Source organism: Amaranthus tricolor, chromosome 10 (assembly GCF_026212465.1).
Source record: "Amaranthus tricolor cultivar Red isolate AtriRed21 chromosome 10, ASM2621246v1, whole genome shotgun sequence".
In the NCBI taxonomy this organism is placed as follows: domain Eukaryota; kingdom Viridiplantae; phylum Streptophyta; class Magnoliopsida; order Caryophyllales; family Amaranthaceae; genus Amaranthus; species Amaranthus tricolor.
Window position 1 is genome coordinate 6144651 of NC_080056.1, and position 121896 is coordinate 6266546.

The 121896-nt window shown below is 32.2% G+C and overlaps 13 protein-coding genes across 17 annotated transcripts in view; 5 read left to right on the plus strand and 8 right to left on the minus strand.

Moving 5' to 3' along the window:
- LOC130825552 (integrin-linked protein kinase 1-like) overlaps nucleotides 1-4198 on the minus strand; it is a 17867-nt gene extending 13669 nt beyond the window's left edge. Inside the window, exons 1-2 of one of the 2 annotated variants that reach the window (XM_057690837.1) lie at nucleotides 3792-4198; nucleotides 3119-3611 (exon numbers count right to left, since the gene is read on the minus strand). In XM_057690837.1, the coding sequence (XP_057546820.1) occupies nucleotides 3119-3538 (420 nt within the window). In that variant the 5' untranslated portion in view covers nucleotides 3539-3611; nucleotides 3792-4198. The remainder of the gene's footprint in view (nucleotides 1-3118; nucleotides 3612-3791) is intronic. The other variant, XM_057690836.1, reaches the window with a different exon arrangement.
- On the minus strand, nucleotides 3599-8702 carry LOC130824769 (uncharacterized). The gene is made up of 5 exons (XM_057689788.1): nucleotides 8640-8702; nucleotides 8560-8586; nucleotides 5322-5973; nucleotides 3792-3813; nucleotides 3599-3611 (listed from the first exon to the last, which is right to left on the minus strand). Exons 1-5 carry the CDS (start codon nucleotides 8700-8702, stop codon nucleotides 3599-3601), a joined length of 777 nt encoding a protein of 258 aa, XP_057545771.1.
- Nucleotides 8703-16817: 8115 nt separating this feature from the next.
- On the plus strand, nucleotides 16818-18647 carry LOC130825556 (cytosolic sulfotransferase 5-like). Its single transcript, XM_057690841.1, has one exon. The coding sequence runs from the start codon at nucleotides 17063-17065 to the stop codon at nucleotides 18074-18076; it is 1014 nt and encodes a 337-aa protein (XP_057546824.1). The 5' UTR covers nucleotides 16818-17062; the 3' UTR covers nucleotides 18077-18647.
- A 782-nt stretch (nucleotides 18648-19429) lies between these two features.
- LOC130825555 (2-alkenal reductase (NADP(+)-dependent)-like) lies at nucleotides 19430-24932 on the minus strand. The gene is made up of 5 exons (XM_057690840.1): nucleotides 24472-24932; nucleotides 23079-23256; nucleotides 22180-22346; nucleotides 21256-21338; nucleotides 19430-20004 (listed from the first exon to the last, which is right to left on the minus strand). Exons 1-5 carry the CDS (start codon nucleotides 24709-24711, stop codon nucleotides 19623-19625), a joined length of 1050 nt encoding a protein of 349 aa, XP_057546823.1. The 5' UTR covers nucleotides 24712-24932; the 3' UTR covers nucleotides 19430-19622.
- Nucleotides 24933-27291: 2359 nt separating this feature from the next.
- Nucleotides 27292-36545, minus strand: LOC130824770 (polygalacturonase-like). Its single transcript, XM_057689789.1, has 6 exons — nucleotides 36471-36545; nucleotides 35544-35682; nucleotides 32773-33053; nucleotides 29911-30200; nucleotides 28327-28555; nucleotides 27292-27625 (listed from the first exon to the last, which is right to left on the minus strand). The coding sequence occupies exons 1-6, from the start codon at nucleotides 36543-36545 to the stop codon at nucleotides 27395-27397; spliced, it is 1245 nt and encodes a 414-aa protein (XP_057545772.1). The 3' UTR covers nucleotides 27292-27394.
- Nucleotides 36546-37061: 516 nt separating this feature from the next.
- LOC130825558 (uncharacterized) lies at nucleotides 37062-39350 on the minus strand. The gene is made up of 3 exons (XM_057690842.1): nucleotides 39264-39350; nucleotides 38693-38815; nucleotides 37062-37301 (listed from the first exon to the last, which is right to left on the minus strand). The coding sequence occupies exons 1-3, from the start codon at nucleotides 39340-39342 to the stop codon at nucleotides 37153-37155; spliced, it is 351 nt and encodes a 116-aa protein (XP_057546825.1). The 5' UTR covers nucleotides 39343-39350; the 3' UTR covers nucleotides 37062-37152.
- Nucleotides 39351-59194: 19844 nt separating this feature from the next.
- On the plus strand, nucleotides 59195-67791 carry LOC130825559 (polygalacturonase-like). Its single transcript, XM_057690843.1, has 5 exons — nucleotides 59195-59679; nucleotides 61707-61935; nucleotides 65764-65824; nucleotides 66661-66889; nucleotides 67503-67791. The coding sequence occupies exons 1-5, from the start codon at nucleotides 59221-59223 to the stop codon at nucleotides 67722-67724; spliced, it is 1200 nt and encodes a 399-aa protein (XP_057546826.1). The 5' UTR covers nucleotides 59195-59220; the 3' UTR covers nucleotides 67725-67791.
- Nucleotides 67792-69010: 1219 nt separating this feature from the next.
- LOC130825560 (uncharacterized) lies at nucleotides 69011-71558 on the minus strand. The gene has a single exon (XM_057690845.1). The coding sequence runs from the start codon at nucleotides 71338-71340 to the stop codon at nucleotides 69190-69192; it is 2151 nt and encodes a 716-aa protein (XP_057546828.1). The 5' UTR covers nucleotides 71341-71558; the 3' UTR covers nucleotides 69011-69189.
- A 6004-nt stretch (nucleotides 71559-77562) lies between these two features.
- On the plus strand, nucleotides 77563-78180 carry LOC130824771 (uncharacterized). Its single transcript, XM_057689790.1, has one exon. The coding sequence runs from the start codon at nucleotides 77563-77565 to the stop codon at nucleotides 78178-78180; it is 618 nt and encodes a 205-aa protein (XP_057545773.1).
- Nucleotides 78181-82420: 4240 nt separating this feature from the next.
- LOC130825562 (ankyrin repeat-containing protein At5g02620) lies at nucleotides 82421-86785 on the plus strand. 2 transcript variants are annotated; one of them, XM_057690849.1, is made up of 4 exons: nucleotides 82421-82572; nucleotides 82721-83377; nucleotides 84589-84998; nucleotides 85704-86785. In XM_057690849.1, the coding sequence occupies exons 2-4, from the start codon at nucleotides 82870-82872 to the stop codon at nucleotides 86565-86567; spliced, it is 1782 nt and encodes a 593-aa protein (XP_057546832.1). In that variant the 5' UTR covers nucleotides 82421-82572; nucleotides 82721-82869; the 3' UTR covers nucleotides 86568-86785. The 2 variants fall into 2 exon arrangements, with proteins under 2 accessions (XP_057546832.1, XP_057546831.1); XM_057690848.1 differs by having other exon boundaries at nucleotides 82441-83377.
- A 282-nt stretch (nucleotides 86786-87067) lies between these two features.
- Nucleotides 87068-93354, minus strand: LOC130825561 (type I inositol polyphosphate 5-phosphatase 12-like). Of its 2 annotated transcripts, XM_057690847.1 has the most exons (11): nucleotides 92378-93354; nucleotides 91464-91716; nucleotides 90545-91349; nucleotides 90307-90431; nucleotides 89874-89958; nucleotides 89546-89711; nucleotides 89406-89446; nucleotides 89017-89287; nucleotides 88806-88929; nucleotides 88275-88635; nucleotides 87069-87767 (listed from the first exon to the last, which is right to left on the minus strand). In XM_057690847.1, exons 1-11 carry the CDS (start codon nucleotides 93126-93128, stop codon nucleotides 87447-87449), a joined length of 3303 nt encoding a protein of 1100 aa, XP_057546830.1. In that variant the 5' UTR covers nucleotides 93129-93354; the 3' UTR covers nucleotides 87069-87446. The 2 variants fall into 2 exon arrangements, with proteins under 2 accessions (XP_057546829.1, XP_057546830.1); XM_057690846.1 differs by having other exon boundaries at nucleotides 87068-87767; nucleotides 89406-89711.
- A 1554-nt stretch (nucleotides 93355-94908) lies between these two features.
- LOC130825563 (aspartate--tRNA ligase 2, cytoplasmic) lies at nucleotides 94909-105415 on the minus strand. The gene is made up of 10 exons (XM_057690850.1): nucleotides 104784-105415; nucleotides 104569-104679; nucleotides 102502-102615; nucleotides 101619-101909; nucleotides 101420-101530; nucleotides 101199-101252; nucleotides 100794-100873; nucleotides 100323-100438; nucleotides 97642-97756; nucleotides 94909-95285 (listed from the first exon to the last, which is right to left on the minus strand). Exons 1-10 carry the CDS (start codon nucleotides 105306-105308, stop codon nucleotides 95159-95161), a joined length of 1644 nt encoding a protein of 547 aa, XP_057546833.1. The 5' UTR covers nucleotides 105309-105415; the 3' UTR covers nucleotides 94909-95158.
- Nucleotides 105416-107530: 2115 nt separating this feature from the next.
- Nucleotides 107531-121689, plus strand: LOC130825564 (uncharacterized). Of its 2 annotated transcripts, none has more exons than XM_057690853.1 (15): nucleotides 107531-107994; nucleotides 108090-108342; nucleotides 108492-108548; nucleotides 110164-110251; nucleotides 110884-110950; nucleotides 113128-113170; nucleotides 114103-114274; nucleotides 114412-114510; nucleotides 115351-115413; nucleotides 117150-117288; nucleotides 119856-120057; nucleotides 120149-120258; nucleotides 120359-120398; nucleotides 120717-120883; nucleotides 120956-121689. In XM_057690853.1, the coding sequence occupies exons 1-14, from the start codon at nucleotides 107860-107862 to the stop codon at nucleotides 120869-120871; spliced, it is 1623 nt and encodes a 540-aa protein (XP_057546836.1). In that variant the 5' UTR covers nucleotides 107531-107859; the 3' UTR covers nucleotides 120872-120883; nucleotides 120956-121689. The 2 variants fall into 2 exon arrangements, with proteins under 2 accessions (XP_057546836.1, XP_057546834.1); XM_057690851.1 differs by having other exon boundaries at nucleotides 120711-120883; nucleotides 120956-121687.
- The last annotated feature ends 207 nt before the right edge of the window (nucleotides 121690-121896 follow it).

The window sequence follows — 121896 nt, forward strand, 5'->3', positions numbered from 1 at the left end:
CCACTCGAGGAGTTCCTCCAAGGAGATATGATCCAGAGTATGAAGCAAAACGTTCGAGATATCCCTTTAAGAAGTCTGACACAGGAAATTTGTCACGGAGTGCCTTAGCATTTAAGGCAATCCTAGATGCAACCAAAAGCCCGACCACGGTCGAAGAAGCCCTAACTTCCGCTCACTGAAGAAAAGCTATGGAGGAAGAGATCAAAGCTCTCAAGAAGAATGGCACATGGGAAAAGTGCACCTTACCGAACAGATTGAAAGTTGTCGGTTGTAAATGGGTATTCACAATCAAATACAAATCAGATGGCACAATTGAAAGATACAAAGCTCGACTCGTGGCAAAAGGATACACTCAGACGTATGGAGTTGATTACTCAGAAACCTTCTCTCCAGTTGCTAAGCTTGATACAATTCGAGTTCTGTTCAGCATTGCAGCAAACTTAGACTGGCCCCTTCACCAATTTGACGTGAAAAATGCGTTTCTACATGGAGAACTACAGGAGGAAGTGTACATGGAAGCCCCACCAGGGTTTACATCAGGGTTCTCAGAAAATGAGGGGTGCAGGTTGAGGAAAGCTTTGTATGGGTTGAAACAGTCTCCTAGAGCATGGTTTGGAAGATTCACCTCTGCGATGAAGAGATTTGGTTACCGCCAAAGCAACTCGGATCACACCTTGTTTCTCAGACGAAGAGGAAGGAGAATAACATGTCTAATAATATATGTTGATGACATGATCATCACCGGGGATGACAGAGAAGAAATAGTCAATCTAAAGGAAAAACTATTCCAAGAATTTGAGATGAAAGACCTTGGCAGACTGAAATACTTTCTAGGGATTGAAGTTCTCAGATCAAACAAGGGAATCTTCATATCCCAGAGGAAGTATGTTTTAGACCTGTTAGCTGAAACAGGGATGCTGGACTGCAAGCCCGTTGAGACATTAATGATGATGAACCATGGACTTTAGATGATTGAAAGAGGAAAACTGGCTGATCGAATGCAGTATCAACGCATGGTAGGGAAATTAATCTACTTAGCTCACACAAGGCCTGATATTGCATACGCAGTAGGAGTAGTTAGCCGAGTCATGCACAGACTGCAGGTTCAGCGTATGGACGCAGTTTATAGGATTCTCAAGTACCTCAAAGGATGCCCTGGAAAGGGAATCTTAAATCAGAAGAATGGTCACCTTAATCTTGTGGCATATACAGACGCTGATTGGGCAGGAGACAGAGACGATAGGAAGTCAACATCAGGCTACTTTACGCTATTAGGAGGAAATCTAGTCATGTGGAGAAGCAAGAAACAAAAGGTGGTTGCTATGTCCAGTGCAGAAGCTGAATTCAGGGGTGTAGCGAAGGGAATCACAGAAGTTCTATGGCTGAGAAAGTTACTAACTGAACTGGGGTTTACCCCTACGAGGAGTTGTGAGCTATACTGTGATAATCAAGCGGCTATCAACATTTCAGAAAACCCAGTTCAACACGATCGCACAAAACATGTAGAAGTCGACAGACATTTTATAAAGGAGAAACTAGAAGCACAGGTGATCAAACTTCCACATGTCAAGTCAAAATATCAACTAGCGGATATTCTTACAAAGGCAGTTGGATCTCAGTTCTTTGAAGAAGTTTTACGCAAGTTGGGTGTTGGTGACCCGACGACCCAACTTGAGGGGGAGTGTTAGATTATGAAAATAAACATATCCAGTATATTTTAATTAGGGTTAGTGTAGAAGTTACTTATTACAGCAGTTATTACATAGTAAGTGTCGGTTACTTAGAAAGAGCAGTCATGTAATAATGTGGCAGTTATGTAGTGCACTTGTATAAAACAAAACCCTATGATTGAATGAAGAATAGGGATTCAGAAAATAAACTCTCAAAATCGATATTAAACCAGAAATCAAACAGTACCAAAATTACATAGCAGCAGCTGAGAGGATATAAGAGTAAGTTAGAAATACATCAGAAATCATCAACTCTTTCGAGTTTTCACCTAACAAAAATAGAAGTAAGACAAACTGTCTTAGGCAATATTATACACATCATTAAAACACATTGCATTTTAATATTCTTTGTTGGAATTAAGTTAATTTTCACGTATATCATCTTTATCAAAACCTTGAATAGAATTTTAAGAGAATCAATATCAATTTCAATAAGTTTTTCAGTTGTAAATGTATCTGTCATCATATCTGAGCCATCAGCATCTATATGAATCGCTGAACATTGACTTCACATATTTAAAGGTATCTAACATGCACTTGTTTGGAACTATCATAAAAATGAAGGACACTATGCCATATCACAGTTCACAATGTAGAAGATATTTTCCTATTTCACGCATCTGATATACATTTAATGTAGGAACTCTTAACAAGCTTTAGAAAACTCCCCAACTTCTGTCACTCATGAAAAATGAATATACCCAACTTCCACCCCGCCTCTTACTGTCGTACATGCATTATATGTGCCCTATATTAACGTCATTTCTTACAAATTTCCTTCTATATTTTTTTACCCAAACTGTAGGTAAGCGTCCAAAGATAGAATAGCATTTGAATAATTTGATCGATTTCAGGAACACACATTAGTTCTACCATGCTAATGAATTTGTGACCATTCCAAATAAATAATACTAGCTTACAGCTTGCAATACTATTACGTTCCCACTGTTTTCTCCACAAACCTTTAATTGACAAATGCGACTAAAGCCTTCAAAAAATTAATCATGGCTTTGATTGACATTTGACACAAAACTTTGAAGTACTACATGATATGAATAAAACACGTCAATTCATAGCTTTAATTAATAATTATTATGAAAAGCCCCAAACTGTTGATTTCACACTTGCCGACTAAAAAATAAACATAATCCCCTCCACAATCCACTTAATAAGGGAACTACATCTAATCTTATTTGCCAATTATTTATCTAGTAAATAGTTGTTTAATCTTAGAATCATCATCAAATTTTATCAATCACTTACCTATTAGACATTGTATTAATAACATCAAGCGAGATTATTTTCAGTATTTGAATTGAAACGGATAGAAAGATGGTACTAATTTATAATTAGAATTAGTTGAATTGGACAGAAAGATAGATGCATACCGTACTACCCCAACGATCACGAGCATCAATATTAGCTTTACGACTTAACAGCGACTTCACCACCTCAATATGCCCTTCACACGCGGCAATATGCAAAGCGGTTCTTCCATCCAAATCAATGCTATTAACATCAGTTCCTTCATTCAACAAACCTTCAATTCCTTTCACATCCCCTGTACAAGCCATGAACAATAACTGCATCGTTGAGTCCAGATTCTCCGGTACCGTCAACGGCTCCTCCAGCACCGTGCTTCGCCGAATCGGATCGAGCGATGACTGTCGTCCGAAGCTGAATCTTTTAGTGTTTCTCTGAGGATCCATTGATGATTGTCTCCTGAAGCTAAACCTCCCAGACCTCCTTAATGATCCTGCCGAAAATTGTCTCGAAATTCCTCGCTTTATTTGTGCCGCCATCTCCATTTTAATTAAACTTCTCGCTTCTCTATCTGATTTCAAAAGCTTAATTTCTTGATAGAATTATCACTCAACAGACCTGCAATCATCAAAAATAAGAAAAGAAGTCAAAATCCAGAAACAGTGTTTTAATTGATTAAATTTGTGAAATTTCATACAAAAATTCAACAATAAAACATTAAAAGGGTCAATAATCGAAACGATTACAGACGATGGCTGAACAATTGACAAATAAAAAATATATAGAGATTATACATACATTTCGATTAAAGATTGATAAACTAATTGACATTCATATAAACAAATAACAGAATCAAAAAGCTCGATCGAGAGCTCTAGCGATGAGCAAGAGCTCTCGAAATCGAGCAGACAAAGCCAGAAATGTTTGAGGAAGGAAGAGCAGAGAGAAGATAAAACGAGAACCGATAACTTTTAGAGAGAGAAGAGAGATTTGAGGAGAAAGAAAAGGAAAAATAGATTGATCCGAAGGAAACGCCTGAAAGGGAGAGAGAAAAGTAAAGGACGAAGAAGCAAGAAAAAGGTGTAAAAATGGCGGAAAATGGAAGCGATGGATGGAAGGAAAAAAAATGGGAAAAAAGAAAATAAGAGGAGAGGAATTGTTTCCACTCTCTGAAAGACCGTTATTTTTTCTGTGACGGTTTTGATTATTACCAATTAAGATAGTACATAGTTAGCCGCCTATGAGGCTAGGACCCAATTAACCATGAAAATTGTGGTGCTAATTACTTAGACTTCAACCGTCCTGAAATACCCGTTACATTGTAGACATTGACATATACTTTCTTTATTTCAATTTACTCTCAATATTGGAGATAGTTACTCTATTCACTTATCTCTCTTAATTTGTAATCTATAAGTTAAAACATAATCAAGTGAGATCTTGTTTGATTCGTTTCGATGCAAAGATTATTAATATCAAATTTTTATAATTTTTTATCATATATAATTATAGATATTAAGGATTGAATGTCAATTGAAATTTATTTTGAATCATCTAATCGCATACTTTCATAATATTAACTTTTTATAATTCTTAGATGTGTATAGTTAAATACTCTATAAATGAACATAATATGACATTGAATTGCGTAGAAATTTAAATGTGGTAAGTATAGTAGAAACGGAAGAATATATACATACTAGATATGTTGTGTTTGATATCAAGTTGTGGTGTGTCAATTTGTGTTGTGGTGTGTCAATTTGTGTTGTGTTGACGCTAAAAAACAAAGCTCATACAAGGCCTACAATAATTTGTCATCGTGTTGTTCATATGTGTCGTTCCATTAATAATTTTCTTATAAAAAAAATTACTTTAATTATATTACATTATAATTATAATTGTATACATATTACTTCTTCATCATCGTCATACCAAATGTATTCCGCTTATAGAAAATTATGATCAGGGTCTGGGGAAGGAAGAAAGACGGCAGTTCATACCCATAAAGAAAAGTGCGGTCAAAGAGTCCCTCGACTCGAGAAAGGTCTTCAAAGAGAGAGAAATCTGCAACTTACAAATAGAATAAAAGAATACGTACAAATAACTAAAAATAAAGATAAAAGTAAAGAAGAAGGTAAAGCGCGATAATTGAAGGCAATGAACAATAACAAACGATGGGTAAAAGGGACGGGTTTAGTAATCTAAGACTTGGATAAGGCGCCGCCAACTGCCCCTATCCTTGGTCAGGTCCTTGGAGAGGTGAAGTTCATGCATGTCTTTTAATCTGTTCCTCCCACGTTCTCCTAAGTCATCCTCAACTTCTCTTGCCCTTCACTATGATGCATTCGATCCTTTTTACTGGGGCGTCATGTGTCCTTCTCTGCAGATGCCCAAACCATCTCAACCTGTTCTCCCACATCTTTGCAGAGAGAGGTGCAACCCCTAATTTCTCCCTAAATTCACGGTTTCTTATCCTATCCATCATAGTATTACCACACATCCACCTCAGCATACGCATTTTTGTTACTTCTATCCTTTGTTCGAAAACCTTCTTTACGGGCCAACATTCTGTCTCATATAACAACGTCGGCCTAATTGCAACGTGGTAAAATTTACCTTTTAATCTCCTCGGAAACTTTTTATCACAAAGCACCCCGGTTGCTGCTCGCCACTTAAGCCAACCCGCTTGTATACGATTAGTAACGTCTCCATCGATTTCCCCATTACTCTGAATCACTGATCCCAAATATTTGAACTTGGACATACATGCGACAACTTCTCCCCCTACGGTCACCTCTGGCTCCCCTATCGATTCTTTCCCACTGAAAATGCATCGCAAGTATTTTGTCTTCGAACGATTTATGCGCAACCCCTTACCCTGTAAGGCTTCCCTCCACTCTTCCAATTTAATGTTAGCCTCCTCCTTTTTTTCTGCAACCAAAACTATGTCATCAGCAAAAAGAATGCACCATGGTACGATCTCCCAAATGGATTTTGAGATTACTGATAGTCTATTTAGTTGTCTTCTTATTGCTTCTTACCTTTTTTTTTCAAGTAGCTGTTTCTTTGTGAAAATATCGCCACCCATATCCTTTTTTATGCAGGGCTTCTACATATTTGGGGGTAAAATCGACCGCTTTCTTCTAGTCCTCCCTGTGAAAGGAGTACATGTATGGATTTTTCATCATCTCTCCTCACTCAAACCCTACTTCCAAGCGGGACATTGGGTATTATTATTATTATTATTATTATTATTATTATTATTGAAGGTTACAACCTATTACTCATCTCTTTTCGTGCGACATCCCTGTCTCACAACCTACTATCGATCCCTTTTCAATCGACACCACTATCTCTCCTCTTCCTTCACCGCATCCACCCCTTCACATATCTCTCCCTTTCCTTCACCTCATCCACCCTTCACATGAGTTAGTTTGATGAATGATTGTGGATCCTCCTCTAATCTTTCTTACCACCAATAAACTTGGTAGTTTTTCAAGTTCAAAAAATCGTCTTGAAAAGAGTTGGTATAGTAAGTATAGAAAGTATTTGAAATCGAAGAAAATATAACATTGCTGATCACCATTTTTCATTTTTATTATTGAAAACGATGCTATATTAAAGATCAAACTTAATGCTAGGAGTTAATAAGACTAAATCAGTTTTAAGAAGATGAAACGACCCAAAATAGGATATTAGGATCCAAAGCACACCCCTGACAATCTGCTCGTTCAAGCTCCCATCATGCTCGTTCTAGCAGGTCTTGAATTAGGCTACTGTCTTGTTGCACGTCTTATGCTCGTTCAAGCCAATATGTCACTCGTTCGAGCACTCATGGTCAGAGCCTTTTGGATGCTTCCTTCTTTGCTGCTCGTTCAAGGCAATGGGTAGAATGCTTGTGCCTTGTTCAAGCATGAACTACAAAGCCAAACTGCTGAACTTCATCATTCATTATTCCGCTTAATATCCTTATTTAAGTGCCTCCATCAATACACCCATAACTCAAGCATTAATTCATACACTTAAACATCATCATAAACATCCACATTTAACACCATATTAAGTCATCAACTTAATACACCCATTAATATACTCATAAGATTTTATCTCTACACACTAATGTACATACTTTATTTGGTGCACTCAAGTTACCATTAACACTAATAATTATTTTTAAAATTACTTTGATATTTTGGATATATAAATAGTATTATGATATTAAATAATTTTATTTTACTCCATTTACTAAAATAATGATAGGATTATTTTGTATTAAAGTATATATTAGCGAGTTAATTGATAATTATAATCATAATAATGAGCTTAAGGTAGTTGATTTGGTCAACATCTAAGGAAGATATTATCTTGTCTTCTTGTAAATCTTGAAGAGGAAGATCACGTAATTAAAAAAGAACGAATAGATAATCAGAAGAGTCAATAGTGATTTGTTTATGATTTTTTTTTTCTGTAGAATTGGGTAAAGATTTGACAACCATACATTGTCTTAAATTAGTTCCACTGACGACCCTGTAATCTATATGCACATGTTAGGTACCATTTGGTCAAACTTTGCATTTAAGTGTTAACTACCATTTGGATCATCAATTTGGAAATCCGATCACTCGATATTTATTTAATTTTGTAATTAAATTTATTTTGGCACGATTTAAAAATAAATTTACAATTATATATTTCCTTTATTCTACTATACATGTTGTATTTGATTTTTACGCAATTCAATGTGTTATTATAATCATTTATATATTGAACTATACACATCTAAAAATTATAAAAAGTTAATATTATGAAAGTCTGCGATTAGAATATTCAAACAAAATCTCAGTTCACTATATTTTTCCTTATGCATTAGGCGTAATATATGAAATAAGCTTGAAGGATAATAGTGTCAATGAGTACAAGTTGTAACGAGTATTTCAGAACGGAAGAAGTAAAAACCAAAATGGACTTAACATCTGATTTTAAACCGACTCAAAACATATGTCTCAAAATTGACTCAATAACTCGAATAGATTTTTTCTACACGCTATCAAGTTGTTCTTAAAGAAATGACATATGTAAAGATATCTATCTTTAATTAGGAATGACAAAATTATTTAGATTCTAGCCACTTTCCTTCTTTTCCTTTGTCTATTCTATATAAATAAATGAATGATCGTGGGTTCAACGCCCATCCTAGAGATGACTCTATTTTTTACTCCCAAGGGGTCTGGGTTGGGGTCCAAAAAACATAAATGGGTTTGGATCCAACAACTTTAAACCCAAATCCAATCTAAACTCTCTTTACATACTCGTTTAAAACCTAGACCCGTCAGACCTCTTATAGACCCGACTCGTTATACAACTCATAATCGATCTTAAACTCATTCTAAATCTATTTTATATTTAATTACACTCGTTTTTAGACTTATACACATCAATAAGGACCCTAAATTCTAAAATTTTTAAAAATTACAGATCTATGTTCAGATCTAAATCCACAAAAAAAAAAAAAACAAAATAAATAAGACAAACAATTATATTTTTATTTACATAGAGAGTAACATACAAGTTCTTTCAACGACCACACATCATACTACACAATCACAAAACAAGTACTAGTATAATTAACATCCTTAGTATTAGTACAATATACTCCATATTGAAGTAATATACAACATTCTTAGTATTCTCGGTCCCACTTATTTGCATTGTTTAGATGAAAGAACTCTTACATTATTGTTAGAAATGATGTAAAATAAGCAAGAAAATTTTCGACTATTTGTAAGATTATATTCAACCGGTGAAAGTGGCCGAAAGTTGGTCGAAATGCATCCTATTAATATTTCTACAACCTGCTCAGAGGTAAGCCCGAATGGACGTACCAGTGGGCTTGTCAGAGTATTCGCTTGATGAACTTCCTCCAATTTGTCTGCTATCACTTCGTTGAAGCTTTTCTTCTATTTTTGCCCAGTTTATGTTTATGAATTAACTCTTGGGCCCACATTCTACATAAACCTGCGCAAATCATCTATTTAGAGGTGTTTAAACCATATTTGATAATCTGATATTTATTCGATATTGTAACCCAATTTAATTTGATCCGACATAAATAATGGATTAATAATATGTATAAACCAATACCCAATTTTAAACTGACTTGAATTATCTGATCTGAAATCAACCGGATGACCCAAGTGAATACTGTCAAGGAACCAACTCAACCAAAAGCTTAAGCTGATGGTTGAGGTCTCGGGATATGTTATATACTCTAAACGCCCCCTCAGTCCCTCACTTAAGAGCTCATTGGGTTAGAAGTGTAGATGTACATAGATGCTGAATATTCCACTTTAAATGAGGGGTGGTTGAGATTCGAACCTGTGAACTCTTGTCACGATAGCTACTGATAACATGTCAAGGAACCAACTTAACCAAAAGCTTAACCTCATGGTTGCGACCCCAACATATGATATAGTCTAACAAATACCTTTAAACTTATCTTACCTAAAAAATGTTTATCGTAAATTGTAGTTTTGTATCTATATTGATATGTCAAATTTTGATCGATCTAAATTGTTTTGAAATTCAATTGGAATTTATTGGGTCTACATTCGAAAATAACTTGGTTTGAAAATACGAATCCAACCATTTTTGTCCCTTTTTTCAATTTGTTGAATTTTTAAGTTCTACGTTATAATAATTTTAGTTAGCACTTATAATATTTTCTAATCAAGTTTTAAAATTTTAATTTATTTATTTGTTAGAGCGTTTACATCGCAATTTTCTTTCTATAAGTAAGTATTTTCTAAAAAAAAAAATATTATTATATACATATTTTTGAAATAAAACCTTAGAACCAAAACCAAAACTAAAAATCTTAATCCAACCGAAAATAATCAAAGACGAAATTGACCTCTCCTCCCAAGTCCCAACAGACTAATCATATGTCTATAAGTATAATGGTAATTATTGAATCAATTGATGTAATCTTGCATGTTAGACTTATCTAGAGAGTAACTCAATTAAAGGTTTAGTCAATGATGAAAGCTTTAGAATATGTTATATAATTCTATCAGTTCTTCACACAAGGGTATATTAAATATGAATCCGTAAACGTTCCATCATGTTGATGTTTGATAACAAGTCAGAAACCTACTTCGTTAAGAGGTTAAACAAGTGATCACTAAAGCTTATGAGGCCGCCTCCTGGTAAGATGACTTCAAAACAAGAAGTTCATATGCTAATAATTTGTATTATTAGACTACTTTATTCATATACCATCTCACAGAAAGACCATCTCATACTATTAACGAGTAAGATCTAGGTCTTATTTGGATGGAGGGAAATGGAGGAAAAAGAAAGGAAATGATTTGAAGGGATGAGGATTCCCTTGTTTGGATAGCAAAAGGAAGATAGAGGATTTAAAGGAAGGAATTTGGAGGGATTAAGCTCATTCATTTTGTTAACATTCAAATCTCTCTATATGAGGTAAGATTTGGAAAAAAAAAAGAGATTCCTTTCTTTCCTTCCCCTTCCTTCCTATACAAAAAATAAAGTCTTTTCCCTTTCTTTTCGTTTCTTTCCTTTCCCTTCCTTTCCCTTCCTTTCTATTCTCTTATAATTTGCTATCCAAATATAGTGTTAGTACCTTCATTCTAGATGTATCAGAATCTGCCCAAGCAAGGAGCCAGAAGCAGTCAACTCCAACACTATTTTTACCAGTATATGCCACCGCAGCTAGGGATGTTCAAAACCGAATATCAGGTCGACCCGGATCCGAAAATCTGGATATCCGATTTTTCGGATACCTAAAAACTTGATCCGGTTTCGACCCGGTTTAAACCGAGTATCTGAATTTCGGATACCCAGGTCGGATCCGGATACCCAAATTTATTAGAATTTATTTTTTTTGTCCTTTTTCATTCAACCATGCGTTTTTATCTCTATTTTTATTTATAATATTTTTTATATAAAATTGAAATACTAACTCTTTAAAAATATTTAGATTAATTAGTCATAAAAGACAAATTAAGAAAATTAAAGAATAATATTATTACACATTGGTTTAAGTCGTCATCATCATCATCTTACCCAGTTTATCCCGATCATAGAAAACTAAGGCCAAGGTCTGGGGAGGGAAAGACGGCGGCAACTCATACCCATAAAGGAGAGCACGGCCAAAGGAGTCCGCCGACTCGAGGAAGATAAAGAGACGTAATTACACGTGAAAGATACCTTAAAGGCCTTTAAAAAAAGAAGGACCACTACAAAAAGAATACAAAGAACTAATAGAAAGGAAAAGATAAAAGCAAGAGGTTAAAAACACTAAAAGGTAAACTAAGAGGTCATCAGTAATCTAAGATACGGATATGGCGTCTCCAACTGCTCCTATCCCTAGTCAGGTTCGCATAGAGGTTTAACTCATGCAAGTCAACTCTTATTTGCTCATCCCAAGTTCTCATTGGGTCTTCCTCGATTCCTCTTACCCTCTACTATAAAGCTTTCTACCCTCCTCATAAGGGCGTCGAAGGTTTTTCTTTGCACATGACCAAACCACCTCAATCTATTTTCACGCATTTTTTTTCAGATATAAGGGTTACCCCTAGTTTGTCCCTAAACTCTTGGTTCTTAATTCCATCCATCAATGTGTGCCCACACATCCACCTTAACATACGCATTTCTGTAACTTCCATCTTATGTTCGAAAATCTTCTTTACAGGCTAACATTCGGTCCCATGAGCAGATCTGATTGCCGCTCGGTAGAATTGGTTTAAGTAAGAACAATAGAAATATTTGTGGGAGAAAAATTATATTTAGATTCAACATATGGTTAGCTTAATAGATACCATCATTATTTTATTACGAAAAGTAAAAAACAAAGAAATAAATAAATAAATAAAACTGGATATCGAATACCCAGTTTCCAAAATTATGTGACCCGGATCCGAATTCGACACCCGGTTGAAAACCGGGTACCCGAACCGGATTATCCGATTTGCGAAAACTGAGTAAGTTATCTGGTTTTAAAAACCGGATACCAGATAATCCTGATCGGATATTTCGAATTGGGTTTTTTTGTACACCCCTAACCGCAGCTTTTCCATCTTCTGAAGGTTCTTGCAAAGCTTGTGAAAACCTTGACTTGCCTCTCCCGAGCGGATTGGGAACGGTGTCGAGGTTTGCGCACCATTTCTTACTCGTAAACTTTCAAGGATCCCACATTTGTCTTGTTTTCCAAGAAACCGAACAACGTACGAGGCTATGAACTTAGTACCTTCTTATTCTTCTCCTTCCTTTCACATTGCATTTTTGTCGTTTTTGGGCCACAAATTACCTTTCTTATCTGCATAGAATATAGAACATCACCATGAATTTCACCATAATATTGAAAAATTTAAAAAAGTATGGTCTATTTGATTGTTGGTTTTAAATTTTTATAAACTATATCATATCATTTGCATGATGATGAAAGTTTTTTATTCTCAATTTTCTATTTTCTCTTAATAGCATCCTTTCATACGATAATGCACTATAATGAAATTTGGGAAGAAATGAATGTATTATAAATGGTGTGACTTGAGTGTACAATTGATGTGTGCATTCATATGTGTAATTGATGGGATGGAATCCTATGGCATTGGTTAATAAGAGAATTAAGTTAGCAACTTAATGTTTGTGTGTTTAAAGTGTGATTTAATACTTGGAGTAATCATGGGAATTATGGGTCTTGATGATATTTAATGAAGAAGAGCAAAAGGTTTTTGAAGATGCTTTGCTATGTTTAGTCGAGCAGAAACTGACAGAAAGCACACGGAAGGTCGCTCAACCAGCTCGCTCGACCAAGCGAGCTCCTGAGTGGGTCGAGCAAACAAACAGAATACTTCCAGTAGCTTGTTGTAGCTCGCTCGACCGAGTGAGCCTTTGTTTTGGTCGAGCGAATCTTCTGACGATTCATAGGGTGCTGTTTTCGTCCCTTTAACTTATTGGAGCAGTTTCAAAGTGGTTAATACTCAGAATTAAGGTTGTAATATCATTGAATGTACTTAGTACTATAAATAGAGAGCTTTCATACTCATCCATGAGAGATCAAACACAACCCCTAGCCAAACACATAGCCCTTTTATTTTATCTCTTACTCAATTGTAATACTTCATTTGTAAGAGTATTTTACTCCATTGAAATAATATAAACAAGAAACTACACACTACGAAGGACGTAGCCATCATTGGGTGAACCTCCTTAAATCATTGTGTCATTTTACAATTTTATTTTTTTATCAAACGTTTGTTAATTCATTGAAATTGTTATCGTTTATCAAAGTTCTTAACACCGTATCGAACTTGGCAAATTATTACAGAAACATGTCAAGTTTTTAATTCACAGTTTTCTAAGTTAGATTCCTCAACCTAGTATCCCGCACAAGTTATCAGGGTTCGGGGAGGAGGATAGCGGATAGATCATACTCCTGTCCCCTCTAAAGAGAGGACAACCCTCCTAAAAGATAGATTCCTGAAAAGAGAAGGGTGAAAATTTATTCACAATTTTCTATTTCTGTGTAATACCACCCTTTTGAATGATAATACGTTGAAATAAAATTTTTGAAGAAAATGAAATATTGAAGTATAACACGCGTTGAGAATTGAGTTTTGTCTTAACCGGAGCAAATATCAACTTCCTCAGATAAAGTCTTGTGATTGAATTTCACCTAGCTCTTCTCTTCCTTGTTACCTAGGTCTCATCTATAATCTAAATAAAAGAGTATAATAAGCATGACCATCAAACTTAACAATTAACTAAATTTTTTTTACCAAAATTACATTAACTTTTTATTGCCATAATTAAAAATCATACCAACGACTAAAAGAGTAATATTATGGAGGAATTACATGATTTACCTGGATTTGTTGAGGAGTAAAGAATGGCTATGCCAAGTAGTCCGAATTTATAGACTAACATGAGGATAAAAGAATGAATTTGCCACGTCTGGTTTGGAATGTAATTTTTTTTACAAATATCTAAAGAGTAATACTTTCTCCGAACCAATTTAGATGTTCTATTTGCTTGGGCACAGTTACTAAGGATGGTGTGGGGTTTATTAAAAAGGGTAAGTAGTGAAGGATAAATAGTAAAGGGTAAGTAGTGAAGGGTAGTTGGGTAAGTAAGGTATATGGGGGTATATTCGTAATTATTTGTGTGAACTAAGGATATTTAGGTAAAAAAAGATTGACAAAAATAGAAATGAGACAACTAAAAAGACTTTGACAAATAAAGAAATATGTATTAGTAAATATTTGCTAAATATATATGTATAAACAATGGCAAATCTAAAATAAAATCAAATAATGTCATTCATATCATATCATACAATACTATACGGAAATTGAAAAATCTCCAAATGGCAATTTTATAGAGTTTTGCTAAATGGAGCATTTTTACTTGTACAAATGTGATTGTCTAATATTCAAAAGATTTTATTAAATTAATCATGATTTTAAGTATTAAAGGTAAGTTTTTAAAAAAATTTTATTAGATCAAATCATACAGTCATACATCATACAATATTATAAAAGAACATGAAAATTGCAAATGATCATTTTATAGAGCTATGCTAAATGAAAATATTTTTACATGTTCAAATGTGATTGTGGGACATTCAAATTATGTTCACTCCAATATGCAATTGGATATTTCTTTAAATTTTTATTTATAGATATTTCCATACTAATAAACTTCGTGCATTGCTCGAGTTTGTATACTAGTATTATTATAAAATGTGTTTAATAAGAGTTGAACTTGGGTAGATGACATACAAACTATACTCCCCTCCCTCCAAATAGAGGGCGAGAGGAGTATGGTCAAATAAATTCCTTCAATTCTAAATATTTTTAATGGTGCATAATTATAAATTATATAAAAATATTAATAAAATTTACATTAAGATAAATTAAAAAAAATTTAACTATTTTTGACTTTATATTAAAAACAAAATATAAAATAAAATTCATTAATAAATAATATTAAAAATACAAGAGGGAAAGTTACTTTGAAATAATGAAATGTAAGGAATATCATTCTTTTAAATATTGATCTTATTTATCAATAAAGCTTCGATCATTTCGGCCTTGATTTGGGATATAGGCCGAATTGCTACTTGCTAGCCACACACGATACATCACAATACCAAGATTTTTTTGGTTCATTTCTTTACTCATACATATATGATCGGATTAAAACTGATACGATTAATCATTTTTCCTCCGTTTTTTATAAAAAAGTTTTTACTTTTTATTTTAAGTGTCCTATCTGTTATTCTCATAAGAAATTTTTTTATTTACAAATTTTGGACATAGATAATCTTATTCATCTTCATTTTAAAAATTTAAATAATGTTTATGGCATCCACATATATTCTACTAACTTCATATTAACATTTTTATTTTTATATTCTTCATGGTTTCTATATGTTTCCTACTAACTTTATAATAATATTTTTTATTTGTTGTGGTCCTTATATTTTTTCCACTAACTTTCTTTTTATATTTTTTAATGTTTATTGTACCCACGTTTTCTACACTAAATTTATTATTTAATAAGTAAAATATTATATTCATTATCTTAAAAGTTCTATTTTTTTTAAATTGCCGTAAATATTTTTTGTGGGAACTTTATTAACGAACGGTGGAAATAAATTCATAAGTATGATAGCCACTTAACCACCACAAGTATCATAATTCATGTTGATTGCATAATTTGCATTGCTATCCTGTAGACGCTCACGAGCGTCTAAAAGCATAAGCATGTAAAATCAACTGCTTTCTTTTATTTCTTTCTGTAAAGGGAGTATAAGAATGGATTATCAGTTACCTTTTCTCACCCAAACCCTACTTTTAGGCGGGATATTAAGTGTAAATATCTATAAGGCGTGCAGTTTAGAATATGACACGTGGCTGTTAGACACGTTGTCAACCATCGAAAATTATTGTTTGTAACGCTTCTTTTGTTGAAAGGCGCCATCTTTTTGCATTTAAAAGCCATGTGATATTAATAAATCTAAACATGTGTAGGATACTAGACCTCACATGGCCTCTTAAATTAAGGAGTCTTAGGTATTAATTTTAACATTGCTTGTGTATTACTTAAAATTATTTGTTTTTAGTCCTTAAACTCTAAAAATTCAAATATAAACAAGTTTTCACAAAACATTGTAAATATTTCACCAACATTGAATATAAGTATTGGGATTATTTCAAATTAAAAAAAAGTAGATAAATCATTTAGTTGTTAGAACTTAAATATATAGGCATAGACAGTCCAAAAATGGAGAACAAGAGAATAGTAATCTATTCACATGTTAAAAAAGATTTATTATTAAAATCAATTGATAGAAATAAAATTTACTTCTCAAGTCTATAACGTAATACACTTTTTTTTCGAACAATTCACATAAAATAACGAATACTTTGTTCTTTACCAATAGTGAACACAAAAACCAAAGTTACTTAATTACATACTTCCTTCGTTCTGAAATACTCGTTACACTTTAGTTATTTATACTATCCATCGTTCAAGCTTATTTTACTTATTACGACTAAAGTCTAAGAAAAACATATAGTCAAGCGACATCTTGTTTGAATTGTCTAATCATATACTTTCATAATATTAACTTTTTAAATATTTTTTAGATGTGTATATTATTCAATATATAAATAATTAAAGTAACACACTGAATTATCTAACAGTAAAATATAACTAAGTAGAGTGGAAAAAAAGAATTATATACTATAATCATACTCCAAGCCTTTGGGTGGCCTTTCCTCTCCCCCAAAAGCTCATACCCTACTCTAAACTATAAAAGCTCCATATTATTAGAGGAGTTGGTAATAATAATTGTTTAGGTGGACATATATACATAATAAATCAAATAAGGTACACCTACCAAAACACACCCACATCATCTACCAAGTGACCACTTTGACAGGAGTAATATATCATATATATATATATATATATATATATATATAAATCTTACCTCTTGATTTCCATACACAAATCCTTCCCTTCTACACACCACAATGAATAATGAAAATCTAGGAAATGAAGAAACACAAGTGGATGAACAAGTTCAACACCTTATACAAACTAATCCAAAGGTAACTTATATTCTAAATAACAAACATGAATTAGTTAATTACCAAGGTTTTTGGCATCCATGTTCACCACATTACCTCAAAACTATTCTCCTCTTTCAATCCCACTTTCGAGCTCGAAACACAGACATAATCATAGCTAGTTTTCCTAAAACTGGCACGACTTGGTTAAAATCTTTACTCTTTAGTATAGTTAACCGTTTTAACTACCCAATAACGGAAACCCCTTTGCTTAAACATCACCCACATGAGATAGTCCATCGCTTAGAGGTCGATCTTTATGGGAACGCCTTCGAGTATCCTCGCCCACACCACCTTGATCAACTTCCTTCCCCAAGACTCTTCAGTACCCACTTGCCCTACACCTCTTTACCCGAGTCTGTTATAGACTCAGGGTGTAGAATTGTGTACATAAGTCGGAATCCATTTGATACATTTGTTTCTTACTACTTATTTTCTATAGAAGTGACGAAGAAATTCGAAGGAGAAAACTACGTTGCCCCTAGTATAGAACAAATCTTTGAGGAGTATAGTGCAGGGAGAATAGTGTGCGGGCCGTTTTTCAATCATGTGGTTGGATACAAGAAGAGTTTAGAACAGACAGATAATGTGTTGTTTCTACAGTATGAAGATTTGAAGGAAAATACTGTATTGTATGTAAAGAAGTTAGCTGAATTTGTTGGTGTGCCATTTTCTGCACAAGAAGAAAAGGAAGGAGTAGTGGAAGACATAATAAGGTTATGCAGCATACAAAACTTGAAAGAATTAGAGGTTAATAAGAGTGGAGTATTTAACAAGTGGTTTGAGAAGAAGAGCTATTTTAGGAAAGGCGAAGTTGGGGATTGGATTCATCATTTTACGCCTTCGATGGTGGAGAAGATGAATAAGCTGATGGAAGAAAAATTGGCGGGCACTGGTTTATCCTTCAGAATGGCATAGGTAGGCTGAGGAAAGGAAGAGATGATTAGAATAGAATTGGGTTTCTCGTCAAGAAAGCGGTATATGCTCCAAGCGAGACAACACCTGAGTCTTTAAAGTCTAAATCACCTATCTTAATTATTAGCTTTTATGTTATGTACCTCTGGTTTTTAATAGTTGCTACATTTCTATTTTTTATGTTATCCGAATATCTTTAATTTTATATGATAAAAAATTTAAAAAAGTTAATATTATGAAAATATGTATTAAAACGAATCAAATAAGATCCCACTTGACTATGTTTTACAGTATACATAGAGAAATATAAGCCAAATAAGATCAGTTGATGAATATAAATCCAAAGAAAGTATGTTGTTTAGGGTAGATTGAAGAAAGGTTAGGAACAACGAGAATAGAACCAGGTTTCTCGTCAAGAAAGCGGTATATGCTCCAAGTAAGACAACAACGACTCTTTAAAGTCTAAATCCCATATCTTAATTTTCTTTTATCTTATGTTCCACTCCAATCAATCTATCTGTATTGTATGTTGTTTAGTTAAAAATCTATTAAAGCTTTTTTCCTTTTTCTAGTACACTAATGGCTTAATCTTGATATATGCTAGTAATTAAAATCTATTAATCATTCAACAATCTCAATCTAAATATCAATGCCCTCTTCTTCTTTAGATTTTGCTTCGAAGCTGGCTAGGCTAAACTATGATTCATTAATCCTTCAAGTAGGTGGTGAAAATTAAACCCTACCCACTATTGGGAAATAAGTCAATAACCAACTTGTGATCCCACATTGACGAATTAGAGAGAGGTTACTTCTCATATATATTTGATGGTTCAATCTTCTCAATACCAATTGATTAACCTCATCGGGTTTATGCGCGACCAAGTTTTTTCTTATGCGGTCTTTTTGTACAAGCCTAATAACAAATTTATTAGCCACAAGGGTGAAAGGGAAAATCCTCAACCACTAGTCTAACCCTTCATACTTTAAATATCAATGCCCTCTTAGAAACACCTCCGCAGAACAATATATCGATTTAAATTTATGATTGGATTCTTCAGCCAAAGTTGATTATTTATAAGGATAAAGGAAAATAACATTTTTCAAGCAATAAGGATATCAATATAAAAGTCCGACCCTTTTAAAAAATTAACAGGCTTGACCTTATAAAAACGAACAGAGTCATGACTTTTTAGCCGGACTTTGCTCCATTGGACGACGGTTTCATACTCTTATGCCATGAAGCCATGACCCAATCGAAGACACTAAACTTCGACCTAGACTACCAACACCGAATTGTGCTTAGGTAAGTCGATTTTCACCAGCATAGTTCATTTTTCTCGACACTTCTTAAGTATATTTTGTCGCTATAATCATAATAAGTTTTTTTTTTCTCACTAAATGTTGTATTTTTGGATATTATCATTAAATAAGTATGATAAGAATGGGCATATAAAATGATACATTCTAAATCCAATTACATTCACACCTTACTCTCATTGTTCATAAAAGAAAATCTTGATGAACAACTAATGCAAAATACTTGTGAAAACTATTCATGAGCAACTTGTATAACTTGCTTACCGAGATTGCGACCATTAAAGAGTCCAACCAAAGCCGCAGGGCCATTCTCAAGACTCTCGACAATGTCTTGAGCATACCGTATCTTATCCTCTCGAATCAATGGCAAAAGGAAGTCCAGCATCTTTGGATAGAGATGAAAGTACTTGTAAACTTGAAATCCTTGCATACGAATTGCCTTGAATACTAGATGCATCAAGTTTTTAACTCCTTCCAAATTCTCGAGGTTATTGTACTGCGACAACATGCCACATACTGCTATACGACCCTCGAATTTCATGTTTAGGAGTACAGCATCGAGCATCTTGCCCCCGACATTCTCAAAGTATATATCAATGCCTTTTGGAAAGAACCTGCAATGCAGTCACAATTCAATGGTTGTGTTCATAATCTATCTTTGAAGGTATGGATAAATTAAAGTTGTTACAATAAATATGAAGTACATTGTGTTTATATAGAACATATCATGGGGCCTTAAACATCAGCTTAAACTTTTGGTTGAATTGATTTCTTGATATGGTATCAGAAGAGGACCTGGACTGCATCCACACTTCTAGCCCAAAGCGCTCTCATGTGAGGGGCGTGTTAGAATTTATAACATATCATGGGGCCTCAATTATCAGCTTAAGTTTTTGGTTGAGTTGATTCCTTGACATGGTATTAGAAGAAGACCTTTGTTGCATCTACACTTCTAGCCCAAAAGGCTTTCGTGTGAGGGGGCGTGTTAGAATATATAACATATCTTGGGTCCTCAACCATTAGCTTAAGTTTTTGGCTGAGTTGGTTCTTAACACATTGAAATCAAATGAGTTTAATATCAGAGTTCTGACAACATAAATTGCGGCCATGGTCAGTCTGTTCAAGTTCATATAAATGCCAAAAGAAGATTCATTAAGGTCTCCTTTCGGTTTCACAACAGTCCACAAGGTGTATTGTAATAAAATGGTTCAAGGGCATTGAAAGGTGCATTGATAAAGATTGGAAGCAATGATGGGTTTATCGACCAAAACAAAGCTCGATTTATGGAGCTTGAAAAGCTTTTATTCATGTACTCGGTTGATTCATGCACTAAGTTTATGTACTAGGATTCAATATTCCACTCTCATGAATAGAGGCGTAGACATACAAAATCTAGAGAGATTCGATTAATGATTTCGACTGTTTTCCCGAGAAGTTTTCATTCATGTTCTTTCTTTGATAGAGTGTCTCTTAAGAGCTCTAATTCTAGCTTTGATATTGTAATACCCCAAGTTTAGTTTGAAAAAGGAATGATAGACTACTCATATCAACAAGGTGCATCTTCTTTTCTAGGGAGCCCATTGGCTAAGAACTCCACAGTTAAGCGTGCTTGGTGGAGAGCAATCTTAGGATGGGTGACCTCCTGGGAAGTTTTCTCGGGTGCGCACGAGTAAGGCCAAAGTGCGCTGGAAAGACTTGTGTTGATTTGTGAGGCTAGTTTACAGTCTCCAAGAGTAGTCACCAGCGGTCCGAGGGGCCGGGGTGTTACAGATATGTCCCATTCGAATTAACCAGAGTTAGCAAATAAACAAAACAAATTGCGCTTGATTAACTTAGTGAGTTACGGTTGCACTGGCATCACATACCTCTTTAGAGCGGCATCTAGATCTGGCTCTTCCTTGTAATTAAACGCCTCATCAAAGCCAAACTTCGTCTTAAGTAGGTTAACCTTTGGGCCGGACAACAAATGCCAATTAGAACACAAGTAATAGAGAGACAAGATGATTATGCTACCAGCTTTTTGAAGTATATGCTTTCATATGTATGATTCTTTGTAGGGTAAAGTTGCGCACAACTAACTCTCAAACGCTCATTCTAGGGAGTTAATTATAACGGCATTAGGGTAATCGGATATTGTAAGTAGTTAGATTTATATTATTATGAGTGACAACTAACAACTAGAGGATGTGCAACTTTTGGGTTTCTACAAAGAAAATTTTGTATCATAACCTTCAATATGCAAGTATTCATAAAAGTTCCAAGGTTTTCTATTAATCAAAATTCAAAACTATGCTGTAAAATATGTAGAAGTATAGTAGAAACTCAATCTACAACAAACTTAAAGTTTTACAAAGAACACATTCACATTTTTATTTTATTTTATTCATTATCCCAATGCCATTAACGGGCTCCTAATTAGGGTGAAAATTGAGAGTTGGATGTATGCAACTTTACCCTTGTTAGTGATAACACTAATAAAGAACATATAACATTGACAACAATAAATATATATCCAAAACTTTAGACATTGGTGAAAAAACCAATACAAGAAAAGCAAACACATTGGGATGGAGAATCATGGGTGAACTTAGTGGTTGAGGGCCTTTCCTTTCACCCTTGTGGCTCGAAGTTCGATTCGCACCACTTACAGAAAGCATTAATCCTTTCACCCTTACTTATAGGGGTTCTCTAGCTTACCCACAAATCAAAAAAAAAATAAAAAATAAAATTTGGGAAGATTTTCCCAAACTTTTGAAAGGAAGAAACTATGATGGATAGGATAGATCTACCTTTTCTTGGCTTCCGGCGCTTCCAACAACATAACAACCCATGTGCTTGGCGAATTGTCCGACAAGTTGGCCAACAGCCCCGAATGCTGAAGAAACAAAAACATAATCTCCCTTCTTTGGAGAGCATACTTCAAAAAAGCCACCATAAGCAGTCAATCCGGCCATACCTAGACATGAACACAATGTCATAACAAAGACACAAACTTGTTATATGCAGCTCCAAAAATAAATAACCACAACAACAATTGATTCCAACCATATAGGGTCGAATACATGAAGCAATACGAATAAACATCAGATATAAATCCTAATCTACTTCTAAGAGTATAGCATTAAAACAAGGTCGCATTGCATCGTATTGTTCGCGCCGTAAAGGTTTCCAAAAACGACGAACCGATTTTGCAAAAGTAATTCTAATCTACTACTAAGAGCATAGTATTAATATCATGCTTGTTCTGTTAAGGATTATTATGTATTTGGGCCTATTGTATATAATAATAGTGGGCTTTATGCATTAGGGTTTCATTTTAACTTGTATATATATACCATAATTCCTACATATTCTCTTTCAACAATATCATTTTCTTCACTTAATTCATTCCAATGCATTACCATTTGAAAATATAGTATTAGGTGGTGATGAAAAATTGTAAACATAAACTATTTTATGATTGGACTTTCATTACCATATGAATGACATGAAACATATCATGAAAATTCACACTACAAATCATTCTCATTCCCACCATTTATTACCGATTGCCAGACAAACCGTAAATGTAGTACCTACGAAGTTTTACAGTAGCACAGAGCACAACTATAAAAAAGCATGTGAGATTCATATGAATATAAGAAATGTTGTTCTTCAAAGGAATTACCAAACAAGCAGCAAAACTCACCAAGAATTCCTGTATAGAATGAAAGGGGAACATCTGTATGTTCAATTTTGACAAGATTTTCAGGGTTACTTATGACACTGTACTCTTCCCAAGTAGTTGATCCCCAAACTAGTTCACCCACCTTAAAATTTGGGTGGGCTGACTCCAAAATTCTGGATACTCCATATCCTTTAATTGGCTGCACATTTTGCAAAAGTAACTTAATCAAGCACTATACCATAATAGCAAGAAGCACAAATCAACTTCAATTTCATAGTACACTTTATATCAGAAACAAAACCACAGGTTTAAATAATGTGTGGACTAAAGGTTCCTACATAGGTTGATGGGTCACATATAGACAACCTTATCGTTGTTTGCCTTTGTTCGTGATAACAAAGAAGTTGACCTTTCAAGGAACTCAACCAAAAGTTTAAGTTGATGGTTTAGGCCCCAAGATATGTTATATCACGCCCCCTCACACAAGAGCCTTTTGGGCTAGAAGTGTGGATGTAACACAAGCCTCCTCATACCTAGCGCTAATTATTACACTTTAAAAAAGGGTGATTGAGATTCACACCCGTGACCTCTTGTCACGCTGGCTCTGATACCATATCAAGGAATCAACTCAACTAAAAATTTATGATTGAGACCCCAAGATATATCATATACTCTAATAAGACCCCTTTGCAGCCTCAAAAGATAAATATATGACGTTCAAAATCTTGCTTGGTTTGTATTGCATGACCATAGGGAATCTTTTTCTTAATAATGTCTTGAAATTAAACATCATGAATCTCGCAAAAATATGCAATAAACATATTCGACTACACAGGGCCCCGAAAAATTTAGTGCCTCAATATTAAATTTTGTGGTATATATTGTGTTTAAATACAAAATTGTTAGAAAATGTCATAATCTTTTAAATTACAGCCTTTACAAGATTTATCAAATTTTACTTAACCACCGCCTCTTCACAACTTTGCATACAAACCCCTCCTAAAAACTTAATTCTAAAGCAAAATAGTATAATTTAACTGGGGGAAATTGTAAATAATAAACCCATATTAACCCGATTCTCTGAAAATAAGCATATATTATTTAATTATTATAATTACCGAAAAAACCAATCTATTGTCTATAATATTTTTGAAACCTTCACACACATCAAACAATTAAGAATAAATAATATTAAATTAATTTTCAAGAATTATGTATTGAGCAAATGTTGTTCTTTATTGATAATTTTCTGTACGAACTAGATGGCTGTTGAAAAATCACCAAAATTCACCCAGAAACTAAAAAAACTACCATTTTTTAATCAATCAATTACAACTAAAAGAAAATAAAAAACCCAGAAATCAAAAACTCAAATTTTTTACAAAATGAAATAGAGATAATAAGAGTATAATACCGAAGAAAGTTGATAAGGCGTAAAAACGTCACCAGTATTGAATTTCTGCATGAGAAGCCTCATGTAAGGATCCACAGACAAGTACAGATTTTTGACCAAGACCCCATTGGAAGCTTTTGGAAGCTTCAAGATTGTGGTATTATCATTCTTGACATACAAATCTGATTCTTTAGGAAACCCACTAATGTAATCCTTGAAAATTACCTGTTTGTTTCGTATTTGTTCACCAATCTCCGCCATTTTTGATTGATTTCTGGGAGTATCTGATTATAGTAAGAGTAGTGTGGTGTACTTAAAAGTTGTTTATTGATGAATGTTTGGTTGAAGTCATTTCCTTTGATGGAATGGTGAATAATTGCGGGACGGAATTACGCAATGATAGGTTGATTATCAGCAGTTCATTGTGAAAGTGGGCATCAGTTCATCGCTGATCACACATTATCTATGATTGTGATGTGACAAATTACTTGCCTCATTATCGGTCACTTCCTTCCTTTTTATTGTTTTCGTTTACTTTTTTAAATATTTTTTAAAAAAAATATATATTAAAACATATTTAATGAGATCTCATGTGAATGTATTTTTTATATATAAGTATTTTGATGAAAAGAAATAGTAGGAAAGAAAGAGAGAGATTTGAAGAGTGGAAGAATTTCTTATTTAAATAGCAAAATAAAAGGGAAGAAATTTAAAAGAGTGTAAATTGGAAGGATTTGATGAGTATTTTTGTTAAGGTTCTAATCATTAGTTTTAAAGGGAAACTTCCATTGATCATCTCCTTTTATTTCCCTTCCATCCCCTCCTATACAAATAAGAGTTATTTTCCCTTTATTTCTCTTAACTTTCTTTTCCTTTCTTCCCTTCTCTTTCCTTTCCGTTCTTTTTTCTCCAAAATTTTTATTTAAGTATAGTGTATATATATTAAAAATTTTAATTAAATTTCTCTCTCTAAGATAAAATATTTTAAATATGAAGAACATTAGGAAAGGAAGGAAGTAATCAATAATTACTCATTTTATTGGGAAATTCTTGATATTAACCTTGAATTTTTTGGTTGTTCAGGTGGATAAATTTTTTTTTTTATCTGTATAGCAAAGACAAAAGGTTAAAAATTTTGGTAAATTTACGTTATTAATATTCATGGTAAAGATTTTATTCATTAAGCAAAAGTTGTATCACCTTTACAAGGCACGTTTTTCAAAAATATGTTCGAAACGAATGCTTAGTTTAACAAAACTTGCAATCCATGTGTTAAATTTATGTCATTATTACCCATTGTATAAAGTCACCATGCGGATTTTAAAAAATATTTATCTACCATATGGAAAATTTGAATACTCAAGATTATAACGTGGAATTACTTTTATTTTATTTCCTTTACTTTGTTATGATTTCTTTTTGTGGAGGCATTGGTATCGAAACTCGTATAATGTACAAAGTTGTTAGTAAATAACATGCATAATTATGATCGATTTATGATCTATCTTAAGGGAATTAGATCTAATGATGGTGAGAGATTTGTCACTTAATCCTTAGCTCGTTCTCCACAGAATATCATCTGAGATTATGACTGCACAATTAACACACATCAAGGGTGTCTCTAGGACCGTCTCCGATGCTTAAGTCGATATTTATATAAGGTACATGGATAGTTATATTCCAAGTGTATTGTAGCCTTTAACTTGGAGGATTAGTAAGAAAGTACATATAAATATAAATTTTAAATAAAGATACAATTACATGCATGGTAACTGTATAAAATTATAATATTTTTAATAAAATGGATTGATGATTTTGGAATATATATTATTTTTTAAATCAAAGAAAGTTAGGTTGTTATTACAAGTACTTCTATTGATTAAAGTTTTCTATGAATTAATGTTTTCATACTTTTTCAGAGAAATATAAGCAACCTTCTAACGATGTTATTGTAGTCAAAATAAAGCCTATCATGTATCGTATTGGTTATTGACAAAATATTGTAGAAGTTTAATTTTGATGAAGAAACTTTATTAATATGTAAATATTTTTACATAAAGAAGTAAGTAAATTATATATTCTAAGAAACATTAGGAGATATCTAGATTTTAAATTTAAAAATGTCATATTTTAAGAAACTTTAAAAGAACATATTTTATTGTGATAAATTACTTATATAAAGGAGTATACTGATGTTAATTTTGGTAGAAAATATTAATATTTTAGTTTAATATATTTATTGTGATATACTTCTTCTGTTTGTTTTAGTTGCACCCAAGAATAATTTGACACTATTCATCAATGTTACTTAATTTTCATATTTGTTGTTAATGTATAGGTTAAAATATAGTCACGTGAGATCTTATTAGAATCTTTTCAATGTGAATTTTATTGATTTTAGTTTCTATAATTTTTCGATGTTAATTAGAGATATCAATGATTAAATTAGTGCATTGAAGTGTGTGAAAGTGTCCTTGGGTGCAAGTAAAACGAACACAGGAAGTACAAGTCATTTAATCTCAATTTAGCCAATGTTACATGTGGGATGTCACAAAACTCTATGAGAATGTCATTTGAAACTTTCCACTCTTTTTATTAAATTGTATAAACCAAAGATTTTAAAATCAAATTTTCCTTAAATCAATTCAAAACGCAATTATCGATCCTTGACCATTAATTAAATATTTTAATTGATTTAAAATGCTTGATAAGATGAGTTACAAAATTTAAGTATCAACTCTTGTAGAACTAAAAAGAGGGCAGGCAAAAAAGAAAATAACAACCAACTTCAATAAATCAATATAATAAGAATCGTAAATAATAATGTTGACGTGTCCGGTGTCCTATTCATTTTACAACATTTAAGTCTAAAAATTCGCACATTGAATTTAAAAATGTGACGTGGAACAGAGGCGGTTTAACGTATGGTGTTAGGTCTAGCTAGCTAGCCAGTTTGGACGATGCAGCTAGTTGGCTGAATGACGCCCAGAGCAGTGCCACCAGCATTATTGCATGAAGAAGTTGCTAAATCCTGATTATATGTAAGTCTAACATTCTCCATAGTAATATTTGTACATCGATACATTGGACTACAATCAAACTTTACTGCTACTTTTGTTGCTGATGATCCACGTATGTCTTCATATGCTATATTGCTTATTTTTACTCCTGAATCCTGTGTATTTTACATTAATCATCACATCAACATCAATATTAATAAAGATATTCATTCGGGTCATCAGATCAATTTCGAGTTATTTATTTTAGGTCGGTTCAAAAAAGGGTTTTGTGCCCATATTAATTTTTACATCATTTTTGTTTTATGTTGAAGTCATGTTAAGTTGGTTTTTGTTTTAAGATCGGGTAAATATCGGATCATCGGGTATGTTGTTCAAATGGCGGATATATATCATATTTAGGTCATGCCCTGTATTGGTAGTACTAGTGATGAAATAGTAATGGGGAATAAGTTATGGGAAATTTCACTGATAACTCTGAGTTTTCGACTTTTTCACGTGGTAGATAAATATTTTTTTAATCTATGTGCTGATATCGAGCTTTTAACTTTTCCATGTGCTAGACAAAAAGTTATAAGTTCTTTGATGAATTAAGTACTCATTTCGAACATATTTTTGAAAAACATGCTTCTTAAGGGAGATTACAATGTTTGTTTTTATGGAAAAAAGTTGTTATGATGAAGAATAATAACGTAAATTTAACAAAAATCTTAATTTTTTGTCTACCAAATAGAAAAGTTAAAAGTTCAAGGTCACTATGCAGATAAACAAAAAATATTTGTCAAGCACATGAAAAAGCCAAAAAATTCAAATGGAGGAATATAAATAGAATGAAATATGCAAGAGGAAAATAGAATACCTGGCCAGGACAACCAATGTTGTTAGGGCAATAATTTTGATCAATAATTATAGGATTTTGAACAACATCCATTTTGATGGCTTTGAAGAGAACATTTTTAACATAACTATTGCTTGGCCTACCCCAAGATTTTATTCTTACACCATTTTGTGTACCCTTCAATACTACTGCTGTTACCGTCACATTTTCTACTCCTGCTTCATCCCAACTCTTTCCTAGACTTCCAATACTGCATTCCATTCCATCCATTCAATTCAATTCAATTCAATGTAATTAAAATATTAACGTTAAGTTTACTTAACAATCATATATACGTCGACAATTTGGACTTGTCTTATTGACGGCAGATACCATTATGTGTTTGATTCTCATCAGCCATACCCCTTCTCTAACCTACCCGTAGTCCCTTACCTTTGTAAGTTGTAACCAAAAAAACCCTCAAACTTTGTTAGTACCAGCCATCCTGAACGTTAGTATTTGGAAAAAATAATGATAATGATAAGAAAAAAAATGAAATTTTCTTAACCCTTTAAGTTGACCTAAACTCAACATAGCCCCACCTTAATTTAAAATAATAGACCTGAAATTGAACCGACTTGAAACCCGCTATTATTTTATAGATAGTACGAAATAGAGGTGTTTATTCAAGTCATTGGATCATTTTCGGGTCAAGTGTTTCAAGGTTTAAAACTGTGTTTTGTGTCCTTATTGATTTTTTCGTTATCTAAAAAAATTTTGAAGTTGGGTTAAGTCAGGTTTGGTACCAAGGTCGGGTAAATATCGAATCACCAGGTCTGTTTTGAACACCACTAGTTAGGGATGGGCATGGGTCAGATTTGGGGTTGGGTCCAGCTAAACCCAGATCCAGACCGTAATTTTTTTATTGGAACCAGACCCGGACACAGATCCATAGGGTCTGAAAAATTTGGGCTCGGACCTAGACGCTTTGGGTCTGACGAGTCTAGGGTCTGGATCTAGTTCCAAAATAATTTTATTTTCTTTTCCTGAAATTTTTTAAAAACATATAGAAGTATTGTGCATTTTTTCAACCATTCGTATACAATTATTTAAACATTTTCGACTAACAAGGATTTTGTAATACTTTATACTAATTGAACAAATAAATATATAAAGGTTTTCAACATAAAAGTTCTTATAACAAAATATTGATCAAGTCTTTTAATTTTAAAAGTATAGACGCAACGACCACATTTCAAATTACATGAACCGATAAAGTTTGAAATCACTTAATGTTTATAAATATAACAAAATTTCAAATCAAACAATCAAATACACATGATAGTAAAAATATAATTTTAAAAAATGAGCAAATGGGTCCATGGATGGATTTGGGTCGCAAACGTGTGGACTCGGACCCGAACCCGGATCCATGAGGTCCAAAAATAGGTGAATTCAAACCTTTAAAATTAGGGTCGAGTCACATCTAGACCCTTAGAGTCCAAGACCTATGCCCATCCCTACTACTAGTACTAAAGAAAGCGTAAAATCTATTATTTTTAAATAAAAAAAAGATATAAAAAGAGTAAAACAAGTCAAAATAACAAATAATGTGAATAATAGTACCTAATGCCATGGCCCGGCCCACAAAGGATTTTGTGAATAGCCAAATTAGTAGTACCAGCACCAATAGAGATGCAATCGTCACCAGTTCCAATAGTTGAATGTGTGATCTCAACATTGTTAGATTGTTGTACATGAATCCCATCTGTGTTTGGTGATTTTCCCGCCGCCATTATTTTTAGCCGTTGTAATTTTACATTCTCACATCCATTTATCACGACGTGGAACAGCTGGCTATTTACTGATCTTAATCCGTTTATTACAATGTTTTCTGAGTTTGTAAACCCTAGACTCTGTCATCAATCAAATACACCAATTTTTATACAAAAAAATAATAAAATAATAGAAAAATTATATATCTAGAATAATTCAATTTTTGTTGATTTTTTTACAATAATTTTAATGTTTGATTAACAAGAATAATTCCAACTTTAGGTTAATTACCAAGAATATTATTGTCCAAATGATAATCAGTTTTGTTAATTGCTACAAAAAAAAAGTTTTAATAAAAATAAAAAAAATTGTTAAAAATTAAAAGTTAAAATAAAAAAATAAACTTACTTGATTTATTTTTAATATTTTTTTTGTTTTTCAAATTTTTATGTTTTAACTTTGTACATACTTTTTTATTTTTTTATGCAAAATGACTTGTTGTATACCTAAGAGATTACCTTGATGCATTCTTAACAAGCACCTCCAATAATTGAGATTATTCATGTTTAATCTAAAGTTGGAATTATTGTGGAAAAATCAATAAAAAGTGGGATTATTCTATAATATGCGGCTAATATGTAAGAAAAAATACAATTATGTAGGATTTTGTTTGAAACATCTATCACGTATTTTCATATTATTAAATTTTTATAATTTGTAATTAAACATAGTTTAAGATATAAATATTCTAAATAATGCATTAAATTGCGTAATAAACTGAAATGTAGAAGTGTATAATAAAAGGAAAAAGTATATTTCAAATGACTTATCATGTATTACCAACCTCATACTAGTTTGGTAAATATGTGTAAATACATAAAATTGACAAATAAATAGACCGAGTATGGCGACATATATGATAATCATACTAGTTGTGGCTAATATTGTCATGTTTAGATCTAATCAAAGACAAACATTTTTGGGCAACACATTTAAATCCCAAATTTATACTTTCACTATTCAAATTAAATGTGTTAAGAGTATTTGATTTGATAATAATTTTTGAAAAGAGGAAGAGAATGCGCACGACCACATAAAAGAAGTAATAAGAGAAAAAAGTAAGAAAATTAGTGAAAATGATAATTGTGTAAATAGTTGAATTTTACGAGGAAATAAATAAAGGGGAATTATTAGTCCTCAAATAGGGAAATGAGACATTAGATGAGGATATGTCAAAAAAAATATTTCTTTTAGGTAAGAATAAGGAATGGAATAGGCAGGTGAAAATCGAACCCAAAATTTAAATTATACTTCCTACTATCTGAGCTATTAGTCCCATTTGAGTTTTGATATTGTTTATCAATCACTCTTAAAACTTGTATTTTATTTTTACTCCGTAAGTTTTAACATCGTCAAAGATCATTATTAATATCAACACTTTACAATTTTTAATAATTCACAATTAAAGATATTAATGACATAAATATTACATTGATAAATATACCCGGTCAATTGAGACTATTAGAGTGAATACGATGGAGTAACACTTAAATCAACTTTGATATAAATAAAAAAAATATATGCAAATTAACATATTTAATCGTTCACAAAATCCCAATGAAAAGAAAAACACACACAAAATCAAACATAGATGAACCAAACTTAATTGTTAACTCTAGTCAAGTTCAGTTTTGATTTACGTGCATCATTTGAATAGAATTCATGAGATTATTTAAGAAAAATTAAAGATCAACAACTACCAAATTCTGCAAATTATGTCCATTTTCCTTTCTCTTATTTCTTCCCACCAATCCACCCACTTTTCTAAATTTAAAGAGATTCAAGGGCTATTTTAACTTTTAAAGCAACGTTTAATTAAAATCCAAAAAATTATTCATAGTAGATAATTTCATTGATTTTTAACCTACTTTTTTCTATTAGAAAATCAAAAATCAACAAATAATTTTTTTCAAACATCTCCTTAATAGGGACTGAATTAGATGTCTCACTTATCCGCTAATATTTTCAGTTAGACAAATCAGTTAACAGTTTCAACCAACAGCTCTAGGTAACTGTATTTGCCAAATAGGCTTCTAAACCACCACAATTTTTTTTAACTTTTTAATTATTTTATTTTTACCATCACAATTGATTTTGTTAGACACATGATAAGTTGAGAAAATGAAACCAAAAAAACATGCTTCAAAGAAATAAGACCGATTCTCACCACCACAAATTTTTAACATGAGAAGATTACACCGTAAGACATTTCCTATACATAAGTTGCGCAGTCCAATTGAAACAATTATAAGCATAAATATGAGCACAAAAACTTGGACGAGATGGTCTCATTATGAGACCGTCAATTGGAGCCGGCCTAATTCGCGTATGTAACAACATTTTAATTTTCTGGGTATTTATCAATTTTGACTTTAAAGGTATCAATTTTGAAATTAATATCTTTAAGGTCAAAATTGATACATTTAAGATCAAAATTGAAAAATGTCCAGAAAATGAAAAAAATGTCTATGTTGTTACACGCGTGAATTGGGCCGACTCAAATTGACGGTCTCATAATAAGGTCATCTCGTCCAAGATCAGCTGATATGTGAGTTCTTTTTTATTTGAGATTGTCTCACCAAAAAACGGTCATAGGTCAACTCTTAAAGGTAAAAAAAACATAATTAAAAAAAAATTAAGTAGACTACTCACCGTAGTACCAACAGGGCAGTTACCATAGGCATTAGACTTGCAAGCCCACAAACTAGTACCTTGACCATCAAGTAAACCGCCAGTAATGGTAACACCCACTACCGATTCAAAAGATATCCAATGTGTTACATTTCCCAAAGCCATGTATTCTGTTGGAGCAAGTAAGGTACCCTCTATTCTAAGGGTAATACCCATATTATTAAATATAGTCTCACAATTACGACCCGAAAATTTAAGGGCACTTCCTATAAAGTATGTCCCTTTAGGCACGTATATTGTTGGCGCTTCCGTTGTGTTAGCTCCTACTTCACATGCCGCCTTCCATGCATCGGAAAATGCGTTTGATGAGTCGTTTTCCGAGTCTGGATCGGCCCCAAAATCAATAACATTGTATTTTTCGCCATGGGTTAGGGTAGGCGGAAGGAAAGTGAAAAATATTAGTAACTTTATTAGTAAGGTTATTTCCATGGTTAAGAAGTTAATTAATTAAAAAAGAAATGAAGAGGTTACTAGCTAAAAGGTTTTTATAGGAGCGGTTTTAAGTTGGAAAGTCATTAGTTGTATCACTATTCACTAATTAATTGGTAGACTATCAAATCAACTAAAATTTAAGTGGTACAAGAATTAGATTTTGTCTTATTTAAAATATACTAATAGAAAAATTCTTTATTTAAATCATCTTATTGTGAGACGGCTTAATATAGTCTGAGTTAATATTTTTATATTTAAAAAAAAACTGAAAAAGAAACAATTTTTAATTAACTTAATTAATTAAAAAAACATTAAATAAGCTGTTTGTATAGACTTATCTCATGATGAGACGATCTCATACAAGATGCGTTGAAATTAATATTTTTTCTTGATAAAGTCTTGAGGTTGAATTTCATCTAGCCATGTACTTTTCTTATTTACCCAATCATCCATAAGAAAACTCAATAATTAGTGTTGTATGAGACCGCAGAGCCTATGTAATTAACTCATTTTCTAATTGATCATTTTAAGGTTATAAGTGATTACTTTAAAAGTATAAAAAATGATCACTTTCAAATTGTAAGTAATCAATATAAGTTATAAATGATTATTAATGAGTGAAAATTGGGCCAGCCCAATAAAGATAGTCTCACCGTGAAACCGTCTAATTTGAAAATTTGTAAACTTAAGTACAAAATAATATCGATAAATTATAAAACATTGATATAAGTATAATATAATAATAAAAAAAAATTATTGTACATCTTTAATTAAACTGATAAAATATTGATAAAAGTACAAAACAATAACAAAAGTCGAACTCGTATAAATTTAAGTACAAATTTTTGTATAAAAAATGAAAGTGCAAGATAATATTCCTTTCAAAAAATAAAAACAAAGTGCAAGATATTATTGGGAGTTTGAAAGGAATGAAGTATTTAAGTTTGGAAAGAAAGCCAGGAAGCTGTGAGGTTTTATTTGGTTTCTAATTGAAGCTTAAATGTACATTAGTGAACAGTTATCATGCTAATGAGTAATGGTCTTTGATGAGGATTAAAATAGACCTTATTTATTATTATATCTCTTTAATTCATCAACTTTTTTTCCCTTTTAGTTTGTGTTATATATATATATATATATATATATATATATATATATATATATATATATATATATATATATATATATATATATTTATATATATATATAATTTTCTTACAATCATGTTACTAAATAAAGTGGTAAAGGAATAATTCCAATTTATAAGGAAATTCTTGTAATATAAACTAAAACTCTAGAAACTTGAGAATTGTACCTAGGATAGAATCATATAGAAAAATAGTTATTTTTGCTATTATTTTTAAAATCAATGATACATGCAAATTGTGAAACTAAATTAGATTTCAGATAAATCTAAATTTTAATTATCAAGTAAAAGGTTTAAGAGCAAACTATATGATATTCTTCTTCAATAGAGTTGAAGAGTATATTATGTTTCAACTCAATTTGGTATTTGGCAATGTAGTTTATTGGGCAATTTTAACTTACTTCGATAATAATAGAGAGTTCAGTGGTTAAACCAGCCAATACTTATGTTTTGTAAACTAGCTTGTTGAAACAACTATTTGATATTAATAACAAGTTTTTAAACATATTGCTTATAACAACAGATTTAAAATCAGCTGATCAAACCAGTAAATATATACAGTTCCTATCCTTCACAATCAACTAATATCAATGGCATCAAAGAAATTTTATCTCCATAAGCAAGTATTTTGGATGAAGACTTGGTCTTAAAACTAAAATATGAACAAGAGTTAAACGATTTTAATGGTGGGATTGTAGTTGTTGTAGTAGCGGTGGAGAGAAGTGATTTTGGTTTTTTTTTTTTTTTTTTTATCAATATTATCACCTTTGATCATCGCCTTTTACTTAAAAAAAATTAATTTAATTATCACATATTATTTTTGACATTTCATCAAAATGTCACTATTTTTAGAGTATTATCTTAATATTTCAATCTTAAATAATCGGTTTAAAGTTATAACTCATTACATTAAAAAGTATAACTATATATTGGGTAAGTCCAATAAAATAATCGTCCCATCGTGAAATACGTGAAATTCGTGTAAATACAGTTCCTATCCTACATAAATATATTTTATCTTTAATATGTACTTCAAGATTTAAATTTAAATTTCTCTCTCCTTAAGTGAAAAAACTTAAAGTGGACAAACAAAAAGAAACGAAGAGAGTAGCATTTTTAATTAAGTAGCTTCCATTTGAGACTAAGGCTATAAATTTCCCTATAGACCCACAAGCTTCATTCCATACAAGTACGAACGCATTGGTGGAGTCGGTTTTTCTGTCGGGTTTTGCTCCTAGGCTTACCACATTGTATGTTGATATGATGGCAAGTATGAGTATTGAGGGAGATAACTACTACTAGTGGTCATGCTTTACACGATCTTAGATCGTATTAGGGGCGGAACAAAGAGTTTTGAAGTTATATTTACTTTTTGATATCTAAAAAATAAGGTCCTTTATCAATCATTAATGGTAAAAAAAAATAGGGTTAGAATTTATAAAAAAATTGAACGTTGGTATGATTTTGAACCCTTAACCAATTATTGAATAAAATTACAAAAGGGACATCAACAGCTGAGTTACGCTTGGACAATTAATTATAAAGAATTTGTTAATATATATGAGACTTCTTTTTTAGGGTTTTTAGACGGTCGGGCACCTTGAATGACCCTAGAAGTTAGAACTGCCCCTAAATAGCATCACAGTCGAGAATTCTGGTTCGCTCTAGTGGATTGTGGTTGAATGTTTTTTCGTTTAAGATTCAATTCTCAGCAATAGAAATGGCAAAATGAGTAGACAAAAGTGGTGTGTCCTCTCTTATTCCCATTTCCATATCACCTTAACGACCCATTTGGTATTTGGTACTAAATGGTGACAATAGAAACGAAAAATTAGTATAATTTTGGTCGGAGTATCTCTTGACAAGTCGAATGGTAATGCTTATTCTTTGTCAACAATCTCCTCTTCTTCACAACATTCATTCCAATGCATTGCTAATTTAAACATGTGGTTTTAGATGGTAATGAAAAATTGCGAATAAAAAAATTTTTTATGATCAAATTTGCATTACCATGGAAATAATATGATACATATTCTTAAAATTTACACTGTAAATCATCTTCATTCTCACCATTTAGTACCATTAACAAACGAGTCGTTATATTCATACCCACCATCCACCCTCCACCCATAACGGGTAAAACTTTCATACTCATGACTGCTCACCTTAATATGATGCATTCAAACTCACCCTCGCCCAATACGGCCAACCGAGTATAAACCCATCATTGGTATACCACCTTATACTCGCCTCTCATTTATTCCATGTTTGTGTTATATGTATTTCATACCATCGATATTCCTTAACTTACTTTTTATGGGATTTAATGTAGATAAAATTAATATCCTTAATTTATGAAATATGATGTAATATAAAAACTAAGCATAGACAAAAACAAAAGCCTTATTTTCCTTTTTATTTTGTTTTTTCTAAAGCTATAATTCTCTCCAAATTATAATTGTCACCTAAAAGAAATAAGTGTAGCTATTCATCACGATTGAATAAATGCAAAAAAATTGATGCAAACATTAATCTCGATTAGATGAACGTACAATCAATTCAACTTTTCACACAAATTCAACTGAACATAGAAAAGTTCTCAAATTCATACAAATAGAGCCATGAAATCATGGGCATCAACAATACAAAAAATCTAGCAAAGAAGGCAACAATCAATTTATTATCAAACATAAAATCAAAGCAAAAGAAAGTTTTGTAGCCGATGAGACGATCACAAATTAAAAACTTATATTCCCATAACATCATTCCTTTTGACAAGTCCCTCCGAGTAAGTTTCCGGCGGTGACGCCTTTGAACAAGGACCAAGATCGATAACAATCCATTCTTCCACAGCATGAACCTTGAAATCCACCACAATTTTGCCCCGATTTCTTACAACTCGGGTTCGGATCTGAAATTCAAAAGTTTCATCACAATTTTTTAATCATAGAGACTAAGTATATGAGCACGTGTTGAATTATAACCTGTGTATTTCCTATATATTGATCTTAATTACATTGTTTGTTGAATTATAACTTGCGTGTTTTCTATATATCGACTATTTAAATTTTTTGAAATTAAGGCTATAAGGGCTATGAAAATTTTACATGGCAATAAAAGTTTACATTTTTAAAGATTAATCAAACAAGTTTAGTTTCATCAAAAAAAAAATATATCAAAAAAGTGGTACATGTGTTAGATTTTAGACTTTTAAAATAATAATTTTAAAATATCTCCATAAATAATAAAATAAAAGTGGGGCACAAAACTATAGAAAATCATAATGCGAAATTCGGTTTGGGTTTAGTCTGGTGAATACTGGATTTGTATTACTTTATCAATGAGAGAAATACCTCTATTTATACATGATTAAAACTAAAAATAAGGAAACAAAATATTAACCTAAATTTAAATAATAGGAAACAAAATAACCTTAATATTCTAAATATTAAAAAAGATCTTAACTTCCTAAAACATAATATTCTGAAATAATATCTTTATTTTATTTTACTTCCTATTTTCCTACAAAAACTAGGTATGTTAGAGTAAGAAACTTAATTTAATACTCCCTCCACACCAATATCATTGTCACATTTCCTTATTTGGCAAAACCATATCAATTGTCACATTTCTATTTTTGTCAATCTTTTTTTTTTTACCTAAATATCCTTAGTTCACATAAGTAATTACGAATATACCCTCATATACCTTACTTACCCAACTACTCTTCACTACTTACCCTTCACTAATTACCCTTCACTACTTACCCAACTACCATCTTTATAATAAACCCTACACCACTCTTAATATCCGTGTCCAAGCAAATGGGACATTTATATTGGTGTGGAGGGAGTATGATTTTTACGGTAAAAAAAGTTAAACTAAAGGGAGCTTTATCATTGTTTAACATCGTCAAACATAATTATATTCTTGTATGAATAATATTTGATTAGTTTATTATTTTAAAATAGTATATCTAATGTTCTTCATATTTAGTATCTAAAAAATTAAATATTTCAAAATATTAATTTTTTTTTACACAAATAATGGATAATGATGTATAAACCTAACTTGGGGCGATATAAGCGGATTTATAGGTGGTTAATATTTTATTTTAAAAGTTGGTTATCGATAATACTAAGTAAATAATCGTTGAGAATAATATTTATCTTAGTTAGATAATACCAAGTAAATAATCGTTGAGAATTGATTCTTAATTTAGTTAAAACACGCGCGTATAAAAACCAACATATAAATGGTATTTAAAACATGAAATTTAAGGGAGAGAAAAATTGAACTTACATTCAACACAAGTATTTTTGTCTCTAGAGCAATAATATCCTGGACAACAACCACCAAATGCAGTACAATAGTCCCCCGGAAGATTACAATCTTTGGCAAGTGCTTTTCCTCCCATATTTTGCACTAAAATTATTTCAACACATTTATTGTAAAATGAATTAATGTTAATAATAAAAGAAAAAATAAAAAAGACATCATTAATAATAATTAACAAAACAGGCACAAAGTTAAAAACCTATAGCTATTGAATACGATAAAAAAACGTACTCCCTCTGTCTCAATTTAATCGCTCAAAACGTAAATTTGTTGCTTTTTGGGGTCACATTTGGTTTATAGTGGTTTGGAATATTGATTGAATAACAAATTTAAACAGTTTCCTTTTACATTTTGACAATAGATATATTTTGATATATTATAGATATAGTGATAAAAAGTTTTCCGTTTAAAAAGATTAATGTGGGTTTGATTAGTATATAATTTTCCTACCAAAAAACATATCAATTAATTTGACAAAACAAAAAAAAAATTATTTAGCAACTAATTTAAACAAATAAAGTAATAATAAATATACCTAGAACCAGAACAAAGAGAATTGCTAGAATATTTCTCTTGGTCATAGACTTGTAAGAAACAAAGTTTCCCTCCATCATAAATTGAGAAGATGATGATCAAAACAATAATAATTAATTGAGGTATGTTTAATTTTTGGGTTGCCATGCACTATTTATAATAGGAGTAGTACTACTAGTTTGGGCTTGTTTCCCAATTCCCATCATTGTCATCCACCATAATTCAATACAACTCGTATCGTATGAGACCGTCTCATTATGAGACTGGTTTATATAATAGTTCATTTTTCCAAAGGATTACTTTAAGTTTAAGATCATAAAAAATCATTTTAAGGTCATAAGTGATCACTATAAGACTATAAAAGGTAATTATATTAAAATTATAAATGATCACTTTAATGTTATAAGTGATTATTTTAAGGCAAAAAACATATATTGGATCAGCCCAATAAAAATAGTCTCATCATGAGACCGTCTTATTTAAGAATTAGTAAATTCAATAATACTATGTAGGAATTAGAAGTAGTCACTTGCACGTTCATACCCGGTCCGACTGGCCCATCTTAACCCTATAAGTGAATTTTTAGAGTAGTCCCTTGCACGATCATAATCCATCCCAAACCTACCTGGCCGAACCCTAAAAGTGGATTGCTCCATCAAAGAAATTGACATGGGGATTATGCAAATCATACTTTACTAACGTTAATGTCTTATGATATATTTATAATAGAAGATAATCAATAATGTGGGATTTGATTGATACTCCATAACTATTAATCATAGTATTCTTAAAATATTTAATAATATAATATATGTTTCACTAGTTTGATATCAAGGATCAATCAAAGTAATATTGTCAAAATTCAAAAATATTAAAATCTAAAATTAAAAAAAAAAAAAAAAAAAAACTTACTTGAATTTTTTTTCTAATTTTTAAATTTTTTATTATTTAATTTTGTATTTACATTTTTATTTTTTTATGCAAAATGACTTGTTGTATAGGTAAGAGGTTATCTTGGTGCATTATTAGTAAGAACCCCTTATAATTGGGATTATTCATATTTAATCAAAAGTTGAGATTGTAGAAAATCCGTAAACTATTGAATTATTCTAATTTGTAGGTAATTTTTCCTAAAGTTAATCAACATTTTATTTCTTAATTTTTCATTACTTTTTTCTCTTCCTTCTTAACATTAGAGATGACAATTTGATTTTTTAACAAATTAGTTTAAATTAATAAAAATTAATTTAAAGTAGTTGGACTTTATATTGAGTTTATTATATATATTTAAGTATAATACTTAAAATTAAAAATGCATTAAAAATTATTTTAGTTTAATAAAAATTCTCTTGAACTTCAATTTTACAAATTAATGAAAAATAAATAAAGCCTCAATCTGCCCCATACTATCTCCGGCACACTACAGACATTCTCATGATGAGCTTCTAAAAAGCCTAGGGACTTTCCATATTTTATCCCGATTGAATACAGATCTTTTCGATTTTTTTTTGAGAACATTTTTTCGAATTTAGTCTTGGGATGTATTTAATCTTATTATTGTAATAAAGAATATTTTGTTTTTATTGACATTTAGTTTCAAATATCATATAACTTAAACTTCACATAACAAATAATACAAAGTTTAATATTTTCTTCAATTCTTTTTAGCTATCTCCTTTTTTTATTTGGCAGTTCACTTTTATTGTTTCATTTTCATTTTAATACATATATTTTTACATGGTCCTTTCATTTTCATAATATTAAAGATATCCAATATTGCACATGAGTCTGCTATTTTAGATGGTCTTCTTATTTTCTTAATATTAAAAATACCCAATATTACACTTGAGTCTACTATTTTAGGTGGTCCCCTCATTTTTTTAATATTTGTCCCCAAATTAAAAGAGACAGCTAAATTGAATTGGAGAGAGTTATCATTTTGTAACATTCCTCATACTTTGATATCTAAAAACTAGAATATATTGATAAGGAAAGTTAATACCCTTATACAAATTTTTAGAAGTTATGTTCTTATATTTTTAACATTAGTCAATACTAATCCGTACTTACCATTTTGCCTTATTTAATTTTGACATAAATAATAAGAATTTTTGTAAAGTAGATTAAATTTAGGCAAAATTATAAGAAACTACTTAATCTATACCCCTTTTTAAAAACTTACCTTATATAAAAGTTTTTGCAAAAAACTACTTTACATAATACAAATCTTTGTTGTTTAGTAGTGATTGAATAGGGTAATTTTAGCATTATGTGGATGTAGATAGCTTCTGAAACCAAGGAAAGCGAAAATGAGATGAAGAAAAAGGAAGATTTTAAGAGTCACGTGATGGTCAATGGCCAAAAGTAACAATCAACAAACGAAATCCGTTAAAAGGTAGTCTTTGGCAAAGATTTATATTATATAAGGTAGCTTTTTGCAAAAACTTTTACATAAGGTAGTTTTTTAAAAAGGGGTATAGATTAGGTAGTTTCTTATAATTTTGCCTTAAATTTATGGGGTATTTAGAAATATGATAGAGAATATAATATAGATAATAAAAGTGATGGTTTCATATCTAAAAATAAAATGAGACAAATTCATTAGAACAGAATAAAATGAAAAATGGAAAAAAATTGCATAGGGGTAGAGGTGTAGTTACTACCCCTCTGTTCCTTAAAGTTGTTTTCATTTGTCATTTTTGTCTTTTTATTTGTTGTTCTCCTAAAGAATTTTTCTACGTATACCACAAATTTTGGACATAATTAGCATTGTTAATCGTCATTTAGTATTTTGATAATTCTTATTTCTTTTGATCCTCACATATTTTTAACTAACATTATGTAAATATTTTTTTAGTAATTATAATCCTTATTTTTTCAATACATTTATTTTAAAATGTTTAAATGTTTATGTCCTCACTTTTTTCCATTTAATTTAATATTCGATAAAATAATATATCTATAATCTAACATATTATGTTTTTCATAATTCTCATTGACATTTTTTATGGAAAACTTTAAGGAATTGACAGAATAATACTTAACACTTGTCCGTATTGCTGCCGGAAAACCTTAAAATTGTTAATACTTAATTATATATTCAAATTATAATTAATTAAGTGTCCGAGGTAGAACATTAAGCAAACGTGTAGTCCATGTAAAGTACAATCATTATTCATTAATAATAATTAAATGATAATTAATGTTGAATGATTTAATAAAACAAACAATGAAAATAATGATGTAAAAGCTGGCGGAAAACACCGTCCATTCGATTTGGTTATGGTAGCCAAACAATATTATAACGGTCCGAATTATAAAGGTCAGATTTATACGACGTTACCCATTCTCAATTATAGAAAAAAATTTATTTTTGCCGATTGAGATTTGGTATTGTTATCATTAATTGGTAGTGAAGTTTAATGACGGATCTAGAAAAAAAAAATACAATGTTAATAATTTAAAATAAAAAATTATATTTTATGGGCTTTGAACCCTAGTTATTCATGTGGAAGTCAATACACTAATCGATTCATTTAGGGCATGTTTAGTTGGTTCATTTTTAATGGTATGGAATGGTATCACAATCATTCTAATGTTTGGTTAGCCATTTTTACATTGGAATGTCATACCCTTTGGATTCTCTATCCCATTCCATTCCTTAGAATCCCATACCCTCCTACCCCAAAGTTTCAAACTCCATTCCATTCCATATTCAAACCCTAATTCACTCTTTCTTCTTATTTCCCTCTCTTCCTTCAATCTGAGATTTTCTGTTCTGTTCTTCAATCTTCTTGTGAATACCAGCAATGACGTAGTAGAGAACGAGTGCGGGACCAGCGTAATCATGAGAGGCTTTACCAGCGGTAACGAAGATTCCAGCGCCAACCATACCGCCGACGCCAAGACTTATGAGATCGTACCAACGGAGAGATTTACGCATGTCGGAACCAGAACGAGCTCTAACTTGATTAATCTCTTCGAAAGGAGTGGAAACAGATCGCTCGTTCGGCTAATCGTTTAGGAGTTTGACTCAACGCTTTGAAGTAAGAAGAGAAGTTTGAGAAGGATGAGGAAGAGAAACGTTGAGTTTCCGCCATTGATGGGTTTTGTGAGTTTTCTCTCTCTAAGATGTTGCTCTGTTTTTTTGAAGATAAAGAGGGAAGGGAGGATGGTGTGAAGTGGGTTGAGAAAATCAGTAAATGGAACTTGATTTGTGGGATTCTTGTTTCCTTTTCTAAAAAAATATTGTAAAAGTTTGGAAAAAACATTTGTGTGTATGTAGTTGTGTGTTTAATAAATGTGTGTATGTATCTATAAATATATATATATAAACTGGACAGAGAATCCATTCCATAATTGAACCAAACAGTGTGAATGGATTGAAAATCTATTACAGGATTGAACCAAACAGTTTTAGTCTGGTATGGGGTTCTGAATCCATACCATCCTGGTATGGGATTCCATACCATTCCAATCCTGCTCACTGAACCAAACGGACCCTTAGTGTATTTTTACATGTGCTATTTGATATTACTTTGGATTTAATAAATGCCAACTGACCTCAATGACTACGCATTACATCCGTCTATGGTGAACCCTGTAAAATAAATAATTTAAGAAACTATGATTAATTAGTTATAGAGTATCTATCAAATCTCACATTATTGATTATCTTTTATTATTATAATTACTTTTTCTGTCTAAGTTGCTGTATAAATATTTTTTTTTTTGTTTTTGCAAATTATTTGATATTTTTTAATAGGAAAATTATATACTAATCAAACCCACGTTAATCTTTTTCAACCAAAACTTTTTGTTACAATATCTAAAATATATCAAAAAATATCTATAGTCAAACCCACTTTTTATTAGTTTTTATTTTCTCCTTATCTTTCTCGAGTCGGGGAACTTCATTGGCCGGGCTTTCCTTAATGAGTATGAGTTGTCGCCGTTCTTCCTTCCCCAAACCCTATCCATAGTTCTTTTATGAATGGATACATTGAATAAGATGATGATGATGATCTATTGTCAAGATGTAAAAGAAAACTATTTGAATTTGTTATTCAATCAATATTCCAAACCATTATAACCCAAATGTGACCCTCATAAAAGCAACAAATTTATGTTTGGAGTGATTAAATTGAGACGCAGAAAGTACTTTTTTTTTATATCGCAGTTAATAGCTATAGATTTTCTTAGTTTGTGCTTGTTTTATTATAATTGTTATTAATCATGTCTTTTTAAATTTTTTTTCTTTTATTATTAATATTAATTTATTTTACAATAAATGTGTTGTAATAATTTTAGTGCAAAATATGGGTGGAAAACCACTTGCCAAAGATTGTAATCTTCGGGGACTATTGTACTCCATTTGGTGGTTTGGGTATTATTGTTCTATTGACAGACATACTTGTGTTGCATGTAAGTTTAAATTAGATTTCTCTTAAATTTCATGTTTTAAATATCATTTATCTGTTCTTTTTATGCTGTAAATAATAATATTTATTTTAACTAAGATAAAATTCAATTCTTAACAATTAATACTTAACATTATCGATAACAAACTTTTAAAATAAAATATTAAGCACCCAGATCACTAAGACTTAGGTTTATACATCATTATCCATTTTTTTAATGTAAAAATAATATTTTGAAATAATAATTAAATCTTTAAAATAAATATCTAAACACGAAGAAACATAGCATCTAATGAGTAATAAACTAATTAAATATTATTATTCATACAAGAATATAATTATGATTGACTATGTTCAACAATGATGCTCCCTTTAGTATAATTTCTTTTACCATAAAAAGTCATGAAATTAAGTTTCTTACTCTAACATATACCTAGTTTTGTGCCCCACATTTATTCTACTATTTATGAAGATATTTTATAATATAAAGTCTAAAATTTAACACATGCACAACTTGTTTGATATTTTTTTCTGAAACTAGATTTGTTTAATATTTAAAAATGTATACTTTTGTCATATAAAACATATATCCATAGCCGTTGTTACTTATTATCGATCAAAAAACAATAACAGTGCTAGAATCTTAATTTAAAAACGTAAACTCTCCTACATAAATCAATATCTCAATTTTAATTGTCGTTCATATGGATTATTGTTCTCAGTTCACTCTGTTATTATTGATAATTGACTAAATATTATATAAATGATTATAAAAATCACAATTTTGGGTTTCAATTTCAAACAAAGCATATAATTAAGGACCATATATAGGAAAAAATAACTGATAATTCAACACGTGCTCATATAATTAGTCTCTATGATTAAAAAATTGTGATGGAACTTTTTAATTTCAGATCCAAACCCGAGTTGCAGAAAATCGGGGCAAAATTGTGGTGGACTTCAAGGTTCATGTTGTGGAAAAATGGATTGTTATCGAACATGGTCCTGGTTCAGAGGAGTCAAATGGGGAAACTTACTCGGAGGGACTTGTCAAAAAGAATGATATTATGAGAATATAAACTTTTTGTTTGTGATCGTTTGATCAACTACACAATTGCGCTCTTGAGCCACACAACTTTATTTTTCATTGCATTCTTGTGTTGTTATAAATTGAAAGGGCCCTTGTATAAGTAAAATTTCGGTTATTTTTTCTCTAACTATGTAATTTAGTAAATATGTAATTAACTGAGAAACGTAATGCTGTAAGTTCGATCCATGCCAGAAGCTACTTAATTATGCAAATACTACTTTTTAATTATAAGGATTTACTCAATTTGGGCCCCTTTTTGAGCCGGACGCTAGGCGATTATACTTCAAAATTACCCTAAGGAACGGTCCGGTATGTTTATTTTGATAAAAATGAAAATAACACACTATCCTTTAAATTTGTACTATATCATTTTATTTTAATGAGTATTACTGCTCTGGTAACAAAATATATTGTCTTCTTGGTAAGTTAAAATAATCTTTTGCATAATATCACTTTATTGTTATTGGGTTTATATGTCAATTGTCAAATAATAAAACAAATATAAAAAGCTTCTCTAAAAAAACAAATATAAAGCTTTTAATTGTTTACTTGTAGTAATATATATATGTTTAATTTGGAGTCAATTTTTGAATGTTTTTGACTTTTAAGATAAATCCTAACATTAGTTCATCAAAAAATTTATTCCTAAATTTTTATTCAATAATAAAAAAAGGTAAATTATTTTAAAATAATCTAATATTTTATTTTTCTTTCAAAAATTCCACCTTTTGAATAACCATAAAAATCCCAACATTAAAGCTTGTTTTCTTATAATATTACTTTTGGCTACAATAAATTTTTTGTTTTTAAAAAAGTTAAAAATAAAGAAAAGATGAAACTAATATTTTCACGAATTTTGAAAAATGAAGGACGAACTCCTTCCAATCCATTCCACCCAATACCCTCCCTTGTTCCCCTTTTCCTCTTTATACTATTACGTGCGCTATGTTCATTCAAAGCTTTAATCTTTATATTTTTGTGTGTATACTCTTAATTTTTTTTCATCTTTCTACGCCTGTTTTAACTGTTTGAGGGTCCAAGATCAATACATTTTCCTTTTAGATTATAATTGTTATTTAATACGGAGCATTTAATTAATGTATCGTTAACGGAGCGGGTCGACGTAACGGGTCAAGGATCAGTGTGCTTTCAAACGGGTCGTTTTTAAATTTTTTTATACGATAAAATTATATATATGCAGGTCGACCAAAGATGCTAAAAATCTGAATAAAAAATAATTGGATAAACTTATTTAAACGGGTTGGGGGTCAAAATCCAAACGGATTTTGACTCGTCACGGCCTATATAAAATTTTGACCCACTCCACCTCAAGCCTGGGCTGTTAGAATTTTGATTCATACCGGCGCGACTCGATTAGTAGCACTTTTCCTAAACAAACATGGGTTATTACTTTCTTTCTATTTCTCTTCCCTTCTTTATTCCTTTTCCTATTTCCCCTTTTCCTTCGTTTTTTGTCTAAATGATGCAAAATAAGCAGGTCAGATAAGTAAAAATTACTTTTTTCATATTAAATTACTTGCAACATTTGCCTTTTTTTCACGTAGTTCAATACATTAATTTAATCGTTAATATCTCTTATTATGGATAGAAAAAATTATAAAAATTTGATTCGTTGCATCGAAACAAATCAAAAAAGATTTCACTTAACTATGTTTTAACTTATAAAATAAGAATTAATTACAAATTAAAAATGATTAGTGAATAGTGCATATATTACTAATATTACAACTAATTTGAAACTAAGAAAGTATTAAGCTAAACTGGATGACAGGAAACAAGCCTAATGCAATATTGTCACCAAAACATATATTCCTCAATTAGTTAAGCACACTTTTATTATTTGATCTTCTTTTCAATTTATAATAATAATAATGGAGGGAAACTTTGTTTCTTACAAGTCCAGGAGAAATATTATGGTAGCAATTCTTTTTGGGTTGGCTCTAAGTAAATAAATTATGTTATAATTCTTTTATCACTTGTTTTTCTTGTATAACTATTTTTATAAGGACTGTCTATTTCTCGACGATATAATCTTAAAATAGGTTATTTATATTCTCATCATAATATATATTGAATGAGATATTTAACTCGTGTATGTGGCACGCAGTGGCACTGTATCATTTTAACGTACAATTTGTATTTGTTGTACGTGTTTGTTTGATGAATCTTTGTCTTTTTTTTTTCTATCATTTCATTTGAAATAAATAATATTGCAATAATTTTAGTGCAATTTATGGCCGGAAAAGCACTTGCCAAAGATTGCAAGTTTCATGGGGAGATATGTATTCCATTTGTTGTTGTCCTGGATATTATTGCTACAATAAACGATGTACTCCAGGTGAGTTGAAACAATCTTTTTCATTTTTTTTAAATTTTATTGTGTTATTGTATTTGTATGTCAATCGTTCTATAATAAAATAATTATTTAGTCCATATATAAAGAAAATCTTAAGATAAAATCGTCTCACATAAAAATATGAAAAACATCATATCTTAAGTTTTTTTACTCCAGCATCGCGCATCGCTGGTTTTTTGCCCTACTTTAATTACATTATTTATTGAGATTTTTAAAATATTTTATTTAAAATAAAATGTCTAAAAATATAACACATGTTTGATGTTTGAGTTGCTTCATATTTTAGATTGAAACTAATAATGTAACCGTCCCGAATTATGAGGGCAAAGACTAATTGGAATTTAGCATTAATCAAGCGGAAACTCACTTTTGCCAGCACAATTAAGAGGGTTACTTAAAAGTTAAACCAATGTCCAAGTAAAAAACTTGAACCAAAACCAAAGCAATATAACGAAACTCTTAGTTGCCCAAAATAAAGGAAAATTACAACCAAATTGAAATAATTCTGAAGTTCGAATTACATCTTTAAAATTGTCCAAATCTAAACAATTGTACTATTAGTCTGTCTGATACAATAAAGAGATCTAAACAAAAGGGAGTCAAACTCCAACTCAAGTTCATCCTTCGCTCGCGTATCAATTCTCCGTCGAGGTGCCATGGGAGTTCACTCTAAAAACAAAAACCATTTGAAAACATACAAAGCATAGTATCAGCAAAAGGCTGAGTATAACACACTAGTGCTCGTCAAACAAGTTTTTAAAACATTTTGATTTGAGTAAATTCATTTTAAAAGATGCTTTTCGATTTGATAAATCATATCATCATTCAAACTCTATTCAATGGTTTCATAATAATTCTAAGTTCTCATTTTTCATCATAAATCATAAGATCTCAATGAATCCAAATCAACTTCAAACTCAAATTATAAGTTCTAGAAATAGTGTAACACTTTTATTAGCCCATTTAAACTTATAAAAGTCATGTATGATATTTTATTATTTTGTATAGGTATTTTATTGATAAATAAAATAAAATCGATTTAAATTATTAAAGTCAGTATAAAATAATATAAAAATTCTATAATGTTTTAGAAACTATGCTAAGGAATAAATTTTAAATAACCATTAAAAATCACTTAGGGTATTTTTAGTAATTAATGTCGTTATTTTACCGATAAAACAAATAGAATTTATTTAAGTCCATATATGGTCACGAAAATCCATATAATGTTTTTAACATGCATCTACTATTTATATAAGTGTCTCATAAATTTTTCATGTCTAAAAGACATTATTTAGTAATTTTTTTATATTTTACCGTTTTATTAACTTACCGATTATTAATAACCGAGTAAAACTTATTAAGGTCCTTAAATGTCCATGAAACGTTTCCAAAATTTTACCATAGTTAGTTACTATCCATATGAGTATGTGATAAAAATTTCAATCTACACGTCCTTATTTGGTAATTATTTTATATTTTACTATTTCACCATCTACCGATAAACAATTAAACGAGTACTCAAAAATCATGAAAATCCCAAACTAACTATATTCTGGCCAAATTTTGTTGGATATATTATAATATGTTTTTATTAATTATTTTGATGATGAAGGGTTTATTTAATATCATTTTTCATAATAAGAGTATTTAACACCTTATAATCCATTAAAATATCATTTTAACGTATAAATTTCAAGAAAAATATCCAAGAGAATTTCTTAACATATAGCTACTGAAAATTACTTCTAAAATGCATTTCAAATATTTTTCAAGTCCATATAATCTTTTTCATCACAATTACTTTAAACATGTTTTTAAACATATAACAATTCATAAAATCAACATGCATGATGCCCACAATAATAACACATGTAATATTTCATCTACTCAAAATTATCATTTTGATACAGTTTTCAAGATTTAAGAACTTCTCTTTGGGAATTTTATTTTTAAAACAAGTTTATACACAAATTTTCTCAACTTATTTTTAAATTCTTTAAAAATCACCTCATGTGACATACCTCGATCCTTAGCTCCAAAAGTACTTCTCAACCTTTGGTACAACTTCTCAATAACTAAGATCCAACTCTTTTGCTACAATCATTTTTAAAGAATTCAAAAATACCATTATTTCAGATTTTTCTATGTAACTTGATGACTTTTGATTTCTAACTGAAGATTGTTAGATTTACTTACCCTTTGATATTTTTTTTTAATTTAGAGATTGATTAGTGTTGAGCAACACTTGTTGAATAAGTCTCACAACTTGAGAGTTTTTGGCTAGGAAACACAAATAGGAGATTGTAAATTGATGGAAGAAAACTATTTCAAATTTTCTTCTTTTGGCCGAAATTTCTAGACCTTCTTAGGAGATTATCTTTCTTAGTTATTATGATGAAATACCCATTTTATATTAATCTTAGTTTATAGAAAGATTTCATGTAAAAAAAAATTTACATGAACAAGTTTTAACAAAATTATTGGAATAAATAAATGAACATAACTTACTCTATGCTTGGTAGATTTCTTCAAGTTTGGTATCTATTGAAAGCTCTTGAAATGAAGATTATTTTTTATGGAATAATTGAGTTTATAAACATAAATTTTTAAAAGTTTTAGATGGATTTTTGAAGAAGATTTGATGAGAAAAGAATGTGTGTTTTAGTAGTTAAAACTTTGTAGTTTTCTAGTATTTGTTCTTGGATGGATATGGGAGCAACATATTTGTGTTTATGGCCGGATGAAATGGCATATTAGGGGTTGTTTTTACTTCTTGTTATAGCATTTGCATGCTTGTACCGATACACAATCTAGATTAAAACAAAAGGAGATTTTGAATAGTGTGTTTAGGTAGTGTATGTAAGTGAACAAAGAGCTAAAAAGGGGGTATGGGATAGCCATATGGGGCTGCTGTTTGGGGCTGCTGTTTGGCGTTGAATTGAGGTGATTTTATCCTCAATTTGGTCTATTATGGTGTAAGAAATATTTATCTAAGATAGTTTAAGGTTTGGATAAAAATTGTTGTACATGTAACAAGTTATATAACTTGTATTTCATGTATAAAAATGACTTGTATATATGTATAAAATATTCAATTTATTCTCAACATGGGTAAATAAAGTTTTCGAATAAGTATTATAATTTTTTTCAAATTGTTGTGGGTAATTGCTCAACTTTAAGTTTTTATACGTTACTTGTTACAATTCATAACCACGTTACGGATTAACTAGTTTCTAATCATCGTAGTTTTTTTTTATTTAATTACTACAATCACTATTTAAAAATATTTTAGAGGTTAAATTCGTGATTAAAATGAGATTAATTTCTGGGACTGTTTCAAATAAGATTAGTTTATAATTTGATCATATATAAAATTTTCATATTATTGATGATTGACTAATCATACAATTATACAACATTATAAAAACTATAAAATTTCAAGTGGCGATTTTATAGAGTTTTGCATAATGGCATATTATTACCGGTTAAAATATGATTATGTGACTTTCAAAAGGATTTTATTACAAAACTTATAGTTTTAAGTATTGTAGGTAAGTTTTCAAAAGTATTTTATAAGATTAAATATGTATAACATATTAAAATCTCTCTGAAAATTGTACATAGTGATGATGATTTTTGGAAAACTATTTTACAATAGTTAATTTTGGGCAGAATATATTATCAATAATTATTTATTCAATCAAGCAATAATTATGTTGTTATAAAATCTTATATATATTATTACATTTTATTAATATATCGCAATTTGATAATTATAATATGCAATTGCCTCTTTCTTTAAATTTATATTTATACGTATTTTCATACAAACAAACTTCGTGCGTTGCACAAGTTTGTATACTAGTTTATTAAGGTCAGTATGGAGGAAGAATCCAACATATAATTAAACATGTACGTGCTCATATAAGTCTCTATTAAAAAATATGTGTTGAAACTTTTGATTTCAGAACCAAACCCGAGTTGTAGGAAATCAGGGCGAAATTGTGGTGGGCATCAAGGTTCATGTTGTGGAAGAAGCGATTGTTATAGATCATCGTGGCCTGAAGGCGTCGGTTGGGAAAACCTTCTCGGGGGGAGCTGTCAACAGGAATAAAATCAAAGTCAGAGTCATCAGCCCAATATCTCACACAAATCAGGACTATCTAGAGAAATGATATTCACAATTACGCTCATCAACTACATAACTTTATTTTTCATTGAATTTTTGTTTGTTATAAATTGATTATTGGTGTGTTTACCAAGTTTGTTGTTTTGTTGATTTCTAAACTTTATTTGTTTGGATTTTTGAACTTATTTTATTTGAATTTTCGTGAATATTTGATTTGATGGTTTATCCTAATCGAGATTAATATTCGTGGCTTTCGACGTCATTCAATCCCTTCTTCAGGTGTTTAATTTAAATTTAATAACGTTACAAGACAACATGAATACCATTGGCATTGGTGTCTAGTCGGACCGTCGTAACAGTTAATGGTACCAATATATCGATCGATGACCAATCTATTTGGTAACCACCTAGTCTCCAAACACTATAAAATTTTATTTTGTTTTTATTTCATCAGCCCCATTAACCCATTATCAAAAGGAAACTAACACCAAAGAGGAGTAGGGTTAGACCAACGAAGAAGTATAAAGGGGAATAAAAAGTGAGTATAACGGGTAGTAGGTACCTACAATAGTCGGTTAAAATGCAAAAATGTGTGCTATCAGCAAATAATATACTACGGTTAAATTATTTAGAATTAATCAATAATAGAGATTATTCACAGTAGATGAACAATAGGTGGGACTATTTTAAACAATTTTTCTCATTAAAATCCGGTTTTAAAACTCAAGGTGACTTAGATTAAAGATAGACTTAAATTAAATTTTCTTTGTTAAAATACCAACATATGAAAACAATCTAAATCGTATTTCCTTCTTTTCACTATACTTACTATATTTAACTTTTTATGCAATTTAACATGATATTTTGATTAAGTATATATTGAACCATACACATACAAAAATTATAAAAACTTAATATTATTAAAGTATGTCGATTAGACGATTGATGATCAAACAAGATCTCACTTGGCTGTATTTTTTTACACATTAACAGCAATATATAAAATAAGATTGAACGATAAATAATGTTATGTAGTAAGTATTTTAGAAAGGAGAAAGTATATATATATTACTCTTATTTTGTATTTTATTCTTAATTTATAAATTTATATATTACTCTTACTTATTAATTTATTACTCTTATATATTACTTTTTGACACTATTCACTTATATATTACTCTTATTTTGTGTTTTATTCTTAATTTATTAATTATAACATAGTCAAGTGAGATCTTGTTTGATTCATCTCAATGCAAAGAGTATTAATATCTACTTTTTATAATATTTTGTTATATATAGTAAGAAATATTAAGCATTAAATAAGTGCATTGAATAGCGTGAAAAAAATAATAAGAAATTTTCAGTGGAATGGAGAATCTTTGTCCTTAATAATGTTTTTTGGTAACTTAAATTCCCACCCTTCGTTAATGGGAAATTTATTTACCATGATACCGTCCACATAGGACGGTATCCAAAAAAAAATTTATTTTATTTTTTAGATCAAATCGCTATCTCAAATGACGGTTTTATTAAAACTATAATTTAAAAAAAATAAAAAAATATTAAAGTAAACCGACACTTAAGATGGCGGTTTTGCTTATTTAAAAATTTTTGACAAAAAAAAAATATGGGCTTCATTAAAGGTTATGGGCCAAAATTGTATTTAGATAAACACTAATTCTTAAATAAGACGGTCTTACAGTAAGACCATCTCTATTGGGTTGACCTAATATATATTTTTTGTCTTAGAGTGCTCACTTATAATGTTAAAGTGATTACTTATAATTTTAAAATAATTACTTTTTATAGTTTTAGAGTGATTACTTATAATTTTAAAACAATCACTTACGATCTTAAAGTAAATAATTAAAATTATAGGCTAAATATATGGATCCATCTCATGATGAGACGGTCTCATACAAGACGGATTGTTAGATAAAAAGCAAAGGCATGGAATTATTTCGTTAAAAGTTAAGGGTGCAGTTAGTCGGAAAGGTCAACCTTGCGCCATGGAATAGCTGAACGCGTGTTCGATCTCAGATAGCGGTTTCCTCTTTTATACAAATCGTCATCTGATTTAGCAGTTTGATATTGAAAAAAATTAAAAAAAATTATTATCCTACATAGACGAAATGAAGTGAAATATGTTTTCCTATTACATAAAATGAGAATTATTTTGTAAAAAGACAATATTATGGAAATGAACTCTGAAATGGAGGTAGTATATATATATATATATATATATATATATATATATATATATATATATATATAAAAGCCTTATTAGGGCTTTAATTATGAGAAGCCATAAAGTTGTTAATTGCTATAATGAATGATTGATCATGTGAGAAGCTCATCATTGGAAGACTAAAAGATTAAAGTAATTTATGGATAATTGATATGAACATTAAATACCATGTGAGTTTCATATGATAAACTAATTTATCCTTATGTTTGTACGGTTAGCACTGATCATGTGCCCTTTTTGCATAAACGGATTCATATTCATACAATTTATTACTCCAACTCACATGAATCATTATATATATTTTCTTTGGTTTAGTGTTGATTAATTCCAAATTCCATAATCATATTTATGCTAAATAATCAACTCAACTAAAAGCAAGCTTAAGCTAATGGTTGAGTACGTCCTCTCACTCGAGAGTCTTTGGGCTAAAAGTGTCGATGCAACACATACCTCTTCATATCTGGTGCAGTGGTGCTAGATATTTCACTTTAAATGAGAGGTAGATGAGATTCGAAACCGTAACCTCTTGTCACGTTGACTTTTGATAACATGTCAAAAAACTAACTCAACAAAAAAATTTAAACTAATGTTGAAGGTGTAGGATATGTTGTACTATACCCTAACAATTTACTAATTCATTGTGTTCCTCCATAATAATTTAGTTAAATACCTCAAATTAGTTTTGGGCGACATCCCGGTTAACTTAATCTATCCAATAAGATCAATCTAACAAGATTATCTTCAAAAGAAAAAAAATAATTTTTATATAACAAAGAAAAAATATATTTAAAATTTTCTCCCCATATATAAAATAATCTAAATGTAATATAACAAATAATATGAAATAAATAGAGTAGTATGTTTTTAGTGTTTGACTTGAAATGCCAGAATCAATGATTATTAGTTCATTCTGTTCCTCCTTGATTTTAGGTATCTCAAATTAGTGTTGTGAGTTTACGCCACAATACATGCATGTATGCTCTTGGGTCTAACACCCACCTTCTCAACCTAACATGGCCAAATTCTAAATTCACAAATTATTGTATATTAAAGATAAATATCTCCACTAATTCAAATTATTTAAGTATATAATTTTTTTTAGGTCATATTTTTCGAGAGATCTTATTAGAGATATGAATTATTGGAGCTGCTAAATTCATATTTTAGACTACTAATAGTTTTTTTAGTTGTCTTTCATGCCCTAGTGTCTAGTTGCATTTTATTCCCTCTTTTTTTGTCTATTATTTACCAATGTATCTATTATATTAATTTTTGCCCTAGTTTTTCCTAATATTATTTTTTGCCAAGTAGTTTTACAGTTAAAGCAATAATGTCACTCATATTTCTTTCTACATAGAGCTCTTATTTTTGTGGGTAAATTGACCACATTTCTTTATCTCTCTCTTTAAAGAATAGTATATAAATTATTTGTCACCTCACTCACTATACCTATTTTGAAGCGGAAAATTAAATTGTTGACAATCTTGATCTCACCGATAGAAGATATCTAGTTGATTTTAAATTGCTTGGTAGTGTAATTACTAAACAGCATTAACACATCAACAAGAACAAAAGTTCCTACATTTCTTGTAGGGTTTTTCTTGTATGCATTTCACCTAATTAAGCTAGCGTTTACCCAGTCTATTTGCCACCATTCTTTTAGTAAAGTCGTCATTTAAAAAAAAAATTAAAAATTTACTTAGAATAATCTAATTTTTTTATGATTTTTCTATAATAATTCTATTTATTGATTAATCATGAATAATTTCAATTTTAGAGAGTATTTGCCTAGAGTAAATTTGGGTAACCCGATGACTTGCTTTAGTAAGTAATTTACCAAAAAAGTAAACTGAAAATTAATTTAAAATTAGAGAAAATTTTTGAAAATTTACATAAAAATTATAAATAATAAAAAAATCATAAATTTTTTTTACATTTTTCTTTACGTTTTTTTCGACAATTTAGTTTTATTTATCTTTTTTCTAAAAAAAAATTTGCTATAGCAAGTCATCCGATCACTAGTTATACTATAGGAAAATACCCCTCAAAGTTAGGATTATTCATAGTTAATCGATAGGTGAGATTATTGTAGGTAATTTTCTATGTAAATTTCCTCCCTATAATTACAGCTAAAACAACTTGAACTATTTTTATTTTCTAATTAATAGCTACACATTTCACTTTTATTGAGAGTTTTTTTCGGAGTTATTGTAGCCATTAAAAGATAGTATCATTCATCAACAATCTTAGATTTACAACACCTAATTTTCAAGTAAGATGTAAAAAAAAAACCCACGGACGCCCAAGTTTAATTTGGGTGTGTTTGGGCCTACTTTGATTTTTTTTTTAAAATTAATTAAAATTTCAGTTATTCTTGTGAGAGATGATCTCAAAACATGAAGCTCATATTCTTATTTTCTCATTAAATTGTATTAATTGGGCTATTTAGCCCATATATGTAATGCGTCTCTTGGGGAGACCGTCTCTCACAACAATTTATGTTAAAATTTAACTGTAAAATATTTATTATATTTAGAACTGTGAATTACAATGCCTAGTGTTTAAAGAATTATGGTTTACTGTAATAATATTAGTGTCATTTATATATATAAGAAATTATTTTTATCATCAATGCACAAAACATATTGTAATGGACATTTATTTTATTCGTGAAGAGATTTAACAAAGTAAAGCTCGGGTTCTTTATGATTCATTGAGATACAAAATCACAGACATATATCTTTACAAAAGGCCTTCTTCGTGTTAGTTTTACTTTATAATTTTAGATAAAATTGCAACATCTACAAGCCATTCGCTTCAACAACGGCGGTATGATAAAAGTGTATATGAAGTAAATAATGTTTATATTATGCAAATTATTTACAATAAAATACTAATAATTTTTTCTAAATAATTAAAACTTGTGATATAATTATTTTTTTAATAGCAATAATTTTCCTAAGACTTTTAGTATAGTAATATTATATTACAACAATTTACATATGAGGTTTTTATGCAAGTCAACAAAGATCACATGGTAGGATTATCCATCGTGACGGGAATGAAAGCAATCAGGGATTAATTGGCGTGAAACAAGGCAGCGTGCTTTTATAGTCTAACAAGTAATAACGCTGGCTAGTAGATTCCGCTACTCGGCCTGCACAGTCTGAGCTCGGTATATTGGCAGATCTTGAGCCGTAAATATTTTATAAAATAATTAATAAATTGCAATTAAATTATTGTTTTTTTTGAAATAGAGGATCAAATATAAAATAAAATCATCAAATATAAAGTAAACATTTATGTTTTTTTCTAATATAGTGTATGAACACTTAATATAATTCACAAGAACTTTTGAAAACCAATTTGGTTTTATACAAGGCTGATTTACCAAGTAGCTATTTTTATAATGCGATCGGACTACAAATAGATTAATTAGAAGGTTAAGAAAAAGGTTTTACACACGATTTTGTAATATTGAAAGACGCATGTTATAAATTTGAAGAATTATATATATTATCAGGTGTTTTAACCTAGATATAAATTATCAGGCTTAAAACTAATCTAAACCTAAAAATGACTTGAGCTGAAGTCTAATTAGATTTGATTTAACCTAAAATACTAGTAGCTTGGACTCGAATGTTTTAACCTAATTGATTGAAGAATTATATATATGAACGATCAAAGTATCTAAATGAGTTAAAAAAAACAAATAACTATAAGTGTATCAAATTTTGAGAAACAAATATTATCTCAGTTAAAATATAGGAGTATATTTTTAATTTTTTCATGTAAGTTCCGAATTCGATTCTTATTTTCTCTTTACTTAATTTTCATTTTCTTTAATTTTATTTTATACTAAAAAAATATGTCAAATTCAATAATAAAAAAAATCAATTTCACGTTGAGCAAAACTCGAGAGATGAAAAGGTTGCGACGTTCAAAGTACGTTCAAATATTGCACCAAATTTCCATATTAAATTCTTTTTCTACAACAATACGTAATGATAAGTTCGTTAATAATCCTCTCTTAGACTTTCCTCATTTATTTCCACTTATTTAACTAACTTTTCAATTCCCATTCATGGTCCTTTTCGTCAATTTAACTACCTCATATTCTATCTCATAAAAAGCCTTAAAATATCATTATTTCGTCTTCTATCCCTTTAAATTTGCTTATCGAAATTCATATATATAACTTATTGTCAAGAAAATGCCATTTCAGTAACAAAAGAGGCGAAGGGAGTTAAAAATTAGCCACCTTTAAGTATTACTTGGTTGTCCCTTTAAATTTAATACAGTAACTAATTTATTACAGAGGATTTCAAAAGTCGCCCAATAACTCTACATTAGCCTAACTTATAATCGAACTTAATTTGACCTAACATAAAATAAATTAATAATTATGAGTAAATCAACCCAATTTCAAACCAATCTGAAACATCTAAACCAATCGAAATCGATACTATTATCGGATTGAACACCTCTAATTTATGACTTGTTGTCAATAAAACGTGCCACTTTTAGTAACAAAAGGGGCGAAGGAAGTTGAAGATTAGCCAACTCTTCTATTGCTTTTCTAACTACCTCCATACTCCTATAGGCTATAAATACCTTGCTCTACTTTCCTCCTTATTTCATCTCTCAACATCCCACATTGTTTGCCTTAAAACAAAAAATATTCTTACAAAATGAGTAATTACTCCTTCACATTCTTCCTCTTTACATTGTTTGTATTACAATTCATTCTAGCAATAGAAGCTAGAGGGAGAAGTAACACCTACAATGTGGCCAATTTTGGGGCGAAACCCGACGGGAAAACGGACTCAACTAAGGCATTTGTGAATGCGTGGAGTGCGGCCTGTGGATCCACGGGCCGCCCTACGATTCATGTGCCTCCGGGTCGATTTTTGATCCGAAATGCCATAAAATTTTCCGGTTCAAAATGTAGGAACAAGGGTGTGAACCTTGTTATTAGAGGCACAATTATTGCTCCTTCTGATTTTCGAGCTCTTAGAAATTACGATACTTGGCTCGCTTTTGAGTACGTCACCGGAATGTCGATTTCCGGTGGCGTACTTGATGGTCAAGGGGCTGGATTGTGGAATTGTAAGATGTCCGGCAAAGGCGGGTGTCCAAGTGGTGTTACGGTAAGTTTAAGTTAAACTATTATACTTTCATTCTTTCTATGTCACATGTCAATTTAGTCATTTGTCACAAAAAATAAAATTCAATATGGTCAATGTAATCTAATATTTTACATTTTTTATTCCTAAATACTCTGCATATTCTTATCACAAAAAATTTGAATCTTTTTAATCAATTTCTAATATTTTTTTATTTTGGAGTAAATATAATTTCGTGACAGAAAAAGAATGAATCAAAATTGATTTTTCTATAGTAATTAGAATTTAACATCTAAGAGAAGGATAGAATATATAAAAAGCTTTCCACTATAATCGATTTATAATTATAAATTTCTAACTGTTTTAGGATAAATAATTATTTATATACAAAATTTAAAAATAATTTTGATTTGTCCAATTTGTGATAAAAATATTCAAACAATGTTTTTAAACCAAAAGTTAAATGTTTAAAACTTTATTTTCTCATAATTGTAAGTTTTAATCATGAATTATTCTAATTGTTTAGAATTTTTCCTTTTATTTTTATAACAGCCTAACAGATTTTCGATTCTCGGTCTACCCTTGTGGATCAGTTTTACGACAATGTAATGTGAGAAATGCATAAAGACTAAAGAGTAGCTTACATGTGACTTGATCTATATTGCCTTGAGTTGGAACATGAAAATTGTCTAATATAATGCATTATGGTTAACGACCAACCTAAAAAAGAATATATAATAATAATAATATAACCTGCCAAATCACGTGATTGTGTGTATAAATAAACAATAAACAAATTCATGAAAAAAAACCTAGTTAGGGCATTTATAAGAAAATTAAAAATCTTAGTTTGGACAATATACATACACATGTATTTGATATAACAGTTTTAGTAGAAACTGATGATTTTTAAAATTAAAACTTTAGAAAAAATGTCTTCGTTTTGGTTAAATAATAGTTTAAGTAGTAACTACTCGTGCATGTATGAAACTGGTATTAGTGTTCTCTATCGGTTAATCATATTTAAGCAGCTACTATAATTACTATTTTTACTAAACAACGTTACAACTATAGGTTATATACTCTAAAGTATTTGCATTAAGAGAATTATTATTGTGCATAAAACAAAATTTTCAATTAAGCAGCAGTTTTAATATTCTCTAAAGAACAGCTTCACATGTTGATTACTGCATCGCATATATATAATGACACAATTTCTTTGTTTAATTATTATTGTGCCTCTTTGTATTAAACATTAAAGAACCAACTTCAAAAAAAAATTTAAGTAGATTGTTGAGGCTTAAAATATGTTATATACTTTAACACGTTTCTCATACAAGAATATTTTAGACTACAAATGTACATACAACGCAAATCCTCAATTTAAATTAAGGCTGCTGGTTGAGATTTTGAACATGTGATCTCTCTTGTCAAGTTGGAATCTGAAATGATGTCAATAAATCAACTTAGTTAAAAGCTTAAACTAACAATTGACTAATTGAGGCCCAAAATATGATATATATATTCCAACCAATGAAAGTCCTGAGCATGTTCAACATGTTCAATAACATTGAGAGCCTCAATATTAAATTAAGTATTATATTGTCAAGTAACCAACATCAACTTAATCAATAATTTAAGCTGATTGTTGAGGCCAGGATATGTTATATACTCTAACACACCTTCTCATACAATAGCCCTTTGCACTAGAAGTTTGGATGCAGCAAAAACTTTTCTCATACCTGGCGCTAAATATTCCACTTAAAATGAGAGGTGTTTGAGATTTAAATTTTTAACCTCTTGTTATACTGACTTCTGATATAATGTCAAGGAACTAACTCAACCAAAAGCTTAAGCAGATGGTTGAGACCTTATAATATATTATTTAGTCTAACATATGTCAAGTTTTAAAGATATAAATTTGTTAAAAGAATATCATAATTTTTAAAATTGCACAAATTTAAAAGTAATTTGTCAATTTTTACTCCGTTTATGACTCGAACATGGCAACATTATTTACTAACGTTAATGAATGGTAATATTTTGTGCAGAATATTGGGTTTACAAACTGTAAAGATATAGTAATAAAAGGATTAACATCCTTAAATAGTCAATTATACCACATAGTATTTGTTGGGTGCAAAAATGTGAAAGTTGAAGGAGGAAGAGTAACAGCATCAGGGTCAAGTCCAAATACAGATGGGATACATGTACAAATGTCAACTGGTGTTACAATTCAGAGTACAAATATTGGTACTGGTGATGATTGTATTTCTATTGGTGCTGGTAGGCATGGCCACGGTCCGGGTTGGTCCGGTTCCGTTCCGGTTCCATCCGGTTCCGGTTCCACCCGGTTCCGGTTCCATTTGGAACCTGTCGCGAACGGTTCCGGTTCCGGTTCCGGTTCCGGGCGGTTCCAAACGGTTCCTTAGCGGTTCATGAGGCGGTTCCGGCGGTTCCAACTCACGGGACGGGCGGGTCGGACCATCGGTTCCATTTTAATTTTTTCTTTAAATTTTTGTATAATAAAAAAATACTATAATATCGCGGACGTACCTTTGATGATTACTTGATTATTAGCGAAATTCATTGCATGTCAAGTTGTCATCGTTATTGAAATATTTACTAAAATGAATGGAAAAAAATTAATTAATAAGAAACGAATCAATGATAATGTCGATAAAGATGATTAATAAAAAAAGAGGGAGAAAATGGACTTGAACCTAGTACCCAAATGAATACTAAGCTGCCTACGTATCCCGAAGGAATCAAAGCCCACGTAGTTCTTTGTCATACCTTTTATTTATAGTTGTTGAGTGTTGATTCATCGTTGTCGCTTGTCGGATTGATCCTATTCGTCTTCGTCATCATCATGTGGTTGATATTGATTAGATGCTTCCGCTGACTCTCCTCCTGACGATGATGAAGTTGTATCCATCATCATCCATGGATCATCATCGTCGTCTTGATCATCATCGTTCCTTAGTCCTTGTGTTCGTATCTCCGCTTGGTCCCAATCTTTCTTGCAAACACATATTTGAATACTATGTGGAGCAAGACGAGATCGCTTTTCATCCAGAACTCTTCTACCTGCACTAAAAGCAGACTCCGACGCAATAGTGGACGCGGGAATTGCAAGGATATCCTTTGCAATTCTCGATAAAATGGGAAATTTAAAAGATTTTTCTTTCCACCACTCCAAAATATTATAGACACTTGGGTCTATTTCAAAGTGGTGTTTTAGATAACTATCTAGTTCTAAAAATGTGGTCGAGGAAGAAGAAGATCCTACAAAACTATCATCTTGCGTCATTATGTTAGCAATTACTGAATTATAGAAAGAGGGACGAGCCGAAACGCTAGCACGCCTAGACATATCGCGTTTCGGGTTATATACACTAGCGTAAAATTCATACAGTTCAGCTAAATATTTTTTACATGTTCCGACATAATAAGCTACATCGGAAGACGGGCGATCTAACGCTTGATAATAAAATCCTATTACTTTGGTTAGGACCTCGGTTTTAAAACGTGGGTCCAAAATGGTTGCGATTCCATAAATGTAAGGAAAATCGGTAAAATATGATTTCCATTTTTCCATCATTTCAGCAAGAATCGGCCTTAATTGTGGGTTAGTATCTTCTTGTCTATGTTTAAGCAGGTGATAAAAAATAGTAATACATTCACTTATTACTAAGTGAACGTTCGGTTCATAAACATAAGAAAAAATCTTAGTCGCGTGGTCATACGCTTCTAATATGTTATGTACACCTATTGCTAATTCCCAAGTTTCATCAGCTATGAAACTATCTGTACACTCACTATATAGTTGTGTTATTACTGGGCGATAAGCAATCGCCTTTCTTAATAAATCGTTCGTTGACCCCCAACGTGTAGGAGTATCTAATGACCAATACACTTTTTTAAGTTGGTATTGGTCACATAATTGTTTATATCTTCTTTTAATCTTTCCGATCCTAAGCCATTTTACTATATCCCTAATTGGTTCTAATAATTCACTTAATTGTTTTATACCTACTTGACAAGATAAGTTAACTATGTGCGCACAACAACGTATGTGTAATAAGCTACCCCCAAGGATTAAACTAAAGGCGGGTTCGTTAAATAAAAGTTCTATACATTTTATGTTTGCGGTTGCATTATCTGTTGAACAACAAAATATTTTATCTAATAAGTTCCATTCCCTACATATCTCTATTAATCTATATTTTATGTTTTCGCCGGTGTGTCTTTCTGGCATAGTCTCAAAAGCAATTATTCTTTTTTGAATAATCCAATTTCGATCTATCCAGTGTGCTGTTACACACATATAAGATTCTAAATGTGGGGGAGCAGACCATATGTCAGTTGTTATGCTAACCCTACCATTAAACGATTTAAACATTTCAACTAGGCCATAGCGCATTGATTCGTATAATTTAATTGTTCGTCTTTTAAGAGTGTTCCTAGGGATTGCTCTAAATTGTGGTTGCAATTGTTGTCTAGTGAGACGCTCATATGCCCTACTTTCACCGTGGTTAAAAGGCAATTCATCGCAAATTACATACCTAGAAAATTCATCAATCATGTCATTACGATTATATCTAAAAGGCATACCTGTGTTGGGAATGTCCCATTGTGTCTGTCGGCTTCCACTTGTGGTCCCGCTGCCGCTTGATGCATGAGTTTCTTTTGTGATTCCATGCTTCTTTGCCAAATGTTTGTTAAAAGATCCCGTTCCACCACCTAACACGTATTCACAAAACACAATAAATAAATGTTTATAAAATATGAATATATAATGTATGAATGTATTATGTATGTATAAAAAACTTAAAAAGTATTTACCTCTGGCGAAATTGTATGAAACTAAGGGCTTTACTCCTTGACTTTCACAAATTTGACAAGTGCATAGGAACATATCTGGATTCTCGGTTGGTTCTTTTGTGAAATACGACCACACATGTGAAACAGCTCTACCACTAGAAGGTGGCATTGCCGGAAAAGGTTGTCTTATTGGTTCATCTTCATCTAAATAAATAATTTAAAATTATAAAACTATAATTAAATAAATAAATAATTTAAAGTTTAATTAATTTGAAGAATAAAATTATAAAACTAACCGATAGTTTGGAAATTGACTCGTTTACCACGAGCTTGTCTTTGTTGTTGTTGTTCTCCTTGTTCTTCATCTGATCTTGTTGATGACTGTCGAGATATATGTACCCCAATTGGGGTCGTTGGTTCTTCTTCTTGTTCTTCTTCTTCTTCAATTTGTATATCTTTTTCCACTTCTTCTGCATATTGATGTAACTCCGGGTCGTACCCTTCCGGATAATTAGGTTCATAATTATAATTACTAATGGAGGGTGTTGTTGATACCGACGGAGTAGAAGTGGCCTTTCTTTTGGAGGAACTGGAACCTCCTAATGATTTTGCCACTTTAGTAACTTTTTTTGTGGCTCTTTTCAAAAATGAAGACATGATTGATAGTATAGAAGTAAAAATAGAAATATAGAATTAAGAAATAAATAAATGATTAATTATGTAACTAACTAAATTAAGAAATAATTAGAAGACTAATTATGTAATTAAGAGAATAATTGCGTAATTAAAGAATTAAGTAGAGAGAGTAGGAGAAGAGATGAGTTGTGAATGAAAATGATTGAAAGTGATGAGTATTTATAGGATGGATTCCAACGGCTCTCTAACGGCTCTCTAACGGCTAGTTTGGCTCAACGGTTCCATGGAACCGGTGGGCCGGTTCAACCGGACCGGTCCCGGTTCCGGTTCCGGTTCCGGTTCCATGGAACCGTTGAGCCGGTTCAACCGGACCGGTCCCGGTTCCGGTTCCAGAACCGGTTCCATGGAACCGTTGGACCGGTTCTCCCGGACCGGTTCCGGTTCCAACCCGCGGGTTTTTTGGCCCGGTTCACGACGGTTTTTTCCGGCGGTTTCACGGTTCCGGCGACTTTTTTCCGGCGGTTTCACGGTTTCGCGGTTCGGGGCGGTTCGGAACCTGTCGCAAACGGTTCCGGTTCCGGTTCCGGTTCCAAGCGGTTCGGGACCGGTTCGGTTCCGGGTAACCCGCCCCGTGGCCATGCCTAGGTGCTGGTACTACTGATTTGTGGATGGAGAATATCAAATGTGGACCCGGTCATGGCATTAGGTATTAATTAATTCATTTTTTTTTCAAATTTGATTTGTGGATTCAATTATCAGTATTAAATGGTGGAAATAATAATACGGAGGCAAGTTTAATGAATGTTTGTATTTGTTCTTGTTCAATCATTTTGATTTCATCGTAAAATTCTTTTAATGCAATATCATTTAGAAAGGTGGCGTACAAAATTGTGAAAAAAATTATGATTAAAGTTTTATTACAACATAATACATTTTATGAAAATTTAGTATTAACAATTAAACACGGTAGTATAAAGATGTTGACTTTTTTAGGTTAGGTTAGATTAAAAATTTGGAAAATTTACTTTTGTAAAATTTTTCTAAAAAATATTTTTAGGAATTAAAATCCTTAACGAATTGGTCAGGTTGATCTGAATCTTATTATCTTGTTAAACTATAAACAATTTGATTTGAAAAAAATACTACTTTGTTTTTTTGAGTGTGCTTTCTTTGATTTCTTTATGCAAAAATTTTTTTAATTAAATGGGGCAAATTCAAAGAGACAGATAAAGTACTTTCTTTTTATTTTTGCTATCAATAAATGTGTTTTCTTAGACTGAATTAAATCAAATTCAATTGTACATCGAATTGAATTGAGGCATAATGCATAACATAATAAATAGTGAAATGTATAAATAGGTAAACAGTATAATTTATCAAAAAAGCGAAAAAATACATAAAAAAAATAATTTAAAACATAACAAAACTCATAGGGCGAAGATATATTTGAACACATAAGTGAAAAACTAAACATAATTGTGATGATTAAAATATATTATATTAAAGTGATATTGACTAAATGTTGGAATAAAATAAATGCAGTATTGGAAGTTTAGGCAAAGAAGCATATGAGGCAGGAGTGCAAAATGTAACAGTAAAAACTGCAACATTTACTGATACTCAAAATGGAGTAAGAATAAAGTCTTGGGGAAGACCAAGTAACGGCTACGTCAAAGATGTTTTATTCCAACACATTACTATGATTAATGCTCAAAATCCCATCATTATTGATCAAAATTACTGTCCTGGTAACAAGGGTTGCCCTGGAAAGGTAACTTTTTTTCTTTTTTTTTTTTTTATTTTACTAATGTCTCGATTTCATACTACTATATTTTCTCATATGTGAGTCCTTTTGGGTAGAAGTACGGATGTAACATTCGCTCTACTCATCCTTGTGATGAAGGGTGGGTGAGATTCGTACTCGTGATTTCTTGTCATGTTAGCTTCTAATACTATGTTTTGTAATCAACTTGTTAGAGTACTATATCTTAATTGGTTTTTTGAAATAGTTTTAAAAGTCATCAAAACAAGAGGTCACAATAGGTTTTAATCTCAATCACCCCTCATTTAAAGTGGTCAAATGGCTCGTGTGAGGGGCCATGTTAGAATATACTTCTATAACTTATGCTCTTCTCATACTTGTCGTGAATTTCACTTTAAACGAGGGGTGGTGAGATACATAGTCGTGTGAGTTGTGATTTCTTGTTTCATACTTGTGAGTCGTGATTTCTTATTATGTTGGCGTCTGATACTATGTTAAGTAATCAACTTGTTAGAGTTATATAACATTTCCTTGGACCTCAACCATTAGCTTAAGCTTTCGATTAAATTGGTTCAATAACACAACTCAACTAAAAACTTAAACTAATAATTATGATAAACAGGTATCTGGAGTAAAAATAGAGGGTGTTACATACCAAGATATACATGGAACATCAGCAACACCAGTAGCAATAAAGTTTGATTGTAGTGCAAAAAACCATTGTTCAAGGCTTAGACTGGAAAATGTTAAGTTGACCTACAACAGCAAATCAGCCACCTCTATTTGTACTTATGCTGCTGGTTATACTTTGGGATTGGTTCAGCCTAAAAGTTGTTTATTATAGGATTAATATTTTTTTTTTTTCTAATTCCACTAATTCTTCTGTGATATGTTATACTATCACTCTATCATTGGGCTGATGTAAAAATCCAGGTCTTATCCATTATTATTACTTGCCTAGCTAGTTTAGGCATTAATGGTTGAGATCGTGTGATTGTGTTGATTTATCTTGTAATTTTTATAGATGGTGACTCCAAGCATGTGTGTTATTACTTATTTGACTTGTAAATACATGCGATTTGGAAGTATTATATTTTATTTTATAAGAATGGACGAAAACTATTGATTAATTACTTAGATCCTTTGTCTTGGTAGAATTGCATCAAGGGTAAAAAGAGTGAACTCTAATGTAAAATTGGAGTGTTGTAATATTTTGTTTTTAGTTCAATGAATTCTTATCTTTCATTTTACCCTTTTCTTCGTATTTAAATAGTTGTTAAAGTTTCTGTAGCAATTACTGTTCATCAACTGTTCTTAGTGGAATCTTATTTGATTTGTCTTAGTGTACATTTTCATAATATTAACTTTTTAAAATTTTTTATTATATGAAATTAAAGATATTAAAGATTAAAATTGTGCATTGGATAGCATGAAAAACAAAACTATAACAACTATTAAAAACCGGAGGAAGTATATAATATAAGAAATTTTACTTTTAAAAAATTTCACATTTGGGTGGTTATCTTTTAAAATTTTTACTTTTCAATTACTATATAAAAATCCCATCTTGGTTCAATTTTTTTTGTAATTACTAGAAAAAAATCAAAGAGTAACCAGATTAATTGGTTGGTGACCATTTGGACCTTTAGAAGAAAAGGTGTGACAAAGGAGAGATTTTTATAAAAAATTAAAGGTGAATATTTTTAAAGGGAACCACCCAAGTTGAAATTTTTAAATGTAAATTTTCTTATAATGTACTTTAAAAATGTTATATTGTTCACATTTTGCTAATGAATAGTACTACGACTCCAATTGCATAGTGTTAACTTTTTCACTTCTCTTCACAATTGCACTTCGTGTTTTACATTAGAACTCATTAAATATTAAATGAAGGAAAAGACTGAATTGTATGTGAAAGTATTATTTAATCACTCTCAACAGGTACAACTTAAATATAATAAGAGTCCAATAACAATGGTTAATTGAGCATGGATTGTAAAATGAATCTAATACTCCATTATTTGCATCCATAAACAAATGTTAGTCCCCCACTCAAAGGAACACTTGAAAAAGGCAACAATTAGAATTTAAGGTAAATCTTTAAAAAGACTTGGTTATTAGAAAATCATGTACTAATCAAATAGTTTTTATTATATAAATATAAATACAAGAGTACAACTTTTTGCCCCTAACAACATCTTTTGATTTACATATCACTTAAACAAACACATACACAAATGCTTTCCTTATTGTTACTAATACATGAAGCAAAAGTTTTTTTACACGAAACAACTACTAATTAGAGCTTCTTAACAATGAGCTCCATTTGAACTATATGGTCCTACCATGCCCAGTTTGTTTTTTATGTTAAGCCAATGACAATCTTGAAACTCACATTTAGGTTCCTTATTTGGTTGGGCCACATCTATAGGATTTAAGAACCTCCTTCCCCATGTTGGGGTACCATCCTCAAATGAATTATGGGTTAATCTTCGGATATCCGATCCATCAATTTTCGCAATAAAGATTTCACCATAAGGTTGGTAATGATGTGGGTTTGAAATAGGCTCAGCTGACACTCCAGTATAATCTGAAGTAAACACAATACTTTGCCCGTCCGGACTAAACCATGGATGATTCGCTCGCCCGCCCACTCCACTTTGGATTACCTTACGAAGCCCTGTCCCATTAGGATGGATCATAAACACCTCAAAACTTCCACCACCCGGATCCTCTCTGTCCGATGCAAATGCAATCCATTCTCCGTCGGGTGACCAATTACACATGGTATCACTCCATGGACCCTCCGTCAATCTCCGAATCCCACCCAATTCACCTTCCTCAGCATCCATAATGTATAGGTTTTTATGCCCCGATCGACCTGATCGAAACACGATCCACTTACCATTGGGCGACGGAGATGGAAATGCATTATTTTCACCTCCATGAGTTAACTTTTTATAAGGTAATTCCTCATCATCTACATTAATAGCAATTATATCAACCTTAGTACTTTCGGAGGCAAAATTGGGACCTACACTTGTGTAAACCACACCCTTTCTTACAAAGTCCCAAGCACTTGTAAAAGCCCTACCTTTATGAACAGCCCTCATATTAGACCCATTATGGTTTACAACATAGAGATACCCATCATTCAAATCACCCAAAAAAGCGATCCGATCGCCCATGGGTGAAAACGATGGAAACGACCCATCAACCCGAAATAGAGATATTTCGGGTTCGGATGTTTTTAGGTTTTCAAGTAATAGTATTTTACTTCCACTACTATCCTTTTCTCCACCCCTACATTTATGGTACCCTAATTGGGTCCCATCAGCTGATAAAAATGGGTTAAAATGATGGGTATTCGGTGAAACAAAACGGGTTAGTTCCATGAACTTTTTATTCTTAACATAAAAAAGCTCAATATGTCTAAAATCGGATCCGGGTCTTCTAGTAGCAACAGCAATAAAGTCATGATTACCCGGTGAAGTAGCCGGAGTAAAAACGTGCCAACCAGGTGGGGTGACTCGCTCAACAATAACCGACTCAGTGTTAACTCGTCCAACTCGTGGAAGAATCGCTTTGTAAATACTCCACCAGCCATCTTCATCGTTTCTCCGATGAAAGTAAATCGTTCGATCATCAACCCAAGTCGGCCACCCACCGTGTTCAACGATCTTAACTCGACCCGACCCGTCTCGAGTTGAGAAGACATAGATATCCGTACGAAGCTCCTCAACATCTCCACTCCATCCTTTTCCACCATAAGAAGCTACGGCGGTGTAAACCCCTGACGGAGAAACTGCCGGGCTAAAATCCGCAACACCTTTAGGGGTTAACCTGGAGGTTGACCCGGTTGGAATATGGGTCGAATAAACTGCTACCCAACTCGTTCTTGGCACGCCCGAGTTTTCATGAGTCGACACATAAATCAAATTCTCACCCACTAAACTCGGCCGATCCTTCATCGAAACTCTCGTATTTTCATTCCCTGAATCGGTTTTCAGTATAGGAACTTGAACCCGATTAAGAACTTCTACTTCCATGGCGGACCTAATTCCAGGACGATTGAATGAGTCACCAACAACTCGGACGTAGTCAAAGTAGATGTTAGAAGTACCGTTTCTTTCAGTGACATAGATGAGTTGAAGGTTATTGGGTGAAGATGGAATGGAATTGGGTTCATTAAGAAGCGACAAAATCGGTGATGAATCGATGGGAAAATGGCCATTGAAATTGACAGAGATTCCATCAGTAATTTTAAGTTCATGATGTTTAGAAATGGTGGGAAAAGATTGAGTGATTGAGGGAATTGGTAAAGTGTAGATATCGAAATTGTATCTGGATCTTCCTAATGTTGTAAAAACTATGGAGCTTTTTGTCGATGATGATGGAGAAAAGCAGAAATTGATGAATATCCATAGATGGATTATCTGCACAAGGGTAGTGTACTTCATTGTTAATTATATTTGGAGGTTTCCAATTGTGCAGGTTGTTTTTCTGGGAGTAATTAAATACTCATGGAGGGTTTTAGTAGTATCTTGTTCAGAATTTTGTAAATTTCAATCTTATACTAAGCTAAAAAGCATATTTTGGTTGGAATCGGTTTTTATTTTAATTGGAGAATAAATAGACTATTTATAAAAAATGATGAGTTTGATTGTTGTTTATTCTTACTTTACCCTTATAATTCAGAAAAACATATTATTGTGAATATAATTCTTTATGTTTATGTCTTTTTATATACTTTAAACATAATTTTTTATGATAAAAATATTAGAAAATCTTCATATGTTAACCTTATGTTTTTTAATGTTATAATGGCAGACAATTTTTTTTTATGTGGATAGTGATCTTGAACTTTCAAATATTTATGTGGTAGATAAAATGCTAAATTTTTTATTAAATTAAGTACTCATTTAGACCAAACTTTCAAAGAAGTCTTCCTTAAGGGTGATTGGGGCGTTTGTTCTTATGAAAAAGATCGATATGATGGATAATAATAACGTAAATTTACCAAAAATCTTACACAAATTCTTGTATGAGACGGTCTCACCATAAAATATGCCTCATATTTGGATTAAATAGCCCAATAAAAGAAACTTTCAAACTATGAGACGGTCTCATCGTGCTCATCGTGAGACATGTCTCATACAAGACGGGCTGAAAATCTTAACCTTTTTTCTTATCAAGTGGAAAAGTTAAAGGCTTAGGGTCACCACGCGGATTAAAAACATTCGTTCACTATGTAGAAAAGCCAAAAATTTTGAATCACCACATGAGATTTTCTCAAAATTAAAATATATCTACATTGAATCTTGTTTAATTTATCTCAATATATATAATTTAATATGTTTAGTAAAAACTAATTTGACTTGATTTTTTTTATTAGCTAATAATTTAATGTATAATTTTTATAAGGAAAAATTACCTAGAACAATCCAATCTTTTCATGATTTTCCGACAATAATTCAACCTATTGATTAACCACGATTAATGTAACACTCCGGCCCCTCGAACCGTTGGTGACTACGCATGGAGACTGTAGACTGACCCCACAAACCAACACAAGTCTTTCCAGTGAACTTTGGCCTCACTCGTGCGCGCTCGGTTTAACTTGTCAGGAGGTCACCAATCCTAAGATTACTCCCCACTAAGCACGCTTAACTGTGGAGTTCTTAGAAAATGGGTTCCCTTAAAAAGAAGATGCACCTTGTTATATGAATAGTTTATCAATCTTTTTCAAATCTCAATATGGGATATCACAATTAATCCCAACTTTGGATGGTATTAACCTAGAGTAATCCCGGTAAATTGATGACATGCTATAGCAAGTTTTATTTTTTTAAAAAAAAGATAAATTAAAATAAAAAATCGAAAAAATGTTTAAAAATATTGAAAAAAAATTCTTTGATTTTTTTATTATTCCGAACATTTTATGTAAATTTTTAAAATTTTTCTCTAATTTAACATTAATTTTCAGTTTACTTTTTTGGCGAATTATCTAATGTAATAAGTCATCGGGTTATCAAAATTTACTCTAGGCAAATACGCCTTAAAGTTGGGATTATTTATAGTTAATAAATAAGTGAGATTATTGTAGGATAATCATTAAAAGATTGGATTATTCTATATAAATTTTCTTTTTTATAATGTCTATTTGTAAATATTAATACTAATAATAATATATTTGAGAAATATGAGATAAAAAAGTCAAATAAATATTGTGACTCTAAGGAGTAGATTATTGTGGAGTCTTGTAATTGTCACTTTCATTTGTGTTTTTGTAGGTTAAAATTATGTGGAGATGATGTTGGAAACGTTGAAATTTGTAATGGTTAAAAGATAAGGTTGAGACTTGTGCATGATATTTTGTTTTTGATGTTTCGGTGAAGATTGGCCACTCATGGCTATTCATTGTTGAATAAATGAATTATGATAATATTAATCGGACCTTCTCGTCTCCTGGCTTGCTGAATTTTAGGGGTATCGAGAGGAAAAGGGAATATCATTAGAAGTCTTATATTATTTTCAAAGAACAAGGGCAAAGGAAATATCTCTTATATCTCATGACTTATAAGTATAAATTTTACGTGAATCAAGAAAGAGAGAAAATGGGTAAAAATGTGTGTTTTATGGGAAACGAGAAAAATATGTGAAAGAGATGAAAAGATAACTTAAATGAATTATGAGAACGAAAGCAAAAGGTGTGAATATAAGCGGGTATTGAAATTTTATTATACAACAGATCACAATCAGTTGCAAGTATTTCATAATGAACCAAATATATTACAAGAAATTGACCATCTTGAATAAAATAGATATTTAGATATCGGTTATAAAAAACCTAATCGATTATTAAAAAAACTATGCATAAAAAAAATCTCAAATGAAACAACCTCAATAAAACAGATGAGTATGTAATTTACTAATGGCAAATTGGATTAGTACTAATACATGATTCTAATTCAAAAACTTAATGCAAAATATCAAGCGATTTCTAAACTTATAGGTATGGTCTATGGTCAAAAGTTTTTTTCCCATCCTTATAATCTATAATTTGGGTCCGAGATTCTTTATGACCTATTTTAAATTCCTTCTATTTTTATTGTACCGCATGTTTGATCGGATATTATAAAAATAGCTTATGATCAAAGATGGTTCCAGGAAAAAAAATAATATCGATAATTTAAATTAAAAAAATTTACATTTAACGACATTTGACTAAAACAATTTAAGCATGTTTTCATTAATGAGTTTTTGAGCTACAAATTTAGGGATCAAGGTTCAACATTAAGCAATTTACCCAACTTTAAGTTTTTCTATTACCTACTAAATTCAACATTTTGACTATTTACCCAACTTAATCCAATTTTTTCTCTCCTTTATTTTTATGCAATTTAAGCTTTTTTATTTTTCAAAATTTGTGTAATTTTCCCCTCCTTCATTTTGTATGCAGTTCAAGGTTTTTCTTTCTTCTATTTTTATGCAATTTGAATTTTCTCTCTTCAATTAGAGAAGATGAAACAAAAACATAACTCCAAATAATAAGATCTATTGAAAGGTGTCCGAAATTAAATCTATAAAGACATAACTTAAAATAGACAATCTATCCATTTATCTATCTTTTATCTATACAATATACTAATGAAAAAACAATTAGGACACATGTCAACTATACAATAAAATTTTTTCCGATCTTTTTATTTTCTTATTAAGAAAATATTGTTTAACATATTATGTAATATATTTCTGATTAGATTTGTTTAATTGATTAGTTATATAAGCTTTTAAAACTATACCTAATTTACTAATTTTTTACCAATACAATCAATTAATATATGTAGTATCTTTTATTTAAATAGGATGATTATCAGATAACATATTAATTATTTATGAATAAAAAATTAATTTTTATTAAAATAATCTATCTATACAATATACTAATGAAGAAACGATTATGACACATTTCGACTTTACGATAAAATTTTTCCCACCCTTTTCATGTTTTTATTAGGAAAATATTTTTTAGTATATCATGTAATATCTTTCTTATTAGATTTGTTCAATTGATTAGTTATAAAAGCTTTTAAAACTATAGCTTACTAGATAGATTCTCGTGCCAAGCACTGTTTAAGAATTTTTTAAATAAAAAAATTAGTAATGTTATATGTGTAATTAAGTTATTATATGAATTAACTTCTTAAGTATATTGAAACTATAAATTGATTTGTTTTAAAAACTGTAAAACTATTACTATTAGATTGAGATACATATTTATTATATATTACTATATAAAACAATCATAAAATTATGTACTAAATAATATAGATTATGAATAATTACATAAAATAATAGTAAATTTCTATACATAAAAATAATATAAAAATAATTCAAATGTTCAATGTCTTTGTAAAACCTTAAATTAAGTTTTAAGCCTAAAGAAAATATTTTTTTTATTATATATAATAATTAACATATAACTTAATTTAAGTATTTATGTATCATAAACTTGTCAAATATAGGTGATAAAATTATCATTTGAAATTTATTTCACCGATATCATATCCTAATTATTAATTACTCCTATAATTTACTTAAATGATTAATGTGTAATCTCTTTAATTTTTACAGTTTTTTTAATATAGACATGTAAGTAATATACAGGATTATCTATTGTAAAACTTTCAAAATTATTTTCTTTTCTTAATTTATTACAAATTTTTTTAGTGAAAATTAATAATTTACATAAATAATTAATATGTTATTCCATAATTATCCATTGTAATTAAAAGATATCGCATATTTTAGATGATTGTATATGGTAGAAAAATAGTAAATAAGGTAAAGTTTTAAAATCTTTTGTAACTAATCAATTAAATAAATCTAATCAGAAAGATATTACATGATATGCTAAAAAATATTTTCCTAATAAGAAAATGAAAAGAGCGGGAAAGTTTTTACTGTAAAGTCGACATATGTCCTAATCGTTTCCTCATTAGTATATTGTATAGATAGATAGATTTACTAATTTTTTACCATATACAATCAATTAAGATGTGTAGTATCTTTTAATTACAATAATGGATAATTATTAGATAACATATTAATTATTTATGTAAAAAAAATAAATTTTATTAAAATAATCTATCTATACAATGTACTAATACAGAAATGATTAGGACACATGTCGACTTTACGATAAAATTTTTTCCGCTGTTTTCATGTTTTTATCAGGAAAATATTTTTTGGCATATCATGTAATATCTTTCTTATTAGATTTGTTTAATTGATTAGTTACAAAAGCTTTTAAAACTATAGCTTATTTACTAATTTTTTACCATATATAATCAATTAAGATATGTAGTATTTTTTAATTACAATGGATAATTATTGGATAACATATTAATTATTTATGTAAAAAAATAAATTTTATTAAAATAATCTATCTATATAATGTACTAATACAGAAATGATTAGGACACGTGTCGACTTTACGATAAAATTTTTCGCGCTCTTTTCATGTTCTTATCAGGAAAATATTTTTTGGCATATAATGTAATATCTTTTTGACTAGATTTGTTTAATTAATTAGTTATAAAAGCTTTTAAAACTATAGCTTATTTACTAATTTTTTTACCATATATAATCAATTAAGATATGTAGTATTTTTTAATTACAATGTATAATTATTGGATAACATATTAATTATTTATGTAAAAAAATAAATTTTATTAAAATAATTTTGTAATTAAATAAGAAATAAAATAATTTTGAAATAGTTTTACATAGATAATTCTATATATTACTTATATGGCTATACTAAAAAAATTACACAATCAAATGGATTACACATTATTATTTTAGTAAATAATTAGGATAAAATATCGGCAAAATAAATTTCAAATGTAAATTTTATCACCTATGATTGACAAGTTTATAATATATAAATAAATAAATAAATTTATATGTTAATTTTTATGTGTTGAAATTTTCTATTATTTTATGTAATTACATATAATCTACTACATATTGTTTAATGCATAATTTTATGATTATGTTTTATGTAGTAATATATTAGTAATATGTAAGTCAATTTAATAGTAACACTTTTACAGTTTTTAAAACAAATTAACTCATAGTTTCAATATGTTTAGGAGCAGTGCCGTCTTTGAGAATGTCGGTCCCGAAGCAAAAATAAAAAGGGGCCCCTAAACAATAGTAGTATATTTTGTGAATAATTCATCAACAAAAAATCTCATCGCTTTTAAGCCAATTGTCAAAAATAATCCGAAGACTTTACAAAGTAACAAAATTATATAACAATCACTTGAAAAATGTATTTTTTCGACCATTCCTTGAAGCAAATTCATCGATCAAATCCTCATAAGGAATTTTATCCAACACATCATTCTCAGTCGATGAACTAAAATTTATTAGAATAGAATATCTTTGAATAAACTAATATCTTGCATATTTTGTGAATTTTTTGATTTGGTAATTATTTTGTAGTTATTTAGTTTCCTAAAACTAGAGATTACTTTTTGTATATATTCATCAATTCATGAAATGAATGGCAAGAGAAATCTTTTCCAATATGGTCTCAGTAGCCTAGGTTTTTAATTCTTCACAACTTTTGTCTTCCACCTCCTTCGTTCTTCTTCTTTCTTTCTTTCTTTATGGCTTCCCCTTGTCCATTTTCTACATACAATTGGACTAAACAAAAGCCTTATTCATCTTCCTATAGTGCGCCTGAAGTTTTAGGGCCACATCCAGCCCAAAATTTTTGTACGGGGTCTAGTTCTTCTATGGATTATTGTTCTACGGAAATTGATCACACCATGCACAATCTTTCTTTATCTTCTCCGGATGAGCAATATTATATGGATACCAATGCGACATCTCATATGTCACATTCTCAAGGTACTTTCTTGAATTATTGTCCTTTGAAGTATCGTTTTAATAATGCAATTGTTGTTGGTAATGGTCATATGATTTCGATTCATGATCACGGACATGTCTCTCTCCCTTGCCCTAATCAACCTTTAACTCTCAAAAATGTCCTCCATGCCCCTAAACTCATCAAAAATCTCATTTTCGTTCAAAAATTTACTAATGATAATATGGTCTCTTTTGAATTTGATCCTTTTGGATTTTCCGTAAAAGAATTGGACACCGGGAACATAATTATGCGGTCTAATAACACTAGTGATCTCTATCATTTCATTTTGACACATAGAGCTACCTCTTTCTCATCCTCGTCATTCGCTTTTTTCGCTTCCTCTTCTAGCACCTGACACTCTCGTTTGGGGCACCCGGGCAAAACTATTTTAGCTACCTTGTATTCCTCTTGTTTAATCAAATATAATAAAAATCCTAATTTTGTTTGTCATTCTTGTCCTTTAGAAAAACATGTTAGCCTTCCTTTTCGTACTTTTATGTCTGTCAGTTGTCGTCCCTTTGAAATAATACATAGTGATTTATGGACTTCTCCGTGTTTCAAGCCCATCCGGGTACAAATAATATTTTATTTTTCTTGATAATTATACTAATTATTTGTGGACATTTCCTTTATTTTGTAAATCACAAGTTTATGAAATTTTTGCCAATTTTAATACTTATTTTAATACCCAATTTGAGCTACAAATCAAATCCTTTCAATGTGATCATGGGGGTGAATTTGATAGTAAACTTTTTCACCAATTGTGTGTTTCTTGTCCTCAAAGTTCTTCTCAAAATGGCAAGTCCGAGAGAAAGATTTGTTCCATCAATAATATTATTCATACCCTTTTGTGTCATGCTTCTCTTCCACCGTATTTTTGGCTCCGTGCCTTAAATACCGCAACCTATCTCCTTAATATTTTTCCGTCTAAATTACTTGGTCATCTCACTCCCACTCACTTTCTTTATCACAAAACTCTTTCTTATGACCATCTCTGGGTTTTTGGGTGTTTATGTTTTCCTTTAATTTCTTCCACTAAAATTCACAAACTCTAACCTCGATCTTCTCCATGTGTCTTTTTAGGCTATCCATCATCGCATAGAGGTTACAAGTGCTATGATATTGTGTCTCGTAAGATTCTTATTTCTCGTCATGTGATTTTTTATAATGGTTTTTCCTTTTTTCCAAGACTCCAAACGTACTTCTCATGAATATGATTTTTTGGATGATCTCAAACGTACTTCTCAATCCAGCAGCAACATCCCATCACTTAACCCAACCCCATCTCCTATTCCATCACCTAACCCAATCCCATCTCCTACTGGACATCACCTCCCTAATGACCCAACATCATTCTCCCCATCAATAAGCTCCTTCCTTCTCATCTCAAAAAGCTGGACTTAGCCCAGTTGACATCCCGCCAGCCCTTATCCCCCTTCTTATTGGGCCTACATCACACGGTCCAGCACCCCACCTTTCCAGCCCATCCGTACCTTCATCCTCTCCCCCTCCTCTATCCCCTCCGGCGTGGTTACGCATAGTAAGCTTGGAATTTTTAAGCCCAACCCCAAATATACATCTTAAGCCCTTTCCGTTTCCTTTTCCCCTATTTTCGAAAATCCCACTCATGCCCTCCGTGACTCGAACTGAAAACAGGCCATGAAAGAGGAGTTTGATGCTTTGATTGAGAATAATGCTTGGGATCTTGTCCCTCAGCCCCCTAATGCTAATGTCATTCGTTCTTTGTGGATTTTTCGGGTCAAAACCAAGTCTGATGGTTCTTTTGAGCGCTATAAGGCGCGTCTAGTTAGTGATGGTAAGTCTCAACGGGAAGACATTGATTGTGATGAGACTTTTAGCCCAGTGGTCAAACTCGCTACCATTCGCATTGTTTTGAGTATGGCTTTGTCCAAGTCTTGGTCTATTCATCATTGGATGTTAAAAATGCGTTTCTTCATGGTCAGTTGACTGAAATTGTCTACATGCATCAACCTTTGGGTTTTCGTGATCCTACTCATCCCGATCATGTTTGTCTTCTTCAAAAGTCTCTTTATGGTCTTAAGCAGGCTCCTCGGGCCTGGTATCAACGATTTGCTAATTTTGTGACTATTATTGGTTTTGTTAATAGCATTTCTGATTCTTCTCTTTTTATTTATTGTCACGGGTCCGACATTACCTATCTTTTGTTATATGTGAACGACTTTATTCTTACTGCTTCATCTAATTTACTTCGTCAGTCTCATCATCATTATCATCCTACCCAGTATATCTCGCTCATAGAAAATTAAGGTCAGGGTCTAGGGAGGGAAAGACGGCGACAACTCATACCCATAAAGGAGAGCGCGACCAAAGGAGTCCTCCAGCTCGAGGAAGATAAAGAGACGTGATTACACGTGATATATAACTTAAAGACCTATAAAAATAAAAGTAGAACCACTACAAAAGAAAACAAAGAACTAATAGAAAGAAAACGATAATTACTTCGTCAGTCTATTATGGCTAAATTGAGTTCTGAGTTTGCTATGAGACTTAGGTCCTCTCAGTTATTTTTTAGGCATCACTGTTTCTCGAAATTCTGCAGGTCTATTTCTTTCTCAACACAAATATGCTACTGAGATTCTTGATAAAGCAGGCATGTCTCAATGCAAGCCTGCTCCTACTCTTGTTACTACTTCTAGTAAACTTTGTGTTGATGCTAGTTCTCTTTATGATGATCCTACTCTGTATCGTAGCTTGGCTGGGACTTTGCAGTACTCACTTTCACTCGACCGGATATTTCTTATGCCGTTCAACAAGTTTTTTTTATGCATGATCCTCGGGTTGAACATATGACTGCTCTTCATCGTATTCTTCGATATGTCAAGGGTACTTTTGATCATGGACTGCAGCTATATAAGTCCTCCATCTCTTCCCTATTATCATACACCGGTGCTAATTGGGGCGGTTGTGCTGCACTCGTCGTTCTACTTCTGGCTACTATGTTTTTCTCGGTGATAATTTGATCTCTTGGTTTACTAAGTGCCAATCTACGTTTTCTAAGTCCAGTGCTAAGGCTGAATATCGTAGTGTGACTAATGTGAAGTCTGAGACTTGTTGGCTTCGTAACTTACTTCCTGAGCTTCATTTTTTCATTTTTACGGCCACTCTTGTTCATTGTGATAATGTTAGTGCTGTTTATTTGTCGGGCAACCCAGTTCACCATCAATGCACTAAACATATTGAGATGGACATACATTTTGTTCGGAAAAAAGTGAACGTGGAGATGTTTGTGTACTTCATGTTCCATCTCGATATCAAATTGCCGATATTTTTACGATGGGCCTTCCTTAGATTCTCTTTGATGATTTTTGGTCCAGTCTCGGCGTCCGCAAACCTCCCGATTCGACTGCGGGGGTGTATTAGAATAAAATAATATCTTGTATATTTTGTAAATCTTTTGATTTGATAATTATTTTGTAGTTATTTAGTTTCTTAAAACCAGAGATTACCTTTTGTATATATTCATCAATTTATGAAATAAATGGCAAGGAAAATCAATTTCCAATAGTAGGTATAATCCAAGGTAATTTGTGTGTGAAAATGAAACTCCAAATTGATGAAGTAATTGAAAATCCTAAACCATGCATATGGAAGCTATTTTAGATTTTTGATTAATATTGAAGTTACCTTCCTTTTAAGGAAGGATTAAATGAAGTTTGTCATCCATGAAAATAAATTATCCTTGAAAATGTATTAGTAGAATATATTGGTAAATTTTATTCTTAAAAGCCATGCATCACCAAATTTCTTCACTAGTATTCTACTCTTGGAATTAGTAGGTTTGAGTTAAGGTTTTTATCTAATTAATTAAGCGTTTGATATAAATAAAGAAGAGAGAAAACTATATAAACATAGAGCGAGAAAGATTTAATTCATTACTTATAAAATGTAAGAAAATTATTTTCTCTTTTGCTTAAATGCTTCCACGTGTGGATGGGGAAGATTGAGATTGTTCCACACGTGGGTTCCCTGTTCCTTTGCTCTTCACCCTTGTATAAGTCAATAGAGGAAGGAACAAAGTTCCGTCGAGTTGGATAAATAGTCAAGGGTAATTAAAAAAAGTCAAAGGTTATAACTAAATTTAATAGGTCATTTAACAATCCGATAAGATGGTTAGTTACAATATCTGTACTTTTTTATTTATATAATTAAACTTTAATGCTATAATTAAAAAATAATTATAATGTTTTTAATAAATGATTCTAAACAAAATATTTGTTTGGGTTTAAAATGATAAGAAAAAATTATAAAACCTTGACCAAATTGACCTGATTTAAACCCAAACCTTATATGATTCGTCCTTAAATCAATCGGCTCTGAATATGATCTGACTTAAAATCAATCCGATTGAAAATGAATTGACTCAAAACTAAAGGTGTACAAAATAGACTCGAGAATCCGATATTCACCCGACCTTATAACCGAATCCGATTTGATTCGACTTAAAAATGAATTTGCAATTGTGTAAAAACTAATGTAAATACAAAATCTGATTTTAAAGAGACCTAAAATACCTGATCCAATATCAACCCAATAAATGAACACGGTTTACCCAAAACTCGCCGGGCTGGCCCTTTGGACATGGGTAATTGACCATGATCAAGTGGGTAACCCGTAACTGGCTAAGTGCCTTTCTTACCTTTATTTTTCGGCTTCCATTTCCTGAAGCAACTCGAAGCTTTTCCTAATTGTTTGAGCTACAGTTAAGGTTAGATTGTTTCTCTTCATCCAGTACTTTGATTACCGAATATTGTTGCATAATCAGTTAGTTGTTATTTAACTTTTTGATTAAGATTTTGTTGGGGTTCCTGAATTGGGGTTTTTAAGATTTTATGATTTTTCATCTTTTTTTCCAGTGTATAGGGTGATGATTCTTGAAATTGGCCACTTTGTGATTGAATAAATGATGAGGTCTTTAGTTCAATTTTGTAATTTTTAGCAGACAGAAAGTGGGTTTTGATTGAATTGAGAAATTGAGTTAAACCCTAAAAAATTTAGTTCAATCATGGAGAAATCGGGAGGTAAAACAATGGAGAAGCAATCAAGTTTTCGTAAGGTGATGGAGAAGCAAGTTAGCTTCAAAAATGTGGTGGATAAACCTGAAAGTTCTGGAAAAACAATGGAGAAATTAGGTAGTTTTCGAGGTGCCGTACTGGAAAAACAAAAGAGTTTTCAGTTGAAAATGGAGAGGCAATTCAGCTTTGCTGGTAGTGAGAAGAAGAAGAGCAAAGATTCCCCAGGGAAACGAGGCGACTCGCCTCTCCATATGTATGCTAGAGCTGGTAATTTGAGAAAAATCATAGAGATTATTCAGAATTGTGAAAGTGATGATTGTAAAACTTTGCTTTGCAAGCAAAATCAAGAAGGAGAAACTCCACTTTATGTTGCTGCTGAAAATGGGCATGCTATGGTAGTTGGAGAGTTTATGAAATATTTGGATTTGCACACTGCTTCAATTGGAGCTAGGAGTGGTTATGATCCTTTTCATATTGCTGCAAGACAAGGTCATATTGGTAAGACCTTCAATCTTATTTGGTACCATTTTGTTTTGCTTTGAGTTTACTAGGCTCACATGTAATTGTTTTAGTTTTTGATGTGATTGTATTGGGGGTGTTCCGCAAAATAGCTCGTTGCGGTACAAATAGATTGTTGGGTGGTCTAACCATCTAATGCTGTTATTTGGTAAATTAATCAGTTGAAATAACTTGTTATGAATCAGCTAATTTACAACAAGTTTATACTATGAGTATGTTCATTAACCACCCCAGTAAGTTATTAGCGGTTTGCCTAACACATGTTTTATATATTCCCTTTATAGTTTACAAGTTACACAACTTTGTTTTGTTATATTGGATATTCACGTGCCAACATCATCAGAAGTTGAGATTATTGGTTCATTTGTAATGATACTAGGAACTAAAAGCATGTGAGGAAAGTGGCTACAAAAGTTTTTGTCATGCTTCTCTTCCTCACTTGAAGCATTATAAACTTGAAGAATTTTATCAGAATTTGAGATTATTGGTTCATTTGGTGCATGTCTCTTTAAAGTGAGAAAGGGAAGCATGATAAAATTCTTTATACCTACATATTGACCCCATATAAATCAGAGTAAGGCTTTGGCGTTTGTGATGTTGTTGTATACAAATTCCTTTTTAGCTTTTTGCTTGGTCAATGCTCTTCAGTTTTGGTCAGTAAATGATACTATGGGCCATGGGGATTTTTCATTTTTTATTTTGGATGGCATGATTTTGCTACCACGATAGAAGGCAATGCTTGGCAAGGAAACCGGTTTATGAGTTATATTTGGAAAAAAAAGGGTTAATTGCCTTCAAGTCTAACGTTTGGTTCTTAGTATGTAAATGTTAAGCTGAAATTGAATAATGGTTTACCGAACAAAAATTTAAGATGATATTACCTTGTAAGGTAATCAAGTCTTCCCATCAAGTTTCTGAAATCGATGTATTCCACAAGATTGGACTTTTAGTTTCTAAGCATTGAATATGACATACATGTTGATGATTGCTCGAAACTTTTTGGATTGAGTCTGAACCCCGTTTCGTTGTTCTGCGTGGAGCTAATGATTTTAGCTAAGATTGAATTGTCTTAACTATGCTCGTGCACTGTCTGAAATAGTTGATAAATTTGCATTTTACCCTCATTGTTTCAGTACGTGCAACTTAGACTCTTGTTATTTGTTAATATGCAATATGGTCAAATTATGCAGAGGTTCTGAAGGAGCTTCTTCGTGCTTTCCCCAATCTGGCTATGACAACTGATCCATCTAACACAACAGCTCTACACACAGCCGCTACTCAAGGAAACATTGATGTTGTTAATCTCCTTTTAGAAACCGACTCAAACCTTGCCAAAATAGCCAGGAATAATGGTAAAACAGTCCTTCATTCTGCAGCCAGAATGGGACATCTGGAAGTGGTCAAGGCACTCTTGGAGAAGGATCCAAGTATTGGTTTTAGAACTGATAGAAAGGGTCAAACGGCACTTCATATGGCTGTTAAAGGGCAAAATCAAGATATTGTAATTGAATTGCTTAGACCTGATCCATCCATCTTGAGTTTGGAGGATAACAAGGGTAATACAGCATTACACATTGCAACAAAGAAAGGCCGCGCGCAGGTTATTTCTTCATCCGTACACCTCTTACATAGTTATAGTAGTTCCTTTTATCTGAGTGAACCGCCATTCTCGAGGATCTATGGATGCATACCCTGACGCACATATTCATTCTGTGGAGTAAGTAAAAACTATAAATATGGTAAGACGCAAAAAAGAGAACAGGAAAGCATATCCTATAGCATTTGAAACATTTCGTTTATTTTTGAATAAGTGCTACATATGGCTATGGAACACTTTTTTAGAGACCTTATTAAAAGGAGAGGATAGAGTGAGATGGAAAATAAATTCCGGAAGACTGTCCACTACTGAGAAAAATGAACATTGCAATTACTTCAATACAACAAAACAAGGCAAGTGTTGAAACTAATGAGAAATAGAACAAGTACTTAATTAATTCTGGTGTCCGCGTGAATACTAGATAAAACTTTAAAATTGTGCTAGGAGATGATTTTGGAGTGTCAAATCTTTATATATTGGCACTCAGCACGCCCACTCTTATATATATTCTTTTGTGAGCGCAAGTGGGAGTGCTAAAATCATCTCTCAATTACGTCGAGTTTGATCTAATTGTGGCAAGTTATGCATCTGGATTTCATTTGCTTCTTCGTACAATAAACCAATGCCCGGAAAGAGTTTGATCACATGTTTACAGGAGTTTCTTATAAACCTCGATTCTGTGAATTTAACTTTTTTCTAATTTTACAGAATGTCAGTTGCCTGCTACAGTTTGATGGCATAGGAATCAATGCAATCAATAAGGCGGGTGAGTCTGTACTTGATATTGCTGAAAAAGTTGGACCACCGGAGTTGGTTTCAGTTCTAAGAGAGGCGGGAGCACTCACTTCCAAGGAACTTGGAAAGCCTCCAAGCACAGAGAAGCAACTTAAGCAAACTGTGAGTGACATTAAGCACAATGTGAAGTCCCAGCTGCAACAAACCCATCAAACGGATGTGCGGGTCCAGAAGATTGCAAAAAAGCTCAAGAAACTCCACACTAATGGCCTGAACAATGCAATAAACAATGCTACGGTGGTGGCTGTTCTCATAGCAACTGTTGCTTTTGCTGCCATCTTCCAAGTGCCTGGCCAATACGTAGAGCAGAAAACGCCAGGGAAATCTCTTGGACAAGCTCAAATTGCCGATAACAAGGCGTTCACTATATTCTTTGTGTTTGACAGTGCGGCATTGTTCATCTCCCTAGCTGTTGTTGTTGTCCAAACGTCTGTCGTTGTCATCGAACAGAAGGCAAAAAAGCAGCTCATGTTTGTGATAAACAAATTGATGTGGGTGGCTTGTCTCTGCATCTCTGTCGCCTTCATTGCTCTCTCGTATGTCGTGGTGGGTCCGCATGGTAGGTGGCTTGCAATATGGGCAACAGTGATTGGAGCCGTGATTATGATACCGATCATCGGCTCCATGTTCTATTGTATGATTATGCATCGATTGGATGAATCAAAATCAAGAAGGATAAAACGAGCTGAGAGCAAGTCGCATTCCTATTCCATGTCGGCAGTTGCTTCGGATCCAGAATTCTTGAGCACCGAGTACAAGAGAATGTATGTACTTTGAGTAATTAGAAGTTCAAATCCTGAAAATTTGAGCTGGTGTATTTTTGTGTATAAGTATGATGCATAGTAAGTTGTATTGAGCAGTGATCCATTTTCTTAAGCTTGACAAGAACGAATTTAGGGCTGAAGAAACAGAGGATCACATTTCTAGCTGTAATGTGAAATATAATGCAAGTAAAACCACTGCTACCCATCTCTATGGATAATTTTTTTGGGAAATTTGACGTGATAACCTAAGTTTTTGACTTTTTCATCTGGTAAACTAACTTCTTTTTAATCCGCATGGTGACCTCGAGCTTTCAACTTTTCCATGTGGTAGACAAAAAATTAAGTATTCATTTCGACCAAAAATAAGTTTTCCTTAAGGGTAATAGGGGCATTTGTTCTAATGAAAAAGGGTCGTTATAATGGATAATAATAACGAAATTTAACAAAAAATCTTAACCTTTTGCCTACCAAGTGGAAAAGCTAAAAGCACACGGTCACTACGCGGATTAAAAAAAGCATTTATCTACTACGTAGAAAATGCAGATGGTTTCACGGTTGTCTCGTCTAATATCTCGATCGCAATAAGCTCAAAAACCTTGACAATGAGTCTTTCTACGATGATACGGGAAGTGCAAAGAGCAAAAAAGAAATTTCCTATCATCAGGGTTAATGAACATCCTACATCTTGGTTTTCACTACACCAAAGATCTACATCTTCACAATTACAATGTTTCCATGAACAGAAAACTACAGTCTGCAGCCAAATGAATTTCTGAAGGAATGAATGATGAATGAATGAATGAATTCTACAGCTCATATAAGGGGATCAAATCTCTTGCAAGTTGCAAGTGAAGATGTACAGCTACAAACTCCATCTATTTACAGACCCATGTCAAAAAACACGATCAACCACGCCAGTGTTGTGATCATGAAGTTGACTCTCGGAGTGACAGTAGGAGTTGTTTGTTCTTGATTCGATGTGTAATGTCCTTGTTGAATAACAATGGCGTACACGAACGTGGTGTGTTGTGAAAACCATTGAGGTACTGCATTTTACTTGAACTGCCAGTACCGCTTCCTTGTCTCTCGTGTCTTCAGACCCCCAGTTTTGAGAAACCCCGTCGACTAAATTGCCCAATGTATGGAACTCCGTATAACGTAACGTCACATTCATGCTTTGTTCAGTGTCAATTACACCACATGCTGGTGAAACCTGCAAAACAACATACAAATACACAACTTATTAACCCATTTTCATGTTCTTATAAGTATGCAACTCCTTTATAGCAAATTTGCCCATTATTTGGAAACTGTCAAAACTGATCGTTCCTAGACCTAGAGGTGTTCATTCGGGTTATCAGGTTGATGTTGGGTTAGGTGATTCGGGTTGGTTTGAAATCGGGTCAAATCAGGTTTGGTTATAAGGTCAGATAAATTTTGGGTCATTGGGTCTATTTTGAACCCCTCTAGTCGTACCCAAGAACACCTTAAACCAGTGTCACATGATTTGCTAATTGCCTGGCGAATTGCGAATCAAAAAAATCGAATTATGGTCAATTTTAGGCTATCTTTGAATCATTTTGAGCAAATCACGAATCCAAGAGGCGAACTAACCAGCGAATTATGTGTCACTGCCTTAAAAACAAAATAACCATTCTAATTAGAAGTAATGCAGGAAGGAAATTATGAATTGTCCTATATATAATGTGTAAAACACTACCTCAAGCCAAGCAGGAAAGCCAAAAGAGGCTCGGGGCTGAAGCTCTGTTGGTTCTCCGTTTACATTGATGGTGCATCGACCTTCACATATGATATGAAACACAGCCTCCTTGTCTTTACTCTTGTTAGTGATCTGGAGAAAGGAAGTCTCCTGGTTTTGCAAACTTATGTTACCTGTACTAACTTCTGTGTCCGGTATCACAGATAATTCTCGAAGCAAAGATTTAATCTCTTTGCTAGCTTCCATAACTTCGCCAAACTCTTTCCTCCTAAATGATCTATCTACTCGTGCTAGGTGAACACTAAATTTACATCGGACAGGTTTGTGATCACTTTCAGTAACGTCCATGCAGGCTTCATACCTGTTTTAAGGGGAAAAGAGTGTGTTTGTTAGAACTGGTGCGAGTGGAAGTGCTCTGTCGTGTTCATATTATCAACAACAATGCCAAAGCCTTAATCCCGAAAGTTTGGGGTCGGCTACATAAACCATTGGATTAGTTCCAGTGGTTGTCCCCAATATATTTGAACATACATTTGTATTGAGGCGAGTATTGGACAGTCCAAACTGCACTCTGATACAGGTCCAGTACGACAATCTCGATATATTACTCTATCGCACCAAGCAGGAATTCGTTTCTTTTCTCCCGAATCATAGCCTGGAAAAGTTGAGAGATGGTGAAAAAAGATGGAAAGAGTGTAGGTATAGCAGCTGTTTGAATGCTGAATCGGTCCTTGAAAGTTACCTCCTAAGCCTGGTACATGCCTGTCGAATTTATAAGTCGGAGGAAATTTGATCATGGCCTCGCGCATCCCTTGGAAAACTTTCCCGGCTTTCATTTCTGCTCGAAGCTGATCCTTTTCTCGTAGCCAATCAAAGCTTCTTTGAGAAACAAAATCTCTTGCTTCATCGTATGATATTCCAAAAAGGCGATAATTAAAGTCTCCAAGAAAGATAACCATGTCTGCCTCTGCTAAATCAGGCTGGCTACCCTCATCAGAGTTCCCAACGGCACCCTGCAACACCCAGAAGTACAAACACAAGGACCTAGAGCTTAAATAACTGCAGTTAATCAAAGGAAAACTCGTATATGATATCAATTTCCGGAGATTCTTAATCATATTGCGAACTTACATTTGCAGCACGAAGCACTTGGGATGCAGAAGAAGCTCCAGCTGCAAGAGAGAGGAGCAATGGGAAGCCAAAAGCATAAAGGAGCCAAAATAAATATATGCACAACGCAAGAGAGCAATACAAAAGCAGACATCGCATACCAGCAGCAACGTTGAGTAAGTGAGATTGCCGCGAGAAAGCCATTGTTCGCCAGATGTGATCGAAATCAGCATTACGACGAGCAACAGCTTCCAAATGCGCTGCTAAGTGACAGTTCACAAAACAAATTATTCTATCATGGACTCTCAGTCTCAAGCCTACTGCTCCCTGCAAGTTTGATTATGAACACAATTAATTATTGTCAGGAACAGCATGAACATAGTGTAAAGATCATGAATGCACCCATTAACATTACTGAATAAAGATCACAACCATGAAAATTACTGAATAAAGATCACACCCATGAACATTACTGAATAAAGATCATACCTTGTTTCCAATTGTTCGGCCAAAACCACAAGCAACTGCAGCAACATCAAGGTCACCAGCATGCATCCTCATATTCTTTCTTACCCTAAAAACAGACATTTGACTGTCATAGGTACACAGAAGAAGGGACAGCATTCTATCATGAGTGCAATGAGTATAGTGTAAAAACAAGCCCGCATCATATCGCATCAGCCGCATTATAAAAGTTTTCAAAACAAAGGAACCAATATTTCCCGCGTTGTAAAGGTGTAAAAATTGTATCAGGCTATATCAAGGGATATCTTATGATTCGACTGATAATAAGGTGATACAATAACCTCAACACTTTTGTTACCGTATCACCGTGTCGTTACCACAATCGCGACATTACCGTATTTTTACACTATAGCTACGAGTCCGAAATTCAATTAAAAAAAAAACTCATCTGAATTACCAGATAGCTATAAGCAAGCCAGCAAGCTGCCGTGAACCTACACGTTCAAATACAATTCCTTCATCTAAGATCCTACCTATAGCATCCTGCCAAACTTGCCCGATGGCACTACCTTCTAGTCCCACCTGTACGTACAATAGATGAGTTTATTTTCAGCAGATCGAACATAGTTTGCTTTATTGTTATTTTCATCAATGACAATGTGAAGGTAGTAAAAGAGAGCTATAGAGATCCTCACAGTTTCTTTTGCGGCAGACATGGCAAGGAAACCAGCTCCCATTTCCACTTCCTGCAACCCAACCACAATGATTCCAACGTCAGACACTGCAGAAGCTAGCCATGATCTGAGTGCTTCCGGGTTAGGTTTCCCTTGACCAACATTCCATGTTCCTACCAACATCTTTAAACTTTCTCGTCTCGTATATAGCAACTCTTTAGAAGACAATACAGCACGTACTATAGCATCGATTGGGCCAGGGGACGTGAGGTGCCATCCACGTATACCACCATGAATAGCCGTGCTGAAAACATAACCTCCACCTATCGCCATCTTTATCACCGGACTACTATGAGCAACCCACCCTGCTAAAAGATTTCCATCAAGATCCAGCAATTGTACCACACCACTAGCATATCCCACCCATAGCCTACAACCTTGGGTGCAAAAGCATAGAACAGCAGAATTATGATGATTGAATTCTTGGACACGATTTCCATTCGAATCCCACTGCAGAATTACACCATTTGAACAACCACTCCAAATGGATCCATCAGCAGTTAATGCTAGTGCCTCTGTCTTCTTAATATCCTCGTTAAATGCCCCTGTACCCCTTGTAGCTACTCTACGGACAGCATCTGCTGCTCCCATCAAAGCGTTACGTGTTTTTCCTAAAAACCCTTGTGGCTTTTCCTTCTTTGATGTGGAAACAAATTTTACCTTAATCTCATCATCTGCTGGTTGATCCTCGCGCATTGGCATCTCAACCCGGTTTTCAGTTCCCTCAGTGTTATACACTTTAATAAGTTCCTTGGTACAGGCATCCCTGTTGTTGGAAACCAACTATTAGCACACTGTATGATACTTTTCCAGCATCAAAGAAAGAACACAAGCTCATGAAGAAATACTTCTAAGAAAAGGTTGGAACTTGGAAGCATACCATAATGAGAAGGATAGACTAGTGGCACACCACACCCTTCCTTTGCAATTATCCGATAGCATAACCTTTATATCCGAAGATGAGATATTACATACACCATTCACAGTTACCTGACTTCTCAAGTCCACATTAGACCTCTCAACTAACAGGGCAGCCATGTACTTTTCCTCAGCTGTTAGAGACAGTGATTTCTCTATCGAGTCCCATGCCCATACTTTGATCACACCACCCTCCGCGCCAGACCACAGGTCACCTGAACAATCACAAAAATCAATGTTCATACATGTTTGAGTGCCACCATATGACCAAAGTACATAAAAGTTGATTACTACATAATTGTCTATAAACTTCCATACCTAATTTTTCTACAACAACAACATTCAATTATCCCAAAATCATTAAATTCTTACAATCAAATTGTGAGATAGAAAACTTTTCACCATCACCCAATGTCTTCCCTTTACACTTTCAAAAATTCTAAGTTTGGCTCCCCAATTAACCCACATTCCTAAGAATCTACAACCTCAAAAATTTAAGGGAAATTCTACATGATAACCCTGAATTATCAGCTTTTTCACGTGGTAGACAAACATTTTTTTTAATCCGCGTGGTACCTTAAGCTTCCAACTTTTCTATATGATAGTCAAAAGAGAAGTCTTTTTGTAAACTTTAGCTATTTTTAACATAATGAATTTTTTTTCAAAAAATAAATGTCGTGATCAATCTAATTTGCCACATATTTCGTAATGCAGTCAACATAAGTACTTAATTTAACCAAAAATTTAACATTTCATCCACTAGATGGAAAAGTTAAAAGCTCAAAGTCACCACATGGATTTCACCATATGAAATTTCCAAAAATTTAAAACAGAACATTTTTTCCAAATAAGCAACAAAAAGATTTGTAAACCTACCATAAGATGATATGATCAAAGCAAGAACAGGTCCCTTATGCGCTTGCCAAGCAAGACCTTCTCGAAAGGGTGGTACCACATCATCAGCACCACTTGGATCCGAATTCTGATCCATTTTCCAAGACCTAATCTTACCATCTTTATGTCCAGTCCATATCAAACTATTCCCATTATCAACCACCATACAAATGGTAGGCGAAGTAACAGCAGATTCATAAAACGGCGACGTATCTTCATCCCCACGTTTCCCTTTCCCGCCAAATCCGACCCCAGCTTCATACGCATCCCTAAATTTCCAATACCGAACACCATTTTCTTGACCCGCCCACAAATGACTATCCGTACACCCAATCGTCCTCAAAAACCTCCCAACTTGTGTCTCCCTTAACGGATGAGGCCTAAGCTCCAAAGCGGGTGGGCGAGTTGGGTGAACGGCAGACCGAATCGGAGCCCTAAAAATACCAACACCACCATTAGCAGTAAATTCCGGCATAGCGAGTCGTTGATCATCTTCATCATTGGGTAATGATATGACGGCCGGGAGAGAAACAGAGTGATCGTACCTAGGGTTTGTTACAGAAGAGGAATTTGAAGCGTAAGGATAGGAAACATCGTTTTCGTCTTGTGAATCATCATAAGAGGTGCAAGTACTTTCATGGCGGATTTGGGTATTGAGAGAATAGGCTTTGAGATTAGGATTGGAATTTAAAAACGAAGAAGATGATGGATCATTGTCTTCATCATTATCCATTTTTGTTGAATTTTCTCAAGAATGAGAGGAATAAGAGAAGAAAGAGAGGGAAATGGGGAAGAATGGAGAGGAATGGAGGAAAGAGAGAAAGAATGAAGTTTTTTGGTGTGTTTGGAAGAGAGTGGAGTAGCGGGAACAAAGGGGATTTAACGGTCAACAACGTTTACAAATTAAAATTCAATTATTATCTTAAAATTAGAAGACTTGGGTTTTTTTTTCCCAAAAAATTGCTATTTGGGAAAAAAAAAATTCAATTTACATCCACTAAAAAATCATTAAAAAATTTATCAGCAAAATATATAGAATATAATGAAATAATGACGATAAATGAATAAAAAAATTATAAAAATATTTTATGGATATTGTCCAATGTATTACTTACATTAATTATTATTTATCAAAAATTTAAATTTTGTTGTGTTTGAATACTTTGAATTTAAGTTTATTTGGTATTAGAGTTTTGCTTTGTTATTTACCTTTAATTATTTATTAAAAAACTTTATTTTTTGTTGAGCTAATTTTGATTGTATGGTTTCGTATTTTAAATTTTTATTCAGTTTGGTTTAGTTTTAACTTGGTAATTTTGATATATAAGTCGAATTAAGTTTGCTTAGTTTGATTTTGTATCAAAACCAAAAATGATAAAAGAATTCACACTCCTAGCCTTGGATACATGATCTTTTTTGACCTACTTCATATTCAATCCTAATTTAATGATTTGTATCTCACTCTTGTGTGAAAATTTGAAACATATAAACAAAAAAATATAAAAAAATCGAAAAACAAACAACTTTTGAAAATATTTTTCAAAGTAAGCATTTTTTACACGAAACTATGGTCAAGATAAGTTTGTTGTTAATAACAGTGGGCAAATAATAAAAGGTCAAATTCAGTCAAACAATTGGCCGTTGTTATTAACATTGGGCGATAATTTACACTAAATTTTACTAGTCAGCATTTGCCCGCTGTTAATAATAGCGGCCCATTGTTTGACCGACTTCCACTTTATTTTTGAACAAATACTCCATTGTTGGACTTTTTGATCGACTATCGCCCACTGTTAATATAAGTAACAACGACCGATTACTGAGCTGACTTTTTTTGACTCAATATAGTAATAGGCCACTGTTATTAAGTGCGAACATTACCAAGGCATAGATTTGAATAAAAACTGCTTACTTTGGAAAATATTTTTAAAAGTTGCTTATTATTCGACTTTTTTATACATTATTCTTATTTGTTTCAAATTTTCCTCTTGTGTTTAGTCAAGGTCCAATGAAAATAAATAAAAAAAATGAGTATTAATCTAATTTTTAATATCCAAATCCATCCAATGCCTATTCTTGCCCTAAACTCGATTTATGACAAATTTTAGACCCATGTTAGTGCTATTTTGAATCTATATAGACTCATTTTACACCTAATCAGTGATCCATCTATAAACTATAAACATAACTAAGGTAAAATAGTAATAACATCATCCTCTCTTAAATTTGTCAATGTATCACATTGTTATAAAGAAAAATTATAAAAAACTACCTATTTTCTACCATTTTTTGTAAAAGACTACCTATTCTAATCTTTTTTGTGAAAAACAACCTTATATATATGACCCAAACGTATGCGAAACACTACCACATAAACAAAAACATTTGTTGACCGCCAAGTTTAGGTTTAATCAAACACAAAGTAAAATCAGCTAAACAAATTAAAATGAAAAGTGATGAAATGAGAGGAACAGAAAACTACTCATCAAATGCTTGCAAAAGACAATGCTGTGTAGAAGGCAGAAAGCCGGCAGTGGTAAGAACTGACCGACGGAGGAGTGAAAGTGAATTGTAAGAAATGTAAGTAACTGATTCACAATTCACAAACTTTATAAGCAAAACATGAGAAAAGACATCCTTCAAGTTTGTTAATTTCCATTTGTATGAGCTAATTGAGAAATGTCTCCCAAATCAGACAGTTAGCCATAAATAATTAAAAGCAATAGCAACAATGTTGGCAAAATTGTTGTCGAGCAAACAAGATCAAGGCGCAAGCCTTTGTGGATCGCGGGGATATAGAGATGTCTTCCTGATGTTGTTTAGGTTGCAGAATAGCATAACAACCCGCTCCAAACCCACTCCGAACCCACCGTGAGGCCAAGCACCATATCTGCAAAACAAATTTTTCATTTGGTAGAGTAAAAGTTTTTTGGGTTCCAATATATGTACAGGATGAAAATGATTACTCGAAACTCAAAGTTCTGACTGCACATTCAGACCAAACAAAAGGGTAACATGACAGCAATAACCCTTGCATAGAATGATACAATAGAACTACCATGTATTCATCTAAGAGTTTGCTACAAAAGCATTTCTCTACTTTATTAAGGGAGAGGGTGGGTTAGACGAGTGAACGAAAGAAATGTATAGATGGGATTGAGAAAGATAATGAGAATCCGGATAGATTAGAATAGTGTTTGAACTTATGCCCCAAAATAGAAATATAGCAAAATGAAGTTAGACCGAAGTGGCAAACATAGCAAATTGAGAGAGGCAGTGGGAGTATAGTGGTACATAGCTACTAAATAATATTCTAAAATCATAGTCTATATCCAATAAAGTCTTATTGCTTCCAATTAAAAAAAGCAATGATATTCTCATCGTTGGGCAATTAGATAGTATATAGTAGTGAGAGTGAAGCCAAGAAGGCAAACACATGCAGCTACCGAAACAACGGGCATAAACACTATTATAACCACCAACTTAAAGCAAAATTTGCTTCAAGTTGGAGTATTAGGCTTTAGGTAATGGCTCATGAAATCAAAAGCAAGCCACTCCAAATATTTTGTGAAACATGCATCCAAATGCCCTGTCTTGTACACTGCATCTCTCCACACCAGAGCCCCAAGATCATGGTATTAACTGCTGCTCCCTAAAAAATATACCATAGTGGTGGTCATTAACATTTACACAGATCACTGCCTCCTTATACTACCACTAAAGTGCCATCACTACTGATATGATGTCCTTGTCCGGTAGTTCGTGAAACACGTAAATCGCCAAAAACCACCACCACACTATCTATCGATCACATTGACATTGTTGCTTGCCCGTTTAAAGGATCATCATCCTTATTCTTTTGTCAGGTAAAAGATTAAGAAAACCTTACCCCTAAGAGATTGCACCACCCACAATTGGCATAAGTATTAAAGATTGGTAGGGACCACTAAATTGCGTGGTATTGATTAAAAGTGAGAGAAAATGAAAAAAAACTGTGGATAAAAATTAAAAAAAGTGGTGGTAATACTAAATGTTACAAAGTTAACAGACTAAAATGGAAAGTGTTTCAATCTCTTAGGGATAGAGGGAGCAACTCCAACATCTTAAACGAAATTCGGTCTCTTATCAATTAATCTTGATCTCAATCCGCCTCCACTTTTCTCAAAAAGGTAGAATCTTCTAGAGGAATCGCGGTTGTGGTTGCTGACACCAACCATTATTCCACCTTGTTTTCCTCTTATCCATTACCTCGTTTCTAATAGATGCGACTTCATGAAGATATGAAGTCAGGCCCACCAATTTAAGAAGGGAGCCATTAAAATATAACAAGAGTGTGAAAGAGATGAGAACATTTTGAGTTCCTTTTGATGAGAAAAGTTGTAAAAAGCAATTATATAAAAAGTATACGATAATGACTTATGCTAAATCCCATTAACAAAAAAATCCACAGTACTCTAACTAGTAAATCCAGGCTCGTATTCAAAGAGTTCGTCCCTAGAAGGTAATTACTATATGTGAAACAACACTGATTCAAGAACAACACCACATAAGTTTTATGGAAACCAGTCTATAGTGACAGTGAACCTGAGTTTTTGTTGCTATCAAAAACTCATATTTAGGATATCATTTTTGTAAGTAATCCCATCAAAAAACATGACCAGCATTAAGAGTAACACTTCAAATCATGACTACCTAATAAAACCTAGAATCACCTGATGACAAAAATATAAGGCATCCCATTAAGTCACTTAATGAATCATTGATAACTTATCCAATCATTCCAATCTATCGTCATATTCTCCTATAAATCCAAATTTCAAGTCTTTCTTCACTTTTATTGCAAGTCATTTTTGGACCACTTTCAATTTGAACTCCTGAAAGTTTCAACCTTCTATTGTTCTAACTTTTCATTATTCGGTTTTCTTTACACGACCATTGAGGATGGTTTTCACTGACTTTTTCTTCGATATCTACAATCCAAGCCCTTTCTGATGTATTTTATTTCAAATTACTTTCTTTAGTGCATGCCCATTCATCTTTGAGGTGCATGCTTAAGAAAAGAAAATCAAAAGTGCAGAAAATTATATTACTATCAAAATACAAGCAACCCTAGCTCTCATTAAATTCAGCCATTTAACTAAGGCACAAAATACTAAGCAAAAGTTAATCCAGTACTGAATCACAGTTACCATAAGAGGCAATATCCAGCTACACAACAATTTTTAGCTAGAAAATTAACAACTTACTTGAAGGAGTCAATATAAGTAGCTATTGTCTTCACTTCAATACCACATGCTTCAGCACGCTTCGTCAAAAATTCAGGGTCATGGACACGCTGAGCTCCTGATATGATCTCCTCACCTGAAGGGAATGCAGAAGTTAGGGTAAATAATCTTGAAACAGCATATATGAATGAAGTATCAGATTAAGGGATTGCAACTCATTTCAGATGCTTATGATTAATTGTTAGTAGAAGCAGTAATACTACCATAGTGCAAAAATATTTATCATACAGTCACAATACACTGATACAGTGATATGGGCATATGAATGATATTTTATAAAGTGAACAAAAAGGTCACTAACTTGTCAGAAAATGACAAACAGACCAATAAACATGCATGAACAGCAAAATGAGTAAGAATGTGCAAAAAAATTCCGTTCATATCAAGAGATGACATGTACTGGAAAATAAGTTGTGCATTTAGTTGCAAGCAAGGCTCCATTCTACATAGCGTATTTGAACTTTGTACCTGTAATCCTTAATCTTTATTTTCTAGACCTTGTCTGAATTTATAAGTCAAAAATAAGTTAAATATGTGAGAGATCACATCACTGACCTTATCAGAACTTACGTGAATTTATCTAATTTCATTAGCTAAACATATGTGAAGGTTTTTTTTCCATGATATGAGCCATATAGAAAAGAGCCTTAATTAGCCATACAGAATAAATCCACACTAGTCTAGTAGTAGCCCAATGGCCGACTTCTAAACCAATTTCTCCCACTACTTAACATCTACTTGGTTCTCTTTACCCCTTGCCACCTTAAACTCCAAAGAATAACCGTAAACCCCTTTCCTCACACCCTTGAGTCCTTGATGTTAGTGTAATTGGTGACTTGAGTGCACCAAATAAATTCTATGCATTATGTGAGAATAGAGAGCGAATCCTATGAATGGATTAAATGGGTGAGTTAAGTATGTAACTTAATGTTTGATTGATGATGGTGTTTAAGTGGTAGAATTAATTCATGAAGTTATGGAGGAATTAAGGAGTGACTTACACATAAGAATTATGGTATGATGAATGATAGTTAATGAGAAGACTAAAGAGTGAAGATTCTTGTACGAGGCATCAAGTAATGAAGCATTGCCTTGGTCGAGCATTGGATTCGGTTTTTGACTCTTGATGTTCCTTGAAGTTGAAGTTGTTTATTGTGCAATAATCCTTAGCCTTAATTATGTAATACTCATTAATGTACACACCTCTATAAATAGAGGTCTCATATGTCATTGTAACACATCCACAAAACACCCGGAGCCTAAACACAAGCCTAATCTCTTCTCTATTGTAATTCTCCATTTGAGCTTTGTGATAATATAAGCGAGATACTACACACCAGAGGACGTAGCCTTAATTGGGTGAACCTCGTTAAATCTTGTGTTATTTTAATTGCATTATTATCTCCTACAAACATTGTTTTCATTGAAAGTGTAATTTGTTCATCACAAGACTCCATGCACTCGATCTTGGTAATATTGAAGTTTGAAACACGTCGTTTGAACTCTAATAAAGCGTCATTCTCACTTGACACACCCGACCTATACTATACCTATAGTAAATCTGAATTTGTATGCTAACAACTATGAGGTATGAACCTGGATGCATACCTATATGCCAATCAGAACACACTAGTAAAACTAACCCAAACCATTGACCACATATACTTGTAGACAAAGAATTTGCACATAACAATCAGATTAAAATTGTACAAGTTTTATGAGGTGGGACTCTTTTTTTGCAAACGTATTTTCTCCATAAAAAATGAAGGCTTAGGTTAAGGGGCTCCACAGGGAAAGATTATAACTTCGATCGAATTTAGAATAAGGCCATTTTCATTATGTTGGTCAAGTGGTCATTACTAATGTTCGATGGACATGAGTAGGATATTTGTACAGTTCAATTTGGTTTAAAATCTTACAATTATTTTCATAAATATTCATGTTAGACATTTGGACATGTAATCATGTCTGGCACCAACAATGTAATTTCCTTACAACAACACATAGGCCACATTGAACATGATATATTAAGCTTCAAGCCAGTCAATGAATAGAACGATCTACATAGACCACATTCAACATGATCACTTGGGGATTGTGGAGTGAAATTCACCCAATAAGTATTTGTAGTTTTTACTTAAGGATTAGTCTAAAACTTTTTATGTTCTAGTTGTTTAACAATTATAACTATTTTAATTTGGGTATGAAACTTTACTAAGTTGTAAGACTTGAGTAGTTGGTCAAATATTATCAAGTTATTTGAAGTTTGTTTAGCCTAACATTCAATTTTTAGAAATAGATATGACGGTAACTCTCCTATGATTAGATTTCAATTCATGTTTTACCTTTAAAATGTTTTTCGAAAATTTGACCTAGTTATGAGGTGTTACAAATACAATATGGATAAGATAATCACGGAAATCCCCAACATTCATGCACAAAAAGAAAACATAACAAAGATGGCAGGGCATAGCAAGAAATAGATTACATTTCATACATCACACAGATGACAGTAAATAAAGCAATTATCTTGCAACAAAGGTGCATTGGTTTCAACATTGGAACGTAGGCATTTCTAATGATGAAATCCTGTCCAATTGTGGGAGAAAACAAATAATTGAAAAGAAAACAATCTAGCTTACCTCGTATAAAGACATCAAATGAATTGCTATATAATGGATCATCATAGCAGGGCATCGTGTAGAATGGCCTAACAGCCAATGGATACCGATGAAGGATGTAAAACTCTGTGTCATATCTGCAAAAAAAAAAGACACAATTGTCAATCCTCCCAGCTAGAACTATGCAAAGAAGAGACATCCAAGAATAAATTAATACTCATCATTCAACAAAGAGATCTCTAACAATCTATTTCGTTCATATACATGAAAATTTTCTTTCAAGCAATACAATCAAAAAATTCTTTGTCAGCATTCAAATCATTCAATGTTCTTTATAATGGTGCTTCTGCTTTACAGTTATTACTTAACTAGTGCCTCTTACGATGTATAACAACATACTTCCTAAATGTCAAACCAGTGTTTCTTAATGCATGTTGCATTTGTATAAATAATCTTTCAAGAAAACAAAAATTCTTCAAAAGATTAACTCACTTGTCACGGACTAATTCTCCGAGCTTTCTTTCTGTTTCGGTGTTAAGATCCCCATATGGATCGACTTCAATACCAGCCTCCTGCAAATATAAGACAATTGCCAATGAAATCAAATATATGGAAGCAAAAATATGCAATCACTGTAAGCATCCTTGAAGATCACTTGCAACAGGACGAGTTTCAAAGAGCATTTTAACATCAACTTCGTTTTAATATTGACGACGCAGATATGCATCTATGGAATCTCCATAGAATATGAAGTTATGAACATCAGCTACTTTAAACAGTACTACATTGAAAGAAACCTTCAATATTGCTGCAGAGTGCAGACATTCCTCCCAAATTCACAACTTACTATCAGATTATTATTCTAACTACTGGTGAAAAAGTGAAACATCCTTTTACCTTAAGCATTTGAACTCCTTCTTGGAAGGTCAACTGCAATGTTTTCTGCAGATACTGCAAGTACATAAATTCCATGTGAACAAGAGTCCATTCAGAAACATAAAAAAAACATTGTTATAAGTTTTCACAAGACTCAAGAGTCGAGAATGCAAGAATCATGGTTCAAATAAAGTTGATGAATAGAAATATTTTTTTAAAAATAATAGAACTTAGAAATGAACCTTCAAAGGTTGAAATGGATATTGCCTTGACACAGCTTCTAGTTCTCCCTTGCAGTTCTCATTTAAGTGGTCAAAAATGGCGACAAATAACCGGTCAATTATGTCCATAACCTGGAGAATGCAAAAAAAATATCCAATTTGAGTTAAAATAATGCAAAACATAAGCAACTAAACAAAGATTTAGACAAGCTCATCCAACCTCTGAATAGTGTTCTTTGATCTCCATTTCTGCATCAAGACCCGTAAACTCACAAAGATGCCTGTGAGTAAAGGAATCCTCTGCCCTGAAAACAGGACCAACCTCAAACACGCGCCTGAAATCACCTGAAATTGACATTTGCTTGTGAAGCTGTGGTGATTGAGCAAGACATGCAGGCTGGCCTTTGTAGTCAAGTCTGAAAACTGCAGCCCCTCCTTCACTTGTTCCTCCCATCAACTTGGGGGTATGGATTCCTCGAAAACCTTCAGATCGCAAGAACACCCTAAATATCTGCAAAGGAACAAGGATAGACTAAAAAGATGGCCCGCAACTAAAACATCCAGCCATGACAATGGAGCTTGCATGAGAACCCAACCATCAAGTGTATCATATTAAACAGTTGATCTAGTAAACATTCAAGTAACTTGAGAAAATCAAGAGGATGTGACCATCTTTGCAATATTAATAATTGACAACAGAAAATCAATGAATTTCATGGATGATTCAACTTCTTCAAACATTTACAAATGAAATTCGTTATATCATGTACGAAAACCATTAATGAGAAAAGACAACAAAACATGCTCTCTATCCAATCTAACATGTAAGCATGAATGCTTAAGAGCTTCACAATCAAAATTAATCGTATGTTCCAACAAAATTACATATCACCTCATTCCTTGAGCTCATCCATAAAGACTATAAAATAAGTCAAGAATCAAGTTTATACATAATTGTACTAGTTCCACATCATTGATGCTATTCTTGAAAACATAGTGAAAAATTGCTAAACCCAGCAGCTATGGAGCAGAGTTATTTCATCAAATACAAAAATATTTTCAGTGTAGGAAGAATATCCAAAGAATCTACAAGATCTTCTTACATGTTCCACTTCACTGGACAAATGAAATATGGCTTGATTAGCTGGGGTCCTCAAATCTAATACTCGGAAATTCAAACGAGTATCTTGGTTAACCCGGACAAGTTGTTTACCATCCTGCAAACAAAAACATTTACCAAATTCGTCAAAAAAAAATTCTCTTTTATTTTCTCCACTTACTAATAGATATGACATTATTGCATTTCAAGCAGTTGATACCTCACATGAAATCAGATTCTTTTAAGCGGTAAGAAGAGGCAAAGTTCCAATACAGTTCAGTTTGTATAAAAACCTAACAGCCAGGGTGGGGCTGTGGAGAATGTTGGGTCTCCCAGCCGACCTTCGCGACCCAGTTTTTTCCTAAGCTCCACCCCCCTAAAATGCTGAAATATATAAAAGCTCTGCAGCATATATTTCATAAATGAGCTGCAGTGGGTGACTTTGACAACGTGAATGCAAGATAGTTGATTGGTCACATCCAAATTTAAGAAGCACCAATAATTTGCATTTTCAGGAAAAGGACAAGTAGGCAAATATATCTCTATGTGAATTTGAGATGCTTCTAGACTTATCCCTTGCACTTAAATCTCCATTTAGCTTGAATCGAGTTTGTAGTCCATTGGTCTTGGACCAATAATGGGACCATTAAAACCTAGATATTTATTTTAAAATTTTGAAGACAAACTAATTTATTCACCAAATCACCAGGTATCATTAGTAGAAGAGAGAGAACAAAGTTGGGCAACCATCCCATGCATATACAAATAGTATTGTAAACAAAACATGGTTATAGAAAGGGATGAAAATGAGACAAACAGAAAAAAATCAAGACACTACTTAAGAACAATGGGAAAAAACAAAAACAGGAAAAGAGGTTGTTGTCTTTCTTCAATACAAAGTACAAACTAAATCATTTTTAAAATATTAATTTACTTTAAGTATATCCTAATTAAGTTGAATTTCTAATAGTTTCAATGGTTTTTTACTTGCTTCATACATGCTTAAGTTTTGAAAATTAATAAATTTTTAAGAATTCTCCTTTTTTGGGAATTAAAGTATTTTTATTAATCACCAAAACTTATGGTATTACTCGGCCACGGTCATGTAGACAAAATTTGAAAACTCAGCACCCTCTATAGTTGCAACGGTATAAATATTAGCACACCTTCGAGTTTCTAACCTCTCTCTTCAAATGAGAGGAAGGGCAGAGAAATTATGCAAACCATACAGTACTAATATTCACATTTCTCTTGTTAGATTGTACAAAATCCTATTTTATGTACATTAGAATAACTTTTCCTCATCACTTTGAATAATTTATGAAATATTTTATTTGACATCTTATTAAATTTGTGTTCCCTAGCATCCAATTCAGGACTTCAACATACAAGAATCCACAATGATGCCAAAATAGTGAATAGACAGAATCTTATGGTCGCTCAACAGGAGTAAGCAAAGAAATCATTGGCATCACAATGTATCCAACACCATAAGGCATTGTATGTCAGTATAATCAATACTCCATCTCTTCCGAAAAAATTGTTCACCCTTCAAAAAGTATCTTCACTTCTAACTATGTAGCTCCATGCATCCTACGGGTCCCTAAGAAACCCATGCATACTGCAGAGTGCAATGAAGAAACTACACTAAGCTACCTTCGATAAAGGAAAATCAACGTAGCTACTAATATGTACTTTAAGTTAAAAGAAATTCTAGCTTTCCCGGACAACGAGACACTAAAGCTTCAGCTCATCCCTACTGTCTTCCTTACATAAAGAGCCAATATTTTAAGGTCTATCTGTTTAAGATGGTAGCATTTAGGTTTAAGTAGCAACTGGCAAGAAAAAGTAAAGTAAAGATAAAAGTCATAGAATCATAGAAAAAAAATCAAGAACCAAATAATAATATCATGGAACTCTAATTCAATTAAATTCAGCTTTACAGCCATGCATCAATTTTCAAAATATTTCTTATAATCCAGTAATCAGGATTCCAATTTTACAAGAAGATATTAAAACATTTCCAGCATTGAGGAACACCTTCAATTGCCAAAGGGAAATAACATTTTACCTTCAAAGCTTCTTCAATCTCCGCTTCACTTCGAGCAGCATCCTCAATGTTTATAGGAAGGGTTGGCACAGCTCTATTGATACAGTAAATCTTACGCACCTGAATCTCAACCTGCACCATAAACGTGAAAAATTTCACAGAAAAATAGTTAAACTCATCACATAAATCAATAATCAGAAAATCACACAAATGAAAATCAAAATCGCTCGTATTACCTGCTGAGAAGTTCCTTTAATGGCTTCATTAGGAACGGAAACAACACCAAAAATATCAACAATTGATTCACGGCTCAAAGTATTTGCAAACTTAACCATCTGCTCACTAACTTTCTCCTTAACAACCATCAAAACGCACTGAACAGTAAAACCAGCTTCTCTGACCACAACAAACGTCATTTTCTTCGAAACAGCGCGAATCGCTTGAACTCGTCCTCTGATAAGAACCTCCGAATCCTTAAGATCGGAAAAAAGAGATTTGACCTCCGTCCATTTCCGACCCGAAATCACCTTCGATTGGAGCTCAATGAGAGGAACATCGCCATAGTTGTCGGCGAGAGGGTCGGCAATTGAGGCTTCAGCGAGAGCTGCTGCGGCGGCTGCGGCCGCAGCTTCTTGCTTTTTGCGAAGCTTTTCGAGCTTAGCGGCTTCCTTTTTGGCGGCTTTCTTGCTGAGTTCCGGCGCTTGGTCGGTGTTTTCTACGACGGAGATTGTTGAAGATGGGGTTTGCTCGTCGGACGACATTTTTTTGACAATGGAAAAGAATGACAGGATGGGTTGAAGCCAGAGAGGTTGAGGGTTTTAGACTTTGCGATTTTGCGTACCAGCTTAGTCTTTGTCCGTTTTGCTTAAACTTTTAACAAAACAATACTTCTAGTTTTCTACTTAAAAAAAATATTTATATTTATTTATTAAGTTAAAAAAATTATATAGAATAATATAATATTCTCATAGTTTTTTTCTATAATAATCTCACTTGTTGATTAACATGAATAATTTTAAAATTAAATTTTATTTTACTAGAGTAAACTTGGATAATATAATAAGTAATTTATCAAAAAATAAATTAAAAATTATTGTAAAATTAGAAAAAATATTTAAAATTTTACATAAAAAATTATGATAATAAAAAAGAATCAGATTTTTAAAAACATTTTTTACTATTTTTTTCAACATTTTATTTTAATTTATCTTTTTTAAACAAAATAAAACGTGTTATAGCAACTTATCTGATTATCAGGTTTACTCTAAAAACATACACCCTAAAATTTAAACTATTCATGGTTAATCAATAGGTGAAATTATTGTAGAAAAACTATAAAAATGTTGAATTACTCTAAATAATTTTTTCTTTATTAAAATAAGTTTTAAAGTTTAGGTCATATATTAATTACTCCTATAACACAAAGTTTATTATTTACGAGTTATTATCATTATAAATTAAAATATGTAAATATTATAACCATCTTACCGGATTTCACACACCAAAAATGAACTGCTAACCTCTAAAACTAGTCTTTAATCCAATCTAAGTTAATTTTATGTATCTTTTCAGTATCTTTGACCTAACTCCTCTTCAATCTTAAAGCTTAAATAGCGACTTTCTTGAAGCTTCGACAATAAATCACACCACTATCATGTTTTCTATTTTACTCGATCAGATTAAATTTTTTTTTATAGTCTTATTCAAGTTAGACACAAAAAATGTCAAAAAAAAAAATTATATAGCATTCTCTTATTCAAGATGGTGTGCAGATTAATTTTTTGTTTTTCTAAGAGTCTTATTCAAGTTAGACACAAAAAATATAAAAAACAATTAATATATCATTCTCTCATTCAAGATGATGTGCATACTTTATAAGTAATTGGAATATTTTCTCCTATTGTCATATGATTTTAGGTGATATCTCATTAGCTTAGGGAGTGTGTGCGCCTAATGTTTCCTCCGATTATATGTTAGTATTGACAATAAGTCCAGTTCAACTTAACATGGTATCTGGGCAACAATTTGATCAAAAACTAAAAATGGTCGGGCCAAAAGAATAATGTTCATACTTTAACTTATTACTCCCACATGTGAACTTGACGGGAGTTCACATGTGAGGGGATATTGGGATGTAGATGAATTCAAGATAGTGAGCGCACTTTTATAAGTTATTGGAGTCTTTCTTCTTATTGTCATATGGTTTTGGGTGGTATCTCATTGGCATATAGAGTGTGTGTACCTCATATATTTTCTAATTATATGCTGACATTGACATTAAGTCCAACTCAACTTAATAAATAAGTAAATTTACTAGGTTTTGATTTGCGGAAGAAAGGATGGGAGAGAAATCGATGAGTTTGCCGTTGTTGAAGTTGAAAAGGTTGAAAATAAGTTAGATCATAGAGAAAAGAATTAGTTGAATTAACTATGTTAGATCAAGAGTCAAAGGTAATTTAAATTTGGTGAAATGTTATTTTAAAAGTCAGCTAATCAATTTATTTTTCAACGACCAAAATCTAATAAAACGATTAGCGTGCTCATGTTATTTAATTTACAATAACTTTAATTATATATGACCTAAACCTAAACTTATAACTTCAAGTATATTTTTAATAAATAGGAGTAATTGTTAGAAGAAATATAACTCCATCAAAATCAAAACAAAAAAAATTAAAGAAATAAGCATGTTTAACTAGAATAATAGGAACTTTTGATTAATTATAAATAATATCAATTTTGTGGGTTTTTTTCTTAAAATAATACTAACTTTTAATTATTTTACCAAAGCTTTTTTTTATATAATCTTCTATAGTTTGATTTTTAACATGTTAGGCATATTCTAATAGGTTGGTATTATTCATGGTTAATAAAACGTTGATATTATTATAAGACAATAAACAAAAGGTTGTATTATAGTGGTAATTTTTCATTTTATATATTATATAAATTTAAATTTTCACAACAGTTAGAAATACGGAAGAACAGGAAACAAAAATCAAAACGAAGACAGTGGTGGCGCTGGTACTTTTCCGAGATAGAGCGGGATTTGACGGCGTAGGTATGATAGAGTGAGATACATTGTAGTTCCTGAAATCATGACCAGCAATTACAAATTCTGGTATCAATTAGTTTGAGTGATTGAATGTATTAGGGTTTAATTGGATGCAATTGGGTGTAACTGGTTGCAAAAAACAGCATTCAAACCCACGAATTTACCTAAGCAGCATTAATTAAAGCCTAAAGGACTTTAGCTAGTTGAAGAATTCAAGTTATAGTTTCATTCTCGATAAATTGAATTCAAGCCATATCATGGGAGTGATCGAAAATGGGACTGTAACAGGGTCTTTACCTGATGATGAAGTTTTCGTTGTTCATTACTCTGCATATCCTTCTTCCATGTCTCGTGCAGTGGAAACCCTAGGTGGAATTGATGCTATTGATAGGGTATGTTTTTAGCATTGGAATTAATTTTGGGAAAATATTTGAAAACATTGAACAAATTGAAATGATTAATTGTTTTGATTTTGCTATTCGTGTAGGTTCGCAGTTCCAAGTTAAATAAATTGGAGCTTCGTTTCCGTCCTGAAGACCCTAGTTCACATCCTGCTTTTGGTCATATTCGTCCTTGTACCAATTTGCTTTTGAGAATATACAGAAAGAATAATAGTGACAATCAAAATGATCATTGTTCTACTACCCAATCTATGGAGTGTAGTTCTGGAGAGGCTGGAAATTCAACTGTGCTTTCTGCTGATGTTGTTGCTCGAGTCTCGGAAGCTTGTTTTTTTAATGGTCAGCAACTTGTGTTTTCTTTCCATCTTTAGATCATTCTGTTTGGACTTTGGTTTGCAATTTTCCGACTCAGAATTTTTGGGATGGCTTTGTCATTTTTGTGCAAATGCTGTTTGGTTTGCGAATTTCTTAACATTTTTTTGATGTAGGAATGGTGGATTATCAGCATGTCCTTCCTGTTCATGCTGATGTTGCGCGGAGGACAGGTGAGAGGTCTGCTGAAACTATGTTTTTGGTTATGCTGTTAAGTACTCACTACTCGTCTCAAATTAGGGCCTTTTTGGTATCAAACTTTTAGAGATTGAAAAGGGAATCAATTAACCGTTACCATGGGATGTTGAGGTAACGATACCGTTACTTGATGGCAATCGTTTCCCGACTCTGTTACCTCTCAAATAGTTGCGGAAACAATTACTGTTATCCTTCTCTCTTCTTGAAACTCCATTGATCAACAATTGCCCTCTAATGATTGTATATCAAAAACTACCATTGATGATTAGGTTAGTGCTTAACCAACAAAGCTTAGTAACCTTCTCTATCTTTTATTTTTTTTTTTATTTTTTGTTTTCTTTCTTGCATGCAATTGAAATTTTCAAGGAATAAAACTGAAAGATTGCATTGCTTTTCTCTGTTTCTTTGATTTGCGATGATATTCAATTGAAATTGTGATTTTTGATCTCTCACCTTTTCCACAAATTAGCTTGATTTTCTCTCATCTTCAACCTAATTTTTTTTGCCAATTATGGTTGATTTTGCTAATTCTCAAAGAAAATTCGACATTTCATGATCTCTGACATTATCTCTACTTTTGATGTTTGAATAAGTTTGATAGTTTTCATTCTCTATCTTGGCTCAACTATAATTGTTTTTCGCAAGTTTTTCTTAATTATTTGAACTTAGCATATTTTAAGGCAAAATCAGCTTACCAGTTGATGATGATAGTGGTGGTGGGCCGGTGGTGTTGGTTTGAGTGGTGGGGCTGGTGGTGTTGGTTTGTGCGGTGGGGCCGGTGGTTTTGGTAGTGATGATGATAGTGCTATAGGTGCTCCATGGCTCGGGGTTTGGTGGTTTCAATGAAATTGAGGTGATTTTTGGTTTAAGGATAGAGAAAGAATAATTATCGTTGATTAATTAAATGATTACAAGAAATTGTTTCCTTTTCTATAAACATACCAAACAACCTATACAAAAACACTTGCTATTACCGTTACTCTAGTTAACAAATTCCCTTTCCAGTTCTTTTCATTATTCATACCAAACACTCCCTTAATTGCTACATAGCGGTTTTGTGTCGGGTGAATACACATTTACGGATTTACCTACTAGAACTTGCATATTAGACAACTTTTCTTATCATTTCTCTTTGTCAAGTTGTAATTTATTTCAATTCATAAGTCATAAAATTTTTTCATGTTTTATAATACACATGCTAAGTGGTAAGTGCTACCAAATTATATACTAGTGCAAAATCCAAAATTTACTATCTCATATCGCTTCATATCTAAACACTCTCAAAGCAACATGATCTTTCAAGTTACCGCTAATATATAACTCCTTTGATGTTTTTATATTTTGCATCAACCAATCTAATTCCTCCCAAAATTTTCTTTTAAGTGCTTATTTAAATTATTATGAAGTGTGAATACGTTAAAATAGGCTAGATTTTAGGTTTCTTGAGAGAAACTTCATTGAAATATGATTAATTAAATTGGGATGATAAGAAAAGTCATACGTAACAACTAATTTGTAACAGTGAGGAGTAGTATATTTTCATTCGGTCATAAATTATATTTCTTCAATTTTCTCTAATTACTCTTTTAGAAAAGGATGATCTTGATGCGGATGATGAAAATTTGATGGTGCTGGTTCCTCCACTATTTTCGTTGAAAGATGTTCCCGATAATATAGTGTAAGATGGTTTTCTTCTATAAGCATTTCTGAATAGAAGCAAATGTGGATGTTAAATTAATTGCTTGTGCCTTTTGGTCTTACTAGATGTTTGGTGTTATTCGGCTAGTTTTAATTTTTAAAGTTCCAATGACAAATAGTATGGAAAGTATTTTATTTAGCCATCTAGCGCAACTTTTTTTATTTGACATTTAAAGTTTTAAGAGAATCTAGATGATCCTGTAATCATGATTAATGCTGGCAAGATGCATGGGAAAGGTTTGAATTGCCATTTTTGAGTTCCTGTATATGAACACACTTAAAGCTAGATAAATATGAATGTTTTCTTTAATTATTTATATATGTGGCCATAGTGGAAATAAGGGGAAAAAAAATTAACTAGCAGATTCATGTTGTTTTTCTTGTGATTCATCAAATTTGCTTAGATATATTAGCTGCTAGTATGTTTTGATTGCTTTCACCTTTTGGTTTAATATGGTTTTAATGAATTTTGATTTATTTTTCAACATATTCCATTTGAAGAATCGGGGTTTACATGTAATAATATATTCCTAAGATTTAAGTCAGCCCAAATGTGGGCTTGATTAAAATTGGTTTGATCTCATTATTTATGCTTGCTTATATATTGCTCAGGTTGAAGCCATCAAACACATTGAGTTCTAAAAAGAAATTGGAGGGAGTTGTCCAGCATCGCTGGGAGGTATTCTTTTTTTGATGTTGCTCCTTTTTTAGTGATGAGAAATGTGAGCAGCCATTGATAGGATGTGAATATCGGGTGCCATACTAGTATACTTGGTTGTTTCTTTTGCTGACGGCAAGGGAAAATAACCAACGAACTTGTAGTAGGAGAATTTTGATTTAAATACCTGGAAGTTGAAATATGTTTTGATGGCTCATGAACTACATACTACTTATGCTTGTATTATGAAAGCAAGAAGGTCCTTTTGGTAACACTTAAGTACTGATATTTCATATTTTAAAGAGCTTCTTTTGATTCTCAATTCCATACTTCCATTCCATTATGATTTCAAATAATAACTTGCTTCTCTGTAGGTAATAATCTTCAATGGATCACAATATATTTCTTTTTGACATGCTTTAATGTTTTATTTAGATGTGTTGATTTTTAATCCAACCGGAAATTGATCCGAAATTCAATTAAAATTTGTGGATCATAACCTGAAAATTTGACTTGTAACCTAAAAATGACCCGACATGAATAACCAAAAAAGAGGTCAAACCATGACCTGTTTTCCGAGTTGCTCAAAATCTTCAGTTTCACGCTACCATTTTTAGGTCGAGAACCACTAAATTTCAAGTCATTCTTTCTAATTTGAGTCATTATATCCTTCTTAAAGCCTCAAAAATGATATAAGGAAAAAAATATTTTTTAAATATATCTTTTTTGAAATTTTTAGTAATAATAAAGTACGTTCTAAAACCCTTGACCCGTTTAACCCCGACTCACTCAAATCAGAAACGACCCGACCAGAAGCCGACCCTTCCCATAAATAACTATCCTAAAACGACGTAAACAGAAATCCTCATGCCCAGCTGTTTTGACAAGACTGGTCTAGGTTCATTAGATTCTGTTTTCAACAAGTTCTAGTGGTGGACTGATGTTTTTAGTGTTAATTAGGCATGCCTATGTCCAGGCCTTATACGACACTGCTTCTATCATTCTCTAGTCATAAAACATCCTAGATTTGTATATGTGTTCTGGGACAAAATGGGTTTGAATGTCGTCTTGAAACAGGGTTTTGAATCTTGGATGCATCATGCTAATGGTTGTGGAATGTCTTGCAAACAGGCATAGAAGTTTGTTGCAATGTAATACTACATTTGCTGTAATCCAAACTATGTTGATAATGCAGTGATGCAACTGAGAATTAATACCCTATTTTATTTATGCTCGGAGAAAAGCAAAACACGTGGAATTAAATATGCCATCTATTTCATAAAGGTTTACACATTTTACTTCCATGGGTGTTGATGCGCACATATGGTCATATATTGGAAGGGGTATTTCCTAAGTTTTAAGTGTTTTCGAGGAGCTTAAATTTGCTTCTTTTTTTTTATTTTTTTAATTTTCTGGTAGACATAAATTAAGAGAAACATTTTTGAATTTCGTGTAAGAACTAAAAATGGGTATGGGTCCAAACAAACTTGACGTTTAATGAATTGTCAGTTGATCTTAATTAAGTGAAACAATTTTTTTTTCTTTTTCTTGTAGTCGTAAGTCAAGTTCTTATTAAACATTGGGGTATGTGTCCAAATGTTGGACTGGGATGTTTAATAAATTTTTCATGTTCTTGGTCTAAAATGAAGTGTTGAAGTGTCCTACTCATATTCAATTGTCAAGGATCCAACTCGGGTACTTGTGGTTAAATGACGTCATGAGTCACAACTGAAAAACAACTGTGTGTCATGCTTACAAATTTAATTGATGTTGACCTTTATGGTATTTGTTTTAGTCTGTCAAGATAGCTAAAAACCGATTTGGAGCTGCTAAGTCAATTGTTCAATATATAGGTCCTACTTCCTCCTTTGTTTTAGTCGTAATGTAAGGGAGAGGCACAAAAATTAAAGGGAGGAGAGAGATAAAGTTGGGGCCTATGTGATGATTGATGAGAAGAGTGATAAGGAGAGATTGTAGCTGAGAAAGGAAGTATTGGAAGTGAAAAAGAAAAAAAATGGAATTATAGCTTTTGTTCTTCACAGGGCTTGAAATGGAATTGTTTCGTGCTTGATAGTTGAAATAACTGCTATCTAGTTTGTGTTTCTGAATGATGGTTATGGAGACAATGACGTTCTTGTTAGTCTGTGTAGGTGGATTGTACATGACTGAGTTCTGATATCTCTTTTTTCTTGATGCAGATGGATATTGAACCATGTCTCGCTATTGATTTCAACATAAAAGATATCCTCTCTTGGACTAGATATTTCTAAAAGCTTTAAAATTGTTCATATCAGGTCTTTTAGTTAATTAAACTGGGGAAAGGGGTTATTCAACTGAATGGGTTAGGATTTGCGTTCATAGTTCAAACATACAAATTCAATAGATTAATTTTGAATAGAAGGGCTCAAGTCAGGGGTTACAAACGTCCATCCATTGCAGCTTTCATCCCAGCTTCCTTTGCCTTTGCGTCCGGCCTTGCATTTTGCATTAACTTGCTCCCAACATCTCTAAACACTGCAACAAGTAGTGAGATTAGTTCATCTTCTGATTTCTCTGTCATTCTAATTAATCTTTTCAACTAATTTGCTATCACTTTCAAAGAGCACACTTTTCTATCCATTATGGCCTAGGTTAGACTTGGAACCAGACATCCTCCACTTGAACTTATGAATTTGCTGCAAGATCTGCTGACAAGAAATAAGGGGAGAAGGGTGCATTTTAATTTTTTAAAATGGAAGGCCATAGAGGGGTATGCCTGAAAAATGGGGTGGATCTTTTGATGAAGGGCTATTTACTTGAGTGTAAATACTCTTTCATTCATAGGAAAATAGTACAAATTCAAAGTTTCTCTTACATGCGATATTGAATTGAATTTTATATGTTGGACTGAGAAATTGGATAGAGATAATCCAAAAAAATGAACTCTGAATTCTGTTGCCAAAAACTAGAACCCATATGTATCAAATTCTGGAGGAGTAAAGAAGTGCTGGTTCAATCCTTTCTTATATTGATCCCTAGCCTAAATTCTGGTATACAAGTCTCTTTTCTACGCTGATTCATCTGTATGAGCTAGCCAACAAGGCAGCAAAACCACTCAATTTTTCCACGTCTAAGACTGTTGCAAGAATTATTTTCGTTGCATTTCCCCCTCTGGTGTTGCTTAACAATCATACAGATCCCTAAACGGGTGAATTGGGATCAGCATATACCACAAGGAACAGATCAATGGAAATGGCAGATGGCTGTGTCCAAATTGTTTGAGGAACGTCCCATATGGCCAAGAAGTTCTATCAAGGAACGCTTGTGTAATGATGGTTTGAAATTCGGAGAGCATATGCTGAAAAGGTATAGTCTATATTTCTTTCGTTGTTGTCTTATTGTTATTCTTCTAAAGTTTATGTGGCATGAGTATGTAGGCCTATATATCTACATGTATTGCTTGTGGCTTATTACTCTGCTGTTTGATGCTATTTGACGCACAGGCTCCTGTTCCGGAGTGCATACTACTTTGGAAGTGGACCATTTCATAGGTTCTGGATCAGAAAAGGTTATGACCCTCGTAAGGATCCTGAATCTCGCATGTAAGATTGCATATTATAATTTAAATTTTTGTTGATACATTATTTAATCTAGTTTTTGCATTTTGCCACATTAGTTGAACTGTAGTAAATTTTTCCAGTTTTTCTTCTTCTGTTGAACTAGATAGCTGTAGTTAGTCAACTTTAATGTATAAGATTGAGTATGATTTATGCCTTGAAACATGATTTATGCCCTGAAAATAACTTGCTTGACATATTCTTTGTCAGTAACGAGAATCTATTATTGCCAATCATACAGAAGATGCAAGTTTTTGTGATAGTTTTTACACTTGCTTACTTGGGAACTTTGATTTTTGAAGTATGCATTGTCACTTCCTTACTTAAATACTTTGCTTTTTGGAGTTTGCAATTTGTTTGTATTGCTTATGAGATTAGGTCCTTTTAGGTTCCTTGTGGTGTGGACATTTTGCTCTATCTGCACACAAATTTTCCTCTCCATTTCCGCACCTTTCTTTTGAGGGCTATTAGTACTTTTAGGATTGTACACTTTCTGTTTCTCACCAATCAATCTATATGAAACATATAAAATTTTTTAGCTTACTTTGGTACCAAATTTGTCCTCATTTTCGAGAAGTTAGCTTGGCTCATAACTCACAATTGCTAAAGCATAAAGTACAAAGAACAAAGTTGCTCATTTTTTATCTGCTTCACATGACAATGCTGGAGCTCTTTTGGTCAGTGCCAAGTCATGATGTTATTGGGACTTGATACTGCAAAATATTTCTTTTTTGATTCCCTCTTGTTGATTTTTAACAAGGAGATTTGGATGGTTGGATGGCCTGTTGAACCTGGATTTTGATAAAATATTTGAATCTCTGGCAGATATCAAAGAATTGATTTCAGGGTTCCCCCACCTTTGAGAGGGTATTGTGATGCGGCTAGCGGGTAAGTTATCCGTTGATAATTGATAAAGTTTGTTCATATTTCTTTTGATGGTTTTTCGGATTTATGTCTTTTGGTGATAAATTATCTAGGTTGTTTTTCAAGACTAAATTGTCCAGGTTGATGTTTGGTGACCAAATTATCAGGTTGTTAAATTAGAGCTCTGATCTTGTTGATGAGTTGGCATAGCAGTTATAATGTGATACTATTAGAGAGAGATGATTGTACATTGTGCATGAAAGTGCATAAGATGATTGTGCTGTACATTGAATAATGTATACTGTGCTTGTTGAGAACCAAGTTCTTAAAATACCTACTTTGGATGGTTAAAACACGTACGCTTGATCTTAAAAGTCTCATTTATTTTTTGCATGAATTATAGTAACACCTACTTGGTACTTAAAATACTTATTTTTATGGTTAAAACACTAAATTATGCCTTTAAAATTTTGTTGATTTTTATACTACTTAAACTTTCCTTTCTCTGATGTTTTTAATAAATTATACCTTTTCCTTCTGGGTTTTGATCCCCAAACTTTTCTTTCATCTTTTCATGATTTATGTTTTTTTTTTTTCATGTTTTGACTGTGACAAGTTTATACTTCTCTTGTTGAGTGATTAGAAATTGTCCAGAGTTGATACAGAGTGTTTGAAGCATATTTCCTCTTCTATTGTATGTTGTAACTTGTAAGTAAATTATGGAAGTTTTAGTTTTTCTTTTTTTTCTTTTACATTTAAAAAATTATTAAGCTGTATATGAAAGATTTTGGCTAGCAAATTATGGTGTTAACAATGGTGGAAGAGAGAGAGAAGAAAGGTGATATTAATGGCGGTTAGGGTTAAATGGTTGAATCATAGCTCAAATTCTTTTTGTGATCTTAATGGTGAAAATTGAATTGGAGAAGAAAGAGAGTAGTCATGAATAATTTGATGGCGAAGAAGGAGAAAAATCATGGATGGTTTGATGAAGAAAAAGGAGAACAACCACGGATGGTTTGGAGAAGTGAAAAACTAGCAGAATAGTTACTATTTTATATTTTTTTGTTTTAAATATTTATCATCCTTTATTAACACATTCTCAATTGAGACGTTTCACGAATCTCATTGGGTTGACTTATTGTACTTTTACAGTATTAAAGTAAATTACTTATAACATTTAAGTGATTATTTACAATCTTAAAGTAATCAATTGTAATCTTAAATTGATTAATTACAGTTTTAAAGTGATCACTTATAATTTTAAAGTGATCTCTTTCTACAGTTCAAAGTGATCACGTTTTATACTTTTAAAGTGATTAACAGTAACCTTAACGTGATCACTTACAATTTTAAAGTGATCAATTAGATAAATGAGATGTATGTATGGACCCTTTTTATGGTAAAACGATGTCATACAAGACTTTCTTTTTTTTTTAATTGGTTGGGCCAGCCCATTTAGTGAGGTCTCTCAAAGAGTGTCTCTTTTGAGAATTTGTAGAGGGAGTAAAGAATTTGGGTAGTTCAAAACTGTAAAAGGAAAAAAGGGCATTGCAAAAAAGTTAATAACTTCAAAGAAACACTTGATAAGGGAAATAAGTGTTGAATACCTTTCCTTGACTTCAAAACCCAATACCAAAGGTCCCTAATAGTTTTGTTCTTTCCTTCTTGCAAAGTATTCAGTTGGTGTTTAGATTTTTTATTTGTGTGGTTTGTATATGAAATAGTAATTGTTTTTCTACTCATGATCACTAATATTACAGAAAAAAGCACAAGTGGGAGGATTTATGCTCATTTCAGGCTTTCCCTTACAAATGCCAGACATATTTTCAACTTTCTGAACTTGTGGATGAATACATCCAAAAAGAGATACAAAAACCTCCAAACAACACTGTTTGCTCTGTGAGTTCCTTGCTTGTTCTTTTTTATTGAAGTGGTGTGGTGACATTTGTTCTTAGTTATCTAAATACTTCTTCCGATACTATTTAAATGCCATATTAAGTTTTCACGTGACCTAACGTAATACTCTAAACACTAATAATTTCATTTTTGACATCAAAAATTGAAAATACATTTTTAGACGAATCTAACAAACCCTCGACTATAATTTCCTACAAATAAGTGAGAAAACTTAGAACAAAGTTGGCTTATGAACAGTGTAAAAAAATTCAAGTGTTGTATTTAATAAGGACCCGAGGAGTACTTCCTCATCTTTTGTTTTTTTACTTAAGTATACTATAAAGCCTCCCTATATTGGTTATGATGATCAAATAACCGCTAGACTAAAACTTGAAGTGTATATAACGAGAAATTTTACTTTAAAGTTGGTTGTAAATTTTCTTCATTACTACAATACATTGATCTTTTTAACTTCGAGTGTGACGCAAAATTAAATATTTTTTCAATACAACATTCTATTTACCCAATGTCATTAAGTGGCTCCCACTTAAGTGAAGTTTTAGGGTTCGGATGTACATGACTTTACCCTTTTTAGTAATAATAGTAATAATAAAGAGGATGCTTTCAATTGACCCTTGGTAGCAAACATCATGTAAAACTTTAGATAAACATAAAAAGTACATGATTTAATGAGACATTTTAACAGTCTATCATAAAATCATACAGTTATACAACCATTGTTTGCCGTTCTTGATGTAGAGTTTCATCTAACAAATAACTGTTGCTTGTAAGTGGATGGAATGAACCTTTGCTTCATAGGTGTTTTGAGTTTGACCCATGTATTGACCTTATCCTTATCTTCGTAGATATTTTGAGTTTGACCATAGTTATCTTGCCCCATGCACTTTAACTGGGCAAATGTGAATTTTTTGGTTCTGCAAAGTGCTCTTGTAGTCAAAGAATCTCTCATAACTCTGTTCCCAATCTAAGGTTGTCCTTAGGATCTAAGGAACGATCTGCAAAATCTGACATCTTATAATTTACAGAATTAAAGATGAACCACAATAATAAGAGGATCAATATTGAAACTTAGCCTCATAGTGCAAAATACTCTTGTGTCATCGTACTATAGTTTTATTGTAAAACTAAAGGTTATTGAGCTTTCAACAATCATGGCCACAATAGGACTTTTGTGACTGTTACAACGACCTTCTTTAAAACCACATTTTTGATCTATGCTTTACTACGAAATAATTTTGCAAAGGTGGTTGGACTTTTGGCCAAAAAAAAAAACATAAATTCCTTGATCTCGTCTGCTGGGTAACAGGAGTACCTCTTGCAAAAATCTCCAGGGTACTCCATGATCTAGTTTTGATGCCAAATGCACTGATTGTTGGTTATGACATGTTCGGAATTTAAGTAACAAGTTACCTTAGTCGGGATATGAATATTCCGGTGCAAGTCCAACTTCGCAAGTCTTACTTGAAAACTGGAAACTGGTCTTTATTGTATGAAAAGGAATAATCCGCCTCTTAAACAACTGCTTTGTTTTGTTGTGATTCACTCGCACACTTTCAAAGGGTCTGGGGCAAACAGCACCAAGCAATATACTTGCACAAACACATTTCGGTTTCACTCATATGATCACACTAACTCTCGCCACACTCAAACCATTCCAAATTAGTGCCACTCACAAAAATAAATTAAAAATATGAATCTCAATCTGATTTATATTCATGCTCTGAATGGGTTTAAAATTACCCGACAAGGTAAACAAATCATAACTCTAACTGCACGACGGTATTAAATAGTGGTAATGATGATGAAGCCTGTATAAAAAAGTTCATGCACATGCTTGTCCAACTTCAAAGATATCCTTTTCTTCCTAATCTTCATTCCCTTCTATTACCACTTAAAAGGAGTGGTATCAAGTGGTAATGATAATCTGTTAAGTCTATGTTACCTGGATCGCGAAAGGGCCCCGTTTCACGATCGGGAATGCTCGTCCCAGATCGTGGGTTAAATGCAACCTAGATCTCTAGCAACCCCATTCTGTTCGATCGGTGAACTTATGGTGTGAAGCCTGTTGTTGTTAGTTGAGAAACTAAGAAAAAAATTTAGAAACAAGGAGCTTACCTCTGGCTTTAATGGAGAGAGGAGAAAAGAGGAAGAAGATGAACTGATATCCGCCGTATGGCCACATTATAACCCCTCTTCGCTTGGCTTTCTCAAGTAAGCAGCAAATAAACTCTTCCTTAGATGATGTGGCTCATGCACATAGCTAAACACATAGTGGACAAACCACGATAATGTATTTGTTCTGATGTGGGTGGTTATACCATTAACAGCTAAAAAAAAGAAAATTTAGCTTTTTCAATCTCAGTTTCACTTGCTCTCTCTGATGATAAGTGAGGGCTATGTTAGATGTTAGTTTTGTGGTTTAGTTGTAGCCGTGTTCTTTCCAGATATTGTTACTTTTGTGGTTCTTCAATTGTTTCAGAAAGAAGTCTGCTCAACTGCCATTTATTTTCTGTTTGTATGTTCATGTTAAAATTTTGCTACTTTTACAGTGTTCTACGGGATGGTTCGCATCATATACTCTTGATATTTTAAGATTACGTGTCGCGGTGAGGTTTCTATCAGTGTATCCTCTAGATGGTGCTGCAAGTTTGCTTAAATCTGTTTCTGAAAGATTTGAGAAGTCAAAAAAGATGCGCGCCAATGTAAAGAATCTCAAGCCTGGTGAAGATGGTGAATCGTCAGCTAATCAAGGTTTTGAATATCTTCATCAGTATAGAAAACTTACGTTGATAGTTGCTCCTTTCTCTTATTTTTGATGTATTGCATAATTTGATCTTCGCAGAGCTCACTGTTGATGAAGATAAAATAGAAGATAATGATGATGAAGAAGAAGAAAATGAAATTGAGGATGAAGATGGTGAAGAAGAATTGGACATAGATTACACTAACATAGTGAGTACTTGGTAGCTTTAGTCCAAATTTCCATAGATAGCTGACCATTCTTGCATTAGGTGATGTTCTTATCATGTTTTCCGACTTTAATCTTTTGTAGGACGGAGAGGATGCTGATTACAACATGCAGTCTGATTCTAGTATCCTCGTATCATGTTAATTATCAATAATATTGTGAATTAAAGTAGATTTTGGCCAGTGAAACATAATTCGCTAGTTAGTTCGCCGTTTGGATTCGGCGATTCGCTTAAAATGGTTCAAAAATAGCCTAAAACCGATCATAATTCACTTTTTGCAATTTGCGATTCGCAAGGCAATTAGCGAATCATGTGACACTACTCTGGCCTTGTGAACCACTTTTGTACAATTTAACCATCTTATTTATGTGTAGTTCACTTTGCTCTCATTAGATGCTCATCTTCTATACTATGTTTTCTCTTAACATAGTTAAGATGTAGGCAAAGGGAATACTTCAAGAAACTATCTGCAAGAATTATTTGAAAGGTTCCCATCCTCAGGTGTTTCTCATATGTTTCCCGGTGATGATGATGGTGAATATCAAATATATGAACAAGATAGTGATGGAAACGACTCAGATACTGATTACTTCTGAAGTCATCTAAAGGTTTGTATCTGCACCATAATTGTTTTTTATAGCCGATTTTTATGTTTTTGACCTAATATCTATTTTATGCAGCTCTATTCACGTAACTCGGTACGAGAATACATGTGGAAGTGTAAATAAGTGATGTGCAGATCTTTTGTCATGTTTCAAAACGAGGTTCAACTGATGCAACATGCAACTCATATTCTGGTAGCCGAATGCATCAAGGCCAGGGTTTATTTATGCGGCTATTAGCTTCTCGATCTCTAGGTTGTGGGAGGTGACTTATTGTTCGTTTCTCGTTTGAGGTTTACTATTCTGAAATCCCCTTTGATGATGTATAACTATGAAGTGTTGGAAAAAAATACGAACATGTAATGTTGATCAAAGAGTGGTTATCGTCGAGTAAAAATTGTCCGAACGTACAAGGCTCTTAATTTTAAGGGTTTTCAATATTAGCTTATGTTAGCTTATATTATTTTTTTAATTAAATTAGATTTTAGGTTTTAAAGTTGGGAATTGGCTTATTTTTACTTTGATTATGAATAATTTTTCTGGGTTTTTGACTGCTTCTGTTGATGATTGATGATGCCAAATTGTAGTAACTGATTTTTTTCTTTTGAGATGAAAATGTATGAGAGGAAACAGAGATAGTGATAGAATGCCAAAAATGTGTTTCTTTGAAACATAATCACACCATTTCATTGAATCAAGTGGCTCCCAAGTCCCTACGATAAGATCGGGATCGTGATTGAATGTAGGCAACTTGTATAATTGTTAGTTACAATAAAAATGTTGTTTTTGATTGGCCTTTAAAAGTACACATGATAAATTATGAATCATTTTAGTATTCTTTATTATAATCTTTGGTCTTATCGAAATAAAGGATATATTTTTATCAATATAGATGGTCAAAAAAGCATGTGAATTTGTTAATAAAATTAAACAAAGATATTGGTAGGATTTTACGCTCTTAATTGAAATAAAATTTTGAGTGGTAGGATAATAATTTTTTGATCTTATGATTTGACTTA

What these genes read in the sequence shown, in the direction of transcription:
- LOC130824771 (XM_057689790.1), top strand. Translation starts at nt 77,563, where the DNA reads ATGGCTTCCCCTTGTCCATTTTCTACATACAATTGGACTAAACAAAAG.
- LOC130825564 (XM_057690851.1), top strand. Translation starts at nt 107,860, where the DNA reads ATGGGAGTGATCGAAAATGGGACTGTAACAGGGTCTTTACCTGATGAT. An exon ending in GATGTTCCCGATAATATAGT is followed by an intron (nt 110,252 to 110,883) that starts GTAAGATGGTTT and finishes TATATTGCTCAG; the next exon opens with GTTGAAGCCATCAAACACAT. An exon ending in TATTGATTTCAACATAAAAG is followed by an intron (nt 113,171 to 114,102) that starts ATATCCTCTCTT and finishes TAACAATCATAC; the next exon opens with AGATCCCTAAACGGGTGAAT.
- LOC130825560 (XM_057690845.1), bottom strand. Translation starts at nt 71,340, where the DNA reads ATGAAGTACACTACCCTTGTGCAGATAATCCATCTATGGATATTCATC.
- LOC130825561 (XM_057690846.1), bottom strand. Translation starts at nt 93,128, where the DNA reads ATGGATAATGATGAAGACAATGATCCATCATCTTCTTCGTTTTTAAAT. An exon ending in AAGTGCTTCGTGCTGCAAAT is followed by an intron (nt 89,288 to 89,405) that starts GTAAGTTCGCAA and finishes TGGGTGTTGCAG; the next exon opens with GGTGCCGTTGGGAACTCTGA. An exon ending in ATACTCGCCTCAATACAAAT is followed by an intron (nt 88,636 to 88,805) that starts GTATGTTCAAAT and finishes CCCTTAAAACAG; the next exon opens with GTATGAAGCCTGCATGGACG.
- LOC130825562 (XM_057690849.1), top strand. Translation starts at nt 82,870, where the DNA reads ATGGAGAAATCGGGAGGTAAAACAATGGAGAAGCAATCAAGTTTTCGT. An exon ending in TGCAAGACAAGGTCATATTG is followed by an intron (nt 83,378 to 84,588) that starts GTAAGACCTTCA and finishes CAAATTATGCAG; the next exon opens with AGGTTCTGAAGGAGCTTCTT. An exon ending in CAAAGAAAGGCCGCGCGCAG is followed by an intron (nt 84,999 to 85,703) that starts GTTATTTCTTCA and finishes CTAATTTTACAG; the next exon opens with AATGTCAGTTGCCTGCTACA.
- LOC130825556 (XM_057690841.1), top strand. Translation starts at nt 17,063, where the DNA reads ATGAATAATGAAAATCTAGGAAATGAAGAAACACAAGTGGATGAACAA.
- LOC130825559 (XM_057690843.1), top strand. Translation starts at nt 59,221, where the DNA reads ATGAGTAATTACTCCTTCACATTCTTCCTCTTTACATTGTTTGTATTA. An exon ending in GGTGTCCAAGTGGTGTTACG is followed by an intron (nt 59,680 to 61,706) that starts GTAAGTTTAAGT and finishes TATTTTGTGCAG; the next exon opens with AATATTGGGTTTACAAACTG. An exon ending in GGACCCGGTCATGGCATTAG is followed by an intron (nt 65,825 to 66,660) that starts GTATTAATTAAT and finishes AAATAAATGCAG; the next exon opens with TATTGGAAGTTTAGGCAAAG.
- LOC130825555 (XM_057690840.1), bottom strand. Translation starts at nt 24,711, where the DNA reads ATGGCGGAGATTGGTGAACAAATACGAAACAAACAGGTAATTTTCAAG. An exon ending in CGCCTTATCAACTTTCTTCG is followed by an intron (nt 23,257 to 24,471) that starts GTATTATACTCT and finishes CAAAATGTGCAG; the next exon opens with CCAATTAAAGGATATGGAGT. An exon ending in GCGCCGGAAGCCAAGAAAAG is followed by an intron (nt 21,339 to 22,179) that starts GTAGATCTATCC and finishes TCCGGCCCAAAG; the next exon opens with GTTAACCTACTTAAGACGAA.
- LOC130824769 (XM_057689788.1), bottom strand. Translation starts at nt 8,702, where the DNA reads ATGCAAATAAGTGGGACCGAGAATACTAAGAATGTTGTATATTACTTC. An exon ending in ACTTCAATATGGAGTATATT is followed by an intron (nt 8,587 to 8,639) that starts GTACTAATACTA and finishes GTGATTGTGTAG; the next exon opens with TATGATGTGTGGTCGTTGAA. An exon ending in TGTGGTCGTTGAAAGAACTT is followed by an intron (nt 5,974 to 8,559) that starts GTATGTTACTCT and finishes TCCATTTGGGAG; the next exon opens with ATCGTACCATGGTGCATTCT.
- LOC130825558 (XM_057690842.1), bottom strand. Translation starts at nt 39,342, where the DNA reads ATGATGGAGGGAAACTTTGTTTCTTACAAGTCTATGACCAAGAGAAAT. An exon ending in TCTCTTTGTTCTGGTTCTAG is followed by an intron (nt 38,816 to 39,263) that starts GTATATTTATTA and finishes AAATAATTTTAG; the next exon opens with TGCAAAATATGGGAGGAAAA. An exon ending in CAAAAATACTTGTGTTGAAT is followed by an intron (nt 37,302 to 38,692) that starts GTAAGTTCAATT and finishes TTTGAATTTCAG; the next exon opens with ATCCGAACCCGAGTTGTAAG.
- LOC130824770 (XM_057689789.1), bottom strand. Translation starts at nt 36,545, where the DNA reads ATGAGTATGAAAGTTTTACCCGTTATGGGTGGAGGGTGGATGGTGGGT. An exon ending in TAACGACTCGTTTGTTAATG is followed by an intron (nt 35,683 to 36,470) that starts GTACTAAATGGT and finishes CACTAGTAGTAG; the next exon opens with TTATCTCCCTCAATACTCAT. An exon ending in ACATTGGTTGTCCTGGCCAG is followed by an intron (nt 27,626 to 28,326) that starts GTATTCTATTTT and finishes TAAAATACACAG; the next exon opens with GATTCAGGAGTAAAAATAAG.
- LOC130825563 (XM_057690850.1), bottom strand. Translation starts at nt 105,308, where the DNA reads ATGTCGTCCGACGAGCAAACCCCATCTTCAACAATCTCCGTCGTAGAA. An exon ending in TTAAAGGAACTTCTCAGCAG is followed by an intron (nt 104,680 to 104,783) that starts GTAATACGAGCG and finishes TTTATGGTGCAG; the next exon opens with GTTGAGATTCAGGTGCGTAA. An exon ending in AGATTGAAGAAGCTTTGAAG is followed by an intron (nt 102,616 to 104,568) that starts GTAAAATGTTAT and finishes TTTTGTTTGCAG; the next exon opens with GATGGTAAACAACTTGTCCG.